The 144,179-nt window shown below is 42.3% G+C and overlaps 1 protein-coding gene across 5 annotated transcripts; it reads right to left on the bottom strand.

Moving 5' to 3' along the window:
• Positions 1-61,285: 61,285 nt before the first annotated feature.
• On the bottom strand, positions 61,286-131,938 carry lhx2b (LIM homeobox 2b). 5 transcript variants are annotated; one of them, XR_013577720.1, is made up of 6 exons: positions 115,960-116,614; positions 114,168-114,370; positions 111,176-111,534; positions 99,353-99,558; positions 89,858-89,980; positions 61,286-61,671 (listed from the first exon to the last, which is right to left on the bottom strand). XR_013577720.1 is itself a non-coding variant. In XM_078549851.1 (5 exons), the coding sequence occupies exons 1-5, from the start codon at positions 116,155-116,157 to the stop codon at positions 89,933-89,935; spliced, it is 1,014 nt and encodes a 337-aa protein (XP_078405977.1). In that variant the 5' UTR covers positions 116,158-116,614; the 3' UTR covers positions 81,790-89,932. The 5 variants fall into 5 exon arrangements, 4 of the variants coding, with proteins under 4 accessions (XP_078405977.1, XP_078405976.1, XP_078405974.1 ...); XM_078549851.1 differs by lacking the exon at positions 61,286-61,671 and having other exon boundaries at positions 81,790-89,980; XM_078549850.1 differs by lacking the exons at positions 61,286-61,671; positions 89,858-89,980; positions 115,960-116,614 and adding exons at positions 94,027-94,598; positions 131,615-131,938.
• Positions 131,939-144,179: the final 12,241 nt, after the last annotated feature.

Genomic DNA, 144,179 nt, shown 5'->3' with positions numbered 1-144,179 from the left:
TGCCGCCTGGCACTGACCTCCTTGACCAGCACTCCCAGGCACTCATTTGAGAAACGGGGGGAGCAGGGTGCCCACCCGACTTATCCTCCCGCCTTCCATGACCACCAGATGCTGGTGAGGCCATGTCTGCACACCATGTGGACATTTGTTGAACAGCTTCCAAACAGCTCCCTCAGCCTCCTCCACAACTCCTGGCAGCCTTCGGGGAGCTGCCTGCTCGGTTTTTGAACACCCCGCCGGGTCCTCATTGGACCCAGTGCCTGACGCAACCCCACCCCCGCACACGGAGAGACCAACCGGCAGTCGCGTTTCACGCTGGGCGGGTCTTAATTGGCCACACACGGCATAATATCACATTCACACCGCGACCTTGGCCAGGAGTGGGTTTTACACCCACTTCCGGCCACATCGACTTTGGGTGCACCCCGAGGGGAAAATTCGGGCCCTGGTGACTAAACTAAAATAGATATTGGAAATGCAGCAAAACATTTAACCACATCTAACCTATGGTTTTCATTTTTGGCATGTGAATAACAGTTGTCAGTGCCTGCAGATAGGATCCATGCTCAGCTTTGCCGAGAATGTCACTGTTGTGGATTTCACTGACATTCCTACTTATCATAATCATGCATTGACTTTATTCAGATTCCAATGTGATCCTCAAGGTCACCTGAAAGAGCTGTTAATCATCATACAAGCCCTCAAAAAATGTGGGAGGTATTCATTGTTTGAGGGCTGTAATCCCTTCCTTCCTGAATAAACAGGAACTTCCATACATTTGGTGGAACAAGTAAACATATTGCAAGTGTTCATATTCTGTATTGTAAACTTGTGTTTTCTTATTTAGAAAAGGAAGAAAAATTCTAGTTTTGCTAGTTTTTCCCCTCGCCCCCCTCCTCTCCGAGTCTCTGGTCTATGAGGCCCACCCTCCTACTCCTTCGATCCTATTCCCACTAAACTGCTGACCACCCAACTGCCCTTCTGGCTCCCATGTGAGCTGATATTTATTGTTAATGGTTCTCTCTCCTCAAGCACTGTCCCTCTCTCCTCAGAAAACGACCTTTGACCCCCTCCACCCTTACAGAATAAAGGTCCATCTGCAACCACCTCCCTTTCTTCTCCAATGTCCTTGAATGTGTTGTCACTCCACAAACCTGTGCCCTTCTTTTCTGGAACTCCATGTTTGAATCCTTTCAGTCAGGTACCTGCCACAGTACCAAATCAGTTCTTATCATAGTCTACATGTGACTGTGACAAGGGTAAACTATTTCTCTTCAGCTTTCTCAACCTGTCTGCAGTCCTTCTACAGGTCTGCAGACCATCCACCCCCAAAGCACCTCCACTGTTGTCCAACTCAGTGGGACAGCATTCACTCAGTTACATCTATCATTGATTACATCTTGATTACATCATTATCTATTCAGTCATAGTCAGAGAGCTACCTGCAATGGCTTCACTTCCCATCACACACTGTTATCTTTGATGTCTCCCAAGGATCTATCCATGGCTCCCTCCTATTTCTCATATATAGCGACCCTTAGTGGCACCATCTGAAAACATTGCATCAATTTCCACATTGATGGTGACAACACCCAGCTCTGTTTCACCACCACTGTCTCTAATTTGTCAGATATCCAGTACTGGAGGAGCAGAAATTTCCTCCAAATATTGTCTTTGGACCCGCTGCAACCTCCATCCCCTAGCCATCAACTCCATCCCTCTCCCTGACAACTGTCTGAGGCTGAGCCAAGTGGCTCACAGCTATGGCACCATACATGTCCCCGAGATGAGTCCTGACCACCTTCGCCAAGACCGCATGTGAGACTATGGCTGGGATTTTCCAGCCCTGCCCTAGCGGGTCCCACTGCGGGCAATGCGGCGGCCCAGCCGAAAGGCCATGCAGTGGGCGTGGCCAGGAAATCCCACCCAATAACGTTGTTGGACTCCAGCCCTGCCTCAACTCATCTGCTGCCGAAACGCTCATTCTTACCTTTTGTTATCTATAGATTTGACTATTCCATCACACTCCTGGTCGGTCTCCCATATTATACTCTCCATAAACTTCAGGCCAAAACTCCCCCTGCCTGTATCCTTACTCGCACTTAGTCCCATTCACCCATTGCTCCTATGCTCACTGATTTACACTGTCTCCCATTTAAGCAAAGCCTTGCGTTTATAATGTTATCCTCATTTTCAAATCTCTCCAAGGCCTCTCTCCTCCCTATCTCTGTAATCCCCACCAGCCCTACAACCCTCGAGCACCCTGCGCACTTCTAATTCTGCCCTTTGAGCCTCCCCAATCTTATTGGTTCACCATTGGCGGCTGTGCCTTCAGCTACCCAGGCTCTAATCTCTGGAATTCCCTCATTAAACTCTCCATCGTGCTTCCTCCCCTTTCTCCTTTAAGACACTCCTTTAGATTCAGCACATCTGCCCTAATGTCACCTCAAGAGGGTTCAGTGCCAATTTTATTTTGATAAGGGTCCTGTGAAGTGCTTGGGATTTTTTGCTATGTTAAAAGGGGCTGCATAAATGCAAATTGTTGCTGTAGTAAATCAAAAAGCAAACGCACGTGGATATTTGGGAATATGTGGTCAGCACATTGTTACTTTGCGAAATAACTGGAAATAAAAATGTGTGTCGTCCTCACGACAAAACTGTATAAAACTACAAAATGGATGCGTTCAATCCACTTGAAGTCACCCTTGCCGGCTCCCCGTAGAAAGGCCACTGGGTGAACAGCCCAGTTATAACCCAGTGCGGGCACTCATGCTTCTGAATGCACTATTAGCATTTACCACATTTGGACATTCTTCTTAATGTCTGCTTAAGCAGTGTTTCACATCAGTGTTAGCATGCCCTCTGCAGCTAGCCTACACAGGTTAGCAGCCTAAATACAATCTCCCCACACACACACACACACATATATATATATGCACTATATATATATATATATGTAAACTTATCTCTACAGCAGTAGTTGACAGCTATAAGAGAGAGGGCACATGAAGTTTTCACAGCTGGTAACAGATCCAGGAAATGTATTTATTCTTCTGTGTTCTACAGTGTAAGAATATTTCAGCCCATGTTAAAGAACAAACACCACATTGTAATTAAAGATACAGAGTGGCTGTTTCCTATTCAGCTGTTCACCTAAAATTATCAATTTAAAACGGTAATAAATTGTTCAGCTGCCATGCTGAATAAGCCAGCTTGCTTACTAGAATGACCTGATAAACTCATTGCATTTTATATGAAGGAAAAGGGGCAGGATGATCGAGTTAACCTTCCAGTTAATTCTAAACTTAACTTAAATTTAAATTAAAATCAAAATTAATTAAAGGCAGTGAAACAGCATTTCCCATCAGTGAATTGATGACCTCTCGGTCCTGAATATGTATTCCAACACCAACATTTCAAAAATATCCCGAGAACAAAGATTTTCACTTTATTTTAAGGAGATAACAAATATTCTGTGAATCTTTAAATGTTACCATCTAATTCTTAGTACCCTAACCCAATTTTCAACCCGAGCTTGTTATATTAGGAATGATGTGACTTTAAATAGGCCTAGAAAATCAATTTGGACAGAAAAAAGGTGAAAAAATTAAATATCGAGCACATTAATATTTTTATTCAAAAGGTATCACATGCTGTTTTTTTTGCCATCTGGAACAAAGCAGTAATCTGAAATGGAAAGCGTTATCTGTGAAGAGTATAGTGATGCACAAACAAACCTCCCACTCATTCTTGCTTCAGGAGTATTTGTTGTTTGCTACTATTTTTCCACACATGTTTGGAGTAGTTTGTTTTTAACACTCTGGGTATAGGAGTTCCCTGGTAACTTATCAAATGATAGGGATGGACTTTCCTGACCATTACACCAAACTCCTTCCACTAACTCCAGCTAGAGTCCAGTGCAACAGCTTAGAAACAAGTGGAGAATGAATGCATCAGGTCCTAAGTGTTAATGTCTTGACAATTACAATGTTGAGGTTAAGAGAAACAAGTGATGGATATTAATTGTCTTTGAGCACATATAATAAATAGGGGAGCCAAGGTGGCCATTAACAGGACCAGGCAGCAGGCCGTGGAGAGGGGGTGTTAGACCAAACTGTCTGCCCCATTCCCTGGCTACATTTGTGCCTGGGTGTTCATGGAGAGGGAGCACACGGAGCCCATTGGTACACTAGAGGCCCCCCATGATCGGTGGGCACCGTGGGGACTGGGGTGCCCCATCTTCCCTGGAAATGACATTTTGATTTAATTTTGTAAGTTTCCTTTCACGTTCTTGTTTTAGTTACAGTGCCCCACCCCGCATCTCCCCCCCACCCCCCTCCGAGTTATTGAATTTTTGTTTCATTTATTGATTTTTGTTCATCAAAAGAGTCTATAAATAGGGGAGCTAAGGTGGCCATTAACAGGACCAGGCAGCAGGCCATGGAGATGGGGTTGTTAGACCCAACTGTCTGGCCCTATTCCCTGGCTATGTTTGTGGCCAGGTATCCCTGGAGCAGGAGCATGAGGTGTCCACCAGTCACTTGAGGAATTCCACGATCGGTGGGCGCTGCAGGGACTGAAGTGCCTTATCAGCCCCGGTAACGCTATTTTAATTAAATAAGTTTCCTTTAAAGTTTTGTCTTTTTGCCACAGTGCCCATTTAAAGGGCTGTTAATTTGTTTATTAGTTAATTTGGTTATTTGATTGGTTTTAAAAGAGCATATAAATAGGGGATAGCTGGGACACTGGGTTGAGTGGGAGGAGATCTGTGAGACTGAACAAGTCAATAAACTCTCTCAATAAAGAAAAGCTCTGTGACTTGGTTTTGGCTTCAACAACTGACTTGGATCATATTAACAGCAAACACATACACAAAAGCAAAAATAATGCAGATGCTGGAAAACTTGAACCAAAAACAGAAAATGCTACACAGCAGCCAAGGAAGTATCTGTAGAGGGAGAAACAGAATTAACAGGTAGGCTATTTGCCCCGACATGGGGGTGAGAACAGAGGTGGAATGGAGGTGGATATGTGTTTAATTTCACACCGTCAGCAGGCATGTCGGTTTGATGGCATCTTCTTGCCCCCAAGCCACTTTCCCAGAGGGATCCAGGGTCAAAGCCATACCTGCTCACAAGTGCTAAGGAGTCAACTTAGGTGAGTTAAAGGCCAATTATTAGAGGCCAAATGGAATTTTCCCTGTCAATCTGGTGGCCCCCAGGGCATAGGGAACGGGTCAGCTGTCTGGAGGTGGTCCCTGGCCGACCAGGGGATCAGTGCTGCAGGCAGACCCCTGAGGCCCCTCTGCTCCACATATCTGGTTACAGCTGGAGTCACAGGCCACCCTGTGGTGGGATGTCCCTTCCGCAGTGGTGGCCTGGAAGCTGTGGCCATTTATTACTTTAAAGTTGCTGGGAGGTCACCTCAAGATGGAGGTACCCTCTCTCTCCCTGACCTGCAATGACAGACAACTGCTCCATCCTTGCCGGAGGGTCTCCTATTGGCCCTCCAGCTTTGGAGGCCTGCCTGATGTCCTTAATTGGATAGTGAGCACAGCCTCTGGCGACTAATTTGCCATTCAAGGGAAAATCACTGCAAGGTCACTGCTTCCGACACAGACTCAAATCTAAAATCCTGCCCAAAGATTCAGGTCGATGACCTTTCATCAGAACTGGAAAAAGGTAGAAATGGAACTGATTTTAAGCAAGTAGAGACAGCGAATGGAGGTCTTGTGGCACATTGAATAGCCTCCCCACCTCATGGTCAAAAAATGTGGGTTCATGTCCCACTTCAGGACCTGGTGGCCACAGACGCCGCGCTCATAACGTGGCCAAACAGGTTGATTATCAGCCTGTAAATCCTTCCAAGATGCCTGATGCCGGGTGGTAAGAGTGGGGGAGTTTCCTGGTCAGCCAGACTGCAGAAGGCAACGGCAAACCACTGCAGTATTCTGCCAAGCATAATCATAGGCATTCAAGGCAAAAGGGGTTGTTAATGGGGCCAGCAAAAAAAAATGGCTATAAAGTGTAAATGGCAACATCAGAACCATTACCAGCACCTACTTTCTGAAAAATTACCACTTCCTTTTTGACTTGCGCCATCTTCCCTTTCGTCATTTAATCACTCCTGCTTTCCTCCCTGTCACAGACATTCCCTTTTCTTCTTTCCTGACCTCTAGCCCCAATCCCTCCACAACTTTCCCTGTTTTTGTAAATGCTTCAATCCTGTTACATCTCTGACTTTTTCCAGTTCTGTTCCGGTTTGGATTTCCTGTTTAACTCTGTAAGGGGTAGAGTTTCTGCCCACCATTCCTTACAAAGGCAGTAATGTCAGAGGGCCGGGTGTCTCTATACTAGGACCCCCTAGTTCTCCAGCCCATATGCCAAGTCAACTGAGGAGTATTGGCCTCCAGAGGAGTGTGTGAGAAAATCACTGAGACTCCAGGTGAGGGATGTGGCTTGGACCTCTGGAGATGAACAAATAAAAACAATTCTAGAATTGGCCCCTGTCAAAAAGTCAAAGAGGGTCAGTGCACCAAAGGCCTTAGGCCTACTCCTACTCTATTTATAAACTTACACATTATCATGAGAGTATAATAGTTTTCATAATATTTTTTCTGGTTTATTGTAAAGTAGATTTATGGGGGTTGTGTTGTTTTGTCTGTGTGTGTGATTCAGTTACATTTTTTAGCCTGTTCTGTTGAAGGGTCATTCGGACTTGAAACGTTAACTGTGTCCCTCTCCGCAGATGCTACCAGACCTGCTGAGTTTTTCCAGGTATTTTTGTTTTTGTTTTGGATTTCCAGCATCTGCAGTTTTTTTGCTTTTACATTTTTTAGCCAAGCAGACTGCAAGTTGAAGTTATCAAAAGAAGTAAGGTGTAGAAGTGTCTTTAATATGCTAATGAGTAAACATGGTTGGGGTCTTAGCAGGTAAGGTGTAAGGTGTATTATGTATGCATTTTTAGATGGATGAAGGGGGATTTGAATTCAAAGAGGTTAATAATAATATTGGCCACATGAAAAGATTTTTATTATGAGAAAGGTAAAAGCTCCAAAGACATATGGAAACAATGGAATTTACATATTAAAAAGGGTGAAACATATGTAAAGGAGGATGAGGCTATGTGTCAGTAAAAGGCACTGTGAGACCTAACAGAAGAGTGTGAAGCCTCCAGCATTTGTGCATATGTCTGCTGTCTACAGAAACCGAGGCTGGAGAGAGCCATTTTGAATTCCACTGTCCAGGGTATTGTGTTAATTTGCTGGATCTGTTTAAAATCTAAAATCTATTTTTGGATTATTGCCTTAAAGGGGGTGTAACTGGGAGTCAGGTTAATTAGGGATTTAAGAGTTATAGTAGTAATTTGTAGATCTATGCATGTGCTTGAGATCTTTTCTTTTGTTAATAAATATTTTAATTCTGGTTTTTTTTAAAAATCCCAAAAATCTTGGTGGACTTATTACTTCTGCATTCAGGGCACACACCTCAAAATAAATACAAATTGTCAAACTGTTGTGATAATGGGATCAAATTTCCCTCGTGGATTTGGTCCACCTGGCACACATCATCTGCCGTGTCATTACACACATACATTATTGTACAACAACTGCATTTATATAGCAACTTTAACATATTAAAATACGCCAAGATAAAGTTTGAACTCTTACATATTTTCGAAAGTCAGCTGCTATGTTTGCAATGATTCTGCAATGCTCTGTTACAATTTAATCATTTACTTATTGAAATCTCTCAAAGCATGTGCATGGTTCTGACCTGGATAAAGATCAGTGTATCACTGGGCCAGAGGCAGCAGCAACAAAGAAATGGACTTTGGATTTTTTGGATATGAGGTCAGATCAGAGCCTCAGGTGGTTTAGGTGTTTCTTCAAGCGCAAGTTTTACCAGGTTCCAGCAATTCAAACTGGGTAGAGAGAAAATGGACCGGACCCAGACTTCCTCCCAGCTTAAGTGCACCCCCTGCAGTTGAGTGAAACAATGACATTGAGGCCCTCATGAAAATATTTTGGGGTAGAACAAATGCAGGGTTAATGAAAACAAAGCACTTCTTCAATGATTTCAGGCTCATTGTTTGCATTAAAAACAGAGCTGGAAATAGTTAAGTTTCTGACCTCATAGCCAGACTCTCATAACAGCACTGTGGGTGTACCTACACCACATGGACTGCAGTGGTTCAAGAAGGCATCTCACCACCACCTTCTCAAGGGCAACTAGGGATAGGCAATAAATGCTGGCCCAGCCAGCGAAGCCCACATCCCTTGAGTGAATAAAAAAAATAACCGTGAACAAATGAAAAATGACCTTAGTGAATGCTGTGTTCTAGTAAGAACATTTCACTACTGATAAATCATTGTAGGCAAGTCTTTCTCACCATCCCATAGTTACTTGACCCATTGTACAGACAGCAAAGAAAAATAAAGAGCTCTTCTTGAATATACACTTGAATCGGCTACTTGAATCGATGGGCTTCTTAATTTCAGCTCCCTAGAATGCATTTTTAACTGAAGTGCCTCTTCGTTGTAATGTGCTTCTTTATATTCATCAGTTACATCATACAATGGCTACAACTTTAAAACACTTTAGGTATTTTGTAAACCTTTTTTGATCTGTTTTTATATAACTTGAACTTAGATATATTCTGATCTTTTCTATAATATAACTTCCACGAATTATAATTTATGTATTATCACTAAATATTTTTGAATGTATTTGCCCAAATGGTAGCATTGGCTGTTTCGCTGTGGAATAAGACTGTTCTGATTTGTATCCATGATTGTTTTTGCACTGATCTCCCAACATTATTTGGGTTGTCAGAGGAGAAAGAGCACCACGTGATTGTCAGGATTGGAGGAAACACCAGATGCCAAGGCTGCTCTCCTAATGCCTTCTAGTGGACAGTTGGAAACCAACACAGAAGGTCTGGGAATGAATCACCTGCCTACCCTTACCGCTGTGTATTGGTGGAGTTCTACAAGGAAGGCAACCTGTAGCGTTTTTGAGGATGAGCAAGAAGTTAAAAGTGAATGTACAGAAATGTAACTAATCATAGAACATTCCTTGATTGAATTATGCTCTGACTAAAGTAAAAAAAATTGAAATGAGAGTGACTAACATTGACATCAAGCGTATGACAGAGTGTGACATCAAGGAACCCTCAAAACAAAATGTAAGTCAATGGGAATCAGGTGGACAACTCTCCATTGGTTGAAGTCATACCTAGCACAAAGGAAGATGGTTGTGGAGGCAAATCATCTCAGCCCAAGACAATGCTGCAGGAGTTCCTCAGGGTAGAGTTCTAGGCTCAACCATCTTCAATTGCTCCATCAATGACCTTCCCTCCATCATAAGGTCAGAAGTGGGGATGTTCACAAGTGATTGCAACATGTTCAGAACCATTTTCAGCCCCTCAGCCTGATTCTACATGCAGCAAGACCTGGACAACATTCAGGCCTGGGCTGAGAAGTGGCAAATAACATTCATGCCGCACAAGTACCAGGTAATGATTATTTCGAACAAGAAATAATCTAACCATTTCCCCTTGACATTCAATGGGATCCAGTACTGAATCCCACAGTATTAACAACTTGGGGTTACCATTGGCTGGAAGTTTAACTGGATCAGCCATATCAATACTTTGGCTACAACCGGAGGTCAAAGGCTGGGAATTCTGCAGTGAGTAATTCACCTCCTGAATCCCCAAATGTATCCACTATCTACAAGGTACAAGTCAGGAGTGTGATGGAATACTCTCCACTTGCCTGGTTGGTGGAGCAGGCTCAATGGGCTGAATGGCCTGCATCTGCTCCTATTTAATGTGATTCCGTAATCTTATGACAATCCAAACCATCGGCCAAAGTCCTGGAACTCCTTCCCTAACAGCACTGTGGGTGTGCCTACACTACATGGACTGCAGCAGTTCAAATAAGCGGCTCAGCACCACCTTCTCAAGGGATGGGCAATAAATACTGAGCTAGCCAGAGATGCTCACACCCCATGACAAATAAAAAAAATGATGCTACATCTCTTAAGTACAACAAAACTGATGAATGATGAATCTTATAAAGAAAAAATGTTCTGTTCTTGTGAGGCAGTACACAAGAAAGTTCAATATGTTAAGTCACGGGTCCAATCGCTGGTCTGTGCTGTGTAGTCGATCAAAATTAGATCAAAAGACATGGAGTGAGAGCCGCAATAAGTCTTAATGTCCCCAGGCTATGGAGGAGACAATTAGCCAGTGACTCTGCTCCCAGTTGCTCAGGTTAACCCTGTGAGGAGGCATGGCAAGGACAGGGGTCAGGCTTTGCCATAATGCACACCATCACAGAATCACAGAATCACACAGTGCAGAAGAGGCCCTTCGGCCCATTGAGTCTGCACCGATACGTGAGAAACACCTGACCTACCTACCTAATCCCATTTACCAGCACTTGGCCCATAGCCTTGAATGTTATGACATGCCAAGTGCTCATCCAGGTACTTTTTAAAGGATGTGAGGCAACCCGCCTCCACCACCCTCCCAGGCAGCGCATTCCAGACCCTCACCACCCTCTGGGTAAAACAGTTTTTCCTCACATCCCCCCTAAACCTCCTGCCCCTCACCTTGAACTTATGTCCCCTTGTGACTGACCCTTCAACTGAGGGGAACAGCTGCTCCCTATCCTCCCTGTCCATGTCCCTCATAATCTTGTACGCCTCGATCAGGTCGCCCCTCAGTCTTCTCTGCTCCAACGAAACCATAATCTGCCAATATTGACAAGTGGGGGATAGCTCTTTGGGCCATGGAATGACTGCTTTTCTTCAAATCTGGCTGCCCTAGTTCTCAGCTGAACTCCTGACTGGAGCGCTGTATCATTGTCGAGGGCTCCTTGCAGAAGGATTAAAAGTGATTAGAAGGGAAGCCGCGTGTCAGTTAACAATGCAACAGAAGTAGTTATTATGCTGTTGTCACCCTTTTCCACCCGACCGTCTAAAACATAAATGGTTATGTGAAATTGAGCTGCTATGTGAGAGAAGACAGTGGACAGTATGATTAAAAAATGCAGAAAACACCAAGATGTAACTTGCTGCATAACATGTACTAGATAAAAAATCCAAAATTATTATCTCTTATTGTTGACCACCTCCTGGCTTTTTAGTTTGTCCAAAATACATGGTATTATCCTTCACTTGTTTAACAAAGGCCAATCAGATTCCAGGGTCATAAGAAAGTAACCATAAATGTTTGTTCCTGGAACAGGCCTTCTTCCTGTGACTAGTCCGATCTGACTGGCCGCTTAAGTCGACAGCTATGCCTCACAATCTGCCACCAGACTCTCCATCACTCTATGAAATGGGGAAAAGGCAAGGGAATGGGACTGGCTGAATAGTTCTTGCAGAAATTCGGCACAGACACAACAGGCCAAATGGCCTCTTTCTGGTGCTATAACCATTCCCTGATTCTAACTGTAACCACTTGGGTTACCATTACATTCTCTCAGTTTGAATCAACATGGATCACCTGTAAGTGTTCTGGGCAGTCTGTTAGAATGTGGCTATTTTGCTTTCACTTGCTTCTACACAGTTTCTCTATGTCTGCAGAGTTGTTCTGTGAGAATAAGTATTCCAAATGTGCATTAGAAAATTGTATTGTGTTATTGTAGAAGAATAAATCCTGGAAATGTGAAAACAATAGATTGCTGCTTGAGACAATGGATGCTCAATGAACTAAAAACACAACCTCCTACATATGGTTCACTGAGACACACAGTGCCTCAACCAACGTGTATCTTGCCTATCTCATTGATACGCAGCATGTTGAAAGTGTTAAACAATCCATACAGGAACATAGCACTTGGGAGCATTAGTAGGCCAGTCCACTCTTTGAGCCTGTCCCACCATTTAATAAGATCTGATTGTGGTCGTATTATTATTATTTTGGCGAGCCTCACTGCTTTGAATCTAAATGCCCAAACATAATGTAGAGAGTTATTATCCTGGCAACTGATGAAGGTCAGAGACAGCAAACTGCACAAACATGTGGGCTGGCAATAACACTTTAACTCTGAACCCGACAGTGAGGGTGACTAAGGACAGTTCATCCATCTTGGGATTGCCCACTTACCCTGTCCTCAGCAAATAAATTCCTCCAACCTGCTCTCAGGTAAGCTTATCCAGCCTGTTCCAACAGCCTCAATGATCAAATGTAAAATGCCAATTTGCTTCAAGTCGATGCAAGCTGACCGTGTAATAAAATTCCAAAGATGTTTTTGGCCGGTTTACAGATCATTGCCCGGGGAAGAGGTTTGCACACCCAGAACAGCAGTGGAATATCGGGAGCGGAGATCCGCGTTCACTGCATAGCTCATCTGATTAATATGGTGGTGCAGTGGTAACGTTCACTGGATGAGCCATCTAGAAACCCAAGTTAATGGTTGAGGGGTATGGGTTCAAATCCCTCCAAGGCAGCTGGTGGAATTTAAATTGAATTAACAAATCTGGAATTGAAAGCTAGTCTCAATAATGGTGACCATGAAGCTATCATTGATTATTGTAAAAACCCACCTGGTTTACTAATGCCCTTTAGGGAAGGAAATCTGCCATCCTTACCTGGTCTGGCCTACATGTGACTCCAGACCCACAGCAATGTGGTTGAGTCTGAAAAGGCCTCGTAGGCCATTCAGTTCAGGGATGGGCAACAAATGCTGGCCTTGCCAGAGACCACCAAGTCCTGTGAAAGGATAAAATAAATAATAAGAATAGGAGCTAGGAGAATATAAAAACAGGAACCAAGCCTTATATCAAGGTCTCCGTTAATAAATATTTGCAGATGCCACTGAATGTCATCTGACAGAGAACTGGGCGTAAACAGCCCAGATCTGCCACTTCATTATTTAACACAAAAGCAAAACACTGCAGAAAATTTGAGCTAAAACCAGGTCTGACAGACCCCGTGGAGAAAGAGAGAGTCAGAGTTAATGTTTCAAATCTGTTTCCTTCCATCAGAACTGCTCTCTGTAGAGGCTGTCTAACCTGGTGAGTATTTCCAGCCTTATATATAAGCTTACACATTACTGTACACAATTACCTCTCTTTTCGTTCGGGCCTGGTGCGCTGTGCATATTAAATCAACTGAGCAAAGTCAACCAATATTTATTGTAATTGGGAGCTTTGGAAACGCGAATGATTAAGAAAAATAGATTCCTCTTCACGCATAGCCGCTTACAGGCGTCTAAAAGCCCAGGATACCACCGTGAAGACACGAATGAAGAATTATGATCGAACCTTGTTTCAAATTCAAAGCAGCACTTGTGTGAATTCCAATGTAGCAGTTAGCCGGAGCTTGTGAAGGTACATCCTGTTCTCACATAGGAGAGCGTAGTCAGCAAAGTGCATGACTAGCATCTCATGTTAACTAGCAGGCCACCCCTTCCTCCATCACGCTATCTCTTCCAAATCCATAGCAATGAACGGTAACTCACGAGCCAACCGGGCTATACATATTCCAGGTGCTTGAATGTAATAACCAATGCTGATTTTGAAGGCACCTCAGTGGCCGATGAGGTGCCATCTGTGTCAATGGCAGCTTTTTGGAGCAGTTCTTGACCCCAGTCACCACCCCCCTCCCCCACCACCAAAAAAAGAAAGATCTACAATGAAAAGGGCGAATAAACATTAGAACTGGGAGATCCAAACCCTCAGGTTCCCCCTCAATGGGAGGAGGAGGAGGGGCACGTGAATCAGACGGTCACATGTGTAAGGGCTTTCATGAATCTCTATGCAAGGGATTGAGGTCAGGAGGGTTCGAGGAGATGCCGTGTTTCCCGGCCACCCCTGGGAAAGCCAGTTTCCCTGTCTCTTGCCGCATTAGCTGAGGCAATGGTCGGTGAAGTGCTCTTCCTAAAGATCATGAGGAAAGTAGCAAACTGTTCAGTCATTCTCCTGGCTGTGTGACAGCCAAGACATCATAAAGGAGGACTAAATAAAAAGAGGCTAGAACAATGGTGGAAACAGCATTCAAAAGCAGCGTTTGACATGACTGTAACCATCACAGCAAACCACTGGAGGTTGCATTGTACAGTCGAGGCCAATTAGCATCAGTTCTGTTGTTACAAACCTTTTTTAGAACAAAACTTTTTTCCACTCTCCTGTTCCTACATGAAGTTCCACTAAAGCCTGTGGAGGTCACTGTCAGATAAGACAAATGCCTTCATAACATATTCCCCCCCACTTAAAACAAACAAGTTCACAGCTCCGTGGGAAAGCTGTTCCTCTGAAGACAAACTCTACAGCTGGAACGCATTCTGCACTCTTCCGAAGCACTCCATAATAGTTCAACCTTCTGAATGTGAATCTTGTAAATGAAGGAACAACTGGAGCACGGTGGGCAGGGATTTTCATTCCGGGGGCCTGTCGATGTACAGCCAGGAGAGGAGCTTGCAGTCCAATCACTTGCCCTCCCAATCACACAATTATTGTTATGATCCCCACATGTTTGTTCTGAGAAAGTTTGAATGTAGCCCTATTTTTAAAAACTTTTCCGAATGGTTTTAATGTGTATGTTAAGCGCTCTTTAAAACAGCGGGAATGTGTACAAACTGATATTTCCGTATGGTTGGAAATGGATTTGTCACCTGGCCAATTGTTATTGGGGTTGGAGAGGATGGGGGTCCCCGGTATTTATTCAGTTACGAAGATTGTTGACATTTTCAACCAGTTTTCAGCAGGTATTCGGAAATCAGTCCCAGAGCCTAACCTGCCCCACATCTACCCCCACCCCCATCCCTATCCCCACCCCACCCCTATACCCACCCCTACCCCTACGCCACCCCCACCCATATCCCCAACCCCACCCCCACTCCTATCCCCGCCCCCACCCCCATCCCTACCCCACCCCCAACCTCACCCCTACCCCCAGCCCTACCCCACCCCCACCCCCACCCCACCCCTACCCCACCCCACACCCACCACCCCTACCCCAGCCCACCCCCACTCCCACTCCTACCCCACCCCCACACCCACACCTACCCCATCCCCACCCCCACTCCAACCCCACCCGCACCCCCACCCCCACCCCCACCCTTATCCCCAACCACAACACAACCCCACCCCTTCCCCCACCCCACCCCTATCCCCACCACTATCCCCACCCCTATCCCCGCTCCACCCCTATCCCCGCCCCACCCTTATCCCCACCCCTATCCCCGCCCCACCCCTATCCCCACCCCACCCCTATCCCCACCCCAACCCTACCCCCACCCCTATCCCCACCCCAGCCCTACCCCCACCCCTATCCCCTCCCCATCCCTACCCCCACCCCTATCCCCGCCCCACCCCTACCCCCACCCCACCCCTATCCCCACCCCACCCCTACCCCCACCCCTATCCCCGCCCCACCCCTATCCCTACCCCTATCCCCACCCCACCCCTATCCCCGCCCCACCCCTATCCCTGCCCCACCCTTACCCCCACCCCTATCCCTGTCCCACCCCTATCCCTACCCCAGCCCTACCCCCACCCCTATCCCTGCCCCACCCCTATCCCCACCCCACCCCTATCCCTGTCCCACCCCTATCCCCACCCCTATCCCTGCCCCACCCCTATCCCCACCCCTATCCCCGCCCCTATCCCTGCCCCACCCCTATCCCTGTCCCACCCCTATCCCCACCCCTATCCCTGTCCCACCCCTATCCCCACCCCTATCCCTGTCCCTTATCCCCACCCCACCCCTATCCCCACCCCTATCCCTGCCCCACCCCTATCCCCACCCCTATCCCCACCCCACCCCTATCCCCACCCCCACCCTTATCCCCACCCCACCCCTATCCCCACCCCTATCCCTGCCCCACCCCTATCCCCACCCCCACCCCTATCCCCACCCCCACCCCTATCCCCTACCCCCACCCCTATCCCAGCCCCGCCCCTATCCAGTTTTTTACCCTGGCAGTATTAATTGGGATCTCTCCATGCTGCCTATGGCCTGGGTTTTCTTCCTGCCTGTCTGACAGGCCATGATTCCCCTCCTCCATTAAAATGGGGAGGGGGTGCGATTTCTGGCTGGTGACGCACTAGTGCTGAAAACTCCTGCCGACAGGTTTGGGGAATGTAACGCAAGGGGGCTGTGCTTATGAGAAGGAACCTTCTCCGTGCCAGGAAAAGACATAATGCAGCTTTTAAATTGATCAGTCCTTACGACCCCCATTTATGTTAGCTCTGTTTTCGCAGTCAAATGACTGTCTCCTCACTATCTACGGTTCAGCCTTTATCTCACTAATGAATCCTGGAGTCAAATGCCATGATAGCTTCTACAGGGACTCTGCAATTATTTTCTATTGGGTGCTTTACAAATGTTAAATAATGAGACATGCAGCAAAGTTTCCCTTCGTCTCAGTCAGATCAGAACGCTGCTCCCCATTGATGTGAGGCTCGGGCTGCTGTTCCTGAATAAACATGATGTCATTTTAATTTCGTTCACATTCTTGCCAGACAGCTGCTGTCAACATCACAGGGTAAAAATACCAACTTGCCTGTGACAGCTGCCATTTGAGGGACTTTGTTCCGTGGCTCCCAGAAATCTGCGCAGTCACTCACATGTTACACCCAGCATGCTCAGTCTTGGCAGGAAGGGTGCAATCTGGGGTGGGGGGGTGGTGGCGGGGGTGGGGGTGGGGGGTGGGGGGAGGTTGTATTGCGTCGTCTACCACAAGTTAGGATGTACACAGTGATTACCAGGGCGGCAACAGAGCTTCACATCAACTGCTTGGCATCCAATGCTCTTCTAAGTGAGGATAGCTCTTTACTGCAATTTCCCGTTCGGCAGCTGTGAATATTAAAGCCAGGAAGAAGAGGACAGAGGAGGCCAAAATCAGCTTTACTGTAAATCTGACTCCCAGTGTCGCTGTGCACATACTCACACACTTGGTCCTCCTGCACGCGTGAACACAGAAGCAAACACAATTATTTGTCACTAATCACACTAGCAGCTTCATCACAGGAGATGGTGGTGCAGCAGTAGTGTCACACTGGACCTAAACCAGAAGCCCCCTCTCCGGGGGGTATCAGCTCAAATCCTACCCCGATAGCTGGTTGTTTGAATTTGATTAATCAATCATAGTGGATTCTAAAGCTAGTCTCAGTCATAGTGACCATGAAACTATCATTAATAAAAACAAAAAGCTACTGCGGATGCTGGAAATCCAAAACAAAAACAGAATTACCTGGAAAAACTCAGCAGGTCTGGCAGCATCGGCGGAGAAGAGTTGACGTTTCGAGTCCAACATGACCCTTCAACAGAACTGTTCAGTTCTGTTGAAGGGTCATGTTGGACTCGAAACGTCAACTCTTTTCTTCTCCACCGATGCTGCCAGACCTGCTGAGTTTTTCCAGGTAATTATGAAACTATCATTGATGGTTATGGTTGAAACCCCAGCCGGTTCACTGATGCCCTTGGAGGAAATCTGCTGGCCTTACCTGGTCTGTCCACACCACAATGTGGTTGACTCTTAAGCGTTGCTTGAAAAGCAGCAAATGCTGGTTTTTCCCACATCCCATGAAAGGAAGGAAAAAGTGAGCTCTCCGGCTTCTTGGTGCTGCTGCCTTTGGCTTCCAACTGCCCTGGGAATCAGGAACACCTCCCAAATCCATACATCGCACACAAGTAAATGGAAGCGTAAAATCAGAAATGCTTGTTTTCATGCATTGGCAAAGCATTAGGAGTAACTGAAGCTTCCTTTAAGTCAGCTTTTCTTGGCTCAATTGCAACTCTTTTGAGTCAAACAATTATACTAAATTAACAAAATCAGGGACAAAGTAAAAAGCAGCCCCTTAAAGGGAAACTGCAAAAACAAAAACAACATTTAAAGGAAACTTACCAACATTAAATCAACATGTGATCAAAAGGGGTCTAGAAAGCACTCCAGTCCCTGTGGTGCTGCTGAGCATGGAAGGCCTCGATGGTGCCAGCAGACACTGCGTACTACTTCTCCAGGGACACCCAGCCACGAACATCACCGTGGAAGAGTGGCAGACAGTTGGGTCGCATGACCCCCTCAATTGCCCGCTGCCTGGACCTGTTAATGGTTGGTCAGGCCCCAGGGGCAGGTTCACAAGGAGGTCTTCCCCTCTCCCAGCACCCCCCTCTGCACCGGGTGCGGTAGATCAGGAGCGTGGGTCTGAAATGCAAACAAAACAACCATAAACTGGTTCGCTTGTAGATGTACCGGTCCTCCAAAATGGATAGGTAAACCATTCAACCCTTCGCATGACTCTATAGGATAATTTACTTCCTCTTGTGTATCAACACCACAGTGATGGATGCAGTTATCATTATCCTTGTTCTCTACACACTTTTAGTTTATTCCTTTGGTTGAAAAAGTAAGGCCTAGAGACTTTATTGCTCCAGTTTTGTTTTAAATGCTCATAGGATGCAGGTTTGCTCAGCTGACATTTATTGCCCACCCCTTACTCAGAGAGCACTTAAGAATCAACTACAGGCCAGGCAACGACCACAGATTTCTTTCTCTAAAGGACTTTAGTTTTTACAGCAATGGCTTCATGGTCACTATCAGGCTCACATTGAATTCAAATTTCACCATCTGCAATGTGTGGGATTTGAACCTGGAAATCCCCAGAGCATTAACCCTGGGTCTCTGGAATAACTAGCCCAGTGACAATACCACCTCTCCAATTGAACACCCACCATAACCATTCAGACTTTATAGTGTGAAAATTAACTCTACTGACCAAAATTTAGCTAAAATTTGTTGTTTTTTTTGCCCAGCAAAATTAAAATTAGGCAGTTGTGTTACACCCCTGTTGGAATTTGTGAGCTTATATTAATATTGTCCATGTACAATTTTATGCCTAGACTGCCATTTACTGCAGGGCAGTCAGTCAGCGTTAAAGAGCCACCGGGTGGGAAATCAGCCCCTTTGTTTATCAGTAGGAACTCCCCTGGTGGACTATTCTCATCCTCAAATGGCAGTGGCCCCAGCTTCACCAACATGCAGCTTGTCAACGTTTTCAATTTCTCACTAATTCAAATTTAGGTGTCTAGGAAGGTTGTTTGGGAAAATAAAGGTGAGGCAAAATAGCAAGTTTGTAAAACGTGGGATGAAACAGTCAATGACCGGGCCGTAGTCTCGAACCTGCCTTCAGTACGGCTACCAGGCCGTTCATCGCCCTCCAGACCTTCCGGCAATACGAGCAAGCCTACGAATGAATATCAAGGCAGACTTTGCCTGTGGCAATCTGCATTAGAAATTCACCCTCCATCTATCATAAGCTTTTACAAACTGGAGCACCTGTTTTCTAATTTGAGATGATCATTTTATGAGCAATCAATCTAAGAGAAAATGGGAGAAAGCATTTAACTGTGGCTGGCAGTCACCCAAACAGCAGCTTCTGTGAGATGTCAGGCACAACATCTGCACTCAAACCTATATACAGCAGCATCAATGAAAATGGCTGTGTGTCAAAATGGGCGGCTAAACCTGCCTTTTACAGGCACCTCTTCTCCTTCCCCTATTGCTGTTGCTGCTTGGCCGGTTAAAGTGCCAGGTCCAGAACTATTTACTTAGCTTGTTAAACAGTACATAGCGCACTAATTAAGCAGCGTGTTGGTTTAACCTAATGATATCCAATTTTATGCTAGTTAGATATAAAGCACGCATTTGGAACCAACACGGGGAGAATTTTCACCCCGTCAGGGGTGGGGGCTGAGCAGGAGCGGGCATGGGCGGACGCGCAGCCAATCGCCGCCCAGGATCAGCTGCGCACCGCCATTTTACGTGGGCGGGCCAATTAAGGCCTGCCTAGTGTGACACGCACGCTGTGCGCTCCCTGTGCAGGCCGGGGGAGTGGGATGAGTCAGGGCCTGCGCTCTTGCACAAACTTCACAAATTTTAATAAAGAAAAAAAAAAGTTTCTAAGGCACCTCCCCTCATGAGACAGTGTCACATGAGCTGGGACATGTCAATGAATAAAAAGTTTTATTCAATGTATAAACACTTTGTGAAACCACATCCCGCCCGTGGATGAGGCTTCATGAGAAATGCGAAGGCCGCCTGGGCTCTTCGCCTGCACCACCCCCCCGACAACCTCAAGATTGGACGGGCAGCTCCATTAAGTATTTTAATTAATTTTTAAATGGCCTTACTAGGCCTTTGACAGTTCGGCAGGCGCACAGCCAACTCCGGTGCACATCCGCCGAACTGAAAATCGGAAAGACGCGTGGTGATGTCGGGACACACGACCAATGTCACCGCGCGTCAGCGAGCGGGGCCCATCCACCCACACCGACCCAAATATTCTGCCCCATGTCTCTGTCACTGCCTCAAGCAGGGAGTGACATTAAATACTAATCTATTCCTACAACCGTTTTGTGTAAATGTTGATTCCAGCATTCTAAGCAATGCCAGTATTTCTAGTTTTCGTTTGCGAATGATGGAATCTCAACTGCAAATCAAATACCTGAATGTTCAATCATATGCAAAATCAGACCACTGGTTAAAGCAATTTAACCCCCTCGACTATTGTGCACAATGGTATTATACGAAATGAACTCCACTCAGATTAACAATTTTACCCAGTACAGCAACAGTCCATCAAATTAAATAATCAAATCGAGCCGCACATTGTTTAATGTAAGTCACATTTTGGTTATTTTTATGCATGTCCCTTTTGAACCCCACATTATTTACTGTCCAAGATGGTAGTCAGGTGCCCATCGACTGCTACACCTAAGACAATATTACCCCAAGAAAGACAGAAATAATCGCCATTTAACTAGCTCCTTATTACACTGGATTGCAATGGTTGTTGATAAATTGTTAAACCTGGCAGCTTTTTATTCATCTGCAATACTCCATGAGCAGTAATGAGATGAGTAATAGAATAATGGAGTCTTTAACATTTGTCAGAAGAAGAAAATGGGACTATGGTACTTGTGATGTGATGTTTTCCCTACACTAAAGACGCTTTGCAAAACCATATAGGCACTACAAAAAGACACTATATATAAAACAACTAATTGTTAATGCAACGTTTCACCCTTATTAAACAAGCTCATGTCTGCTCATAAAATTGAAGCCACTCGCTTAAGCACACATGGAGGGACCCGCCAGTTCAATAGGAAAATGCATCACATGATTAGTTAAGACATTGTCAGGTATGATCCCTGCTCTGGGCTGAATTAGATGATCTTGACAGATCCACGCAATGTAAAGTGACCTCAATGTTCCCAGGTTAGAAAGTGGGCAAAAAATATCTGCCACTGTCCCCATTTCTGGCTGGGGCATGGTGACATGCTGTTGGGGAGAATGCCTACATGTCAGAGAAGAAGAGGATCAGGCTTAGTTGTGATGCCTACGGCAGTCAAATAACCAGGCAACGCTCACCGATACGAACAATGGCTATTGGGCAAGGAATGAATGGTGGCCTGAAGCCATATCCAAACTCTGGACCCAACGTACAGAAAAAGATGGAGTTCAAAAAGAGAGAAAACTGGATGGGGGGGGAGGGGTGATGGATGAATGCAGAAACAATGTGCCTCTGTATACACACGTCCTACAACTGGGCTTCCAAGAGTTGTACCCCACGTTCTGAGCAGGAAGTGGATATTTGTCGGTATAAAAGTTCCAAATGAAGGCGATTGACAGAAGAACCAGAGACAGCAGAAGGTAAAACGTTTTAATGCAACGAGCGGTTAGGATCTGGAACGCACTGTCTGATAAGATGTTAAATACTGATTCAGTCGTGGCCCGCAAAATGATGAAATTGAAGAAACGGTGTAAGGAAGAGTAAATTGCAAGGTGTGAAAGAGCAGGGGGAGTGGAACCAATTGGATTGTTCTTCGAAAGAGCCGCTGTCGATGGGCTGAGTGGCCTTCTGTGCTGTACCCCGTACCCTTGATTTTATGCTCCTACTCGTGTTAAAACTTGCATTTTAAGATCTGTTCACATTCAGTGGAAATGGCGTCACTGGTTTAACCAAAGAATATTGGCAACATTTAAAGAAATAAAGTCAAAATGAGTTGACGGGGTGTCAGCATTGCACTATTATAGACCCGGCTGCATGCTGTTAATTAGCACGGCAACAAGACAATGGGCTAAGTAATTTCCTGTGGATTAAAGTGATTTTTTTTTTATTTTATATATTATATATGTATTCCATTAGCACCGTTATTTTGAACAGCGCTCATTTAGAAAATCTAAGCCCAGCATTCAAGCTGGGCTGGACTTGGCCAAACCAGCTAAAATGAGACCCTCTCTGCAGACAGGTCTTCAATAGACCATCTCGATGGCCCTCTGAGAAATGCTGTCAATGAAGATGAGGTGTCTAAGAGAATGCAAAGCAGTCGTGCTGACGGCAAGCAACCTGAGCTTCCTGGTAAGCAGAACAAAAGGTGTTAATCTTCTCACCTACGGTTTAGCTTTCCCAGTGGTTTATGTCTGTGATATTCACGACAATTTGACATGCCTGTTTGGTTATGGCAAATTAAACTATGACTAACATTTTACTTACAAACGTTGGCTTAAAGCCGGCTCACTGCACAATTAAAATTGAAAGTAAATGTACAACGCTGGGTGGCTACATGACACAATTCACTCATGTTCTAATAATTGGTCCCCTAAAGGATAAAAACTAATGAGTGCAGCTCTTTGGGGGAATCGAAATCCAATTGGTTCCCTTCCAAATCTTTTTTTATAACATGTGACATAATAAAAGTCAGGTTTTGCTAACACATGACAACTAATTGTTAGTAGCACAATTCATATTAATTATCGAAAAGCATTTCTGTTTGACTTTATTCATGATGCTACAAATATGTTTTATGGTGGACGTTTACATGTTAAAATTGCACAGCGAGCTCTTTTAAATGTGTCTATTCGGTCTGAAAATGTTTGATCTGGTTTTATCTTATGAAGAACTCCCTTTAAATGAAAGAAAATGAAGTGGAGTTGTCTGTTTATTTGCCTTCCTGTGACATGCCCCAACTCATTCGTTAGAGTAGTTGGCTTTGACTCCGCTGTTAACTGGAGAAGCTGTCCTTAGCCCCGGAGATGGGCTTTGTTCCAGCGTACAGTACTTCGTGACAATCCATCCATGAAAATAAAGGAAACCAATGACCTGATACATGATTTGTAGGCCACTTTTTCAGAGAGGCATTCATTCAGGAGAGCACGCCTCTCTGCGTTGGGAAAAGCCAGCCACTTGGTATGGGGCATAAAGTTAATGTGCAGTTTGTAAGTATACCCGTGAAACTACTTCCACTGCTCCTCTTATTTCGCACTCCTTTGAAGCTTGGCCCCGATTTTGATGGCACCGACTACAGATTGCACCAATTTGACCTTCCTTATCTTTTGCCAATAACGCCGCCCTTTTATTCCTTGCTGCTTCCGCCATCAGACCAGCTGATCCTCCCTGGGCTGAAGAAGACAAGTGTGCAGGCGACAGGATTTTTCAATGATTTCCAAATAAGAACAGCCCTGCTCCAGGTTTGTGGAATTTGCAAGTATTACAGTTTGGGTCAGCACTTGCCATCAGCCGCAAAACTGCAGGAGGAACCCAGAATATTCATCCACCACTGGGCATTCGTTTTACAATGTAAACAGCTGGAATGGTCTCGGGATTTCTTCCACACTTTCCCACATTCATAATCAATAGGAGTGGAATTCAAACTCTCCTTGTCTTTAACAAAAACAGAATTACCTGGAAAAACTCAGCAGGTCTGGCAGCATCGGCGGAGAAGAAAAGAGTCGACGTTTCGAGTCCTCCTGACCCTTCAGCAGAACTGAGTAAAGTTAGGAGAAGGGTGAAATATAAGCTGGTTTAAGGTGGGGAGGAGAGAATTTTCGTATCTCTCTTCTGCCTTGTTCACCTTCATTGCTTTCCATTTCTCTCCTGGTGTTTGCCCTACTACCACCCCCCACCGCCCCCCCCAACTTCTCCCCCCTCACCTTAAACCAGCTTATATTTCACCCCTCTCCTAACTTTACTCAGTTCTGCTGAAGGGTCATGAGGACTCGAAACGTCAACTCTTTTCTTCTCTGCCGATGCTGCCAGACCTGCTGAGTTTTTCCAGGTAATTCTGTTTTTGTTTTGGATTTCCAGCATCCGCAGTAGTTTTTTGTTTTTATCTCTCCTTGTCTTTAGTTGGTATTTTGATCTTGCAATGGGGAACTTGCCTTTACAAGTTCGAGATCTGGGTGTAACTAATGCAAACAAAACTCACTGCCTGGTCTGCCCATGACCCATGACAAGCACGACTTCTGTCAGACAACCCAGCTGAAGAGTGTTGCATGGAGACAGGACGCCCTGTACGGGGTGAGGGATTGCAAAAGGAATATCGGAAAAGAAACAACCAGAACTGCGGCAAGAAAGATACCATGTGTTTATTTTCTTTGGGTAGTTTAGTGTATTAAAAGAAATAGTGTATTAAAAGAAAAAAGTTTCCTTAACAACCTTAAGACATTGACTTTTACAACTTCATGTGGATGATCAGTCTGTAGACATGTAACCCTCTCTGGCTCCTTCTTTGACAGTAATTTCCTTGGAATTCGGCCTTGGGAGTCTTCAGTACTTGGCCAGCAAGGAAGACCTTCAGAACCCTGCTACCTTTATCTCCAAAGTGACCATTGCCTTGCGTCAGAGTTGGGGCCCGCTGTGGAAAGCCCCTCTCTCCCGTATTCGCCCGGCTCTGATCAGTGACACTGAAGTTTTGTTCAGGAATCCTCAATCAATCGGGCCCCACTCTCAGGTGAATTGATGATAAAATGCAAGAGGTTGGGAGCTGGCCAGTTGGCCATTAACTGGTGTGCAGGGCTGTGTAAGATCATGTCAGAGTGGGAAAAGAGCAGTAATTAATTATCGCTGTCTGCTTTGCCTTCTTCTGGGAAACTGATCGTCTAAACTGAAAGCCATGAGTCAAATGCAAAACCCTGGCATTTATTGGAGGCATTTTCTTTGAATTTCACAAGCTCAGACTGTTTTATTTCCCAGCACTTTTGTCAGTTTACTTCAATTCTGGGACAAGTTGGCTGGAGACTCATTCCCTCCTACCATGTGGGCCACTTCCTCTTAGGGAGACATTAAATGCAGCAGGTTTTATAGTGAGAGGATTACAGTAGCCTGTGAAAATTTAACAACAAGGCATAAGGGGAAACTTTAAACCTACTGAAATGGTTTTGAATGCCTCGTTTATGTTCACATGTGCAGACAAAACATTGTTCTAATCTTGGAAGCAGCACTTCTGATTGGTGGAAGCAACTTTTGGAGTTTGTGTGGGAGGGTGAAGGAAAATACTTCCAGTTACCTCAGCAGGATGTTTGACTACCACTAACCTGAATTCCCCTGAGGTTTTTATGGCCTCTGGAAGATGTGAAAATAAACCATTCTGCACCAGGATTGGGATGATTGTGGGAGGATTAAAAGCAGTGCTCCAGCGATGACTATATTTAGTGAATGCTTGTGACAACTTTGCAATTTTTGTATTCATTAGATGTGGGTGTTGCTGGCCAAGCCAGCATTTATTGCCCTTGTCAATCACATTACTCTGGGGCTGAAGTCACATGTAGGCCAGACCAAGGTAAGCACAGCAGATTTCCTTCCCTAAAGAACATTAGTGAACCAGATGAGTTTTTTACAGCAATCAGCAATGGCTTCATGGTCATCACTAGACTTTCAATTCCAGATTTTTATTGGGTTCCACCACCTGCCATGGCAGGATTCAAACCCAGGTCCCCAGAACGTTATGGTTGGTCTCTGGATTACTAGTCTAGTGACAATACCACTATGCTATCACCTCCCCTTAAATTTGACCTCAATTTGGTGAGCTAAACCTATCAAAGAGGAGTAAAAATTATAATGCTTGTAATTACAAGTTACAAAAGCCTTTCTTTGACAATTCAGCTTCAATTTTTGATCATAAAGAGGATCCCAGATGATGAGATTGGACACCTGGGTGGATGTAAGACTTCAGACTAGCTAGGAAGAAAACATTTCGGTTGTTTGAATCTCAGTAATTCGGTGATGGTAATTCTCCATTAACATGACTAGCAGTTGATGCTGATAGTTTAGAGTTGAATATATGATATACCTACCTGCAGCAATTAAGAAAATTCATAAGTTGTAGAATAAGGCACTTTCCAACACCAAACGTTTTCAGTGTTTTTACCACAGTAATTGAACAAGTTCCTCTGGTCTTGTATCTAACCTGCTATCTAATATTAAAGTGGTTTTCATATTTCTTTCCTTTCTCATGATAATTCCTCTGTATGGGAAAAAGAATATGCATTTATGTTTTTCATATCCCCGGGCCTTTTGAAAGTACTTCACAGCCAGTAAATTATATTGCAAGAGTAGTTACTTTTGTTATGTAGGCCAATTTTTTTTTATTCGCTCATGAGATGTGGGCATCACTGGCTCGGCCAGCATTTATTGCCCTTCCCTAATTACCCTTGTTCAGAGGGCATTTTTAAAAGTCAATCACATTGCGGTGGGTCTGGAGTCACATGTAGGCCAGAGCAGGTAAGGATGGCAGATTTCCTTCCCTAAAGGACATTAGTGAACCAGATGGGCTTTTATGACAATTGACAATGGTTTCACGGTCATCATTAGACTTTTAATTCCAGGTATTTGTTGAATTCAAACCTGGAGCATTACCCTGGCTCTCTGGGTTACCAGTCCAGTGACAATAACACTACACCACTGCCTCCTGAAATGTTTCAGCCATTTTTCATTTAGCACAGGCCTATTAACAGCAATGAAAAAAAGTGCCCAGTTAACCTGCTTTTTTGTAGCATTGGTTGCAAGATAGGTAGTCATTTCACATTAAAAACTGCCCAGCTCTTGCTCGAATATCACTCTCGGAGCTTTTATATCAATCTGAACAGGAGTCTCCTCCAAAACACAAAACTGGATTCCCTCGGAACTGCACCAAAGCATTAGCCTGGCATATGTGCTCAAATCCTGGAGTGAGGCTTCAGCCCATGACCTTCTTTGCCAGTGATGAGAAAGCTACTATTGAGCTATGTGGACAATGCCTATTGGTACCCTGTAGCTCCATACTTTATCAGTGGATATTCAGAACAACTAAGCAATTGGCTTAGTTATTTTTGGCTGACACTGTTATGTATTTTGTATGATATTCTGATCATTTCAGCCTGGTATTACGTACTTCTTGACATTGTTACAATATTCGTATTCCCATAATTATCAAAATCTTAAATAAAAAAGCGCAACAGAATATCCTGCTTTCCCAATGCCTCAATGAGTTTTTCTATTGAGTAGTTGAGGCATGAGTCACGGGAGAATCTTAAATGTTATCCTTGGTTTGTGCTGAGTTAGCACCCCTAACCAAGTTAACCAAGGGGAAATGGTGAGCATCTCTGCTCCTGATCACCATCTAATGCTACCCTCCCACCCACCCCCCCACCACCACCACCACCAAGAATGAGCACTTGTACATGTTAAGTGAGGATTGAATCTAACCTACTGCCTGGGCTCAAACACAAAGCATTCTCACTTGGGCAAGCTACCAAAAAGTGACCAGGAGAGAAGGGAGGGGGAGAAATATACCAATAAACTTTGGAAGAAAGAATAAAATAACGGCTGGTCCTAACTGAGGTGTCAGGAATTCCATGGAGATTGCAGAACGCTGAAGGAAAATCTGAAAGTCCACCCAATGGATAAGAGGCTATTGACTGTAAATAATGTTGAATATGAAAGGGATGCAGACTGTGTCTGACCAACGTGGCACATGGACAGGAGAAAACTTTCTTTTCAAAATGTCTACCACACTAGAACAGGCTGTGAATAAGTTTGCAGGGCACACGCCCAATGACCACTGTGTTTGCCCTTGCATTTTGCCTTTTATCTAAAGATTCCTTGAATCGAGGATAAAATGTGTCAAGGAATGGAATGATTTAAACCAGGGAATTAAATGGTAGGTTGACGCTGATAGTCAAACTGTTTATAGCGAAGGAGCTTGTGACAGGAAAGGTCAGGCAGCTGCCTGGTCCTAAATACAAGCTCGCACAGTATCTTTTGCATGATTTCTAAGAGGTTTGCAACATGAAGTAAGATACCCTCTAATGAAAATAAACACCATTCCCCTTTTTTCATTTGATTTTCAAAGCTTAATGGCTATCATTTCTAAAGCAGGAGTAATTTATTCTTTCAAAAGAAGTTTGATTTTATATCCCCAAAGTGGAAAAACAGACATTTGAAAGCCTGTTATATTTGTAGGTAGAAAATATTCTTGTTTCTTCCTTGTGCTACAGCCTTTCCTCCTTTTGGCTTGAATACATAATCCAGAGTGTCGCTTCAGTGAAATGCTGAGGGAACATTCCCAATCCAAGGTGCCATCCTTCAGATGAGAGGTTAAACGTTGGCCCTACCTGCTCTTTCAGGTGGACACACAAGATCTCTTGACGCTATTCAAAGAAGAGCAGAGGACTTCTCCCCCAGCGACCTAACCAAGAGTTAGCTCTCAATCAGCATCACCAAAACCACCAGATTGGGCGATTGCTGTTTGCAAACTGGTTGCCATGTTTTCCACATTTGAACAGTGATTATACTTCAGAAGTGCCTCGCTGGCTGAAAAATGCTTACTGAGTTCATGAAAAGTGCTATATAAACACAAATTATCTGAAGTACGCAGAGAATTATAAGTGTGTCGTGATTTTTCCAGGGAGACCTTCAAAAATCATCCTTGTAATTTGTACAAAATGATCCCGTAAAAGTGCATTTTTTTCCACATTATTTTCATCTCCACTATTTGAAACCATATTAGACTCACACACCGTGTTTATTCCTTTCGCTTATGGGATGCTGATTCATTTATAACACTTACAGTATCCCAACAATTTTCATTATCTTTTCCTGAATCAGTCTCCTCTCTTGCCTTGATAACATTCCAGCTAATATTTATTCCAGGTAACATTTATTCAAGGCAAAGGCATAGCCACAGCCAACTCCGCTCCTTAATGCATTGCCCATGTGGAAACACTCCAGTTTGATCAAGGTCTAGTAACCCACAAAGCATTGGAGAGGCAATTCCTCAGAAGACAGAGGAAATCACAATATGAATAGACAGCAGAGTACCACGTTGGAGATGAGACATCATTGACAGGTTCCAGGACATCCATGGATTTTGGAGCAAATAGACACAAAAAGCAGATGCCATGGACAGATCGCTTCCAAACAGCCACTAGCATTTAATACTTAGGCAACCTTCCAAATAGCTAGTCAAATCAAAGAGCCCACCTCAGCTTTCCATAGAAAGAGCAATCTGTTTTCTGTATCACTGACAGGTATCCCCAAACTGCCAGGAGAATAGTGCACCTGGGATCTACCAGCCTTCAGGCAAATCAAAAATTGGAGATAGATAAATCCCCTCCCACTCACAATACACCCCCCTTGCTTCACCCTCCACTTACCCCGCACCCCCATACACACAGACACGAAACACACACACACACGCACACATTGCTAGTGAAATCAGACACACGGGCCTGCCTAGCCTCCAGAATGATCTGTTACAGAAGGACAGATCCCTTGAATAACTGAAAATCAGCTGTCTTGGATGACTCATTACCTAAACCACCAGGGAAATCAGATGCCACACTCATGAAACTATTCGTCCATTGGACAGAATGAACAAACCAAATGAAATATTAAATAAGTCAATGGAAACACCTACCAAGAATTTTGGAACAGGAAGTCTACTGATCCTGTTGCTTCCAGCCAAATCACAGTGAGAGGGATGGTGTTGTGCAAATTCCTTTGCTGTAGCTATCCAAACAGTATTGCAAACTCACAGAATGGGCACAACCAGTCAAAATGTTCGACCTTATATCCGCAAGCAGATCTCCTCAACTTCCTCAAAATTGGATGCAAATTTTTTTTTAATCGTTTGTTCAAAATGCACCCCTTCACATTGTAGGTTGAATTGGATTTGATCCAAGTGACGTGTTCCCCTGTGCAGAGGGTCATATGTTGGGTTGTGTAAATTTTTTGAGTCATATTCCAAATTGCTTTTGAAACAAGAAGAAGGTTGAGTGTTTTCTTCTCTATTGATAGGCTGTGAACTGCAGAAATACCACTGACTCATACTTAGAGATACAATGTACTTGTGGGAAGAGATTACTCTCTGCAAAAAATATTGAGCAAATCTGTTTTCATTTGCTCTGCAGGGACATCCTGAATCTGTTTTGCAAGCTTTTCTGGTATTGCTCAACGTTATTTAAAAGAGTAGCTGATCATTTACCTACCCCTGCCCTGGTGAAGGCAGGTGCTACATGTTACGTTGGGGTCCAAGGACACCAGCAAGTTATTTGATCATGAGGCTAGGAAAATTCAGCCAATCCCAGTCTTTAGCCAATGTCCACATTCACGCCCTTCTAGTAGGGCACATGGTCATGGGGTGAAAGAACCCAGGCCAATCCAGGGCCTGATTCACCACCTCAGCTGATGTGAACTAACTCAGCGGTGAATTGAACTTGTGACCTTTCTTGACTGTATGTCTCAATCACTCACCTGATCATTTCAGTGAGAGCCAATGGAGCAACACATCCCAGTTATTAGAAAGCAACACATTTTTAAACATACCCAAGGTGAGAGGTTGTGTTTACTCATTGAGCTTCTCCCTGCAAGGAAACTAAAATTTTCTCCAGGAGTAAGCAAGCCTTACCAACATTCTAAACCTTCAGTTCCAGGTACTTATTGCATTTACCTTGTGCACTGATTTTATGTGTCCACTGTCTCGTTGTTAGATTATCTTCATTTTGTTCAGTATTATTTTCCCGTATACTTCCCCTGCCTCTGATCCATGTATCATCCACCACCCGACAGGCTTTACCTCCAGTTATCGGGCAGTAGGGGGAAAATGGCCTGAGGTGACTCCCCCCCTCCAGCTTATCCATTCTGTGTGCGTGTGTGCTAATGAATACTGGGGCAGGATTTTACATCCCCTGGGCGGGCGCGCGCCAGACCCGATCAGGTGTAAAATAGCGCGAGAGGCGGCAGCACGCCCGCCAACAATGAAGAGGCCCTATTAAGGCCCTTAATCAATACATTAAAACATATTTTTCACTGCCCGTCCAACCGCCAGGCAGCCTCTTGATCTTTTCACAAACCTCATCCACGGGCGGGATGAGGTTTCCACAATTAAATAAAGAATAAATATACATTTTTGGGCAGAATTTTTATTCCGTTCATGTTATTGTGAGTGAGTCCCGCATCGGGACATTTCTTTCCGATTTTGAAACTCTTTTGTTTTTGATCTTAAAATTGTTCAGCTCCCTGAGGCTGATCTCGGCCTTCAGGGAGTTTTTCGGCGCACGGGCAGAGTCCTGCGCTCCCCCTCCTCTCGCCCCCGCCCCCAGCAGCGCTGAGCTCCTCAGCGCCCCAGCCTTTCGCGCCGGATGCCCGTTAATTGGCCAGCCGGCGTGAAACCGCGGTCAGGGGGCCCAGCACAGGCGGCAGACCCGATCCTGGCTGCTCCCGGGCCTGAACAACCCAAAAATCCTGCCCCTGGTGTCCATTCAGTGCCTCTGCATGTTAGGGCAGCTGAGATTATCGTCCGCTGTTGGACACAGCTCCTGTTCGCCACAGTGCATTGTACCTCTACGTCAATGCTTCATCGTACCATCGTCATTATAATATCTTTTTGTGTTTACATGTAAGGCCTCACTTTCACTGCTCTTTTATCAGCATTTGGTTACCTTAATTCGGGATAGAAATAGGCATTCCACAAGTATTTAAACAATTTTGCTTGTCATCTTCTAAACATTAAAACTGCCAAATGTCTTAAAGATGTTCTCCCTGGCTTTGCCTCCAATGCCCACAAAGCAAAATCCCATTACTAGCACTAGCCAAGTTGCAAATCCTTTCAATGCTATAATCAGCTCCATTCCCCTCAGGTCTAACTCTCAACTCCTTCCCCTTTTTAGTCACCTTTGGTCATAAGCTCCCATACTCAATGTCCTGTGCATTCATACACATTGCCCTTAGTTACCATTCTGAAGGTTATCCTTTCTGGTTGCGTCGTCTTTAACTGTATTTTATACTGTTATTCTTCAGCTCTTTCGCTTTGCTTGGAGAAATGCAGGAACAGCAGCCAGTCTGGGTTTCTCTCTCTCTCTCTCTCTGGCAGTCTTGACTCTCCACTAAGAGAAATATGAGTTTGCCTCACAAGCTGCTGGCTCTCTCTTATGTTGGCCTATAACAACAGCTACTTCTGAAAGCCTTTAATTTTTCCCCTGTGGGATCTAACAGACGTGCTGGAATATAATTACACTCAGTAAATTATCCAGTCATTAACTTTGCCAAATGACGTACTTGCAGGACCAGCTCCTGGTTGTCTTTATTTGTGCTGGCCTGTCTGAAGGGCTACTTCCAATGTGGTTTAACCCGTCAGCATGGACTCCGTGGGCTGAATGGTCTTCTTCTGCGCTGTAACGACTCCATGATCCTATGACTTTATTCTGTGGAATCTACAGACACAGTTCAAGAGTCACCTGACCAACACACCATGGGTTTTCGCTAATTTTACAGGAAAGCTCTATCAGGTGGAAAATGAGAAGAAATAAAAGAAGGGATTTGCATCTATACAGCACTTTTCACAGCCCCAGGATGAACCAAAGAGCTTTAGAGCCGGTGGCGCACTTTTCAAGAATAGTCATCTCATAATGCAGGAGAAGGAGCAGCCAATTTGTGCACAGCAAACTTTGACAAACAGCACGGAGATAAATGATCAAATCGTCTGTTTTAGATGTTGAACAAAAGACAAATATTGACAAGGTCTCTGGGAGAACTCTGCACTTCTTCGAGTAGCAGCAGACGGGACGTTTAATGTCCACCCGAGCGGAAAAACCAGGCCTTGGCTCCATATCTCAACTGAAACTGCACCTCCACATTGCAATGAGTGGGGTTCAAACCCAAAACATTCTGGCTCAGGTACGTGAGAGAGCTGCACCTGAGCCAAGGCTGACACTCAAAGTAAACAGTGCGGCATACACAGGTTTTGTTGCCCTGGCTTTCTGCTTAATCCAAAAGGATTACAAATAGATGTTTGGTAGTACAGATCTTGAGTATTGTTGAAGAAAGAGGCATTTAGTGTCAAAGCTTTTTGTCATGCACTCATCAGGACAATTTGCAAGAAAATACCAATGTCAAGGGAAACAACATATTTATACTGTATTTAGCGGACAGTGCTGATTGGTTGGCAAGCAGGCTCTGATTGGTAGAGGTGTTGCCATTGAGAATGCGCCAGTTGATGGTGACTGACAGTTAACTGTCAAGCATTGTTTGAAATTTAAATCAGGCAGCCCTGGGGAATGTCTCGACCAATCAGAGTCAAGTTGCCTGGTTTACATCTCAAACAATGCTTGACAGTTAACTGTCAGCCACCATCAACTAATGCATTCTCCATGGCAAGGCCTCTATCAATCAGAGTCCACTTTCCAACCAATCAGCACTCTCTTCTCATTCAGTATAAATATGTTGATTCCCCTGACATTGGTATCTTCTTGTAAATTGTCCTGATGAGTTCAAGATGAAAAGCGTTGACACAAAATGTCTTTTTTTTCCAGCAATACCTAAAAGGATTACCTAAAAATTCCAGAATATAGAAGGGTACACTGATCTTCCATGCCCTTTGCAGCACATTGCAGTCTAACACCCTGAGAGTTGTACTCAGATGTTTACAAGATATTTAGTTCCTTTACTTTTTACAGTTAATGGATAATTGCAATGAGGACACATCGGGTTAACTTTCCCAGTAGGATCTGCCAGTCAGTAGTGCATTAAGTCTGTAGCTATTTTCTTGTAGACTTCAATTACTGAACAGAAATCAATTATCACTTGTTGTGCTTGTTGAAAAAAAACAAGACATGCAAAGAGCGAGATGTCTCCAGGCATTAACTAGATTTTTCTCCTATATTCAGACTATGCAGAAAAAATTTAGGATGGATTTATACCAATAGCACGTCAAGGTGAGGAGTTAAATGTGAGCAGACACCAGGTCAACCCACAAGGAGCTGTGACATTTTGTGTGAAGACCCACATACAGCTTTGTATAACTCCCAGTATAATTGCCTATGGAGTAGTGTTTAATGATAAGCAGAACTATGGTCATAGTCCGAGCACAACAGTGCTTCACCCTTCTCCCTTTTTCTTCCCTCAACCCCCTCCCCTTGAATTTTTCAGGTCTTGCCTGATATATATCCAACTTCATCTACCCACTGCCCATCCCCTCAGGATCACTACATGCAGGGCACACAACATATGGCAAAGAATTGGCATACCTGCTGTGAATTGCGTGTAACATCTGTTCTCTACGGATCCAGGTTCTATGCATTTCAGCCTTGCAAGCTGCATGTACTGAAGCGTCTAATTTAACATTTCTGCAGGTACGCTGATGCTTAGCAGGAACAGCAACCAGGGTTCAGTGTTCCACTGGCCAATCGTTTCAAGGGTCTGTTATCCCAAATAGCTGAGGAAGGACTAACTGAGGCAGAATTTCGCCATCACGGCTGGATACAGGATAGCTGGCAAACATAGAGCAGCTCCACACTAGCTCAATTCATAAAGCACTCACAGTTTGATGTTGTTTCTGTACCTGTATCTACCTTATTGTACTTCTGTATCGTGCTGCCCTCTTTGGTGCCAAAATGAAACCTGAAGGCTTAAATTTGACTGGACTTATGCCAGGTTCCAAAAATCACAATACTCTCCATTAGTTAATGTCTTGTTATTGCTTTGAACAGGCATAAACATTGGGTTAAACGGGGCTGCTTGCTCATTTTTAGAATGATGAGAACATTGCACTATGCTGTTGCTTGTGTACAATTACTTGTGAGATCACAGTTAAATAATCAGGACAAGAGGGCACACTGAATGAAAAGTGACTGCTTTGTCAGGGAATATCAAATGACGCAAGGCTACTGACCAGCAGCATAAAACTATCAGTTATAGAGAAGATTTGAAGATTCCTGTTTGTGTGTTGCATAGAACCCTTTGCTGAGTCCATCAGGAAGAATCTGGGCATGAGGAGTGACGATCCCAGGCAGTGGAGGCACTCAGATCAAAGCCTCCCTGTACATGGACGATGTCGCCGTCTTCTGCTCGGATCCGCTGTCGGTGCGCAGACTGATCAACATCTGTGACCAGTTCGAACTGGCCTCAGGACCCAAGATCAATTGTGGCAAGAGCGAGGCCATGTTCTTTGGGAACTGGGCTGACCAATCCTTTGTCCCCTTCGCCATCAGGTCAGACTGCTGAAGGTGTTGGGGATATGGTTCAGAGGAACCAGGGCATACTTTAGAAACTGGAAGGAGCGAGTGGCTATGGTGAAAAGAAAACTGGGCACATGGGAGTGATGTTCCCTCTCCAATGTGGGTAAGAACCTGGTCATCAGGTGTGAGACACTCTCGCTGTTGCTGTACGTGGCGCAGGTCTGGCCCATTCCACACTCCTACATGGTGGCGATCTCCCGAGCCATCTTTCACTTTATCTGGAGGTCAAAAATGGATCGTGTCCACAGGGACACGATGTACAAGCCTCTAGATAAAGGGGGAAAAAACGTGCCCAACATCGCCCTCATCCTGATGGCCACCTTTGTGTGCGGCTGCATCAAGCTGTGCGTAGACCCTCGGTACACAAACACCAAGTGTCACTACGTGCTGAGGTTCTACCTGTCCCCGGTGTTGCGAAGGATGGGTCTGGCCACGCTGCCGCGGAACGCTCCAAGTAGTTGGACTGTGCCGTACCACCTGTCCCTCGTGGAAAAAGTTACGCAGAGAAACACCTTTGACCACAAGTTCATCAGGCAGTGGTCGGCACATATCATCCTAGGAGCCCTGCAAGAAAAGGAGATGGTGAATCCTATCAGATGGTTCCCTGAGCAGACTGGCAAAGTCATTTGGCAGAATACCTCATCACCAGAACTTTCCAATAAGCACCAAGACATAGCTTGGCTGGTGGTGAGAAAGGCCCTCCCTGTCAGATCCTTCCTACACGCCAGGAGTTTCACCCTCTCCGCACCTTGTCCTCGAGGTGGCTGTGGTGGAGAAGAGACCGTTGTTCACCTCCTTGTGGATTGTGCCTTTGCAAAGAAGGTCTGGCGAGAGATGCAGTGGTTTTTGTCGAGGTTCATCCCGAGCAGTTCTGTGACACAGGACTCTGTGCTCCACGGGCTGTTCCCAGGGACACACACCGAGACAAACGTCAACTGCAGCTGGAGGATCATCAATTCGGTGAAAGATGCTCTTTGGTCTGCCTGAAACTTAGTAGTCTTCCTGTGCAAAGCTTTGTCCCCAACCGAGTGTTGCAGACTGACACATTCCAAGGTCTAGGACTACCTGCTGGACTGAAGCTTGGGGCAGCTGCTGCAAAGGCGCAATGGGGAAAGGTCACTGCCTAAGACCTTTCAGCCAGAGTGCACCGAGGGGCTGGGAATTGTATAGATCCCTCGGGCTGTATGACTCACACTGAATGTATGTAGTGAACACTACATGTATCACAATTGTATTGAAGCACCTCAGAGTGCAATATGATCTATGCAGATAACGTAAATACCATTGCCACTGTCTGTAAAGACCATGTTGAAATGTCTGTAATGTTCATTGATTGTATTGAAGCACTTCATGATCTATGTGGGAAACTTGAATATGATTGCGCTTATTGTGATGGCCATTTTGAAATGTTTTGTAATGCTCTTTCAGATATTTTATGAATAAAGTATATTTTTCCAACAAAAAAGGAGGGCATAGAACAGGTCTATCCCCTTTTCCTCATGCTGTCAGACAGCTGAAATAAGGGGCAAATAACTGAACAGTGGCAAAAATGTTTAAGAGGGGGAAATTTATTGCACAGTACCTACGGTAAGATAATGCCTTTAAATACAATACCTTTTGTGCAGTCTGTCATTTCACCATGGTTACCACCAGCGAATCCTTGTATTGCTCTGCTATTCTTCATGGCTCAAACAATGGTCCCCAGTGGCACCACAGTGTTTGTTCTTCATGACGAGAACAATTCCCTATGCAAAAACAAAAAGGGAACATTGAAAAAGATTAGGATTAGGAGCGACGTCTTGTGAAGAAGCAGACAGTTTTCAGTCCATGGGTTTGAGCACGAGTTCTGTTGTCGAACCTAATGGTACTGCTGAATAGTTGGTCTGACATCCAAACCTATTCATTGAGAACCGGGTTGTTCTTCATAAGGTTTTGATCCAACCACTGTTCAATAAGACTGTGGGTGAGATTATTCCGATTAAAATGGAAAATAAGTGCCTATTTAAATGACATGCAACGAACAATTCAATAACCTTCTCTCAAACATTTATCTTTTTCAGCATGCACAGTTCCAAGCAAAACTGAATAATCTTTGATCCTGCAGGATTTAAGAAAGCTGGTGCCTGAAATAGTGTTATCAGCTCTAGTTAGATATAAAACCAAAATATGTAGAAATGGACTGGTGAATGTGCTGTGATGTTACTCAGGGGTACTTTGGGATGTAGAATGTGAGGTCCCGTTAGTCATAACCTCAGCTCAGCTGCTTTGCCTTGTTGTTTCTCGCAAGTCTTGCGTTTTGTCTCTTGGAAACCTCGCTAAATGCATCAGATCAAGTGTGGGGATTGAGGCAGTTAGGGTGGGGTCTGGGGTCTGTCAATCTGAGATGGCAGTGGTCCCACTGCAGAACACTTTGAGCCAGATTGTGCGATAATAACAACGATGACGCTATCAACGCTCACTGTTGTCATGGGGCAAATCAGACAGCAGCTTCTGGCGCCCACATGTGCAGTTAAACGTGGAAATCAGCAAGTTGCTGTCCAAGCGGTCCTGTTCCTCCACAAGCCGTGCTACACCAACACCTCGCCAGACTCAGATTGACTCAGCATTAAAATGCATGTAAGGGTGTAAAGTTGAATGCTAACTCAGTAAAAATCCACTGAACATGCCAGAAAAAGTTAGATTTTGATCACACAAGTGTAAGTGAATTTTAACTGTGTAGTAAGCCTCAATTACAGGCAGTCCTCAGACTGACGACACGTTTGGTTCCTGAAAACCGCGTCTTAAGTCAAAACGTCACAACTCGGAACTGATTTTCCCATAAGGACAATGTTATAAATGGGGGATTGCTTCCTGAACCAATCCTATTTTCACCAAAATAACCCAGAGTTTTGTACTCAATCAATTATAGACGAGTAATATAGCAACATTAATGTATTTATGCTGCAAATAGCAATCATATTGACATTTAAAAAATCACGCAATAAGCAAAAAATACATATTGAAACATACGTACTGTACTAATGGCATTGGAACAGCAACTGAGTGCCTTGTGTCAATGAGCTGAGCAGCGCAGAACGTCAATGTGCACGTGTGAACATTTGAACTTGTTCACTGGCATTGGCGTCGTAAAGTTGAAACCGACGTGAGAAAGTCAAAACAGGGTGTCAACCTATAAACGTCATGAGTGCCATTATTCATAACTTGAGCGTCGTAAAGTTGAGGATTACCTGTACTGCCAATAAGCCTCTCTGGCACTGAAAATGAACTTTTACAAGAATGGAGTTTGATCCCTTCAGATTTTAATTCTTCTCGGAAGTCTTTTTGTAAATAATTGTTTTGTTTTATCTTTTCTTTCTGCCTCTTTTGTCTCTCCCTCTCTTACTGCCATCTTTTGCTTCCTTGCACTTTGCTTTCTCTGCATGGTTTTACAATGAATTAAATGTTCTAACTAACTTCCTGGTTGAGATTCTAAATGACTCAGTAAGGGTTCGTTAATATGATTGGTTGAGGAGACGAACTGACGCACTGCTTGCCCTGGTCATACAGGTCCCAGATCCCCTATAAGGAGCACCATGGTATTTCAGATGCCCAATGGCAGTAGACTGCTGCTCAAAAGCCCATGTAAAGTCTGTGGGCAGTGGTGAGCACAATGAGCAGTGAATATCCATCATCCGCGCCTGACTGCAAAACTGTGTTTCCTCGATGTTGAAAATTTGGTGGTCGGGGAGACCTCACTGCTGTAACTTGTGTGTTCATCTTGAAGGTAGCCACACTGCACCTTCACATTAAGGGAGCAGAGATCAGAGTGATTGGAAGATGGGAAGGGGTAGGCTTGTGTTTTTTTTTAAATGGTTAATTATGTGATAATGTTCAATTCAGGCATATAGTGGGTTGAGTGAGCAACTGCAACTGAACCCCAGTACTGTTTCTTTTGTTGCAGTTTGATTGGGTGTTAATGTTGGGAGAGGGGGGAGGGGAGGCGAATGGGCAAGGTTTGGCCCAATCTTATTGGTCAATGACTAAAGTTGAAAATAGCCAAGAAAAAAAAGACTGACAAATGTTCACAACAAATACTTCGGTTCCTAAAATTTTTGTTACATAAAGAGGCATGTGCACGAGTGTGAAACATTATTATTTCAAAATATATAAAACTATGCTCTTGTTGAGTTTTTGTCTTTAAAACAAGATGACTGAATTCAATTTTCACATATTTAAATGTTGAAATGTATATCCTACACAGAAGATGTATTTTCTCTCCTCACGCTGCACCATATATCTGCCATCTCTGTATGTCCATGCAGCACTGTACTCAACAGATGGGGGAGGCAGGCAGGTAATCTACTCACATACCTCTGGAATCTTTCTCCTGAAGCTGCAGTTAAAAGGGGTAGAAGAATTGCTTTGTAATTTCCCCTCCCTCTAGAGGAATACCTCACCCTCCCACTCTTATTACTCTGTGGGAAATCACTAAATGGGTGAAACCCTATATTATCATGTGGATGTGCATCAGTGCACTAATGCACAGTGTCATAAGGACACCTGTTAGGCTATTTTAAAATATTCCTGTTCAATTGTCTCATTGCCCAACTGGAAATGTAATTACTTGCCACATTTAATAGGCATAGATGTAAAGCCCAACATTTAAAAAATGGTATGGAATGTCACCACGATACCACCAAAATTAAATCTCCCTGTAGTTCTGTCTGCCGGGACTCTTAGGTGAAGAGTGATCAGGTAGGTGACTGGTAAACGTGGAATTGTACTGTAGCAGGAATCAATGCTTCAAGGGAGGAGAATTGTCGAGGACATTTATTTTTTAAAACCACAAATGTAAAACAAAATTGATAAGTGCAATTAAATTGCTGTGAATATTAGTTCCTGATGAGTACAATCCTGCAGCCAATCCCGTGCAACATGGTGATTTAAACCTTTCTAAGGTGTGAGACTGCAGCACTCTGAATTGCAGTTACCAATAGGACTTTAATTCCATTTCTAGGGACTCCTGCTGGTGTATTATGAAACTACCACAACTGGGAGCTACACCCTGCCATAAGTGAAGAATTTTAAAGGAACGATAGTGTTCCAAAAGTCAGAAAAGTGGTGCAGTTAAGTTGAGGCTGAGTCTCCGTGTCTCACAAAATGCCATCAGCGAAATGCACTCATAATTATCTGCACAACGTGAAACTTTTATTAAACTTATTATTGTTTATAAAGTTATCATTAATCGGGGTTTTTATGGATAAGCACCATGATTTGTCACTGGCCCTTTGTTGTTACTTTCAAGCAATATTTACAAGTGCCCCGGATGTTTTAATTCAGTTTCTTAAGTCGATCTGTAGCTGAGTTATGATCTCTGGTTACTGACGTTACTGCTCATTGGCCTCACAATGTGATGGGAGACACACATCATTACATCATGGCCAGCCAATCAGGCACTCTGTTTTATATACAGGCACCTGTACCCTCCACTCAAAACATGGCACATTCAAAACAAAAATATGATTCCATGATCTGCTGGAACAATCAACTTACTGTTAATTTGTAAGAATTGAAGTTCCGTGAATTGTATGTTAAAATTTGATCTAAATAGCTGTTTACAAAAATTTCTTACATCTATCTGCTTTTTTTTAATCCATCAAATAATAATTTTCCATTCAAATTTCTCCTTCCTTTCTCGCCTAAAAGGAGTGGCACGTCCTTGGGTTCCATGAGTGTTGGTGGGTTCCCAGTGCTTCGCATTAAACCTGCATGTGAGCCATTTAAACCAATGCCCATCCTACAGATACAACCAGGGTTCAGGTCCATGTTTTTCTATCTGGTGTGGTCTCATGTATAGGAAAGAAGAATCTAAATCAAGATGGCGAGAGTGCCATTGGGAACCTTGTCTAATTAAGAAAGTTCACTTTTTCCACCGAGCACCAAGGGCTTTGGGACCCCGACGTCAGGACCCAAATGGGGTCCCAAGTCGGCACTTGCCAGGAGCCACGCCAGGGAAGGTATTTTCACTAATTGGTTGGCTCTGAGCTTGTCGTTCAATTGAAGAGGGCGGGAGGACTCCTGATCACAGGGCTGCCAGCTCTCGAGCTGCTGAGGCAGGTAGGTAAAAACGAGGGTACCTCCAAATGGAGGTATCTTCAGAGGGTTGAAATAACATCTTTCAGCAGGACTAAGCAGGCAGGCCCTTCTAATCAGAGGGGAAACCCTTCCAGCAGCATCTACAAGTGCAGCCTTTGCTGCCGGCAGCTCCTCCTTTGTACAAATAGAGCCTCCGGCTCGATGGCCCTCTGGGACTGCTGCAGGGAGGCTGCTTCCATTAAGTTAGTGGCCTCTGCACATGTCGGTGGATCAGTCTGCACCAACGAGCTCTGTAAATGGCTCCTAATTGGAGCCTTCAATATACGCATTGGGTTGCCTGCCATCTCGCAGCAAACAGCCAATGTGCATTGCTACCCGCACAGCCTCCCTCCCCAAGGGTAACCTTCCCCGGTAGCAGAAATGCATTAGGGAGCTGTCATGACGCAGCTCCATGCGATTTTTCCCAATCCCGCCACCTCCACTGTTTAAAAATAAGGGGCCGTTCATTTGAGACAGGGAGTACCGAGCCTTTGGAACCCCCTTCCTCAAAAGGCGGTGGAAGCAGTTTGAATATTTTTAAGGCAGAGCGAGATAGATTCTTGACTAACCAGGGGGTGAAAGGTTATCGGGGGTAGGCAGGGATGTAGGGTCGAGGTTACATTCAGATCAGCCATGATCTTGTTGAATGGCAGAGCAGGCTCGAGGGGCCAAGTGTCTACTCCTGCTCCTGATTCGTACGTTTGTGTGTCCATCCACTCCCTCCATCTCAGGGCCGGGAAAATTCTGCCCCATGTGTCATCAATTTAATTTTCAGGCACCCTCTCATTAAGACTGAGCTTTCTTTCTTCATTTTTCAAGTGATGTTTTGTGCACATAGAAGTTGGTTTTGCTATTACCCAGAGTCTCCATTATCTCTCCTGGTCATGGCGATTCCTGCCTGTTCCTTCTTCCTACCTGTGAGCCAGCTACAATGCAGCAAACGCGTGACTTCTGGAAAACTCAGTCATCCCTCAAATAAAGCCACGCTTGCAGCTGCAGTAAGTCAACCATCTGCAAAACACATCAAATTTCTTACTGGATAACAGAGCTGTGAATATCTTTTTTCTTATCACATTGCAATAAACATGCTAATTCTTGTCAATTGTTAAAAGTTCTGGGCAGCACATAATAGTTCAATTAAGAAATAATCATACGGGATTGCAGAGTGTTTGAGGGAATTTGCAACATCAACACGTGGGCTCCTGGCCTGGACTATGCTCAAAGATTGGGAATTTCAGTATAAGGTCGGAAGATCATGAGTTGCAGTTCAAGCATTAATGAACTCCAAGCTGTGTATGTGTCTCAAGAGGGCTCATCACATGAGGGATTGTTGTGTTGTGAGGCACAGTGAAGTACTGAAACAATCACTGCCATGATACAAAGCCCAATGCTGTATCCACACGCCTTGGAGACTGTTAACATCATTAAATCAAACTTACATGTTTGACAGTTTACAAGTGGAATTATTTTACTGCATGCTGTTATATTACAAAAATCCACAAAAAAAGTACGAACAGCTGCAACAGAAGGTGTACAGGGCAAACAATTTGAATTCGAATTAAATGTTGAAAACAAGCAATTTGAGGATTTTGTCCTCCTATGATCCATAAAATGATAAGGGAAGGGGAGGAAAATGGAATTAGAGTAGACAGCTCCAAATGAGGACCATTATTAGCGTAGGCGCATGGGCTGAATGTCCACATTATATGTTGTAATTTCCGTTGGGTTAACTGCAGCCATGCCCCCATGCAGAGAGGTACATGGCTGACTGCACTGCTTTAATGGCATAATGCAAGGAGCACACCTAGGTAAGAGCTGGATACTGTTTGACATAGTGTGGAAGTTTCCTGGCAGGCCATCCAATACAAAAAGCAGCTGTCCTTCTATAAACAGGACCCTGGAAGTCTTAGCCTTTGTCCTCCATGCAAGCTGGCCGTCCATAGACTTCCTTCCAGGGCTGCCCTTGATCCTACTCACATGTTCAGTGGTTCACCCAGCAGAGATCCACTAACTCTACAGCGCGCAGAGTCCTGATTTCTGAGCTAGTCCATCAGGGTGAGAGTGAGTGTCAGTTCATCATCCAAAAGACTGTCCTCCTCGTCTTCTGCTATGGCTGGCCTGTGGATCTAAAAAGAGGCAAAAAAGGACAAGAGTCAGCAATTAATGGCAAGAGTAACCAGTAGCAGATGAGTGACACTCTGAGTAGCACCAGGTGTGTGAGGGAGCGAGTTCTGTGAAAGAGAAAACAAGGGTAAAATGACCAAACACCCGGTGGAATATTTTCCTCTGACTTCACACCCCCACAGTTCATTACTGGCAGCCTCTTCCCCTGTTGTGAACACTTGGGTTGATGGTGGTCCACGTCCTGTGGGCGTCTGCTCCCTGTCTACCAGCTCGTCCCACAGGGTGAAAAGAAGCTGGTCAGTGTGTGGCCTGTCGAGGGGTTGTGCGTGTGTGTGTCAGGATGGCGTAGCTTGGATCGTGAGAGGAGGTAGCAGCAGGTGTGGGGAAGTGAGGCTAGAGAGCAGGAGCAGGTACAGAATGTGAAAATGGCAGCAGGAGTTGCAATGAAGTGTTATGTGATTGGAAAAGAGGGATAGGAAGTGGGGAAGAGAAGGCTCATGAGTGCTGATTGTGCAGGGCTGAGCAGGAAAATGTGAGTAGGGGTCTTACCTTGATGGATATGTTTAAATCACTGAACTTCTTTTCTGTGCTGTCGCCAGGTTCTGAGTGAAACGCTGCATGAATTTACCTGCTTAGAAGCCTCTGTCCAGTTGTTGGGCTTTGTCCTGTGGTATCCTACTTCCAACAAGGAGGAAGAGGACATTCTTCTCCCTGCTGACCATCTCCATAAGGACCTACATGACATTGCCAGAACATTTTGGGATCTTGCAGTATTCATTTTCAATTGACTGCCATTCACAGTGCAGAATCATGAAGCATAGACAAAGTATACCTTCCCTTCAAAAGGTGCTGGCTGCCTCTAGATTGCATCACTTCTTCCCAAATCCCTCTTCCCCAATGGATAAGTTGCAAATAACCAGCCTGATAGCACCAACAACTCACCTACCATATTGAAGTGAGGCACGGATCTAATAATAGTTTATACCTCTCACCCATGTCACTCGGTAACGAGGAAAACCATATCCATTTGTAGAATACTTGATATTTTACAACTAGTAAAGCAGATGAAATAAACTCTTGATGTTTCTAATGCTGTTTGTAAAGTCATATATATTCCTTCTATGTCGCCTCCCTGTCATCATATGGTTCATTAGCTGAGAGAATGAGTTATTCTAAGTCACCTCATTGTCAATTAAGTTCAGGATGGCCCACAACCACAGGGTAGGATAGGATCCCTCCCAATCTTTCCATCCCTCTGTATCCATGGGCACTTGGGTACTTAACCTTTGGAATGTGAATTGAGGTGAATATTCAAACTTATATGCTTAAATAGTAAACCTCTGCCAGTAAAATTAGTAATCACCATGTGTATAAGTACAAACATTTTAATGATCTTCTAGTGCAATATCCACTAAAAACAGATCTTCCTGTTACTCATCACAAACAATGATAGTCACCAAACTTGCTTGCCTGGGCAATCACATGCTATGGAGAGCAGTTCTTGAATTCTTATAACTTTGGCAGGGAAGTACACAGAGTCTACAGCCAGTTATGCAGTCACTATATCTGATCCATCCACTTGCCAAACACATCATATTATCTGCTGTGATATGATGTGCATATACCTTTAAGGGTGTATTTCTTAAACCGCTGTCAATCATTATTCGGCAGGCTGTGATGTATTAATCCCATGATTTATAGTCAATCTGTAAACAGCCATGGTCAAGGTCAGGCATGTGCCTCACAGTTTCCCAGTTAACTTTGTGTGTTATATAGTCTTATCTTCAAATAAAGAACCCACATTATTGTTTCACCAATCCTATTGTATGATTGATATATTTACGTTGATGAAAAGAAGAACATAACATTGTTCACCAATGCCAACTACGATTCTTCCCTATGATCTGCAGAAATCTGTTGCAGCTTCTTCCCCAGTTACCTGGTGGTATTTTGCAAAGCCTCAGCTTTGCCTTTAGAATACTTCTGTGGTGGTAACATTGGCCACTATTATTTTGCACATTGTCACAGGGCTCACTTTAAAAAGCACGTTTTGACAATTTGTGTTATCTGTTATGATGCCGTGTGCTGACTAACAAGGTTATTCCCTTTTCCTCACTGACTTCCAATAGTGTGAAACCAGATGGACCACCCAGCATCGACCTAGGCACCGGAAACAACAACGGCAAACTCAGCCCTGTCAACCCTGCAAAGTCCTCCCTACGAACATCTGGGGGCGAGTGCCAAATTTGGGGGAGCTGTCTCACAGACTAGTCAAGCAACAGCCTGACATAGTCATCCTCACAGAATCATATCTTGCAGATAATGTCCCAGACACCACCATCACCATCCCTGGGTATGTCCTGTCCCACCGGCAGGCCAGACTCAGCAGGGGTGACGACACAGTGGTATGCAGTCAGGATGGAGTTGTCCTGGGAGTCCTCAACATTGACTCCAGACCCCATGAAGTCTCATGGCGTCAGGTCAAACATGGACAAGAAAACCTCCTGCTGATTACCACATACCGCTCTCCCTCAGCTGATGAATCAGTGCTCCTCCATGTTGAACATCACTTGGAGGAAGCACTGAGGGTGGCAAAAGCACAGAATGTACTCTGGCTGGGGAACTTCAATGTCCATCACCAAGAGCGGCTCGGTAGCACCACAACTGACCGAGCTGGCCTGAGTCCTAAACTGACATAGCTGCTAGACTGGGGCTGCAGCAGGTAGTGAGGGAACCAACAAGAGGGAAAATGTACTTGACCTCATCCTCACCAACCTCCCGCCTAAGATGCATCGTCCATGACAGTATCAGTAGGAATGACCACCGCACAGTCATTGTGGGGGCAAAGTCCCACCTTCACATTGAGGATACCCTCCATCATGTTGTGTGGCACTACCACCATGCCAAATGGGATAGATTTTGAACAGATCTAGCAACTCAAGGCTGGGCATCTATGAGGCATTGTGGGCCATCAGCAGCAGCAGAATTGTACTCAAACACAATCTGTAACCTCATGGCCCAGCACATCCCCCACTCTACCATTTCCATCAAGCCAGGGGATCAACCCTGGTTCAATGAAAAGTGTAGGAAGGCATGCCAGGAGCAGCACCAGGCAAACCTAAAAATGAGGTGTCAACCTGGTGAAGCTACAGCACAGGACTACTTGCATGCCAAACAGCAAGTGATAGGCAGAGCTAACCGATCCCACAACCAACGGATCAGATCTAAGCTCTGCACTCCTTCCACATGGTGGTGGACAATTAAGCAACTCAGTGGAGGAGGAGACTCAACAAATATCCCCATCCTCAATGATGGGGGAGCCCAGCACATCAATGAAGCATTTGCTACCATCTTCAGCCAGAAGTACCCAGTGGATGATCCATCTCGGCCTCCTCCGGAGGTCCCAGCATCACAGGTGCCAGTCTTCAGCCAATTCGATTCACTCCATGTGATGTCAAGAAACGGCTGAAGGCACTGGGTACTACAAAGGCTATGGCCCTGACAATATTCCAGCAATAGTACTGAAGACTTGTGTTCCAGAACCTGCCGTGCCCCTAGCCAAGCTGTTCCAGTACAGCTACAACACTGGCACCTACCCGGTTATGTGGAAAATTGTCCAGGTATGTCCTGCACACAAAAAACAGGACAAATCCAACCCAGCCAATTACCGTCCCATCAGTCTACTCTCAATCATCAGTAAAGTAATGGAAGGGGTCATCAACAGTGCTATCAAGCGACACTTGCTTAGCAATAACCTGCTCACTGACACCCAGTTTGGCTTCCGCCAGAGCCACTCAGCTCCTGACCTCATTACAGCCTTAGTTCAAACATGGACAAAAGGGCTGAACTCCCGAGGTGAGGCAAGAGTTACTGCCCTTGACATCAAGGCCTCATTTGACCGAATGTGGCATCCAGGAGCCCTAGCAAAACTGGAGTCAATGTGAATCGGAGAAAACTCTCCGCTGGTTGAAGTCATACCCAGCACAAAGGAAGATGGTTGTGGTTGTTGGAGATCAATCATCTCGATTCCAGGACATCACTGCAGGAGTTCCTCAGGATAGTGTCCTAAGCCCAACCATCTTTAGCTGCTTCATCAATGACCTTCCTTCTATCATAAGGTCAGAAGTGGGGATGTTCGCTGATGATTGCACAATGTTCAGTACCATTCACAACTCCTTACATACTGAAGCAGTCCATGTCCAAATGCAGCAAGATCAGGACAATAACCAGGCTTGGGTTGACAAGTGGCAAGTAACATTCACACCCACAAGTGCCAGGCAATGACCAGTTCCAACAAGAGGGAATCTAACCATCACCCCCTGACATTTTATGGCATTACCATCACTGAATCCCCTACTATCAACATCCTGGGGGTTACCATTGACCAGAAACTGAACTGGACTAGCCATATAAATACTGTGGCTACAAGAGCAGGTCAGAGGCTAGGGGCAGAATATTGTCGTCGGCGTGCGTCCCGATGTCATCACACAGCATTTTGATATTTCGTTCGCTGGATGCGCACTAGAGGCAACTGCGCATCCATCGAATTGTCAACGGCCTATTAAGGTCATTAAAAAAGTTATTTGCCTTATTAACAACGCTGCCGGTCCAACCTTAAGCTTGGGGGGCAGGTGAAGAGCCCAGGCAGCCTTCACATTTTTCATGAAACCTCATCCACGGGTGGGATGAGGTTTCCTGAAGGTTTTATAAAATAATTAAATTAAATTTTGTAAACTTCACAAACATGTCCCAGCTCATGTGACATGAGGGGACATGTTTGAATAATTTTTTACTGTATTTTGTAAAAAGTTTTATTATCTACTTAATCTCCCTGAGCTCTGTGCCTCAGGGAGGTTTCTGTGCTCTTTCGTGTGCATGCGCAAAAGAGCGCAGGCCCTGACTCTCCCTCCTCCCGCCGCCTGCACAGGCAGCACTGAGCTTAATTGGCCCATCTGCATAAAATGGCGGCGCACAGCCAATCGCAGGCGACAATCGGCTCTGCGCCTGCTCCCGAAGAGCCTGCCCACTATAGGAAAAATTCACCCCAGGAATCCTGCCACGAGTAACTCACCTCCTGACTCCCCAAAGCCTGTCCACAGTCTACAAGGCACAAGTCAGGAGTGTGATGGAATATTCCCCACTTGCCAAGAAGCTTGACACTATCCAGGACAAAACAGTTCGCTTGATTGGCACCACATCCACAAACATTCACTCCCTCCACCATCAATGCACAGTAGCAGCAGTGTGTACCATCTACAGGATGCACTGCAGGAATATACCAAGTTCCTTAGACACCAGCTTCCAAACCCATGACCACTACCATCTAAAAGGACATGGAGAAGGAGATAGATGGGAACACCACCATCTGTAAGTTCCCCTCCAAGTCACTCACCATCCTGACTTGGAAATATATCACTGTTCCTTCACTGTTGCTGGGTCAAAATCCTGGAACTCCCTCCCTAACAGCACGGTAGGTGTACCTACACCACATGGACTGCAGCGGTTTAAGAAGGCAGCTCACCACCACCTTCTCAAGGGCAACTAGGGATGGGCAATAAATGCTGGCCCAGTTGAGATTTGTATCAATACAGGTTTGCTTATTTTTACTTTGGTGTTGTAATTTGAGTTCCACAAAATGACATAGGAGCTCAGGCATGTTAAGTAAAAGGTTCCTAACAGCAGCACCATCTTTTTAACAGTTCTCCATCTAACTGATCCCGCCTTGGTAGATTTATTTGATGATAAATGGCTCTTTTGTTGACAGAAATGAAAATCCAGGTGTTATTAATACTGACATTAATATTTGTTCATCTGTTATGTAGTTATTTATCCTCATTATTTATTTGAAAATGTCTTGACTAGGACTGAAATGTAACAATTATACATGGACTAAAAATTCCTGAGCTACCTCATATTGTTGATCATCTTTCTAATGCATCAAATTATCATTACAATGTGATTGCTTATTTCATAAGCCATGATGGGTCCTTGTGATGATTTATATCTGTTTGGCTATTTTGCTGGGAAGTGTGTAAACCCCCAGGGCAAAGCAGATAAAATTGTAGGTCTAAAGTCTGACACTTCATCTATGGATATAAATCACCTTGGAGGCCTGTTAATAAATAGTAGCGTAACCCAGGTTTTTCACAGCGAGTAAACACGAAGAGGTGTAAAAATCAATTGCATGTATGTAGTAATTCAGGGCACAGGTTTTCGTTGGGTCGGAATATTTTGGCTTCATACTTCCTTGTTTCATGGAGCACTGGAATAGTCAATAGGAGCTGCTGATTGGATACTAGTTCCAACTTGAGACATCGAACATATGGATTGTGCTCACATTGTACACTGGCAGAAATAGGCACTTGCTGCTTAAGAAAGGAAAGTTGCTACCCATTATACATTTCAGTATTTTTTGTTTTCTCTTTAAAATGAAAAAAAATCACTCAATTATTGTACTAGTTCTGCAAACATGTAATGTACTTTAAAGGGAAACGTCACATTGAAGCATAAACGGTTTTCAGTACCTTGATGTACATCATTTTCTAAGCAGTTTCCAAATGCTGCTTAAGACAGTGACCATCTCCACAAAAGAGAATCTAATCATCGCCCCTTGACGTTTAATAGCATTACTATTGTTGAATTTCCCCCACCATCAACATCCTGGGGGTTACCAAACACCAGAATTTAATTGGACCAGCCATATAAATACTGTGGCTACAAGAGGAGGTCAGGGGCTGGGAATTCTGCAGCAAGTAACTCACCTCGTGACTCCCCAAAGCCTGTCCACCATCGACAAGGCGTGAATACGAAGTGTGCTGGAACTCCCCACTTGCCTGGATGAGTACAGCTCCAACAACACTCAAGAAGCTCGGTACCAGCCAAGACAAAGCAGCCTGCTTGAATGGCACCACTTAAACATTCACTCCCTCCACTGCTGGCACACAGTGTGTATCATCTACAAGGTGAACAGCAGCGACTCACCAAGGCTCCTTCGACAGCACGTTCCAAACCCACAGCCTCTACCACTCAAAAGAACAAGGGTGGCTGACACATGGAAACACCACCCATTCCCTTGCAGTTTCCCGTCCAAGTCACTCAACATCTTGACTTGGAACTATATCGCTGTTCCTTCACAATCCTGGAACTCCCTCCCTAATAGCACTGTGGGTGTACTTACACCAAGTGGACTGCAGCGTTTCAAGAAGGTGGCTCACCTTCACCTTCTCAAGGGCAATTACAGTTGGGCAACAAATGCTGGCCTAGTCAGCAACACCCACATCCCAAAAATGAATAAAAAATGACTGCTTGAAGAATTCCTCACTTTCAGTCCACCTTCAGAGAAATTGGAGTTGTGCTTTGATTCCATCTTCTTTTCCTTGAGCCCAATTAGCAGCTCTTCAGTCCTGGAAACACAGATCAGCTTCTCGCTCAGCTCAGGGTTAAATGCAAACATGGCCTGGTTGGGCTAAATGCCCTGTTTCTATGTTGTAACTTCCATGTTATTTTTATGTAAGTATCTTAAATTAGCAGTGGGAGGTTACACATTCCTTCTAAATCATGGTCTACATCAATCTAAATCACCTTCAAGAATTTCAGCATAAAATTTTGTACAGGATACAGAATATCTCAAAGTTTTTTTAAAAGCCCAACAGTTTCCAGATGTGTCATTTTCTGGACCTGCTTACATGTCTCCTACAATTGGTCCTTGAAAATTCAAATTCATAATGGAATCTTGATCTTCTCTTGCTATGAGATCCAAACTGATCTTAGTGTGGCATGCTGACTAATAGCAATACCAATTAATACCAATAGTATCCCAGTCATATCACACCAAATAGAGTGGCCATTATCTACCTACCTGGAGAATGGTCCAGTCAGAAAAATATCCTGTCACCTCTGCTGTCCTGATTTGAGCACATAATCAATGATTATATATGAGCAATGGGGGCCAGTTTCGGAGACTGGAGACCATTGCCCAAGTGTCTTGTGCAAGATTTAGGTTAAAATGGAGAATGTGCTCCCTGTTCATCACTCCATGGAGCTCTTGAGGTTGGTTCTAGTTTGTACTTTTGGATTTAATGTTCTGACCCTTGAGAGGCTAGATACATTCTGGCTCGCCTGAATCTGTTTGGATATTCCTTTCTTCATTTACTTTCAGTACAGATGGAACTGTTGACTTTGGTTTAAAGAGGACTAAAAGTTACTGTACTTATTTCTGTCTGGGTTGTCATTTGGGGATTCTTTTTAATGTATCTGTTTTTTTCTGGTTTGCGTGTTTCGAATTATAAGAGTAATTTTATGAGTCCGTGACAGTGGGGAACCTTCCCAGCCAGCAGAGGCCTATCAGAAAATCAGACTCGGGTGAGCTCGGAAACCTTTGACAATGCATCGGAATTGTCAATATTCATAAAATGACCCCTATTTATATGTACATCTTAATTATTTTGGAAACGTTTCATTAAATGTGCTTAAAAAATGAGAATCTCTCTGATGATGAGCCTGCTGCTTTCGTGAGGGATAAAAGCAGATGTCTGCTCATTTTGTATAGCTGTTTCAAAGTTCCAATTGTTGAATATAGGTGTGACCAGAGTACAGTGGTTCATGTTTACATGCACGTTGATCATGAGACTTATAAGAAAATAAAAAGAATGAAGCACCATCTGTCCAGCTATTGTAAGTCAGACTATTTTCTCCATAAACCTAAGCCCTTCATGCCTGTGCTTAAAGGTGGTTGGGTAAGTCAATGTGCCCCCTCTGAAAGATTTTACTTTCCTACATTGACAGGTAAGTGGGGAAAGGGCCAGAACTTTGATGTAATTGATGTATGCACAAGCTGAGATTCAGCACATTGCTGCAGCTTCTCATTAAGTAAATTCTGTAACCCTGCTAGGTCTTTCTTAAATGAAAGTATTCACTAGTCAAATTCTATCCTAAAACCTTTATGACTTTATACAAATTGTGAAATGGACATATTAAAATGAATTAAGTCTGCTTTACACTGCGAGAAATAGATAGCTATTGTTGTCCGAACACAAAAACTTTGAAAAGACACCATATACTGTGCAAATGCCTAATGCAATGGTATGCAATTCCTTTTGTGTTATTTTAACAGAGGTGCTAATGTACTCAGAATAAACAGGTTAATGCTCCATTAAAATAGTAGACAAAACAATTTATAGGAAAGCATCAAACATTCAATTTAAATTCACATCAGTCAACCCGAGGCAGCTTTGAACTGCACTTTGCGACAAACTAATTTTACATTAAATATTTTACTTTCTCAGTCAACATTAGCCGAATCCTGACATTTAATGGGGTTCTAAAAGAGGATCCCACCCAAAACATGAACTACTGTTCCTCCTTCAATAGCTGACTGACCTGATGTGCATGTCCAGCATTTCTCATTTTAATTTCAAATGAACAGTAATCACAGTTTTTCTTTTTATCCTGATATTAAACGATGCCAGTCAAATCTATTACAGGTTGCCTGAGGTGTGAAGGGGGAAGGCATTGCAAAATAAAAGCTGCAAATCCCCAGTCAGTTTACGGGATGGCAGACTGCTGTTTGTCCTGCTACACAAAGTTAGGATTTTGAAATCTTTAGAGGTCATTCTAAACATGGACTTGGCACTAAGGTTTAGAGAGCCTTAGGCGCAGGCTCCATTTTTAGATCAATGATGTGTAGATTCTATGACGGAGTCTGCCATATTGTCATAGTGAGACACTGGGGATCAATGAATGTTTTTTTTCTGGATGAACAAGATGTAGCTAGTCCAAAAGCAAAATGCTGCAAAAGCTGGAAATCTGAAATAAAAACAGAAACATCTGGAAATACTCAGCAGTTCTAGCAGCATCCATAGGGAGAAAAACAGAGTTAACATTTCAGGTCGTGGCCTTTCACCAGAACCAGGAAAAGTTAGAAATGTGAAACTGGGGTGAGCGGAAGTAAAACCAAAGGAAATGTCCCTGATAGGGCGGAAGTTGGGAGACATTAAATGGCAAAAGAGTTGGCGGTTCAAGGCTAAAGCAAGTGGTCATGGGACAAGTAAAGAAACAAAATATGTGTCTAGAGGAGGTGCGAATGGCAGGATGATGAACAACTGCTGTTCGAAAGCAAAAAAAAGAAAAATAAAAGGACTAAGACTGACACAGGCAAAGGGTGGGGGGTGGGGGTGGTGGAGAAGGGGAGAGGAAGGGGTAGAGATTATAGTCCGAAATTGCTGAACTCAATGTTGAGACCAGGGGCTGTAAAGTTGTAAAATGTCTCATCAAACGATGAGGTGCTGTTCCTCAAGCTTGCATTGAGCTTCACTAGTACACTACAATAGGCCAATGTCAGAGATGTCAGCATGATGGTGAATTTGTGCAGGACACCTTGCAGATGCCCCATTGTAAAAATATTTATGGCCCACCATTTGCTGGAGTGGGACATCTCACAATGTGAGGTTTTCTCCTCACCCTTCAGCTTGAAAAACATTTATGCCACAGTTGACTGAAAGTGTAAGTTGGGCAATGGGTATCTGAGACATTGATGATTGACACAACCAACAGTTTACTTCCTAAACCAATGAGATTTGAGGATTGAGACAGAAACAGGAATGAAGGAGAAAAAGGTAATTCAAGTTAAGTTAGACACAGAAAGAGAGGAAAAGGAACATTGGATTAATAAAGAGAAAAATAGCAAGGAAATTGGGGAAGAAAAATTAAGATGTAACATTTTACTATCTGTAAGACTGAGGCTGCACAGTCTAATTGTCCCCTTTTTGGACCAGAAAGGTTGACGAGCATCGCAGGAATATAAATCTTGTAATTAGTAAGATCTTTACATCCTTAAGTCCCAGTCCTAACTTTCTGCAGTAAGTTTAATTCCTTTCTGCAGTGAAAATGGAGCAATTTATTGAAAGTCACAGGGAGGCCCTTTTCGCAAGGCTGCAGTGCACTTCAGAGCCATACATACCATTCAGCAATTTGTGGTTTTTCTCAACTCACAGTGTATCTTACTCACTGCAACTTACTGGGTTGTTTACCTAGTAGTAATATTTAATAATATTAGCAATAATATAAACAGTTAAATTCCCATTGTTCACCCAGCAAGTTCTGGTCTAATTCGGAGCCATGAAACATGAGCAATTTTCAAAATGTATTCCTGGGATGAGGACATCATTGGCAAGGCCAGTGTTTATTGCCCATCCTTTGTTGCTGTTCTTGAACTGCTGAGTGACTCGTTTGGTCACTTCAGAGGGCAATTAAGAGTTAATCACGTTGGTGTGGGACTAGAGTCACATATGTGCTAGATCAGATAAGAACAGCAGTTTTGCTTCCCTAAAGCATATTAGTGAAGGTTAGGGTTTTACATCAATCAGACAGATTCATGGTCCTTTTCCCAACTTAGCCCTTGGCCAAACAATGGGGCCAGTAAGCAAGTCAGGAACCCAAATGGTGAAGGGGCGGGTTTTGCTGAGGCTCTTAACTGAGTCACATCACGAGCATCCCACCTCCAAGTTCCTCAACCATTCAGGGACAGTGGGGGAGATAACCCATCCATTCTATCAAAGGAAGAGTTTCCAATTAAAGTGTCTAGAATAGCTTGTTAGCACTTGGATTTTCAGCCTTCTGCAGCCACAGGAACAGAGAGGGGACATAGCAAGGCTCCTCTCCAAGTCTCTCATTCTTACCTGGAAGTCTGGCCACAGGATCTGATGGGCTGCAGTGAGGTGAGGTCTTCCAAGGATGGGAGGAAGAGGACAACCACTCCAGCCAAGCAGGCGTGGATGAAAGTGACCGAGGAACTCAGCGTCAGAGGTGTGGTCCCTCCAATCTGGACCTAGAACCTCAGGAGAGCATGACAAGTGAGTGACATAACACATCCTGGTGCCAAGTCCCACACTCTAACTTACCCAGCATCCTCCTGCACAGCACTCCTCAGGTCAACACATCTTGCCGCTCTTCTCATTCCTCTTTCTGTAAACACCTTGAAACCCCAACTGAAGTGCCAACACTCACACCGCCCCCCCCACCCACCCCCTCAGCCTTGTGCCCTCTCACACCTGTGCCTCACAGTCACCATTCACAAATGTTGCTCTTGCCTGCTACCCCATTATTAACACTCATAACTCTCTGCTTTCTTAGGGGAGAAGCAAAGGGCCAGTGGGGTGGGATGGGACAAGGGGTGGCCCTCCACTAAAAGGCACCTTGACAGCCACTAGCAAAACATGGCTACCTGGTCCACTGGGAAGGAGATCTCGTTCCAGTCAGCAACAACCTGCCTTGAAAACATGAGCCCCTTGAGGCACTGGGTGCTCAGATAGGTCGAGAGAGCGGATCCCCTGCCTGAGAATCTCTGTTGGGATGGATCTTTGTGGCCCTCCCCTCTGCCCTGGGGTGGGGTGGGTGGTGGAGGGGAAGGCACTGATACTGCTGCTGATGTAGCCCCTGCTGTTGTTGGAGTTGTTGTTGTTGGTGGAACTGTTTTCCTTCATCCTCATCAGAGGTGGAATGTGGAGCTTCATAAGCTGTTCATGTCCCAGGAAGAGAGTTGGCAGCTGTAGGTGAGTGATGTGTAAAGTGGGTAAAGCGTCTCCCAAGAAGTTGTCAAGCAGTCGTAGCACATTCTTACAGAAGAAATGTTTTGAACCACAGCCCCTTAATTGACCAGGACTAGAGCTCTTCAGTTTCACTGAAGAAACCCACCCTTTCGCTCACTTGCCATGGTTGCTGACAGGTGGGGAAACAGGTGTTCTGGCTGTTAAAGCCAGCTTGATAGGTTAAAGCAGCAGTCAGGTACCTATTGTAATATTATTCTTTCACAGGATGTGGGCCTGGTTGGCTAGGCCAGCATCTATTGCCCATCCCTAATTGCCCTGGAGAAGGTGGTAGAATATTTAAATTCCTTACCTGAGAGCCACGCGGGGGGGTCCCTGCTCACTTTCAATCCCATTCCGGTGAAACCCAGAAGCGGGTGGGGTCCCCACCCAACGTGACTTTTTAGGGGATTTAACTCTCTGAATGCACCCAAATCCACCTCCCTTTTCCTGTAGAAACACCCTCCCACCACCCCACCCCCCACCCCCCCCCCCCCCCCCCGCCCCCGCCCCCGCCTTAACCAGCACCACCCCAGATCTTTTAAATTGAATTCAAATTCTCAATTTGACCTCATGTTCGCTGGATTATTAGTCCAGGCCTCAAAATTAGTGGTCTAATAACATAACCAGTATACCAGCAGAGGTAACAAGGTATAGTTATAATGAGAGACAAAAAAAGATGAGGCTGTATTCACCGGAGTAGAAAAGATTAAAGGGGATCTAATGTAAGTACTTAAAATTTTGAAAGGGTCAGAGAAGTTAAATAGTGGACAATTATTTCTGTTGGGTCAGTGGATTGGTGAAAGGAGACATTCAATTAAGACTGGCATTAAAAATATATTGGGGAGATCAGAAAAAATGTTTTCATGTAAAAGATCACTGAGATGGAATGCATTGACATCAATGACTGTTCAAGTCAAGCCAACCACAGCATTTAGGAGTGAATCAAACACTTGAATATGAAAAATATGAGAGGAACAGAGCAGGGAAATGGGATTAGAGACAAGGAGCAACCACAGATGTAATATGTCAAATGGACTTCTCCTGTGCTGAACTGTCTGATTCCATAGATCCATAAATCTACCACATATCAAATCTAACATAAAATCTAAGGAGAAAAGAAACATTTGCTGATTAGTACAACTCCCAAGACAATCTGCCAACCAGTGAGGCATCTCATTAAAGAGTAAGAATGGCCAGTATAGCACGGAGCATGTATCTATATTAGTTTTCACCCTCATGCCATTACATTTTTTTCACTCATCCATTTCTTTTGGCTAAAATTAGCGTCGACAGGAATTTCACTTCCAGTGCGCTGTACACTTAGACTGAAATGAAACTCGAGGCAGCTGGCTAAAGAACTCACACTTATCATCATAAATTACTGATCACAAACACAGCCCTCGCAGCAGCCTGGAGCATACTGAGAGACTCGGCAGAACCAGTCATTAGGGCAACAGCAGGAACCGAGGAACCGTCATCGAGGAATTGAGCATTCTGCAACAACTCCAGAGATATTAATAGCTCCTTTGGGCCCCTCAATCCCAGACCTAGGTACATTTCAGTTCCTGCACTTCCTCACTTCCAAGCCCAAATGATGAACAGAGTCGGCAGTGCCTGAATTAGAGGTATAATCTGCAGTCGGCGGTATTAAGGGGATGAAAGAAGCCAGCTATCACCTACACTTTAATTGCCCAGCTGTTCCCGTTTCAGGGTCACATATTATGTTGTGATAGAATCGCCGCACACAGCGACTGAAATAGTTACTGGCAGGTAACAGGACAGAAACTGGAACGAGCACTTCCTCACTTTGACTTCATAATGCCCATATTCACCGAAAAAATTTTGATAAGCTATTTTATTAAAGTGACACTATTTTCACGGGGAAAAAAGTGCTTGGATAAAGAGCCAGAAAAACAGGGTGATACTTCCACTACAAAATCAACAGAGGCAAGTGAGGTGATGGAGTGTTTCAACGAGGCAAGGAATTACTCGCATTGTGTGCTTGAAAACAAAGGAGGTGAACTCTCTTCCACAAATACTGTGGCAAAAATGCTGTCCAATATATATTCCAATGCATCACTACTGAATACGACAGGGACTGCCATTAAGATTTTGCCAGCAGATCCTTTAACTGGCTTGCTTTCTATTTTATCTTTTTTTAATGTGGTACAGACGACCATTATGAAAGTAGCAGAATGTGTAGCAGTAAAACATAAATGCATAAAGCTACCAGTCTGGCATTAAGCTCTGGCTGCGAGGAAAGGATTGAATCATATGTTAGCCAACTAACAGCTTATATAATAAAGGAAACTGCTTTTTACAAGTGACTCATAAAAGCTGTGAAAAATGGTGCTCTTTTGTTAGGAGGGGTGAGTGGGGAAGTAATTTTGAATTCCACTTATTTTGTCAAAGCAAGAAAACACATTACAAAATGTGCTGAGTATGAAAATAGAATGAAAGTCATGGGATTTTGTGTTTTGCTAACAACATTTTTAAAATTATTTCATTAGGTGCATGTCTAGTAAAGAGCACAGCCATGTGTTTTTTATCCAGCCTCACATTCAATCTGAACCAACTATCCTCTGAAACTGAAATGTTTTACACTTTGTATTTTTTTAAAATTAAAATCAAGGTAGCTCTTTTTTTTTACAGTTCCTTTACTCTCGTTTCTTCCTTAGCATCAACTTAAACAAATCTGTATTGGTTGCAGCTTTTAAATATTTATCAAGCTGAAGTCCTTACTGAACATTTTAACTTGCAGAAGAGACATTGGAGCCATGGTGTTGGACAATGAGGAGCTTCATCCACCTCCTGCCTCAGAACAGACAGCACTGCCATTTTACCCACCAACTCCTATTTCCACTATGTTCTTGCCCAAGGTGAGGTCCTCGTTCACAGGCTTTAATGCAAAAGGTTCTGAGTATTATTTCTATTGTGAGGAAATCCTCCTTACAGTAACGTGCAGCAATAACATTATAAAATGCTTTTCAATAGCATGTTTATTATGAGAACTGTTCTGTTGAAGAGTCATATGGACTCGAAACGTTAACTGTGTTCCTCTCCGCAGATGCTGCCAGACCTGCTGAGTTTTTCCAGGTATTTTTGCTTTGGATTTACAGCATCCGCAGTTTTTTGCTTTTAGTGATAATGTGAACTCTGTAGCCGAAGGGGGTTTGATGGGTATTTTCTGAGCCAGTTTCAGCTTCTCTTTTTAGAGTGAGCTGTTAAGTATTATTGGCTATTTCTCTCCGGTTACTCCAACAATACTATTGTAAAAGTACTAATATTTCTAATTAAATAGTAATAAGTCACAATCAAATATTATTTATATGACAGAACAAGATTATTTCTTGTGCTGCGTTACTGTGAATTATAGAAATAAAACTCTTGCTCCTAGAGTATAAAGTACAATGACGGAATTTCTAACCTTTCCAAACAGGAATCCTTAAGGCTCAGTATTGTGGCATTAGTTTGTAAGCGTTCTACATTTTACTGTCTTCTTTATTATAAAACATCACTTCATAAGATTCTGTGCTTGATGATCCCATACAGTCCATCCCACTCAAAGCATTACAAGCGATACGTCTGACAAGGTATGCCACAACCACTGATTCAAGGCACAGGTTGTGACAGCAAAACCCCAAGGACTTGACTTTCAATCGCTCGTCAGGATTGGTGGGAGCGCGCTTTGAAAATAGCAAACCTGAGTCAGTGTTCCAACGCCTCCAGGAAATTGGTAATTTTCAAAGCAAGGTTTGGGGGGATGCCGGTGACCTGCTCACCTTCAATGAACTGTCCATTAAGCTCCTTGAGAAGTTTGTTAGTGGGTTGGGAAGGGCCAGAAGCCACTTTTCAAATCACAGATCAGTGGTGCATGTTAGTGCACAGCTCTTACGTGCAACACAAGGAGCCATTAAGTCATGTTTCTGCTGAGCAAAAGCCTTTGGAAAAATGAGTCATTCTCTCTGTCGTAATTGTAGTTTTGGGAAATGTAGGGCTGCAGCTTTAAGAATAATCCTGTGTTGTAAGATCGCATGATCTGTGTAAACCAATGTGTTAGGAGCACGTGGAACCTCTACAAGGGAGTTCTTCTTTAGTTATGGAGTTTGATAAACATGTGTAGTTGCTGCTGCTGTCCTGTAAGTTAAGTTAAATGTTTCCACTAAGAAAAGTTGTCTGAAGATCAACTCTATAACAAACTGGCGATGATGATAAATCAGATTCAGTGCTGTACCTCGCCCAGCAATTGTGAGTATCTAAGTTCACTAAAAATAAAAGATATATTCATCTGAAGTGCCACAGTTTGGCAGAACAGATCCTTTTGAGCCAGCCACAGACAATTGGTCTCAATATATAGAATGCCTTACGTTCTTCTTTCAAGCAAACAAAATCATGGGGGAGGAAAAGAGGAGAACGATTTTCTTGATTATTTGTGGGAGCAAGACCTACAGTTTAATTAAAAGCTTGATGGCCCCTAGTGCCCCAGATTTGAAGACTTTTAGTCAATTAGTAGACCTCATTAAAGGACATTTTCAACCGAAGCCCTCAGTCACAATGCAGAGGTTCAGGTTCAATTCATGGAATAGAGCCGCGGGGAGACAATCGCTACCTACGTGGCGAAATTAAAACAACGAATGGAATATTGTGATTTTGGTGAAACCATGAATGACATGCTCAGAGATCGTTTAGTCTGTGGCGTGCAGGAAGACACTATTCAGTGAAGATTGCTGGCTAAAGTGAATCTTGATTTTAAGAAAACATTAGAGGTAGCACTGGCAATGGAAAGTGCTGTAAGGGATTCACAAGCAATTCAAGGGGCACAAAATGGCGCTGTTCTCCTAGTCAGGTGGGAAAAGTCAGCAGAAAGTGACACAAAAAGCTGGGACTCCGCCGCGAAGTGGGAAAACTGAGAGGAAACAGCTTAGCAACTAAATCAAAAAATAACTCTCATTGAGGTGGAAACAATCAGTCTTCTAGCGTTTGGCAACTTTAAAAGTAGAATGTTATAGTTGTCACAGAAGTGGACACATTAATGAGACTGTGCAAAGCGAGATTTAAACAGGCCTTCAAACAACAAACCAAGTCCAATGAAGTCGAGAGTGTAGAAGAGCCAGAAACAAACAATTCTGACATTTATTCATTGTTTAACATGAAAGTTGGGAAGACAGAGTCAATATTCGTTACAGTGCAAGTGAATGGTAAACCATTAAAAATGGAAGTAGACATGGGTGCTTCTACCACTGTAGTAGGAGAACACACTTTCAGATATTTAAATAAAAGTGATCAACAATTAAATTTGGAACAAACATTTGCCAGGTTGAAAACGTATACATTACCGAACCAAAGGCTCCTGCTGAAGTTGCTCAACCAAGGACAGACATGCCTGATATCTCTGTCGGAGTGGAAGACATTGAACTGCGAGTGCCTAATGAGATACCTGATGTTAATGTGGTTCCACAGAATATGTTTCCTACAAAAGAATCTGAAGCCGTGGAGGTGCGACATTCCACACGGATCAGGAAACCACCAGAAAGACTGAACTTGTAATTTCATGACCTGTGTAAATATTGTAACGTCATGAGATAAATATCCTCGTAAATACAAAATGTACAGAAAAGTTAAAGGGGGAGGAATGTAGTAATTGTAGTTTTGGGAAACGTAGGACTGTAGCTTTAAGAATAATCCTGTGCTGTAAGATCACATGATCCATGTTAGCAGTCAACACTCTACAAGAGAGTTCTTTTTCAGTTTGATGCACAGGTGTAGTTGCTGTTGCTGTCTTGTAAACAAAGTTAACATGTTTCCGCTAAGTTTGAAGGATCAGCTCTATGACGCTCTCAGAGCAGATCTGCTGCCTCTTTGTTGGTTATTTAGCTACTTCTTTTGCACCATGAGGTTGCTGGTTCTCTGATCTCTGATCTCTGTGATCTATTCTATTCTTCGCTTTGGTTTAAGCTTCTATTCTGGTTAATAACAGACAAACTCTGTCCTTTCCCCTGATCTGATTAGAGGCCTCTCCCGCCTCCTCTATCCTGCAAGACAGCAGCAAGCCCGGTCATGGCTGCCATCTGCCTTTGAGGATTGTACCTTGGACTTAGTCCCTGCCTCCTAGCAGCACTTAGCGCCACTCATTGGGCGCCGAGCCAGTTAGGGGGGCCTGCATTTAAAAATAGCGTCGGGTCACCGAAGCAGATGTCATGCGGTGTTGGGATCCGATAATGATCCAGGCTTCGGTTTCCCGAACCCAGATTGAAAATCAAGCCCGGGGTCAACATTTTATATTGATTTTGATCGTGACGTGTCGGTCCAAGATTTGGCTAAATGGTGGCGTCAACAGACACGGCCAACCCATGGCGCATTTACAAAGCCCTGGATCTTACGGCCTCTCCCGCCCGGCAGGATATTACAGACCCGGCGAACTGAATGGAAATTTAAATGGCTCACTGCATCCACCAGGGGAAGACACACTGCGGCGGGGCCAAAAGATCCTGGCCAAAGTTATCTTTTAGTAACAGATATACCTATCAGACATAAATATCCCTAATACATGTTAACATCGGCAGTATTTTTTTCCTTTTGAAGTTGCAGATGTGTCCCGGAGACAGAAGGCTATGGAGGTCACTGTGCGCTTAAGTGGGGATTTTGATTGTGAGGTGCCTTCAAATTAACCTACGAGCTTGTTGAGTTTAAAGAATCGATGGGATGAAATGAACTCTGGCCCAGGTACAGACATTCTACCTTTAATGCACCGCACAGCACTTTGCTTTTAAACATGGGTTAGTGACTAAAAGTCTAAAAAAAAAAGACAGTTGGCAGGAACCAAAACAAAAGCTGCACACTAGTATTGTACCACAGTGTGTGCACTGAACCAGGAAATGTTTTTAATCAAAACTTCTAATGCTGAATTTTGCCCCTTGGGGCAACCACATCAGAAAGTTTAATGGTTGGAACAGAAATGCAATTTTATTTGGTTTCTGGAGGAGGAACATTTGACACACGCACTGCCACATCAACCCCCACTCCCCAACCCCATCCCATCCCACCATCACCACCACACTAAAAGGTCATTTAACCTATTAAATGCTACTTGCTAAGGATAAATTCACTGTTCACATGGCTTGACTGATAATAGTAACTGCATCAGGACAGATTCCAGAAGCAGAGTATTAATAGCAGCAAAAACCAGCCCTGTGGTGTTACTATAATTGTTTTAACTGACCAAGCTCCAAATCAATATGGGACTTATAAAGTTCAAGAGTAACCTGTAGTCTCTCTACATGGGCAAAGAAAGTTTCCAGACCAAAAGCAATACCTGTTGAGGATAATCCTTAATAAAACTGTCAATTTTTAATTTCAATCAACGCTACTTTTTAAGACATTGTCGTCACAAATAATGGCTCAGATTTACAGTAATTCTAAAAGAGTTTTCTATTCGGTAATGAGTGCCAGGATATCTCCTACGGCACTGTTGATGTATTGTCTGGGACGCAGGCCAGGGAATGGAACAGTTGGATGGGAAAACAGAAAAAAGTACTGAATATTCAAGAGGGGTATGCGGAATGAAGCAATTGGATGAAGTAGAAGCTGGCGCACAGTTGGCTTTCCTTTAAAATCCAGATGGGTTGTACCTGAAGAGGGCTGGGACTAATGTCCTTACTGGAAGGTTAACTAGTGCTGTGCAGGAGGCTTTGAACCAACATGGTAGGCAGAAGGGCACCAGGACACAGCTGCAGAGAGGAGAGAAAAGGTGCATAGAAAACTAAGAGCCACAAAGAGCAGCAGAACAAAGAACAGTGTAGATGGAGATGGAGCAGGAATTATATGGAGGAAAAAAGGAAAGATGTCTAGCATGGTGTTGGAATAATGCCTGTTTATGTCAGGAGTGTTACAAATAAGGTTGGTGAGCTACAGGCACAAGTTGCCACATGGAGTTATGATATAGTGGCTGGAATGGAAACTGGCTTAAACATAGACAGGAATGATAACTAAACATTCATCGCTACAATATAGTTAGGAGGGATAAGGAAGGAAAAAAGACAGGAAGGGAAAAGGTAATATTGATCACGGATGACATAGTTCTATGGAGGGACATATTACAAGAGGATCCAAGGATTGAATCCATTTGGCTAGTGTGAAATAGTAGAAAATGGACTGCTATATTGCTGGGTGTTTATTTAATCCCCCCCTCCTACCCCCCCGCCTACCAACCCACCCTCATTAGTGAGAAGAAGATAGAGGAGCAACTCGGTTGGCAAATTTCAGAGGTATGTAAAAATAATAGAGCTGTAATAGTAGGAGGCTTCAATTATCCTACTAAGTGTTGAGCAGAGGCACTGGGCGAGCAGAGTATAGGGCAAGAAGGTGAAGAATTCCTCAACAGCGTATAGGAGAACTTCCTTAATTAGTATGTTTCTAGCCCAGTGAGGGAGGAAGCTGTGCACAATCAATCTAGATTTGAAAAACATCTGGGTAATAGTGATCATAATATAATTAGGCTTAAAGCAGTTATGGAAAGGAACAAAGAAAAATCAAAGGTGAAAATACCGAAGTGGAAGACAGCCAATTTCAGATTTGAGAATGGATCCAGCACAGTGTGAACCAGAAACAAAGATTGGCCAGAAAAACAGTAAATGAGCAATGGCAGATTTCAAAGGCGAAGATACCTGTGGTACAAATCAAGCATGTTCCAAAAGGAAGAACAATGGGACATCCAAAGCTCGAATTCCCAAAGTGACAAAGAAATTATAGGTTAAAATAAAAGAAAAAGTAGATTTATGACAGACATCAGGTGCAGAATATGTAGAGAAGCAGGCAGAATACAACAGAATGAGAAAAGGCTAATAGGTAACATAAAGGGGAAACCAAAAATCTTATATCAACATATAAAAATTAAAAGGATAATTAAAGGAATGGTAGGGCCAATTAGGGTCAAAAAGGAAATCTTCTTGAGGAGGCAGAGGGCATGACTGAGGTATTGCAGAGTTAATTTGCATCTCTCTTCAGATAAGAAGTTAATGTTCCAATAGAGATGTGGGGAACAGGTGTATTGAGTAGGATAACAATCGATAGAAAGGAAGTCCTAAATAGGCTGGCATCACTCAAAGTTAACAAGTCACCCAGGCCAGATGGGATTCATCCTATGTTGCTCAGTAATCTATGATGCAGATAACTGAAGCTCCGACCACAATCTTTCAATCCTCCTTGGATATGGGAATGGTGCCAGAGGACTGGAGATTTGTACATGTCACAGCACTATTCAAAAGAGGGAGAGGGGTAAATATGGTGTCTACAGGCTAAAAGGTCTAAGATCAATGGTGGGAAAACAACTGGAGGCCATTGTCAAGGATAAAATTAACTCTGACTTGGAGAAGTGTGGATTAGTAAGGAACAGCCAGCACAGATATGTTAAAGACTAACCTGACTGAGTCCTTTGATGAAGTAATATATGGGCGGGACTTTCAGCACCCGCCCACAGCCTGGATCTTCCAGTCCCACCACAAGTCAATGGGCTCCTGGCTGGGGGCGGGGGGCCACCTCACCCACGGTGGGTCCCACCCACAACGGGGCCGGAAAACCCCGGCCATAGAGGATTGATGGCAGCAGCATAGCAGATGTTGTATACGTTGATTTTTAAAATGCATTAGATAAAGTATGATATAACAGACATATTTGAAAAATAGGCACACATGATTTTAAAGGGACATTGATGATTTGGGGACATAACTGCCCATATCCCTTGATTCCTTGGGAGACCAAAAATCTGTCTATCCCAGCCTTAAATGTATTCAACAATGGAGCATCCACAACCCTCTGGGGTGGAGAATTCCAAAGACTCACAACCCTCTGACTGGAGAAATGTTTCCTCATCTCAGTCCTAAATGATCAACCCCCTATCTTGAAACTGTGCCCCTTGGTCTAGATTCCCTAGCCAGGGGAAACAAGCTCTCAATACCTATCCATTCACGCCCCTGCATAACCTTGAATGTTGCAATGAGATCACCTCTCATTCTTCTAATGTCCAGAGAATATAGACCCAATTTACTCAGCCGCTCATCATAGAACAACCCCCTCATCCCAGGGACCAATCTAGTGAAGCTTCACTTTACTGCCTCCAATGCATTTATATCTTTCCTTAAATATGAAGACCAAAACTGCACACAGTATTCTAGGTGTGCAGATACAATTGTAGCAAGACTTCTTTATTCTTGTACTCCAATCCCCTTGCAATAAAAGGCAACTTGCCATTTGCTTTCCGAATTGCTTGCTGTACCTGCATGCTAACCTTTTGTGTTCTATGTACACCCAAGTCTCTCTAAGCATCAACATTCACAAGTTTCACACTTTTTAAAAAGCATTCTGCTTATCTATCCTTACAACCAAAGTGAGTAACCTTACACATATACACATTATAATCCATCTGCCATCTTGTTGCCCAATCATTTAACTTGTCTGTATCTCTATGCAGCCTCTTTACCTCCTTCTCAGACCTTGCATTCCCACCTAGCTTTGTACCATCAACAAACACATAGTACTCTCTGTCTCTTCGTCTAAATAAGACCATAAGACCATAAGACATAGGAGCAGAAATTAGGACATTCGGCCCATCGAGTCTGCTCCGCCATTCAATCATGGCTGATAAGTTTCTCAACCCCATTCTCTCGCCTTCTCCCCGTAACCTTTGATCCCCTTACCAATCAAGAACCTATCTACCTCGGTCTTAAATACACTCAATGACCTGGCCTCCACAGCCTTCTGTGGCAATGAATTCCATAGATTCACCACTCTCTGGCTAAAGAAGTTTCTCCTCATCTCTGTTCTAAAAGGTCTTCCCTTTACTCTGAGACTGTGCCCTCAGGTCCTAGTCTCTCCTACTAATGGAAACATCTTCCCCACGTCCACTCTATCCAGGCCTTTCAGTATTCTGTAAGTTTCAATCAGATCCCCCCTCATCCTTCTAAACTCCATCGAGTATAGACCCAGAGTCCTCAAACCTTCCTCATATGTTAAGCCTTTCATTCCTGGGATTGTTCTCGTGAACCTCCTCTTGACCCACTCCAGGGCCAGAACATCCTTCCTGAGATACGGGGCCCAAAATTGCTCACAATATTCTAAATGTGGTCTGACCAGAGCCTTAATATAGAATGTAAGTAGCTGAGGCCTCAACACTGATCCTTGCGATACTCCACTAATCACAGCCTGCCAACTTGAAGATGCCTTATTTATCCCTACTCTCATCTTCCTGTCCATTTGCCAATCCATGCTAATATATTACCCCCAACTCAATGAGCTCTTATCTTTTGTACTGACTTTTTGTGTGGCACCTTATTGAATGCTGTTTGGAAATCCAAGTATACTACATTTACTGGTCTCCCTTTATCTACCCTACTAGTTACATCCTCAAAAAAACTACAATTTCCTTTTCATAAAACCATGTTAACTATATCTGATCATACAATGTTTTTCTAAGTGCATTGTTAAGACTTCCTTAATAATAGATTTGAGCACTTTCCCAATGACTGATGTGAGGATAATTGGCCAGTATTTCCCTGTTTTTCACTCCCTCCTTTCTTGAAAAGCAATGTCACGTTTGTTAACTTCCAATTTGCTGGGACCATTCCAGAATCCAGGGAATTTTGGAAAATCATAACCAACACATCCACTATCTCTGCAGCTATTTCTTTTATAATCCTAGGATGTAGGCCATCAGATCCTGGATTTGTTGGATTGTAGTCTCATGAGTTTCTCTGGGATTTTTTTGCTGCTGACAATAATTACCTTAATTTCCTCACTCTATTTAGTCCCTAGGTTACCGTCTATTTCTGGTATGTAACTTGCATCGTCTACTGTGAAGACAGACACAAAAATATTTGTTCAGTGTCTCTGCCATTTCCTCATTCCCATGATAATTTCTCATGTTTCTGCTTCTGAGGGACCAATGTTTACTTTAGCTACTCTCTTCCTTTTTATATACTTCGAAAAATGCTAACAATCTGTTTTTATATTCCAGGCTAGTTTACTCCCAAATTCCATTTTTCCCTTTTTATCAACTTTTTGATGGTTCTTTGTTGGTTTCTAAAACATTCCCAATCCTTAGACTTAGAATTATTTTTTCCAACATTATAATGTTTAATTTTAATACTATCCTTAACCTCCTTAGCAATTCATGGATGGTTCTTTCTTACTGAGTTTTTGTTTTTCAATGGGATGTATTTTTGTTGAACATTTTGAATTGTTTCTTTAAATACTTCCCACGGTTTATTTACCATCTATTTTCCCAATCAACCATAGCCAGCTCTCCCCTCATACCTGTGTTATTGGCTTTGCTTAAGCATAAGATCCTTGCTGGTGATTGGAGTAGGCCATTTTCAAACTTAATGTGCAATTCAATTATATTATGATCACTATTTCACAGTGGATCTTTTACTATGACATTACTACCCTGCCTCATTGCACAACACTATATCTAATATAATTCTATCCCTAGTTGGTTCCACAACATATTGCTCCAGAAAATTGTCACAAAAGCATTCTACAAATTCATCTTCCAGACCACCTTTGCCAATTTGATTGGTCCGTCTATATGAAGATGAAAGTCCTCCACAACTGTTACATTGCCTTTGTTACAAGCGCCAATAATTTTTTTGTTGAATGTTCTGTCGAATGGTTTAAGTACTATTATGGAGGCTATAAACAACTCCAACCAGTATTTTCAGACCCCTTACCTATTTTCTAGTTTCCACCCATGCTGATTCCTGATTTTCTGAGCCAAGATCCTTTCTCACTGGGATTGCTCTCCTTAGAGCAGGGAAGGTTAAGGAGAGATCTGATAGAGGTATTCAAAATTATAAGGAGTTTTGATAGAGGAAGTATGGAGAAACTATTTCCTCTGGTAAGTGGGTTAGTTACCAGAGGTCAAAAGATCATAAGGTCATAAGAAATAGATACAGGAGTAGGCCATTCAACCCACTGAACCTGCTCCACAATTCAATGCAATTATCGATGATCTAATTGCAGCCTTAACTCCCCTTTGCTGCCTTCCCTCATAACTCTTGACAGCTTGTAGATCAAAAATCTGTCTAGCTGAGCCTTGAATACATTCAAGGAGCCTCCGTTGCTCTCTGGGGAAGAGAATTCCAAAGACTAACAATCCTCTGAGAGAAGAAATTCCTCCTCATCTCCATCTTAAATGGGAGGCCCCTTATTTCTTAAACAATGCTCCCAGTTCTAGATTCCCCCCACGAGGAGAAACATCCTCTCAGCATCTAACCTGTCAAGCCTGCTCAGAATCTTATATGTTTCAATAAGATCACCTCTCATTCTTCTAAACTCCAATGAGTATAGGCCCAACATGCTCATAGGATAATCCCTTCATCCCCTGAATCAGCCCAAAGAACTTTCTCTGAACTTCTTCCAATGCAAGTATATTCCTTCTCAAGCAAGGAAACCAAAACTGTACATAGTATGCCAGGTGCCATCTTGCCAGTGCACTATATAGTCATAGCAAGACTTCCCTAATTTTAGGCTCTCCATCCCCCTTGCAATAAAGGCCAACATTCCATTTGCCTTTCTAATTACTTGCTGTACCCGCGTGCTGCCTTTTGATGTTTCATGTACAAGGACACCCAGATCCCTCTGTACCGCAGCATTATGCAGTCTCTCTCCTTTTAAATAATATTCTGCTTTTATATTCTTTCTGCCAGAGTGGACAATCTCAGATTTTTCCACATTACACTCCATCTGCCAGGTTTAAAATAATTGGCAAAAGGAATAGAGTGCAAAGGAAGCAACATTTCTTCACACAGTGAATTGTTAAGATCTGGAATATATGACCTGAGAGGATGGCAAAATCAAATTCCAAAGAAACTTTAAAAAGGCACTTAGACATATACTGAAGAATTCAAACTTTCAGGGTGAGGGGGGAAAAAGCAGGGGTGTGGGAATAATTTGGACAACTCTTTTAAAGATCAGACACAGGCCCGATGCGCCAAGTGCCCCCCTTCTGTGCTGTAAGAGTCTATGGGAGGAGTTTTCCCAGAGGCTTGGAAATGGTCCCAATGACAGAAAACATGTTATGTTGGGAAAATTCAGTCCTGTGATTTCATGATATCTGGTCTAAAAGTCTAATAAATCCTGCATATTTAAATTGTAATTTTGAGGGTATTATTTTAATGCTTAAAATGGAGACTTATTATGAAAACAGAAGGCAGTAAAATATATTTGTTTAGAACACTGCATATTTAAATAGAGGGCAGAATTGTCCCAGATTGGCACTAAGTGCGGTAGTGGGCGGGTTTTCACGCAGTATTGTCCCAAACCTGCCCCATTAATTATGCATTCCCGGGAAACACGCCATTTCCTGGTTCCCATTCACCCGCCACGCCATCACCTCGCTGCTTCATCACACCCCGGGTGCCACATTTAAAGTCCAGACGTGCGCACACATCTCAGTGCTACCAGCCCAGGACTACTGCAGGGAAGATGTCCACGAAAGGCAACAAGACTGCAGCCCCCGGGTTTAGTGACACATTACTGGAACGCCTTTTGGATGCCGTGGAGGCTGACTGTGATGTCCTCTAACCTCGTTCTGGCCATAGGATGGGCAGCGACATGACCAACCAGGCTTGGGAGGCGGTGGCAGTGGTGATCAGTGCCAATGCTGCACAGAAGAGGTTGGCCATCCAATGCAGGTAGTGGATGAATGATCTCATCCATGCCGCCAGTGTATGGCAACCATCTTATCATTCTAAACCCACACACTCAAGCCCATCACACATTCACTGGCATCTCGCTCACTGCCAGCTCAAGGGATATCACCACTCACTCTCTCACACACACCCTCACATCTCCATCTGGCCTCACCTCCTCTGGAGACTGCCTCCTCAGGGCATTACCATCTTGAGGCCACTTGCACAGATCAATATGTGCCCCCCACACACACGCCCTGGGATACCCCCCTTCCCCAGTACAGCCCTCACCCTGCAGCCTCTTCCCTTACCTGAGGCCACTTCTCCCCCTTCGCCAAGCAAGCCCTGACCCTGCAGCCGTTGCAAAGCCACCCACCTATGGCTGATCTGGTAGGTAGAGACCTGCCCGTGAGCCCCCCGCTAAAAGTGATGTGGTGCTACCTGGGAAGCCTGGCGCTGATGACTGCGAGATAGACAAACAAACCTTGAAGTCCCGAGCAAAGTGCAGTCCACCAGGTGAACGTCGCTTATGGGCTGCGATGAAACACGTCGGCGTGTTTTCCCACCGACGTGGGCAGACGATCCAGCGGGAGAGGATGATTCCAGCGGGCAGGCCTAATAAAGCCATGGAGATGTGCTGCAATGAGGTTCCCGATGTACGATGGCGGGAAACACGGCCCACCATCAGCGGGCTGAGCGGACGATCGCAAACTGGTTTCACGCCGTCGTGAAACTGATGGCGCCATATTGCCCGCTCACACCACCGAACACGCCTGACACCAGCAGGCACAGAAAATCCCGGCCAGAGGTTTTAAACTGTTAATAAAAGTCAAAGGTCCGGGCCAGGCTGCAATGTTAGTGGGGTAAGCAGGGAATGGAAATGGTTGTGGGGTCAAGATGAAGACTGATCAAAGCAGGTTGTTCAGTCTGCCTAACAAAAATGTGCAATTATTATATTTTATACTATAAGTAAGGTGATTAGGGCTGGGCAATAACTACCGTTTATACCAGTGACACCCACATCCCAAGAATGAAAAATGTCCTTCTGTATGTTGCATTCTTATTCCTGTCAAATTTACTTCAGATATAGTTCAAAATTTTGTACTTTATCCCATTTATTTTAATTAACAGCTGCCCTCAATGTAGTTGTCCAATGGAATAATGTCATCACTGGGTTTTGGTTCTGTCAGGCCTCTTCCAATCGTTATCCAGCATTAAAAAAATTCTTGGTGTTTTATTCTCTCCATTATTCCAGAATGCGTTTTAAAACTTTGAGTCATTTCCGGAACCAGTGAGTTTAAGGTGGGCATCGAAAAGAGCAATTTCCCAAGCGCGCCATGATTTCAGAGGGCAGGAGGTTTAAGCTTCAATCTGCAGCAGTGGTTAACAGAGAGGCCGGAGCGTATTGTAGTCCGCTTCCTGGTTAAACCTTTTCAGGCAGGGATGTGCCCCTGATGCACAATGATAGCTGAAATGGAAAAGGCGGGGAAAGATTTTTTCACAGCACAGACTACTGACCGGGTAGATTGAATGATTTTGTTATGAAAGCTTTTTTATTTTATTATTCATTTAAAATAAAATGTAATTTTCAGTGTATAGATTAGCCTCAATAAGAAACCATGAATCGTTTTGAAAAAGAACCTGAGCCATTTTATTGGTTGGTTGGGTGATATGGTTGCTCATGGAGAATTTTGCTACCTGTGCAGACATATTGTTAAAAAAGTACTGTTAAAAAAGATTTGCTGTGTTGTTTATTCAGTCCCACAAACAGTTTGCACGTGTGATATGCACAACCTAGAGACAAGACTATCGATTGTACAGATATTTGGTATTCTCAGAAGAATGGGCCCTACGCCCTGTGAGGGATGTGGTGCAATAAATGTTCTGGATAGAAGCTGCAACAACACCAATATTAAATGCCAGGATAATCATTAATCATGCAACTGAGATCAGAAGCCACATACAATGGTTAAGGTAAACAGCACAATCAAGAAAACAAGAGTAAGCTGACTGCTTTAATAAATTTCAAGTCAAATGTTACATAGAATTTTTTTGCTCTTTCTTATTGTCAGTAGTAGATGGTGTCATGTTAATTTCTTTCTGAGAAATATCCTGGCAAAGTAGGAAAATCCACTGGTCCAGACTGTTATGTCCTCTTCCATCTCCAGGGATGGCTCATTCATATCATTGAAATGCTGGGAAAAAATCTTCACTATAAATAAATCCAATATTATCTTCAGCAGGGATATCATTAACTTTTTGCACTCACGCAAACATAATAACTAGATCACTTTACACAGCAAAAATAATTGGAAAACCTGTGATAAGGTACATATTCCAACACAGCAGTATTTATGGGATCTAGGAATACAAATATTTACTTTATTTACAGAAAAGAGTTAATGAACATGTTTGTGGGTATTAATGGTCACTAATTAAAATGGTTGAGCACATTTTTTTCTGAGTGAGTTTGTAATACAAGAATTTGGTTAGAAAAATGACAGTAAATGAGCCAATCCTAAAATTATGGTCCTTTCATACTTCTCTGGCATTTAAATTGACATTTACCAGCACTGCTGATGAAATGATGGTAATTATTGGAACGAGCAATATACAAAATGTTTTGATGAAAGTGAGGAAACCCCTAATTTAACTACATGGTAGATTGGAGAAGTTAGGACTGTTTTCCTTAGAGAAAAGGAGGTTGAGAGGAGCCAAAATCAAAACTGCTGGAAAAACTCAGCAGGTCTGACAGCGTCTGTGGAGAGAAAGACAGAATTAACGTTTCGAGTCCATATGGCTTCTTCAGTTCAGTTCTGAAGAAGAGTCATATGGACTCGAAACATTAACTCTGTCTTTCTCTCCACGGATGCTGTCAGACCTGCTGAGTTTTTCCAGCAATTTTTGTTTTTATTTCAGATTTCCAGCATCTGCAGTATTTTGCTTTTATCATAAGGTTGAGAGGAAGTGTTCAAAATCATCAGGGGTTGGGGGCACAGTAGATAGGGAGAAACTGTTCCCACTCACGTAAGGATCAAGAATGAGAGGACACAGATTAAAATAATTAGTAAAAGAAGCAAAAGAGATATGAGGAGAAACTTTTTCACGCAGCGAGTGGTTAGGGTTTGGAATGCACTGCCTAAGGGTGTAGTGGAGGCCGGTTCAATTGAAGCACTCATAAGGGAATCAGACTGTTATCTGAAAAGGAAGCACATGCAGGGTTACAGGAGAGAAGGGGGTGGGTGGTGAATGGTACTAGGTGAGTTGCTCATTCAGACAGCTGGTGCAGACACAATGGGCCAAATGGCCTCCATCTGCGCTGTAACAATTCTATGATTCTGGGTTCCTGAGAAGTCTTTTGGAAAAGTGTATGGATGCAAAATTGGACTCACTAACACCCATTGTTTGGGCACTGCAGGTGTCATTCGAGGACCAAATTGGCACCTGATGCACCAGTGCACATTTCTGCTGTGATGTCAGTCTGGACGCCATCCTGATGAAGGCATTAGCAAACACGCAGCTAACGCCACCTGAAGTGTGCAGGGCAGGCAGATCAGGAAGATGTACTCGCAGGGGGTGGGAAGATGAATACTGTCACGGTCCATGGAGACACTGTCACTCACCCCGAGGGGCAATGACTCAGCAATCCAAGTAATCTGCCAAAGCACGGGATTGCTGGGCTGCTGTGAGGACCTGCAATGGAAGACGTGACATCGGCCATCAGACGCTGCATCATGGTTGGGTCTGTGTGTATGTAAATGGAGTTGGCTACTTTCATGCTGGACAGGTTGGGCCTGCAAGTTCTGTGTCCAGCTCTGTGCCGATTTCATGCTGGTTCTTCCATGCTCCTGGACATGGAAAACAGGTTTTCTGGCAGGTTTTCTAATGCACCGGGCATTTGGTTGTACATATCCTTCAGCCTTCCTCTTTAGACTGCTCCTACCTTTGTTGAACCCCTAAGTCAAGTATATTCTTCCTTAAATGCAGAGACCAAAACTGTAAACAGTGGTGTCGTCTGTATAATTTTAGCAAGGCTTCCTTACTCTGCTATTCCAATCCCCTTGGAATGAAGGCCAATGTTCCATTTACCTTCCTAATTGCTCTCTGTACCTGAATGCTAACTTTCTCTGTCTCTTGTACAAGAACATCACATCCCTTTGAACACCAAAATTTAACAGTTTCTCACCATCTGAAAATATTCGGTTTTTCTATTCTTCCTACCAAAGTGAGTAACCCCATGTTACACTCCATCTGCCACCTTTTTTGCCCACTCAATTAATCTATTTATGGCCTAAATTTTCACTCTCAGGCTGGGAGCACAAGATCAGGACAATTCCCAGCTCTGCACATCCGACTCGGGAGAGAGTGCCTCGCAAGTTGGGATTTTCGTTCCGGGGTGACTGGGTTCCCTGGGAGTCCGGCCGGGCACCCCCAGGACAAGTGTGGAGGCTGCCGGATGTGGAGATGGGCTAGGCAGAGAGCCTGCATCAGTGACCCAGCACTCTGATAGAGTTATTAAAGAAATGAATAAAACAAAAAACAGCCCCCCAGCCCTCACCCCTCACAACACCTCACCACTCCCCCCGACATACTCTCCATGCCCCATCGATGCCCACCTATGCCAGCCCATGCCCTCCACTCATCCCCATAACCCCTCAGACTCCCTTGCCAGGCTATGCCCCTCTACCCACCACCCATGGCCCTTTATAGCCCCTATGCTAACTAAGTGCTAACTCAAGACAACCCATGCCCCCAACACACCACCCTTTGCCCTTACTCCCTCCATGACAACTCCCCTAGTATCCAACATGGGCAAACCTCAGGAGCTACACCGACATAAAGTTATGTGTCTATTAATTATGTCATTATTTTTTTAAAATACCCTCATTGATTTAAAATAAACATTGAAATTCCTTCCCTTATGAAAACAAACAATTTCACTTATGTGTTTAATCCCTTCCCTAATGAAAACAACAATTCTATTCTATAACCACTTGGAGCTGGCAATCAAACTGTTCACTTAACAGTTGTAAGTGTGATGATGTTAGGTTTTAAAATCTGTCATGCAGCACAAATCCTATAATGATACCCTTCAGGCTTATGTCAATAGAGTGGAATAGCAAGCAATGATTTTTTTTAAATCCACGCATTTTATTTAAATTTGAATCCCAGCAGAGTTAAATCCTTTGACAGCTTTGACAGTTCTTTGGTACCTTGACAGTTGTTTGACAGCTTTGACAGTTCTTTGGTATCTTGACTGTTGTTTGACAGTTTGACAGTTGCAAGGAGTTTATGGAATTTTTGTGCACATTCATGTCTACTTTTAACAATCCCAAAGGGCACCAGACCTCTCCCAAAGGATACTTTCCCTCTCACAAAGGGGACCTTACCTCTCCTACAGCTGTCCTGGGACCATATCTAAAGGGGTACCTTACCTCTCCAAAAGGGTGCCCTAGCTATCCAAATGAATCCACAAGATTCAGACCTGCTCCTAATATGTCTAATTTGCACACTTTGAGTTTCAAACACCTACCTCAGCAAAATCACAAATGATTGGAGACAGCTGCTGGTTTATATGGGCAGCTCCCTCTATGAACCATGGATGTGCAATTTAGAATCACCAACATTCTCCCCCCTGCAAAACTGGTAGAAGCTGTGTTTGGGCAGGACTTCCAGATTCAAGCCTCTGCCTCCAATGCTCAACCAAATGTTTTCTGTGAGAGTGTAGTTTGGCAATAGCTTTGTCTGCTCAACTGTAGCAGCTGGAATATCTGAGTACAGGTGTGAGTCCTATTGAAGAGCAACTTCAATAAATAGGATTTGGCAGAGATCCAATGTGGACTCCGGTCTGGTGTAACCTATGTTCCATTTACTGAAGAGTCTCTCAGTCTGTGCAAAAATTCAGATCTATATCTCTTTTCAAACTCCTTGTTTAGAGTGGCCTCCTTGCAAAATAAACAAAGGTGTGCATTTATATAGCATCCTTCATGGCCCAGGGACATTCCAAAGCAGTTCACAACCAATGAAATACTTTTGAAGTGTAACATAGAAATTGCAGCAGCCAATTTGTGCGTAGCAAGGTTGCACAAACAGCAATGTGCTGATCACCAGATAACCTGTTTTTTAAAAATGCTTGTTGAGGGATAAATATTGGTCAGGATCAACACTCACAAGATGGAGAGATGATGGTGTAGTCTAGTAATCTAGGGACCTGGGCTAATTCTCTGAGGACATGGGTTCAAATCTCACTGGTTGAATTTAAATTTTATTAATACAATCTGGAGACAGTGTATCCATTGTCCATAGTGCTGTTTGGGTAAACAGGATGGTAGGTCCCCCCCTCACCTTTCCATTTTGCAGTAAGGGGAGGTCTTTGGGGTTTTTATATTTAATAAAGTCCAGTTCCAATCCTACAGAAGCCATTCTACCGTTGCACTGGGTATCTGCCTTCCTCTTGCTACAGGTTGGCCGTTGCCACTTTAACTGTGGTCATCCGACCAGCCAGGGGTGTGAAGAAGCCGCTTCTGCCCAAGCCTCCACTGCCCACTTTAGCCAGCTATTTTCGGAGCTCCTATTAAACCTGTTCACCTTGTGTAAAACCCTAAGTGTTACTTCAGTCAAGACTTTCACTATTGATAGCATAGCCTCAACAGGCAATCCCCTACTTCTAGTTGTTCACCTCTTCACCACGTTGAGGTGCAGGTCAGATTTTGAAGTGTCATGGACAGACAAGGGAACAAACAAGTGGGCGCTCGAGAAAGCTGGTATTAGGAGGAGCTTGTCTGAGGCGGTGATATCAAGGAAGCTCACACATTTTGGACCTGTGATGTGAATAGGAGGGAGTGTTTGGGAAAAGAAGTCATGCAAGTCAAAACACCTGGAAAATGTGCCCAAGGAAGGCCCAAAATGGTATGGATGGATAATATCAGAATGTGGACTGGCCTTTCTATGGGACAGTCAGGTTTGAGGCTTTGATCTCCACAGAGCTGATTACTAGCAGCTAAGGTTCACTCAGAATTCACTATACCGTGGTCTAATCTGGGGGCTCCAGGAATCATCTTACTGAGATTTTCCACAACACTGATGACACCTCCAAAGCGCGACCAAATTATTTCCGTAAGGTTGTAGGTTGTCATCAACGTCCTCTGCTCAATTGTAGCAGGGAATAGAAATCAGTGGATTGTCCGTAGCATGGGCACCCTTAGAACGAGGACAAATCGGTAAAATCTGGAACTGAAAACTAGTCTCAATAATGATGACCATGAAACTATTGTCTATTGTCATAAAAACCCCATCTGGTTCACTAATGCCCTTTAAGGTGGGGGGGGTGAAATCTGCCATCCTTACCTGGTCTGGCCTACATGTGACTCCGGATACACAGTAACGTGGTTGGCGCTTAACTGCTCCCTGAAAAGGCCTAGCAAGCTACTCAGTCCAAGGAAAAATAGGGATGGGCAACAAATGCTGGCCTTGCCAGCGATGCCCACTTCCCATGAAAATTAAAAGAGCAGGGTTTCACAAACTATGTTTCCTGCTTTGGAACCTTGCTCCTTTATGTGTGAGGCACTGTTCCTGTTACAGTTGACAGCACCTATCAGTTGTGTAATTTATAAGTTTGAAACTGTCATCTGAGAAAAACACTCACTCCCAGTCCTCTCACCAGGGTGTCTGTCTCTAGTGACTGCTTATATTGCATCATTGCATTGATTGAGTGGCTGCAACTCTGTATTGCACCGCTGGAGACTGGGGAATGGGTCCCTGATGTCGTCTTATAAACTCTGCTGAGAATGAGGGTGTTCTCCATGAAATAGATGTTTCCCTGGAGCCTAGAAACTCTAGCCCTGTCAGAGGAACAGATTTCTGTGACTTGCCTTAAGTAGCACTATAGGAATTTCTGTCATGGCTTTATTTATCTTTCACGAGTACATTTTCCCTGAACCCTTCCCAAAAAAATTGATTTGTAGCCTGACAAGCAAGCTGGTGATATTATTTATATGCAATGTCTGATCATTTTACCAGGCATGTGCCAAGGAGCTAATAGTTAGTGTGAGGCAAAAATGACCAGGTTGCATCATCACCAAATTGTTGTATCTGGAAGTAAAGCAGTCTGCCATATAAAATCAATAAAGGTCACAGCAGGTTTTTGCCAGGGTGGAGGTTCCAAATAATATTATTTGTATACGATACTGTTTGTTGCTGCATGATGTTTTTCTAAAGCACAGTGTATGTGGCAATGTGCTGTCGTATGGAGGAGCGAATTCCACCTTTCCACTTACATTCCACCTTTCACAGGAATGGAGAATTTGTACCTGTAGGGAAATCCTTATTTATATTTGCCTTTGGTTTGAGGCTTCGATCTCCACAGAGCTGGTTGCTAGCAGCTAAGGTTCACTCAGCATTCACCTGGTCTAATCTGGGCGGTGCAGGAATCATTTTATTGAGATTTTCCACAACATTGATGATACCTCCAATGCGCGACCTCAAAATTTTTTCCGTAAGGTTGTAGGTTGTCATCAACTTCCTCTGCTCAATTGTAGCAGCTGGGGTTTTGAGGACAGATGTGAGGCCTATTTAAGAGCAAGTTCACCAAATAAGATTTATCAGAGATCCAAGAGGTCTCCTATCTGGTGTAATCTATGTTCCATTTACCTGCTGAGTTTTTCCAGGTATTTTTGTTTTTGTTCTATCTCCACCTTTTAGCCCATTTCGATCCCTTCCCCCCCACCCCATCCGCACTAGGGCCACCTGCCACTAGCTTGCTTCTCTTAATGCCCCCATTAGCACATCCTTTCGATAATATCACCACCGTCAACACCCCTTTGTCCTTCTGTCTATGACATCTTTGGCAGACTCTTCTTGGCCTCCACCTATCACTGGCCCCCTATCGAGCTCTACCTGTCCCACCCGCTTCTACCAGCTTATATTTCACCCCATTTCTCTATTTCCTTAGTTCTGATGAAGGGTCATTCGGACTCGAAACGTTAACTGTATTCCTCTCCGCAGATGCTGCCAGACCTGCTGAGTTTTTCCAGGTATTATTGTTTTTGTTCTAAATTTCCAGCATCCGCAGTTTTTTACTTTTATTCCATTTACCTTCATTCACCCTTGAATCTGTTACCTTCACCATCATCAGGGTGGAGATCCAGAATATCCTGCGCTGATGCCTAAGGCAAAGCAATCTGTATTAGGAGGCCACAAAACACTGGGGGAAAAAAGAGTTATGAACATACATGCTCATTTTTAAATAAGGTCTTCTAAAAAACAAATATTACCTTCCTCCTACCAGGTCATAACGTGACTAATACTAATAATTGAACAAGGAGCACTTAGAACGTCACAGCTGGAAAGAGTCGCATTCATATGGTAGGACATCCCAAAATGCTTGACAGCCAGTTACATACTTTTGCAGTGTAGTCACTGTTGCATTGTGGGAAATGCAACTGCCAATTTGCACGCAGCAAGCTCCCACAAACAGCAACGTGGTAACAGTCAGATAAATTGTTTTTGTGATGTTTACGAACATTGGCCCAGACAACAGGGATAACTCCCCTGCTCTTCTCCTAAGTAGTGCCACGTCCACCTGAGAGAACAGACAGGGCCTCGGTTTATGTCTCATTCGGAAGACAATACCTCTGACAGTGCAGCACACCCTTTGCACTGCACTGGTTTGTCAGTTTTGATTTGTGCATTTGAGCCCTGCAGCAGAATCTTGTGCCCTCCCCCCCCGTGACATGTGTGTTGGTGATTGGAGCATATAATCATGGTGGGTGGGGACCTGACTGCCTTCCCATCTCCATCCCAATTAAGTCTGTGGAGGGAAAGTCCATGGACCACCTTCCTGCCCTGCCACCAATTGAGGCACTTAATTGGGCAATTAATGTCCACTTCAGGGACTCATCCCACCACCGGTGGTATTAACCGAGTAGTGGGTGGGAGCTCGCCATACAGGGAGCATGACAAACATGTTTGCTTGAGGGCTCTTTGGGGGGATCCCATGTTCAAAAGCACTCAGAGCGTGATCAAGGGGCCTGGCATCTGGAAGGGTGAGCCCACTGTAAGTCACGCCCCTCCCCTTGCTGCCTCCCCCAGCCCCTGTTCCACCACCCCCCCCACCCCACGACTCCCTCACCCCTGGCCTGGGATCCAGCGATGACCCTCGACCTTGGGTGGGTGTCATACTGGCAGCAGCCACCACCTCCCCAAGTGGCGCTGCTGTTCAATAGGGCTACCAGACTCTCATTACTGACAGTCCCGTGCCCAGGGTCCTGGATACCAGGGAAGGCCTGTTGCGTGCTTGACTGACACATGGTGCAGCGTGCCTTCCCGAAAAGAGGCGACACAGGTCTCTCGCTGGCTGTCCAGCCAGCAGCTGGGACCACAGTCAGCTCCACAAGATTGCGCTCCTGGAGTGGGCTCACAACCACCTGACTCAGAGGCAAGAGTGCTACTAACTAAGCCACGACTGACACTACAGCTAGACCTCTCTAAAAGACAGTAAGGCCAGTTCCTCTGCTTCCTGGCCGGAAAATTCCTGACAAGGATGCATCTGACTGATTTTTCCATGTTGAACCATTTATCTTCTCATTGACTTGGGGAAATATGGCTGGAATAAAATCTTATAGCTGCCCTCCGTGTTTTACACATTCACTACTACATTCACCTGTCATTTCCATAGCTATGCAGCCAGGTCTTTAACAATCCCACTACAGGACCTTTCTTCTCAAAGGAACCAAATCCCTAAATCCAAAATGTTTTGTGGAAAATGGAAAAAATTGTAAATTGTTAAGAGGTGAAATATAATCTTTTTCATCTTCAACGTAAAGTGCTGATATAATACATTGTTTGGTTTAAAAAGCAGTGCTGAAACACAATGACTCCATTATATAACACATTGAAGGAGATCAATGTTTAGATTAATAAATAAAATTGTCCCTTCCTTCATTACACAACACCACACATATACAAAATGGAGGGCACTGTGCATAATATGAAAAATGTCTTTTATTTGTGAAGATCGTTTCTTCATAGCATAAAGATACAGCAACTTGTTCCCACGTCCAATGTAAATAATCTTTAGCTTCTTCACATCTGCATGGCAGGAAAACCACACACGCACACACACACACACACATGCACGCACACACAAAACCAACAAATGGCGAAATTGAGATATCATCTTCCATATAATTCACTGTAATATCAGTCGGGACTTACAGTGTGTTGATAATCACAAACAATACCCAATGTACGACAAGCAAGGAAAATTCATCAACTGCATAATGGCGATGGAGCAAAAAGTGCTGTTTAAGTTGTGACTGTGATTGAACAACTTTCCCATTTCTTGTATTAAGCTAGTAAATAAAAAGAATGACATCTGACTGATCTATTTAATTTTTCAAACAAAACAGAGATAAATACGATTTCGCAAATCATTGTGCTGCAATCAAATTCATTTTGAAAGATGCTGGGTATAGGTATTTTCACTGACTGCATGTACCTGACAAGAGTCTATAATTGTATTTTTCACCTTGCACAGTCTCAGATCAAAAAATTAAGTCAAAATAAATTTAATGTAAATTTAATTGTCTTTGCCATTGTGTTGAGTTTCATTTTTTTTCTATTTTGAGTTCTTATAATAAGTCCTCTGAACATTGATATATTGACATCTTCTTCAAATATTGGAGTGGTAGAAATAAATTGGAGTAATCGCGTAACTATGCTTCAGTGTTGGAATGTCAGGAGAACAATAATGAAAATAACCAAAATATCCCAAGATGAAAAAAATCTAAATGTGAAAACAGTGTTCTCTAAAATGTCTTTCGCATTCTGTTCTGCTTGTCACCGTCCTGAAGCATTTCTTACACATCCTCTCGCTAATTATTGCACCGTAGCTTTTTCACAATCTGCTTTGTAGCTTAAACTAGTAGAAAACTAGACATTCTGTCAGACACATGCACTGGTCACATTTTAATGGCTTTGACAGTCTATAGTAGTACTACAGTACCATGATATTGGGGTAAAAACACCAACTGGTGCAATGAATATCATTCACAATTTCATTGCTTTCAGATTCCATCAGTCAAACCAGTGCAAAATACTAGAAGTGATAAAATATCATGTAATCTTGTTTAGATTTTATGGTCATTGACACTCCTGATCTTTTCATTATTGTCCTTCGATTCACTTGCTTCTAATTAAGCTTGTTAAACTCACTATTGGACCAACGTGCTGTTAATAGCGTGCCTGGTTATGAGGTGGTGGTAGGACCCTCAGGGCTGGTAATGGCCACAATGTCTGAACAAAATGACATAATCACCATAATTATCAACCTGCGAGGCCAACTTCAAGATCGACACTTTTTGCTTTGAATTCATGGTTTTCTCGCTCATCCATCATCCCTCAATCACCCCATAATCTGGCTGCAGCTCTAGGATTCGTCCTTGCTATCTTGCCATTTTTTATTTTAACCGCAACTCAGTGTCTTTCTCTTTATCCGTAAGTTTCTAGTAGTTTAGTAGGTCAGACTGAGATCGGGTACAATATTATCACAGTGTGTAAAACTCATTGTACAGTCACTATTCTCTCACTGTAGTATAAATGTACCCCTGCGGACAGGCCTTACAGCTTTATTAACATTAATGATTACACCAGGTAACAAAAAATGAAATCTAATGGTAATAATAAACAAGAAAGTTCTCATATAGCAGGGTTTGTTGCCACAATAGTAATAATTTTAATCCTCAGCTTCATGTCTTAACAATATAATGCATGCTACAGTAAACACCCTGCTTTCTTCTTTAAGAAATGGATTTGTAAAGTTCTCACAATACAGCTCATCGACAGGCTCATTCACTCTGTGTAACTAAACCTGGCCTTCAAAAAAAAATATGAATTTCCCTAAGAAGTTGTCTCAGAAAGCAGAATTTTTTTTAAAAACAGAAATGTTTTACCTATCCAAAGAAAGGCAGAATGTAAAAGGCTGCGAGTGCAATCTCAACACCAACTGACAACAGAATAAAAACAAAGCCTTTCCATGAAATAAATGAAAACATAGCTCCTTTTGAACCAAGTTCTGATGATTTAAGTCAAAAATCAGGCAAATTCTGTGCTGGCTCAAGGGCCAGGGCTCAGCACGAGTCATTCCTATCCTAGTACAGAATCCATTGAGCTATTCACTGCATTGTCAAAATGCATAGTTCAGATTATCATTTAGCCTCACTCATGAATTGATGAAAGCACCAACCTATTTCAGGGAATTACCCCTTGATGTCAACTTCACCCACCACATTCCAGACCGACCATAAGAACTGATCGACCGTCTCTTAGAAGCAACTTATTCCAGCCCCTTCACTCTCAGGACAAATTTCACAGTTCAGGTTGTAAGAAGATACTGCATCATTAGCATATTCTCCAAACTAATTTGGAAATTAGTGGAAGGAATGATCCATAGGATATTGTATCATTGAATGTCTGTTATGGAAGTTCTTGTATGAGAACGAAAGGTCTATAAGTTGTACGCTCCCTAGGTGTGATGTAAGTTGAAAAACTGTCACCAATCCACTAATAATGATGCAATAGTGAATTTAATCAGTGGGTTCATTTTTTTCACGTTCAAATGATTTCTGAATACGTCACTTCTGCTAAAATGAATTATAATGTTCATGGTTAATTAAATTAACAGCACCCATGAATAAAACTGCAAGGTCCATGACAAAGCAGAAAAAAATTGGTTAACCAACCCAGGCATACCAGTTTACCAAAATAGAATCAGCGATGGTGATTATATATCAAAACATCTACTGCAACCTCCTAGGCAAGAAATCCAACAGAAAGAAGCAATATGTTTTTGCTGTACTATCTTGCATTGATCGTTCAGCATTGTTGAAATTAATATTTTCACATGTTAGAAGGTATTCTATTTTCAAAAGTGATTAGAACGTGGAGCTCACTACCACACCAAGTAGTTGAGGCTACAGCGTAGATGCATTCAAGGGATTCTAGATAAGCACATGAGGGAGAAGTAAAATAGAATTTGTTGACGGGGTTAAATAATGTAACGTAGGGAAGAAACTCGTGTGGAGCATAAATAATGGCATTGGTCCTGTTGGGCCAAAGTAAATATTTGTAATTTTTTTGGAATCTCTGTTACCAAATTGTCCAACCAGCCAATGGAATTTTAACAAACAAGACTTAGAAATGAGCCATTGGAGGTAGATTTCATCTTCACTCCTATTGAAACCAATGGGATGAAAATGGAATAGAATTTGTCATAAGTGGGCAACCTGCTTACTACCCAAGATGTGAAGGAAGAGGTTACTTCCAATAACTCATTACAGCATTGGCAAAAACAAATCTATCTATCTTATATAAATCAAACTCAGCCCAAGAATGATTACATCCAATTTATGTTATTAACTGTATAATTGGCTTCATTCTACATTTAAGCTACTGTACGTTCAAAATGTCAAACTGTTAATTATCCAACAACTTTCATTCTGCACTGGGGACTGATGGTGTTCTGTCTAATATGACAAATAATGTGGGTTTCAGATATACCTGGATCTCAGTGCAAGTAAAGTACAAAATAACAATTCAAGTTTCAGCCTCCTTTTAAGATTTATCTTAAACCAGATGTCTGTGTTGGTGATTTTTAAACTTTTTTTAGAACTCAAGTTTATCTTCTCTTTTGATTGCTCTCTTATTCCATGGTGCACCATTTCTACACCCCATGTCTACATTTCCCATGTCTTACGCCATTCCCTGATTGAGAGAGTAAACTGGTTTACTCCCTGACCTCTATCAACACCACACAGTAGCCGGGCAAAGGAATTGCCGATTGAGTCATTTTATTCCCTCCCTTTGGGCAGTATCTTATCTCTGCTGAGGTGTACCTGTGGATTTAGCAAAAAAAAAAGAGGAAAGTAAAAAGGACTTGTATTTACAAAGCGCCTTTCATGACTGCAGAATGTCGCAATGTGCTATATAGCCAATGTGGTACTTTTTTGAAATGTATTCACTATTATAACGTAGGAAACAGCAATTTATACACAGCAAGATCCCACAAACAGTGATATAATAATGGCCAGATAAAATGCTGGTTAGTGATTGTGGTTGAGGAAACATTGGCCAGAGAGAACTCCCCCTGCCCTGCTTTGAAATAGTGCCATGGGATCCTTTATGTCCGCCTGAGAGAGCAGAGCAAATGGACCCCAGTTTAATGCCTCATCTGAAAGGTGATCCCTCCCTCAGTGCTGCACTAAAGTATCAGCATGGATTATATGTGGGGACTCTGGACTGAGACTCACAACTCCACTGACACAGAGGCAAGACGCTACCACTGAGCAACAGACAACACCTAACCACATGAAAAGTCTTGGATTAAATAAAGATTCTGAAGGCACAAAGAAGAGCCTGCATTCCTAAAGTTCAGGGAATGTCATGGAGGAGGGTGAATTTTAACATCCCACGATGACAGGAGATGGTTGGGGGGAAAAGGGTGTTAAAATTTCGAAAATCTGAAACCCATTAACACCTAATCCGAACAGCCCTGCTTCTAGTTTTAACAGGGATGTGCGGGGGGTGGCGGGAGAGTAGCTAACCTGCATTCGAGAAGCTAAATATGCTAATGAAGCTACTGCTTCAATTTTTAACAGTTGTTTAATAGCTGCAGCCTCAGTTTGCCAGGAATCAGGGAACCCAGCACCTGAAGGAAGGTGAGAATAACCAGATCCAACACCCCTTTGACCTTTTGTTTATGACATCATTCACAATCTCTCCTTTGCCTCCACCTATCACTGGCCTTCTATCCAGCTTCACCTGTCCCACCCCCTCCTTAAACAGTATATATTTCACCACATTTTTACTTCTCCTTAGTTCTGAAGAAGAGTCCTACGGACTCGAAACGTTAACTCTGTCTTTCTCTCCACAGATGCTGTCAGGCCTGCTGAGTTTTTCCAGTAATTTTTGTTTTTGTTTCAGATTTCCAGCATCTGCAGTATTTTGCTTTTATCTAACAGGTAAGTGCCCTTTCAGCACTGCCTGTAGACCAAGAGGAGCAGGTGCCCCTCCCGGACCCACAAGCAAGCCTGCTTCCTCCCCCCACAATCCAAAGCTCCCCCCTAACAATCTTCCCCAGCCCAGCCTGCAATCTGTTCCAACTCCCCTCATGATCTCACCACCACCAGCCCCCCAACCCACAGACAAACTTTACCCCATCCAGAACTTCCAGAACGCTCCACTCCATTACAAGCCATTACACTCCATTACATCGGACAGTCAGCCAGCCTCTCAGTCTGGTTGCTGGCCACGAAACAAAGAATTTTTACAAAATCAGATTGGTCGGGCCTCCATATTACCTGCATTTGCAGGTAGCTACGAACCCCCACTGCCCTCCCCAAGTCTAGGTTTTTAAAAATAAATCAATACAAACATTTTCGATCAATTTCTTTAAAAATGGACATGTCAGTGTTCTCTCCAAGTTACATGAATGCATGGCAACCTGGAAGTTACCATACAGGCTGTACACAAGCCAACCTTTTAAGATACTGCGCATGCACTTAAATGTATAGGCTCTGCACAACAAAATAAAATTAGAGGAAATGTTGGACGTAAGTATAAAACACTTAATTCTTGATAATTTTTCAATGTGTTGTTAAATTCCAATCTTGCTATATTGTGGATTCTCTGCGAAATCATTACAGTCCAAAGTCCTCGAAGAGCACTCTGCCTCTATTTGTGCTAAGGGTTTACCAGACTGAAAGTTACTGATCTCAGTTGTGTCACTGTACTTAATAAAAGGGAAATATCAGCAAGTTCCAGTTCAGCTTGGAATGCAGCGATTACCCTCTGCCATCACCACCACCCTACCTATCCCACCCATCCTCCCCACCACCCGACTTCCAACTGAGCAAAAAAAAATCTACAAAGGCTGTGAAGATCATTACAGTCAATCTGCCCCGCACAATCCCATCCTCAACTGTTTTATTCAGAGTACAGGTATATGATGTTGAAGGCTATTCAAGGGGGAAAGTACACAGCAAACAACAACCAAAATACAACTGTTCAAAAAATGCATCTCTGTAATTTATATGTTCTTCGTTTATAAAAACAGCTTAAATAGATTAAATCAGTTCATTGATGTTGTACTAGCGTCTTTGCTAGATGGTATAATTGAGCCTCCTTCCATTAGGTGTGCACGAGTAAAGTATACACTTCTGATAACAGAAATACACTGGAATATTATGCAGAATACATCTAAAAGATGTGTATCGGTCTACAAGAGTCTCATACTGTAGGCAAGTGAGAGAATTTAAGTATAGCAAACAGTGCCAGTCTTTATACCTTTCTTGCAAATTTAAGTTTCTCTAAAGAAGTTCAATTATTTTGTTCAAATTATCTAAGCTCAAAAAGTTTAAATATCACAAAAATGTAATCCTGTGAAAACTAGCTAATTTTCAAAAGTTTTAAATAAATGTCTTTGATATTGTTATGTAATCTCTACAAAAAATGTCTCTGATTTCCAGTGCAAAATAAATGGAATTATAGAAACATACAAATGCTTGAACGATTGCCTGGTGATTTTTTTCTTCCTGTCCTATTTCAGCAACCTCACCAACATCCCTCTTATTCTTCTAAATGTGTATTCTCTTGGTTTCTGATTCCGCTGTTTACTTCATGTCACGCAGTTATTCCAACTCAGCAGCTGGGCAGGTAAACTGCTCCCAATGTGCAACCAGCTGACAGGAGACACAGATGAGCAGCCTGGTTGACTTGCCTTAAGATTATCACTACCTATGGGGAAGCACCTTTCCATGATACCAGTCAGATGCAGAGCTCTCTTGTTAGGGGATTGCCAAAGGGGGCCCCACGCCCAATTGCTTCACAGCTCTGGACTCTAGCACGCTAAGAGCCTACACTACTGGCCCAGCATTATCGTCTCTTATTGGAATTTTGGTTCAGATAGGCCATTTCTGCTCTTGAGCAATTAACCAGCTGGCTACAATGGGTTCAATTCCTATCCTGCTGGGCTCTTTAGGCCACTTTAGTTTTGAGTGATAGATAGAGCACCTTATAATAATAAATCATTACAACACACAAGAGAAAGGACGCAGCATCATATGTCATTTATAAATGTGCTTCCTGTTGGCTAAATGCAGAATGCCATTAGCAGCAGTCATGGAGTGCCATTGGTTAAGGCCATGGAGAGAAACCTATAGCGTGGAGCACACTGCTCTACTGGATGGAAAGCATATGAAGGCAAGGGTGAAGAGACAGACATTGAGGAAATGTTGCTTTGCAAAATGCACCGTACCTGCAAAGATTAATTATTCCTTTATCCAATATTTACCAAAACACAGACAAAGAAGCATTTATCTAACAGCACTGTTTCCAGCCAAACTAAGCAAAGCTTTTGTGAACCAAAGTCAGATCAAAACCTATGCTTCTGTTGTTCTGTAGTACCAAGAGACCAATTTGTATGTCTTAGTGGAGCTTTCTCAAAACAGTATAATAAATAACGTGATTTCCACAAGTGCAAAATTCTAGTCAGTTCTTCAATGCAGCTAGAAATCTAAAGATACTAAGCCAACTGAATTCAGGCAATAGGAACTTTTTTCATCATAAGCATGTACAAAGATTTTGATTTACTAATCAAATAGCTGCCTTAGTCTATTTACCTCACCCACTGAAGACCAGACCTGTTTTAATGAGGACAAATTGAAAATCCAGTATCTTTCTGAAGCAGTGAGAAAAGCATATCCCAATATTTTTGATAAAGAGCAATAGCTGAGCTGTGTCATAGGTAGCTTATTGTATTATGCCATTGGTTGGATCTAACCGCAGAAGACTGCGAAAGAGCCTATTGTATTATTTTTCTTGAATTCATTGTTGTTATTATTTGATAGCACATTTCCCATTTGGGAGCATTGTTTACCTTCTATTTTGCAGCAAGAGCAAGTATTGTATCTTTGTAGCAGTCATTTTTCTTTTTTGAAAAAATGCCCAACAAGCATTTTACATCTTTTCAACATCAATATAGTAAACTAATATAAGCAGCTCACTTTTCAAATGACCTCTGTCTTGAAGTCACCTAGTTTCCAGTCTTAAAATTTTCATTCTTTTAACGATAGGACATGTCATACTTCGGGAATGGCAGTCTCAATTGGCCCAAATACTTGCTCTACCTGCAAAAAATCATATTTACAAATTGGTTAACCCCTAAATAATGTCTAATCTTTTGCTTTAACCTAAGAGCTCTCATAACTCAAGAAAGAAAGAATGCATTGACTCTAATTGAATGGGACTTATTTTTTTTTGTTTGTTTGTTCGGTAATTATCTCACGTACACCGTGTTGGATTTAAAGCTTTAATCTTTTAGACAGGTGGCCAAGGCATACCTTTCTGCAGTAGGAAACATGCCCATCACTTTCTTTTTGTATAACTTACATGGATTTGTAGATTAAATTCAGTGCCAAGAAAACACCTTAAAAATTAGAACTACTTAATGCTAATTTATACGTGTCAACAAAAATGGAGACTGTTTAATACATCACATTCAACTGTACAAGAATGCGTACAGGACAGTACAATTGGTATAATAGAAAATGTACAGCATTCAAAGCCAGCGTGCTTCTCACAATCAGACAAAACCAAGCATCAGAACAATAAAAAGGGTCAGCAAAGTTCATTAAAGTGTATGTATGAAATTCCATAGTCTCTTTATAAACCTCTGATCACGCTTCTGGTGTAACTTGCTGCTATAGTTATATCTCCACATCCCTCAAGATGAAAGTCAAACGTCTTTTCATTCTTTACCTTATCCGAATTTACTTCCTTTTTTTTTAAAGAGTGTTAAAAAATGTCGATATGTGATCCCATCCGTAGTTGATGCATGTTAAACCAATCCATAATTTCCTTTTTAATCATGAGATACTGCTACCCAGTGAACTTCCAACTGTTAGCAAATTAACGTGAGTTTACCATGAATTCCTAGTGTACACTTTACATGCTGCACCATGGTGGATTCTGACAGCTGGTTCACCCGTGTGAAAGACCCAGCGCTTATGAGTGCTGCTGATGCTATTGACTCCTGACAGCCTTTAAAACAAGTGAGTGAACCGCTGCCACTCATGTCACTGGGGAAGTAGCTCTTCACTCTACAGTCAATGTTTGTGGTTAAAAAGGTAAATGGGACTTCAAATGAACGTTCTGCTTCCGTCGGTTATCTCTCACATCGGAAATGGCGCATTGAATTTTTTTGGGCAGTGAAATTACCAATCACACTCCTAGGATAAAAATATATAATTCCACAATGTAGTGTCTCGTAAGCCCACACTTTTCAGTAGAACTTTCTTTATAAACTATTGTTTACCGCCGTATATTCTGTCATAACTCTGGTACTTTTCGTTTTAACAAATATTATTTTTAATTATTTAAAACTGATGCAGTCTTGTGCCCCCAAGTTTGCCAGAGCCATATGATTTGTTGCATCTATATTGCAACAGTTATCAGACTTCCCTGGTCTGTGATATGATCTGTACCTCTATTTTAAAACGAAAAGCTAAACTTGTCCATTTATTTATCTGTTGGCAGTAAGTCTTTTCTTGACATGCATTTAAGATACTCCAAAAGGAATTATTGTATGGCTTCGTTGTATTTATTGATAATTTTGTTCAAACTAAATCCTTGTTTCAGTTTAGAGCTATTCCTACATGGTGTTAAGGGGGCCTCTGATGTTTTTGATATCCAATACAAACCTGGCATCTTTTGTGTAACTATTTCCTTGTTAACTGAAAACTGTTAAAACATCTGTACACACCAGCAAAAGGATCACTGAGAAATGAATACCATTCCAATAAACACTAGCACAGCATTTTTTAGAGCCCTGGTGTACTGACATCAAACTGTGATTTTTTTGCCTTTTAATCAATGCCAATTAATATATTTGGAATCTGTTGAGCTTCCTACTGTACCAGTGGCTTAGAACTCAGCTTTAGCCTCTCCAAAATAGTAACTAGTTTGGCAGATGCCTTCAACCTAAGCAGCCCTTCTTACTCATTATCATCCTGCCCAATACATAAACTAAAATAATACTGTACGCTACTCATGTAACAACTTTGCAAAACAAGTAACTACTTTCACCACCTGATTTTTCGCCTAATCTCACCAAGAACTTCTTGTTCTAAAATTGTTGAGGACATGGAAATTCAAAAAGCTGAGCACTAGATTCTCAAGCAGGCAACAAGGAGTTCAGGCCTGTCACTCAAACTCGCCTGGAGTGAGGGGAGCTGTCAACAGGAAGGCACAGAGAAATAGTGAGGTCTTTTATCTCAGGGTTTGGGGGGCAAACTGACAGCTCTCTCCCATCAAAACCTGCCTCCTGCTGGCTGACCATGGAGCAGCAGCTTTAACACAAGATGGTACCTTCTTTCCCAACTGAAGGAATTTGCAGTGGTCAGTAAAAGCATTACAAAACTGAAACAAAAGAAAATGTAATATTGGTCTTCTGTGATCCTTAGACGTTAAAAAAAAATCTTTTTGACAGAATCTTTTTGGCAAAATGGATGAAGAGTGAAGAGTTAATCAGTAGAGTTTGGTAGTAAGAATTTTGAACAGAAACAAAACTTTACACAATTAGAATACCTTCTGCCATTGGCAAAAGCTAGTACATTTACTATCCAAGATGTTAAATTTTCACCTCTCCTTTTAGGTGTTGGCAACATAAAGTTATCACATCCTATGATGTTATTTTGAAACTGTAAACATAAAATTATCACATTGTGGTCCTTATTCTCTAAACCAAGCAATGTTTTTCTCATAAAGAGCATGTTGGTTTGTGAAGACTCCCAATTCACTGAGGCTAATGCAGTAAGTTTCACTAGGTCCCCTCTGTTGCATAAACCAATTACAAGATCGTTTTCAACTGTTTCATCTGATTAATGCTAAACGGAATCACCCATCTGAAATTGGATAAACCATCTAATAACTGTACAGTAACGCCACTGAAAGATTAAATCCAGCAAATTTGTTTTTGGTGAGAACCAAAGAACCAAATATATTATAGTCTTCCTATTGTTTGGCATGAATATGGAGTTGTACATAAAGTCTCATCACTGTCTAATGTGAGTCTGAATGATAATTTCATTGCCCAACATTGAGATAATTCACTGTCGCAAATCATTGGTTAATAGTCCAATTGTAAAAACTGTGAAAAGTTAAAATAGAGTAAACACCACTGCCCCCTAGCCCACCCACCCACCACCACCACCCCCCCAAATGAAACAGTGTTGTATCACAGATGATGCAATACTAACATTCTGAATCAGTTGTGACAAAAGGCAGGCAGAGTGAAACTGGTCTATCTCAGCAGCAAAAAACACAGGCTGACTGTGAATCTGCAGCCCGTTTACACACTGTGTCACTTTTCATTTTCTATTGACTTGGAAAATATTTCCAAAATTTTTAATTTTAAAACAAGTAAAAGTAACAGTAAGAATCAGAAATGACTGCAAATAGAGTTTGAATTTTTGTTCTATGAGTTTCAATAGAAGGAAGTTGGGCACATTGAAAAATCAGCAGCTGATTCACTTTGAGTCCACTTTGCACTGTTGGCATTGACCAATTTCACCCCCAGACAGTTTTGGGCCCATTAAAGAGCCTTCGTAATATGCTGTCATTGAAAACATTGTGATCTGCTATGTTCGCTAAACTGGGCACCTTGTAGCATTTTAAAGTTAGTTATTTAACAATCCCCAGACATGAACGTATTAAATAATGCAAAACAAATGTATGTGGGACAGAAGCTCAACATCAAAAGGAAATGACTGGAGGTTTGATTTTGAAAGAGCTCCCCCATAAAATCAAATGCTACCTTTCCAAGTAACAGTTAAGGACCCGTGAACTCTCAGTGGTCACTGAGGTATAACAGTTACCCCAATTGGATTCAAGGGTGATATGACACACTGAGACTCCTCCTAACCTTCAGTTTCAAACTGCAATCCTTCAATGTCCAGAATATTCTTTTCTTTACTTCTTTCCTTTCACTTTAGCACAGAGTTATTGAAGCTGACCTTTTACTTTGACATTCTAAAAAGGTTTCTGAACCTTCAATGTAGCAGAAAGACAACTGGTAAGAATCAACCCTATAAATCTGAATTGAATGCAGATGCAGTCCGTTGTGTGTTTATAAGACAGTGTATAAGGCACATGACAGTCTTTGAAAACTTAGAAGTACACATAATTCCTAGCCAACTTTATTAAATGGTTCAGATTTTGATTTCATTCCCTTGTTCAGTCCACAAAACTGTACAGTTACACAAAAGGGCATCGAAGTTAACTCTGCAAAGGTTCTCCGCAGCTTGTAAACTTTTTTTTTCCAGAACATTGACTTGTCTCAATTTTCAGTACAGATCCATAGTGCTGTTAGTCAGTTGTACAAAGCATCTAATAAAAATACAGTTATAATTAAACTAAGAATTTCCTCTTCTCCATAGGAATCATGTAAAAGAGTTCTCAGAAAAGGTTTGTGAGAGTAGTTTGTGTAGGGCTTCGGGATTCGTGGGCCTCGAGGCTACCAGGCACAGACGTCAGAACTGACGTCACGGTTGGCATAGAAGGGTTAGTCAAGTCAGTTAAAGTAGTAGAAGTGCTTGAAGGACTAAGAGAGGCGTTGGAAATTTCTGATGCTGGGCCAGACGGTGTTGCAGCTTGAAGTACTGTGCCATCAGATGCTTTATCAACCCCTGCATTTTCCTGCCGTAAAAGATTCCTTCTGAATTTTGCTCTTGCATTTTGGAACCAAACCTGCAAACCAATTTGATGTAATATTGTACCAGTTTTGAACCCATAGAGAGTTTAAAGTACGTAAAACGATCGCAACAGAAAATATATTGTACCTGTCACATATCATATAGATACTTTCCTTCTGAAGATTCTAATCGGCTATATTCAACTTTGAAATTCTATCACCTTTTTTAATTATGCTTCTGATTGGTTTCTTGTAATTTTTTTGCAAGGAGAGCAAATTAAAGGGATATCCTCAAAATGCATTCATTCAACTTTGTAATGGAGAACAGCAAAATGTTAGATTCTACGAGGAAGGAGTCTTTTTCTACAAAAAAAACTGTTTAAAGGAATTGAACAATTACAGGGGTCACTCAGTGATTACAAAGTGTGCCAAGAAAATTAAAGCTTTTTTTTAAGGTAAACATAAGCAATACTAGATATTACTGTATCACGTTTACTTCAAGAATGCATATCTTTTAAGATCATTACCTTTGTTATAAATCAAAGTGGCATGTACTCCCTCGGCCGTCTCTACAATTTCAGACTCACGGCTATGGGGATCAACTTTCTACAAACCTATAGTATCTAGCTCTTCAGTATTATTGCTGGCCCCACTTAAGCCTTAGGTTCTACGGCAGTGATAAGTAAACACCAAAAATTCCATCTCCAGGTTTTAATTTAATATTTGTACAGGTCCAATGGTTAATTTCTGTTTAAACATTGTTATTTAGATAAAAGCTGAAGGAAAGGATATAAAATAAATCCAGAATGACAGTCTGTACAGTTAAATCCTTCCATTCCTATTGAAACTGCCCTTCACAAAAAGCTATTTTTCAGTCCTCACCATAATGCCTAAATTATAAATTTTACTTACTATCCTAGATGATATTTAAAAAGTTATATGTTTGCCACGGATGTTGTTTGTTGCAATTCGGTGACAAACAATAACAGTGACCTCACAATTCTCTGCCATAAGTGAAATGTGTAACCTCTTGTGCTTTCCAAATAATAAATACCGTGGCCACAGCACTTCAGTCACCAGAAGCCTGACTCTAAAATATGACTTGATTCTAAGTGTGGAAAGCACATGCGAATTGTATATTTGTGCCAAATTAATTTGGTGTAGGACACGCTGCCTAATAAATTGATATTAAATATTGAAGAGTTGGGCCCCGGAGCATTGTTTGAAGAATACGTTTCAAGGTAAAAAAAAAAAGACTGTTAAATCTACATCTTATAGCATCTCCTAACATTTGTGAATTGGAGGCATTTTGGAAATAGATGTCCAACAGTTCCGTCTACAGTGCACTTTGCAAACAGGGATACAATAAATTCTGCCACATTGACACAGAAACCACTGAACAACCCCTTTAACAGGCAACTCCCTAAATAACCATTTTACTTTCATTGCAATTGATCACTGCTCTGTGTAATTATAATGACATGGATCTATTTCAACTTCACAGTACACACACTAAACAGATACATAAGCATGCAAGTAACACAAAGGATGTTAAATTCTGTGATTTTCAGGCAACCCATTTCAAATCAAGAAAATAAGTGTGTAGGTGTATATCAGGCTTCACATTTTAAAACAATCCTTGAATATGTGCTTGGTTATTGAAATAGTACTCCAGTGTTTGATGGTAGCAAATTTCTAATGAGTTTAAAGATCGCTGACATTATTGTACAGTTGTGTCAGCTGCATATCAGGTACCAGTGAAGTGCTATAAATAAGACTTCCTCATGGTTAACTGCAGTGTTCTACCCACCTGAAATGGTTGTTTCATCTAAAACTGCGTAAACTTTTGTTCACAGTGACAATTATCTTCTATTTTGGGGAAAACAGATCACCAAACAACCACATCCATCTCACTGAGCTAGAAAAAGATCAGATATCCCAAGCTGCAGGATCCCATTGTGTTAGCTCATTAAATGTGTTTTATTTTAGAATGTAAATGCAAAGGTGCATTATTTTGGTATTGATCAAGAATGTCGAATAGTGTTTCTTTCAGACCTCCTTTTCTGATCTTTTACTGAGTGACTAAATGAAGAGAGATAAAGAAAGAGAACTTGTCTTATTACAGACGCTGGGTTTGGCTTCTATTCAGAAAGAAGGTATTCCTCAGAGATTGTCTTTTTAGCACAGCTCCTTCTTTCCAAGGGTGGTTAAAACTGCAGCCATTTAAAACTGGCTGCTAGAAAGAGACAGCTGATAACCAAAACTAGCTTATAGTGATGAAACAGACAGACACAGATTAGGAAAGAACAATTAGGTGAACAGCAGTCTGTAAGCAGGTCAGTGTAATAATAGAAGTGATTGCAAAAACAGAGGAAGAAACAAAACTTGCCTTACACAGTGTTAAATACAGACAGCCATCTCTGTCGTTTATCACACCAGCACATCCATACATTGAACGAGGGTTTCAATATATTGGGCCAGGACTTGGGCACATTTCATTGATTCATACTTTGAATTACTCCCTTCCCAAAATCCAACCACCGCACCCCCCACCCCCTTCTGCCCCGCCTCCCCACAAAATCCAACCACATTTATTTAAAGGAATTATCCATACGAAACTTGGGGGTATTTTAAGCTTTAATTGTAAATTTAGGATCCTAATGTTATCTCCTAAGTTTCTATTCCATGTATTTTCCAATTATAACAGAATTTTTAATATTTCACAGTTAAAAGAAATTAATTTATTATTTCCTATAGTGTAACATATTATGATGTTTCACCAGTCTCCCTGTCAAGTGCAAGTGGCACCAGCCGCCTGCACACTCCTCGGACTTCTCTTTCCTGTATGATTGATTGTCCAGGACTTAACCAGGGGTTGAAATGTTCCAAGATAAGACTGGCAGCAGGCTGAGTGTTTCACGGGGTCAACAGCAAAAAGAGTTTACAGACAATAGAGAAGGTCCATATGCATGTTTTCCAAAAGAAAGACCATAAGGCGTAGGAGCAGAAGTAGGCCATTCGGCCAATCGAGTCTGCTCCGCCATTCAATAAGATCATGGCTGATCTGATAATCCTCAACTCCACTTTCCTGCCTTTTCCTCATAACCCTTGATTCCCTTACTGATTAAAAACCTGTCTATCTCAGCCATGAATATGCTTAGCGACCCAGCCACTACAGCCCTCTGCGGTAAAGAATTCCACAGATTCACTTCCCTCTGAGAGAAGAAATTCCTCCTCATCTCTGTTTTAAATGGGCGCCCCCTTACCCTGAGATTATGCCCTCTGGTCCTAGACTCTCCCACAAGGGGAAACAACCTCTCAGTATCTACCCTGTCAAGCCCTCTAAGAATCTTATATGTTTCACTAAGGTCGCCTCTCATTCTTCTAAACTCCAATGGGTTTTACTTAGCATAGTTACCAGGAGTTGGAACACTGGATGGAAATTCCAATCCTTAATCCAGGAATCCTAAAGTTAGAGTGACTCCTGGGTAAGCAGCAAAGACAGTGCTAAGCAAGGACTGAATCTGGGATCTGATTGATCTGGGATCTGACTCTTGCTGTCTGATTTTTTTGCCATGGAAGACTAACAGACTAAACACACGGTTTGACCACATCACTGGCCACAATCCTTTCACCTCCTCCCTTTCCGGCTTACAGACCAGCAGTTTAATGGTGTATTTCACATCAAGCCCCAGCGATGTGCTCTTACATGTATTTTATGCAGCACAGAGGGAGCTGCAGGCCAGAGGCCAGGGTGTCTTACAAGGAACTTGGCCAAAGTAATTACAGTACCAAACGAGCTGCCCCACTCTGTAGCGCAAAAAAAACCACCCCAATCTCACCTCCTCACTGAAATCATGAAGTCATCACAGCTCCCAAAATTGCATCAAATTACAATGCATATTAGGCAAGTAAGAAACTTAAGGGAAGATTATTAAATAGGGTCGTTCTTTTAATATGTTATAGTTTTTATATTAGTTGAAATGTTTTTCTTCTCCAATTTTAACTCTTGTCCCTGATCTACCAAGGGCAGCACACCTTGTTGAGGTACAACGCCACAGGGACCAATTGCCATTCATAATGGATGAGCCCAAACTGTGAATCTCAGCAGACTTTTTGACCAAAGGAGACATCACAGCTGCAATCCACCTATTCCTTATTCAACATACACTCCAGCGGCAGTTGCTGCGTAGTAATCAGGAGTCGGAAGTCAGGTCGATTTCCCCATTCTCTTGTGGCACATCTACTGCCCTCCCTGCTAAAGACCACACAGACTGAATCAAATCTGAGACTTTCCCAATCCGAATGGCTGTTTCCCACACCCATGCAATACATTTATTTGCAGAGAATTAGAAGGCAGGGGGAACCAAATTAATTGTTATAGAATATTCTCAGGGAGTTTGAGATTTCCTAAGTGCAAATGTAACAATTGCTCCCTCTAGTAAAAGATTTGAATGCCAGAGAAAACAAATTAAGTTAGGAGTAAGAAGTTAAGTCGGATGGAACTTTTTCACTGAAAGAGGAATAGATTGTGAAATAGGTTACATGGGATGGACACTGAAGTGGGCAGTAAAGATGGATCTAAAGGACAATTTAATGTACCTCACATAGAGATGTGTTTGAGAGATAAACTGAGGGGTTGGACCAAATAACCATTTACCTTTGAAGAAACTGCTATGCGTGTGAGGGCATACTAGATTGAAATATATGAGTAACTATTATTCTAAAAACCAGTGAGATTGGGAGAATAGAAATAGACAGATTGCCTGAGAAACAGAATTTGAACAATAACTCAACAGATGTCTCTTACCTGCAGAACTCGCTTTGTAAGCCCTGTCTTCTGTGCTAGCTGTTTCAGGTCCTTGGCATCAGGATTGTGGTTAATGGCAAAATAAGATTTCATGGTCCTCAGCTGGTGGTGTTTGAAGGAGGTGCGCATGCGCTTTGTCTTCTGAGTGGGAGGATACTGCTGCTCTCTGTCCATGTGATCGCCGTCATTTTCATTACAACTTAACGCTACAAAATATTATGAAGATATACTGTAAATTTAAGAAGAAATTTTGAATAAATGTGATTACTGTTTAAACATCTATTCCATTGCTATTTTAAGAAAAACTTTGATCTTTGCATTATTGACTTGTTTACAGTCCCACGATTTGCTTAAGAATTCATTCGGTTTGTGATTACTTTAGGCTTTGGATATTTGTGTGACTGATTAAGCATTACACAGAATGAAATTCAATGAACATGTTTCCGAAATGAAAAGAATGGGCTGGTTTAGAGTTTGTAGCACGATAAATATTTAGTAATTGCATTAAATTAAAACCAAATGATTATAAAAAAGGGTATCACAATGATTTTGTCTGTCAGGTTTTCCTTCCCTTCTCTCATGCCTGGGCACATTACCAAAAGCATTAGCCATTGACGGTGCACCAGCTACCCAGCAACACCTCACCCAGGCGCTCCATGCCTGACCCTAGACACTGAGGGCGAGACGTTGGCCTTAGATCCAAACCAGCCAGAAAGTTGGTGAAGCAATTGCATCGTCGGTCAGTCTGGGCTGGCCTGAGGCATTGACCAAATTCCTCATTAGGCCTCATTTAAATAAAACTGGCGAGCTACCAGCGCCAATTGTTCATCTCTCCATGCAGCTTGTTGACTGAAGTCTGGCAAACCCCGACTGACTCCGATGTTGGGTCAGCTGCAGGTGAGTTGGGGGGTTGCAGGGGAGCAAAGTGGAAGGCGGTGGAGAGCTCATACTGGCCCAGGGGTGGGGAGAAGCGCAAAGCAGAGTTGTAGAGAGGGTGAATCTGGCCCAGCAGCATCTGGGGAAGTCCTCCAAATCCCTCTGGCTCCGCAAATGTTTTGAGGCCATTTCAGGCATGATCATCAGCAGTCCCTTTCAGGATAGCTTGTTAGGCCACTTATGACCTGGTGCAGTGAACCAGAGCTTGCACAGCACAAGCTCTGCCCATTTTTAAGCAGAGGTTTGCGTTGGGAACCTGTAACTGGTGTTAGGATCCTAACGTACAAATGCAAGGTGTCTAATGCCTGGCACAGGCGAGTGCTCTACACCCCTGAAAGGGAGGCCATCACCCAAATGTTGTGTGCCTGGCCACCATCTTAGGCCTGAGAAATGAGTGACAGTAACTTGAATTTCTCCCTGGGTGTTAGGAGGAAATTCAACCTCAAGGAATGTAACTAGCCTTACCCATCATGCTGATATGTTAACACCATGCTTGCACAGTAAAGTTACAATATATCACACAGGTTGGTCTTATCACTTAAAACGTATTTTCTAATTATTACACATATTTTGTTTCAATCTGCTGGATTTTGTATTTTTAGCAAGTTAGAGCTTGGTTCAAATATTGTCCCATCAAACTACAGAAAAGAAGCTTTATTGCCTTTTTGGTAGTCGTAGCATTACAATAACTATTTTTAATCTCCTCCGAAGATATAATAACAATTTGCCTCTTCATATTAGAATAAAGTAGAAGTATCATTTATAAAATATTAAAAGAGCAAGAGCAGTGATTTTGATCTCTACATTTATCTTAAACCTACTTCTGTGGAATCACTAAATCCATGTTGCCATAAATAAAAGATATCCCAACCTGCACCCACCCCCCCATCCCCACCAAAAAAACCCAGGGCCTTCTTAAGCACATCTTATTGCAACAAGTTGCTTACGAAAGCTCATGTGTCCATGAACACATTACTAGAATTTTGTACCTACAGGAGCTCCACAATTGCATTTCTGTTGAATCAAATTCAAAAATATTAAAGAATGAAAGTATTTTATTTCATTTGGGTGATGCGGTGGGATGATTCACATTGTGTAATTAGCATTACCGTCTAAAGAATGACTGCAATGAATGAAGGGAATACAGAGAGCAGATCCATCTTATGCATATGATTGAATTTAGCTGAACTGTAGCCCTGACAATGGAAGCATCATATAAATACGTAACAGTATTTAAGATTGCTAATAAATTGTAATAACATCAGGAACTCTTTTTAAACACAGAAGTCAACAATATTTTGCTGTAACTTGTTCTTCAGACACATAAACTGGACAAAGAGGTAACAGTGACACCTGAGTGCGAATGAAAAACATTTTTTTAAGATTCCCAACACCTTTGCTCATTGCTCCCCCGCTAAGAGAGAAGACAGAACAATACTTCCAAGATTTTGTCAATGTCACTCTGGTACAAGGAAGCGCCCAACTATGGCTTGCAGTTCCGTTTTTCCTACTGTTCCTCGCTTCTGGTATTAGTGTTTCAGTTCAATATCTCCTCCCAATATTCATCAGGGATTACAATGTGATGGAATAGTCTCTCATTCAGCTCCACTGTTTTATTGCAACATCCAATCTGATAGCCTCAATTAAAGGAGTACTGTATTCATCAACATATCATTGGACAAGCCTTTAGAGGGAGAGATAGGACCATCACCATCATCATAACTAGATGAGGTGTTTAAAGATTTTGCATCATGGAACTATGCAATTGTTTATAAACCAGAAAAAATGCTGCTAAACATTTTTCGTGGAATGGCTTTCCCTTTAATATCATCTCAGATTTTTGTGAAGATACAGAGATAATTTCAAAATGCAACAGGAACTATTATATTTCATTTCAACTTATTACAAACGCCATTGGTTCAGTGGTAGTATTTTTGCCTCTGATTTAGAAGGTGCTGAGTTCAAGCCCCATTCTAGGCACTTCTGATGAGTGGAGGCCAGAGCTCAGGCTCTGAATCCAGTGGGAAACAGATTTGGTTGTGGTTCCCCCCTCCTCATTGTATGGATTGCGAGAACCCATAGAACTCTCCTTCTCACACAGGACTAACCACACTACTAATTGATATGTGATTACAGGCAGGATAGAAGCATTTCTATCATGACCTGTCAGGCTGTTTAACAGCCTGCAAGTCTTTCCACTATTTCATACACTTCTGTAAAGAAGGAGTGTGAAGATATGAAAACAATAAAGCTTCCATTATTTGATAATATTTCCATCAATTTTGATTATTTCATGTTAAAGTGCTAACACTTTATGCAGATTCCTTTTTTTTTAAAACAGTGGTTGATATTTTCACTTTGGAAACTTTCACCAATCTACAACCCAGGCGTAAAGACTTTATTGAGTGTACAAGAAGTCAAAACAATTGAGGAGTTCATTCACTTCATTCTGCTGCAAATGGTGCAAATGTAAACAAATGGAATTACATAAATAAAAATTCAGAAGCTATAAGTACAAATTTTCCTTTCAACTATAATACTGCAAAGACCACTTGTTACTGTTTCCAGATATCAAAACTTAATCAGATAACAATGTTAATATTACTTTCTAAGGGATGATTGCAATGAATTAAGGAAACACAAGAGAGAAAATCTATCTGATATCTGTAATTGAATTTAGCTGAAATGTAGACTCGCCAACTGAAGCATCAGAGAAAGACATTAGGTTGTTAACAAATTGGAATAAAATAAGGAACATTTTTTAAACAGAGAAGTCAACAATATTTTCCTGTAACCAGTTCTTCAGGAAAATAAACTGGACATAAACGTCACAATGACATAATAGATATCAAAGTGGTAATAAAAAGAACTAACCATAAATTAGTCTTTTTTTTTTAAGATTGCCAATACCATTGCCCATTCCTCCCCAGCCAGCAGAGAAGGCAAACCATCTATTTCCAAGATTTTGCCAACATCACTGTGGTACCAGGGAGCGCCCGATAATGACTTGCCGTTCCATTTTCCCTGCTCATCTACACTCCAAACAGTTCAATATCTCCTCCGGATGTCGTGCCTGAGAGTAGAAAGGTGGCACTTTGCATCACGACCATACAGCAGCAAGAAGCAGCAAAGCACTGTGCCACCTCAGATTTGTATCTTTAGTTATCGAGCACATTTTGATAAAACATGCTTGTTTTATATTTTAATATCACCAAGTGTTAAAGGAAATTCCATGCCTTTTATGGCTTTTTCCTGTGTTAACAAAAAAAGCTCTAAAATGAATAAAAGATATTTGCCTCACGTGTATTTTGCCACATTAAATACCTGCATATTTGTGTTAAAAGAAAGTACTTTTCAATACTTAAAATAACCAGAGTAATCTATCACCCTTATTGGGTTTCAGCTTTCGTACCACTTGTCTTTTAGCCTATAATGTCCAGAAAAGGCTCCAGTCTATAATCCATCAGCTCTCAGAAACACATAACTTTGAAGCCTTTGACCTAAAACTGAAGCCTCCATGGAGCCTTCCTTTCCAGCACAATTTGAATGCCTTCAAATCCTGTGCAGACAACGATATACTTTAGACAACTTGGTTCTGTTTTAACCATTCCACAATTTTCCAAATTCAAGCTCACTACACAACATCCACTGTCTCAAAATCATCTTCCAATTCCCATGCAAAATAGTATTTATGAAGAGTCTCACTTCCAAAAGTGTGGGGGTAGTATATTATAACATTATAAAGATGAATATAGAGTTTGGAGTTAATTGTTCAAGAGGTCAAATACTTGTCCAATATTGCAAAATGTGGTTAGAAAGAGGAGATTAATGAATAATTTGATAGAAATGCTTAAAATTTGGCTCAGCATAGATAGAAACTAATGGCTTTTGGTGATTGAGGGTCCAGCACAGGGAAACATACTTAAGAAGAGATTTAGGACAATGAACAGGAGAACTTGTCTACACAAAGTTGTGAGGCTATGGAAGGCACTACTACAATTAGTGACTGAATCAGAGGTCAAGTCAACATTTAAGAATAGGTTAAGAGTCATTGAAGGAAAGGGTGATAAAGGGATATGGAAACAAACTGGGCACATAGGATTAGGGCTACTGCTTGTGTGGAGTATAGACACCAACATGGACTAGTTGACTGAACAGCCTAATGCCCAGTTGTAATTTTTATGTAAATTTGTGTTTCAGTACAGATTGCTACTAAATTTTCAGTCATTTATTGCTTAAACTGAATAGAACACAACAACAAAAGTATATCAGATGCCACTGAGTTACGTGATTGCGTCCCATTTTGCAAGTTTAGGATTACTCTGAAATCAGTGCAAATGTTCTGACTCTTAACTACTTTTGAAGTGAAGGGGGAACATTTCTTGCAGTTGCATCATCATCATACATTCCCACAGTGTATGGTTAGGAACTAATGAAAGCAATCTATTAAAAATATCATTCCTATTATGTTTTCTCTGGGCCTTTAGTTTCAGCACATCCTGGTTTGCATAGTCATAACACAGGTCTTCACTCCTCACCCCTGTGTTCCTTCTAATCAAAACCAGAACCCAGAGGCTTAGAAACTAACGTCAATGAATCAAATTTGTAGGCCAAACCTTTCTGAAAGTGACCTTTATCACAATATTGTGAATTTCTTTATGGCAAAAAGCACTCTTCACAACATTCTTGATTGGTCAAATTCCTCATTCCGAGGTATGGCATGATTTTAAAAAGTGTTGTAATTGCTGAGCTGTTTCTGGGTTCACCCTCTGGTGAATATCTTTTTATCCATGTTCTCTGGCAAGTTCACCTCCCAGGGCAATGCACCTCTGCAGCAATGCTGCATTGGCTTGCAGCCTCTCCAACAGTCGTGGTAACCATTCAAATTATTGCCCTCATGAGGTACCGCTGAGATCAGGAACTTGGGTGAGTGAGAGCTCAAACCTGCACCTTTCCACTCTGTGGGAATGCTCACTAATGCTTCAGTGTCCAGTGATATTTTGTCAATCTGCAGCTTTAAGAGAGTAACCATGACTCATCAAAAGCGGTGTACATGTTATGTCATTCACAATCGCCGGCATTCATTCCTGAGTAACCTGCATTGGCAAGCAATGACATTGTTCAAAAACATCATGTCTTTAGACAAAGCATTGAGCCTCAAATATGCCCCAAGCATGACCTTCATCGTGCTTGAGAAGACATAAAATGGCACAGTTCTGAAGAACGCTCCTAAGGCCAAACGGTTCAGAAAGAGAAGTGTAGCACTTATATTTGCTATTCACAGTACAATTACCCTATTTATAATTAACCAATAAAATCTAATATCATCTCTGTTTCGGATATAAAAAGATAAATGTAATCAATCATTTTCACACTTCTCACAATGTTCACCAGCATTAACTTTTTTTCCCTTAAATTAAATCTTTAGATTAGCTAATGTAAGAGGGACCCTGTGTTCTGAACAAATGCCAAGATGGTCAAAGGTTTACAGTGTTCTACCATCTGATATTGCTGTTTGCAGCTACTCACAAAGCCACAACATGTGGTGTTCCCTTGTATCTGTTTCCCGGTATTCAAAAAGTGCCAAATCTTCTAAGAAAGAAATTGTGTCATTATACACTGAGAAGTTTTCAGGCAAGCCTAGTCGCAAAGAGCTGTTTTGATAGAAACTATCCTTGCTGTTTTATTGTTGTGTCGTGATTCCTGATTACAATATTCACCTCATAAACTGATCAAATCATTAAACAAACCCCTTGTTTAGAAACTTGTGAGAATTCATCAAAACCGCATCCAGAGTCAATTGTTTCAATCTAGGGCAGCAAACGTTAGCTTTGTTATGATTTGTCCAGTCTTTCATTTTTAAGGCTGAAACGCACCAGAGGTTTATATTGTTGGAATCAAATTTTGCAAATGGTATTTTGTTACTGAATTGTTGTTGTTTGAGCAACTCCCCTGACTGTAATACGAGGCTGGCAACAGTAGAACTAGAAAAACCTCTAGGGGGAGACAGTGTTCCAGAGCCAGTGGCTTCAACTAACTTTTCAATAGGATCAGCAATCAAGAAAAAAATAAAGACTCCATTGCAATTGTGGGGATGGCGGCAAAAATAGAAAAAAAAAAGACGTTAATATTAAATTCTCTTTGTACAGTTAATAAACGCTCCATATCAGATTCTCACGACCCCACTTGGGGTAATTGCTCTGCATTCGATGGTGTGTCTCGGTATAAAACTATTTGCTGTTCAATTATCGATCGAGCATTTAAAAATTAACCACGGTTCACCACATAATGATCCTGCAATTTACAGCCTGCTGTTAAAAAGCAAGTGGAGGTGTTTGGACCGCTGTGATGAGGGAGTTCCCTTTCAATTAGAAAAGTTCAAAGGGTTAAGAGCTCCCGTACTCAGCTAACAATGCTGAATTATGGGAATCTGGTTACACTAATCCACGATTTTACTTTTGCATTATTGTCCACAACATACCAACAGCTAATATTCCAAGATTACAGAAGGAACAGCTGGATATTTATCAGTTTTAATCGCTTTTATTGCAACTGCATTTCCTGTCAAACAACTGGCAACAATACTGTTACTTCAAACTGCTAAACTTTGCAATCCCCTCTGCAACTCGCACTGTTACAAAAATATCAGTTTGCATCAACGCCGATATGGTTTACGTTTTTCGAAATTCGGGGCTGCGTTCCAAACTCGGTTTGCATTGATCTGGCGCCGCAGTGTTACAGCAATTAAAGATCAATGGCTCGGTCACATGACGAGGACTTTGGACATTGCGAATCCGACGTGATCGAATATTGGAGAGCAGGCAAAGAAGTTCAATCCTGCATTGTGGGGATAAAACCCGTCTAATATTAACAGCTCGTCAAGGCAATGTCTTCGGAATTGTAAATCCAGCGAATGAAAAAACCGGGGATAAGTTAACGAGTTTTTTTTTTAAAAAAACACAGGATTGTGATGGAACCAAATTCCAGAAACTTATTGTTGTGGGCCAAGTATTTACAGCAAAGGTGAATTTGATGTGGATAAATATTTAACAGGCTTGGGGTGGGGAGGGGAGTCAAGGAGCAGAGCACTTCTGCCTTTACCTCAAATCTGCTCCTCCACTTCCGATCAGTTTCCTTCAATTAAAATCAACTAACCGGCGTTAGCTCTGTACTGGGGCTTTGGGGAATAGAGGTAAATAAATCACCACCATAAAGTAACGAGAGAAATGCGCAGAGCCTTAAACGTCTGTGGAAAGTAACACTAATGTCATCAACCACTAGTGCAATTTAAACTTTCCTGTCCATTTCAATGCAATTACCAACATTTAATGTTGTCTGCCAAGCCAGGGGGGGGAAAAAAGTCCATCTATTTGGCAAATATTAAACGCAATCAAGGTAGGCCTACAAGGAAATTAGCCTAATCGGACTGGTTTATCTTTTATTTGAAATCTTTGCTGATATTGTTTCTTTCCTTGGGTTAAATCGAACAACTGGTGGGTTTTTCTCTCTCTCTCTCTCTCTTGCAGAATTGTAATAGCCCGTTTCATGTGTGTGCCAACAAGATGTTTAGTGATGGAAATATGTAATTATTAGGCAATAGGCTCTAATTAGCATAATTGAAGCCTGTTACTGGGAAGAAGTGAATTAGGTAATGAGTTAAGCATGAATATATTGACAGTTTACAGAAATGCGCTGCTTTCCGCCTGACTGTCAAGGAAAGGCATTTAGAACAACAAAATAAAGCGGTTTGAAAATATGGAAGGATAATTGCGCATTACGCAAAAATCGCATTCCGTGGAAGATTATCCAGAACCGAGGAGCTAATTTTAAATGACATATTTACAAACCAATACACAGAATTTCTGCATGGAATGTGTGTATCAGGCACATGCGCCTTTTTCAACTGGGGGGAAGCGGGGGTGGATTTAGGGAGCTAAGTGCAGTAATTTGGGGAGGTAGTGAACACATACAGTGACTCCCAAAATTTGCGACATACCTTAGGATCATTCACCGCAAATTAAGTTGTGCCTGAGTGTCCAATGCGGGGGGGAAGTGAATGTATGTAACATGTATATTATTTTATGCAAATGTCTTAATGTTTTTTTTTCAACGTACAGACTGCTAAAAAATATTATTAACTAAGATTGCGGATTTTTAATAGTGCATGAAAATTATACATTTGCGTTCTCAATAGTACTAATCTTTCCCCAATGGTTAATGTTGAAAGTGATTATAAGCGCAGTAATCGTGTTTGCTTTTAGTGTGTTTTACTCGACACAAAATAAGCACTTGATAATTAATTGATTATGGAATTTTGAATAAATGAATTATAATTCCGTAAAATCGTAAGCAGTTTGACTCCAGACTTGGTGGAAGATGACATCCTGGCGACGATATCTTATAATAAAGATAAAAGGGATCTCAGTAGACCCGATCTTTAAAACGTTGCGACGGAGGCACTTTAAGAAATTTGCCTTTTTTTTTTCATTTGCTGGGAATCAGCTCAGGGGTTTGCAGTTTTGTACAGGTGTTCAGTTCTGAACTAAACACTCGTTCCACAAGGTTTCACCCATTGATTTACTGACCCACAAACACTGTAGGCCTCCCGGATCGTTGGCAGAAAAAGTAACCCTCACCCCCCCAACCCCCTCTGATGGGCCAAAAAAAAAATGGAAGTATAAAAGAAGGACCTTGGCAAAGGAGGCGTTTGAAGTTCCGGCATCCATCTGAGCTGTTTTCCACTTGTCAGCCTCCATCTTCGTCTAAAAACTGCCAAGTGCTGCCAGACTCCACCCCACACCCACCCCCCTTAAATCCCAACCCTCTAAAGATTAAAGCTTAACGTGGTCAAAGTCTCAAGTAAGCTCCCAGACTCTTTGAAGGGGAATTCGCGGCGTTTTTAGAACAACGATAAGTTCTGGCGTAATCCTTGCATTAAATAGGGGCGCATTCTGTACACCTCAAAATGAGGATGCACTTGGAGTTACCATGTCTAAGCAGAAACTACTGCACATGTTATTTTCCATTCCCATTCACTACAAAGTGTGCATTTAAGAGATTTACCAAATATAATTTACCTGTAAACTTCAGAAAGATATAAGATGCCTATCAAATGATACAGTCATAACGCCACTAAAAAAGTTGAACTAGAAATGTCCCATTGGGACCAGTTTTGGAACCTAGTACAAACTAGGAATAAAATACCTGAGGGTTCACTGGCAGCCACGCCATTTTTTTCGAAGTTTCTAAGCAGCCCTGTGTGTTGCTGGAACATTTAATTATTGGGGCAGAGAATAAGGTGGAGAGAGTAGGAAGTGTTCCCATTGTAAGGCTCCAAAAAGGAGTCAAATCAAAAGGTCAAGCCTTTTCTGTTCGCCTGTCCTGTTCGCCACTGGTTCCCAGGATTTCAGACGTACATGCAAAACTAAAGACACACCAGCGCCGCCTACAACTCTGCATTCCTTACCTAGGGGGGGAAAAACAACTGCCTCAGATGTACTTTATTCCTGTTAAAGGTGTCACTTAATGCAAACACATCAACTATTCCGGTTGGATCCGAATTTTGGAGATACATTTTGTGTGTGTGTGGCCATGACTTGTAATATCTTCAACTCTGTACCTTCAAAGATGCTCTTTCTGAGACAATTGAGGATCCGAGAATTAAAATTTACATGGTTCTCGGGGGAGAGAGAGTGGGAGAGAGATGTCGAGGGATTTTGTACACGCAATATTTTCACAAGTTCCTGCCCTCAGTCAGTGACGGGAGGGAAGGGAAGAGGGGGGTTAAGAGGAGACCATGTCTACATTCCACACCTCCACAGAAATGTTTCTCAAACATCCCTTCTTGCCCTAAAACTTTCCGCACAGACGGAATTAGGTCGCTTTTGCCTATTCGGAATATTTTTTAAAAATAACCCCACAAAGAAACCACTTCGCCTATTATTAAAATCGTGCGCGGAGCCCAATTATTAAAATCAACTGATTCTCATCCACCTTTTCTTTCTCCCCCCACCCCCGCTCCCCACCCCCAGCAGTTGCTGCTCAGACTGAGAGAGGCTGAAGGGGTTAGTAATTGGGGGAGGAGGGGAGGTATTTTAATCGCTTCACCATCATTCTTGCACAGCAATGCCTCCAAGTCAACCGGCTCCTTTTTTTTTGGTAACAAATAGGTTCGCCTGGTTTTTGTTTTGAAGCTGAGGCACTTGGGCTCACACAAACAACCTGCATCTCCCAAAGCTCTGCCTCCAAGCAAGGTCTCTGCAGGCACAACATTAGCATGTTTGGTTTAATGCAGAGTTCCCGCCCAAACTGGGAGCGCGTATCTTTAGAGAATAATAACGCGCGTATAAATGTCTCAGTGAAACAAGACATGAAAAGATGCTGTTGGAAGTCGGAGGTTGGAAAGCCCTAACAGTGAGTGGAGAAAACCCCAGAAGTGGGAGCTCTCTGTTCCAAAGCTCCATTGGGACCATTGCCAGCGGGTTCCACATGACAAAGAGACACAGGGTGACCCTGTTGTTGGGAGTAGGAACACTGGATGCTATAACGGCCAAAGACACCATTCCCTGCTTACATATGTCATTAGTTCTAAGCCACGAACCGTAGGTTCAAACACAGGAGTTAGTGACCGCCAAATGTTAGTGGAGACAGGACAATTACAACAGCGTTGTTAGCGAATCAGAGCAACATTGTGTCCCAGCGAAAGTTGATGCTGCTGCTGTATGTCCAGGGTGTCCTGCTTCGCGGCTGTGACACTGAATGGCTTTGGCCAAAACTTGAGACACTGCATCACTACCAACAGCGACCAGTTCCGCCATCCGGATCCACCATAACCAACCCATCCTTCACTGTGTGAATTGTGTTTGTGGGAAGTTTAGCAAGTCCTACCTGCGTTGTAAGCTGTTAGGTCAGCCGCGGGTCCTGGACTCTTTCTCTTGCGAGGCCGGCCTTTCTGCACAGTGCCCATCCCGTTGTAGAAGGGCAGCCCCAGGGCAGCCCCACTCTTGGAGCCCACGTCCGTGTGGTTGAAGTGAGCCTGGAATTCTCCCTGAATCAGAGTCTCGAAGTGAATCCTGCAATACACCAGGCTGTCCTTCATGCCGAAGTGATCCCCGGTTGCCAGCATTTTGTTGCAGGTTGTGCATGTGAAGCAGTTCAAGTGATAGACCAAGTCTCTTGCTCTCATCACCATTTCTGATGCTGAGATCCCGAGATGACATCTGGCGCATCTTTGCACGGAGAATCTCCTGTGGGGGTGGGGAGTGGAGGGGTGTGTGGGGGGGGGGGGGGGGAAGGATAAATATTAAAACATTTTGGTACCTTTTGTCAAATCGACTAACGCCTTGCATCTTTTTTTTAGGGTGGCTACGTATAGTTCTGTCGCCGCCTGTAACTGTGTTATAAACAGGTTCTTTTTTGAATATATCGTGTACACAACAACCAAATCCGACCCTCCAGCACCCTCCCCCACCGCCTTCACCCCAGCTTTCTCCCACCTTGCAAAACCCAACCACTTTACAGTCGCTAAAGACGTTGACTATCCGCTGTGGAGTTTGCCAGTCCTTATTTACCCTTTGTGATAGTAAATTAACAGAATTAACTGTGGTCCTTCAGCTGCAGAACACATCCAGAATGTGTTTGCCTTTAATTGTCCATCTGAAAAGTAATTTTAAGAATCATCCACAGTCGTGGTCGGGGTGTGTAATTTCATCCTGATCTGATGAAGTCCTGACCACCCCCTTAACCAGTCCAGTCACTGTCGGTGCTAAACCAGTTCCACTGTGGCGCCCCGAATTATAGGCATTTGTTATTTTTAAAAATCGTTATTATTGTAACGCAATTCCACGCAGAAAAGGCATTTAGTTCATTTTACAATCAGTCGTTATTTCGAATACGAGTTGCCCCTGTTTTAAGAGTTCAAAGTTGAAGCAGTTGGTTGGGCCCATTGGGAAAATATTGTTTAGTATAAAATCCGGATTATACCGCCTGAACCTTTTTAAGGTCCCACTTTCGTTAACTATTCCAAATACTAACGAAGCAAATTATTTCGGGTTTTTTTTTTCCCCATCAAGACAATTAGAAATTTAAACTATAAAAATGTACCTATGGAAAACTCCGAGCTCTTCATAATCTCTCTCAAACTTTAACTTCTGCCGCTAAAGGTTGTGATAATTTAATGGCATCGCTGTTATTAACTTTCATTTTTAGCTTGAGCATAAACATATCTACGTGACTCCTTCCCATCTTCCACAAACGCTGCGCATTTATTCTGTTTCGTGTAACATGTCAGATATACTTGGCTAATTCGGTGCCTGCTGTAAAAGGACATGCTTGCTCAAATAAACACCAGGGCTGAATTTGGCGAGTTGCTTTAAATTGCGTGGCGCGGTCCTCTCATTAGAAGATCATGCATAAAACATTACGCTCGGTGCAAAACCGCATCATTTAAAAATTAACTATTTAAATGAACTATGTAAATAAAAAGAGTGTACTGCGGAATTGTCTGACGGTTACGTGTGAAAACTCCGAGTAAACAGTCCTGATTTTTAGATATGTTTATTACCAGCAGCATTTTACTTTAAGGGTTCACTTAATTGGCGCTGAATGTGGATTTTGTCAATTAGATGATCATTTCCCCACCTCCCCCCCCCCAATATTCTCATCCACAGACTCACGTGTGCCCCAACTTTCGAAAGGTTCTGGTTTTCCAGTATTCGCATATTAATGCGGGGGCATGTAGTATTTCATTGCGTTACAATAAAAAGGCGGAAACATGTTCTTTAGTGCAGTAATGGACAACAGAAAACTCGTGCCTGGTCTGCCACCAGTTCTGGAGGGTTTATTTTCTGTCTCCGTCCCTACCCAATATCGAGAGCTGGGAAAAAAACTACAGGGTGAACCTGTTCGGTCGAAACAAAACAGCGCGCACCGCTCTGCATTTCGCCACAGGTTAAATTCAGACAATCGTTAACTAATATCTCATAGTCCATTTAATGTCACAAACAGCCCCAGCACAATTAAACCAGATAACCGCAGGTTGGTGCCTGCTTCTCAGTTGCTAAAATAGCTGCCCGATGAATTGGGAATGTTTTGTGTTCTGTCGGTTTATTCTAACAGACTTTTGTCGCTGGATGATGTTCATTCGCTCATATTTAACTGCACGATTCATAGTCGCTGCCATTAAATTTTATCTAACGCAATTAGAACACAATTAAGCATAATTAGAATACTTAACAGAAGCCACATTTCGCTGTTTTTATTGTACTCTATTTTTGACGTGTTTAGTGCCAATATCTTGCTTTTTTTTTAAAAATAAATAAATGTGTATTAAGTGCCTCCAGTAGCTGCTACAAGCGACTTCGGCCTTGCATAAATTTAATTGGGTGCTTGTATTAAGTATCCGGAGTCATCTCTATCGGAGATGGATAATCCTCTGGCTTTGCTGTATTCCTCAGCATTGTAAACAGGACTCTGCAGTAAATACACCTTAAACCTTGGTATCTCATTGCCTAAAACAATTAAAGACAAGGCCCTGCATAAATTATTCCGGCCCAGTTCGTCACTTGAAAGAAAAGCTCCCACTTTGCCTCGGCTTCAGTAGGTAACAAATACGCTATTTGTTCTGAACTACTTATTATTTTTAAAAAAAAGTCTTTAGTTTACGCACATGGGTTCAGATAAGGATGGCAGTAATGTTTAAGGTTACCTAGGGAGGAGGAGGAGGAGGAGGAGGGGGGGAGGTATCAGTCCAAGTCCAACTATTCCACCTAATTCTTGTAAAATTGTAATATTCTGCATGCAAAATATTGGGCCTCTGATTCGCTCCAGGTTATAGCTGACATTTTGACTGTGTTTTTTTTTAAAAAACATGTCTAGGTACCTGTAGTAATCCTCTTTGCAATAGATGCTGCCATCCTTAGCGAAGCAGGTCAGTTCGGATTCCAGGGCCAGTTTACATTCACAGCACTTGAGGCAGCGCATGTGCCACTGTTTGTCCACAGCCAGCAGATAATAACGGTCTGAGATCTTCCCCCCACAGCCTGCACACACAGCCGGTCTCTCGCTACTAATGGACGGCATAGTCTGCAAAAACACCAGCGGGATATACCCCATCAGCACCCACTTGGCAACGCACCAGAGACAGGGTTACATCTTACCATCTGGGAAAAGAGCTAAGACCATCCATTAAATCAACCGTGTATCAGATCATTTTTTTCAAGTGTGGTGGACTGAGTTCCACTGCAACGTTTTATTTTATTTATTTTTTTATTTAAGTTGCAAATGATATAATGGACACAAGTCTAAAAAAAAAAGTTTCAGGATTTGTTCTAACCGAAGCTGTGCTGTTTAGTAACAAGTTACTGATTATAACCGAATGACGAATATATATGCAATTCATCAAAATTGCAAATACGCGTTTCATTCTCTCAATTCGCCGCGTGGTAAATATCGCACATTTATTACTTGTGCCGGCCCTTGAGATACCAATACGTTCAAATTCTCACAGACATTCAAAGGAACAACTACATAAGTAACCCTGGTCTACCTGCTCCGCTATACACAAAGACCCTAGTTTACATCCATCCCTACAACTGCAGTTTAAGACATCTCACCAGTGCTGAAGTGCAGAATATGCCCGCCACCAATTCCACTTTATCGAATGTATTTTGCATATTATGGATCCCTATTTCCTTCCCCAAACTATTAATCACATTCTCTTGTAATAACTGTCACATTTGAAGTCGCGGTTTTATGACATGTGTTATTATTTATGATACAGGCCTTTCCTGAGCTGGGCTCATCCTGAAGACTGAGTGACCCTAGTGAAACAACCCATTACGGACAATTCTTTGCAAGCGGTGGTGTAAAATAGACGTGTCCGAATGAACTCAAAGCGAGCATGTGTGTTCCAAACAAATCCCGGGAACCGTTTTGAAGAGCATTCGATGGGAGCTAGTTGCCAAATGCGTTAGGTTATGTCCTTAGATTCAATTGATAGATTTTACGAAGTTAACCCACATTTTGTTTCATCTTTTAACTCAAAAGCTTAATATTAAGCGATATACATTCCGACAAAATATCTTCAGCCACCGTGTTTTGATTTTTTCAGTAATTCCGCCCACCCACCCCCCTCCCCATCGTCCTTGGTCTGAACTAGCTTTAATCAGCGTTTCAATGTGAAAAGAAAACTTCATCGAATTCAAGGCAAACCTTCGAATTTCTATTACTTTTTTTTTAAAAGTTGGATTACAATCCAAACTGGTCGGATCTGCTCGTAGGTAGAGTTTTTAAAGACTGGTTTGAATTCTCTAAAAGTTGCTGGGTCTCCCCCACCTCCCCAAGTACATCTTCATTTAAATTGATTAATTTTAATGCCTAATGAAATCGTACAAATCGGACAGATACCCCAGATGATGTCGGTAAGACTCCAAACTGACTCCTGATGATTTAGCTTTAACATTAGACATTTTGGTATCTTTGCAGTTAATATGCGCTCGATTATACGGATACTGCACACAAAATGAATTTTTAAAAAAATATACAGAACTTCGTGAAGCGTAGGTGCATAACATGATTTTTAAAATAACAATTGCCCAATCCCAGGGCAGTCCTCGATAGGATTTTTATTATTATTATTATTATTATTATTGTATTAAGCTCTTGTTGCCTACCGTTTCTCTCTCCCCCATGTCTACCCCCGAGCTGATGGCTGGCTCGTTCTTGGATCGTCTTTCCATCTGCTCCATAACTCCCTGCATTTCACCCCCCGAAATTCCGTGGAAAAGCATCGCTGATTGACGGAAATTACACGTGTCTTGTTCAGGTTTCGAGCCCAGGACTTCCATAAGTCGCAGACCTAGCCCATGCATTTAGGCACCGGTTCTCTAAATCTCACCCTCAATTTTTTGGGTTTTTTTTTTGGGGGGGGGGTGGGGGAAGAAGAAAAAAAAAATAAAAACGAGGTCAAGCCACAGGTCCGGTCTTAAAAAGGGAGTAAAAGAAGAAGAAGGAAAGAAAAGACAAATAATCACGTCACTTGGAACGGTTTTTTTTTTAAAAGGGGGGAAAGAGAAGCCCGCTCTCTTTAAACAGCTCCCATCAGGATGTGTTGTCGATAGTTGATCACATGGAAAAAAAAAACCAGGGGTTTTGCAATGTCTGATCTCGATGCAAAAAAAAAAGCTGCAGACTTGAAGGCTTGTTGTTTTTAGTAAGTTACTCTTCTGCAAAGCAAAGCCTTGTGTGAGTAATTAGGGAGGAGGAGTCCGTTCTGCATTTAGTGTAATCCTTTAACGCCACTGACTTGCAAAGCTTTTTTTTCCCTTTCTCTCTTTGATTGACAGCTCCGACCAGCGCCGGCTCCGCGCCTTTTCTACCGGGACACGTCGGTCGCCGCCCCCCTCGGGTGCCCATTGGCTGTCTGGACGTCACCTCCTTCCTATTATAGCAACGCGTGCTGAGGGCTTTTTACTTTTAAAGGGAAACTGCTGAGGTGCCATAGAGGAGGAGGAGGAGGGGAGAGAAACATTGGGAGAGTTCAACATTTTGTTTTTTACAGACTTAAAGGCGCAGGGTCGTAATTAGTCCGTCTCATCGTTACCCTTTAAATCAATCTCGAGCATACCACACGCGTTCGGGTCATTGCAGTAATGACCCTGGGTAACTCGACTTCGCTAGATAGCTACTTTCCAAAAGCTACCATAAAACTTCAGGCAGTCACGTATAATAAACAGAAAGTGCAGACTCCAGGAGCACACACACACACACCCTCTCCTGCGTGTTTACAACAGTTAAATCGATTGCACAGCACAGGACATCCACTGACAAAGATGCGGGACAAAACTGGGATTCCAAGCAATTTCCAGTGATCGATTATCACTTGCTTTAAATTGGATTAGAATGACACAATATGTGGACTCAACTGCATGGGGCAGGTGTATTCGTTACTCGTCGTCTGTTCGCAAGAGCCAATCCAACTCTTTAAGCGCATTTTCAATCTTCCCCTTTAAAAAATATAGTGCATTATAAGTGGGGCGGGAGGGGGGGTAGGAGATCCATATTATCACTGCAGTTTTATTCCGTTGATTGAATCCGCATGCATACCCTATAGCCCTTGCAAGTGATATCCATCACCGGAACAGGCCATGCATCTTGTATCATCTGGAACCGACTTACATCACAGCTGTCTGTCAACTGTTCTTGGGCCGCAGTGACCAATGTAAAAAAAATTAGATAAAAGTTTCACCCAAACCTGGAGGTGTTGAGAAGTGTGGAAAGGATAGTGATAGACTGCAAGGGGACAGAGGCGGGCTGGTGGAATGGGCGGACACGTGGCAGATGACATGTAATGCAGAGAAGTGAGGAGCGATTCACGTTGGCCGGAAAAACGAAGGGGGAGTGGGGGTGCAGAAACAGAGAGACCTGGGGGCATTTGTCCACGCTGAAGGTGTCCGGCCAGGTTGAGAAAGTGGTTTGGGATCCAAGGCGTTTGGGATCGTGGTCTTTACACAGTAGATAGAGGCATAGAGCAGAAAAGCACAGACGTTGTGATGAACCCTTTATAAAACATGGGTTCGGATTCGGTTTTGTGTCCAATTCTGGGCACCGCACTTTGGGGAAGGACACGAAGGGGTGCAGGAACGAGTGCGGTTCCAAGGATCGGAGGCTAGTCTGGTGAAGCTGGGGTTCTTCTGCTTACAGAAGGGAACATTGAAATTTGATCATGTTTAACATCATGAGGGGTCTAGAGTTGGTAGGGAGACACTCTGCCTGTTGGCGGAAGGGTCGAGAACCAGAGGACACTGATTTAAGATATTTGCAACAGAAGCAATGATGGCGTAAGGAAATATCCCTCCTGGAGCAGCCAGGGGTTCGGGTTTGGGACGTCCTGTTAGAGGCTGGGGGAAGCAGATTTAGCTGGGATTTCAAAAGCAAATTGGTTGAACACCTGAGGAAGAATAAGAGAAGTTGGACTGTGGGGAAAGGGGCGGGGCAGTGAGAGGCAGGCTTGCTCCTTCAGAGAGCTAGCACGGACAGGACTGGCCCAATGGCCTCCTCCTGTGCTGTAACCATTCCGTGATCCCATGCTTCTATGAAACATGGTCGGTGGTCATTTGCTATTTGTTGAGGGCAGCATTTCAGATTGCCAGTGTCCAAATATAAAACAAAGGGCAGAGCACCGTTTTAAAACCAACGAGGAGATTTCATACCACAGCGGCCACAGCATACAACGCAGTTTCACTTAACCAGGCGTATAAGGGGCATAGATAGGGTAGATAGGAAGAAACGTTTCCCCTTATTGGAGGGGGTCAATAACCAGGGAGCATAGATTTAATGTAAGGGGCAGGAGGATAAGAGAGGATTTGAGGGGGGAAAAAAATCACCCAGAGGGTGGGCGGGGGTTATCTGGAACTCTCTGCCTGAAAGGTTAGTAGAGGCGGGAACCGTCACAACATTTAAGAAGTATTTAGATGAACACGTGAAACGCCATAGCATACTAGGCTACGGGCAAGGGCTGGGAAATAGGGTTCAAGTAGATCGGGGCTTGATGGCCGGGATGGACATGATGGGCCGAAGAGCCTCTTTCCGTGCTGTAAACTCTATAACTCTACTTGATGGGCTCGTGTAGACACATTAAACTCTGTAGATAGCAGCAATTTAAGTACCAAACTGCTTGTTTTTTTATCCAGATTTATCTTTACAAAGGTCTTCTTGACGACTCTAGCCCATATTAGTACAAGTTAAATGGCCAGAAATGTGACTTACTCTACAGAAACTATATAATCAGACGACCAATCAATGGCATGCCCCACTGTGCCATGTATCAAGTTAACATTGTAACTAATTGGTTGGCTATATACATGCAAGATACTTTATGACAAATCCAGTGGGTGCGGTGTAATTATTTTTCCAAAGGGCAACGAAATTCAGACTCAGTTGTGAGGCTCCATGACTAGGTGGGGGTTAAGTCTGTAACTATTGGAATACTGCACAAAACATGGCCGAAGATATGTTTTACCCCATTGGGTGTCAGTGTCCACAGGACCGCTTGCAGCTCTGAGCCGTGCCAGACACACGGAGAGGGATGGTCGCCTTTGGGCGGCGGCCTGCCTTGCAAACGAGACTTCATGATTGGGAGAAATGTTTGAATGACCCGAAAACATGTTGGCGTTTGCTTGCCATGTGTCAGCCAACTCAGTCACTTGGGTTCATAGAAGGAAAAAAAAACAAATTCGACTAACTGCGGAATATATAATTAGACTAACGTGGAATATATATATATATATATACGTATACACATATATAAAATTAGGTATTAGAGAAAGAGAACGAGGTAACGGGAATGGCAAGAGGATTTTTTGAACGCAGGGGGTATTATTGTCCAAGTCGGAACCTCCTGGGGATTGTGATGTAGCTGCAGTTGGGACCATAGAGAAGTTTGTAGTAACGAGAGACCTGTGACCAATAGCAGCATTCATACAAATACTCCACCCATTGTAAACATTAGATATATATTATGTGTGTGTGTGTGAGAGAGAGAGAGAGAGAGAGAAAGACAGGGAGAAAATGTGTTTGTGTGATCGAGTTGTTTTAATATTGACCAACGTATAAAATCACGGTGCATGGGACAGCACACAATTGAATAAAGTACACGGGCATGGTCTGTTTAGAGAACACCGTGCAATGATTATTCCAAACTGTCCTATGATTTTTGCTTCATTGCAGAGGGAGTTAATGCTGCAGTACTTGAATAGTCGTTTAATAAAACCATTAAAACAAACCCTTTGCCCGTTTACAAGCGGGTCTCTTTCTAATTACAATACCTTGCTGACAGCATCTGAATTGGTAAGTGTTTCCTTTCCTGAGTACAAAACCAGGGGACAATTTGTAGATATTGATAATTCTGTAGGTAATGATTCCCAATGCAATTGAAAAGCAGTTTGTAAATTAACAAATTGAAGTGTTGCATCTATAATTTAACTCTAGAAATCCTGTGTGTACGTATTACTGGTGGGACCCACACGTTGTAAACTTAAAATGCAAATACATGTAGTGCATAGCAGTTATAGTCAATGGGCGTTATGTAAATGCACAGACCTTTCGTCAATAAACAAATAATTGATCAAAGTTGTTACATGTTTGAATAATCCGGAGATAAACGATTTGGTGCATTATTTTTCTACTTACTCGTGCTTCCGTTGTAAATCTCCATTTCTAACAGATGAAAGTTTATTCCCTTTTTGTGACAAAGGGAACTCGTGTGCGCCTATGGGGAAGCTTTGAATACGTCGCAGGGGTAATCTGAGGCAAATGAATGTTCTGCACTTCTGAGAGTCCTTTCTGCAGCTTCATCTCCCTTCTGCCTAGTGGGTTTGCAGTACATCCTAAACTAGATGTCATTTTTAGCACTTTCAGTTTAAATCATTTCTTTGAAGTATAATTACAATTTAAAGCGCCAAATGGAATATAAACATATACGTTCAGACGGTGTTTTCCCACAACAGTCAGGATTTTGGATCCTACGGTAACTGAAAAATGAGCCAAGCGTTAGCCCGATACCATGTTATCGTTAAATCCCCAATTCGTGGATCCCAGGCGTAACGTCTGAACTTTCTTTTCTGCATTGCAATTAAAATAATTCCTATCGGAATATTCACACGACATGTATTGCAAATATAGCTGATTGCGCCAACCATTAAACATAACGCACGGTGGGTGTTGGGAACCTTGTTTGACACAGACTACAACCAGATCGCCTTAGAAAACAGAAATAATCATGTTAGCCCAGGGAGCCGAGCGTGCCCAATCAGAACAAGATTAAACTTGGAAATCAAGGCTTTCTGTGGTGATTACAGAGAAGCCGGGGGCCATACTGGATACAGCTGTAATTCAAACAAAAGCTAAAGTGAAACCAGCGCCAGATCTAATCCATAGGGTCGAACATGTATATACTGTATGTGTTTATTTATCTCGCAAATTGTATTTGTCCACGGTCCTGCCTCTGTCAATTTGCAAGGTCATGGTTACATGGAATCCACGTGTATAGACAGATAGACAGGTCCTGGCAGAGTTTCAGTTGTCATTTAATCCATAGCGCTAACTATAGGTGGGGATTCTCTCTGCATACCAAATGAGGGGAATTATAGTTTAATTTTTTTTTTTAATTTTGTGCCAATAAAGTACGGTCTGCATTCGCTTCTGCTGAACATGTTCACGGGAAGATTTAAATTAGCTTATGGGCCAGTAGGTTAAAAAAAAAAATAACGGTTGAAATGTAATCATTACATTGATTGTCTAGGGCTGTTCTGGAAGTAAAACAGGAGCGTGTGCTCGCTGGAGATGTTGATAGTGTAGATTGTGTCTGCAAGTTGGATTTCCTGCGCCGGGTAAAAGGTGACAGGTGAACAAATCGTAGGCCTGGAGCTGCAAGAAACAGCCTCTCCGTGTAAACGTCACCATCTCCTGTACCATCTGCTGTCAGCCAGGCTACCACACTAACACACAAAGGTACCAGCTTTCAGCCAGCAACCGTGACTAACTCCTAACAATAGAATTCAAATCGCAGACTGCTTAATCCACGGGATCGAGGTTTGCACAGATAACTGACAGGTTGTAGATTAGTTACAATTATCTAGCAAATCTCTTGATATTAATAGGTGACATTAACGATCACTATATTCCTCCCTACTTAAATGATTTTATCAGAATAGAAAATGGAAGTACTTCATTTGATATAAATTAAACCGTGAATTAAAACCTGTAATTGCTCTTGGCGCCTAATATATTGCTTGATTTTGGTTTTGTATCTTCATGTACTGTGATTGACACGCTGTAATTAATCATCGTTATTGCTCTTGTAACTCTGCCTTTATTTTGAAACGCTCATCAGTAATTTTTTCGACTACAATAATCAGGCGTTTTATTTTCGTGCGCTTTTTTTTTCTAAATGAAATGATTGGATAATAGATTAAATTGCAAATAATATGCTTACACAAGCAATTTAATGGTGCATTGATGGCACATTTTGATTGTGGATCATGTTTAGGTTTGCTGCTCTGTCTGAGTCTCTCTTCCTGCTAAGGTTTTAGTTAAGTTCAGTTGCATTTCATTTGCTAAACAGTTGCTGTTTTTTTTCTTCCCGTGGAAAAGGCTGTTCGTAATTATCAGTGATGGGAAGTTGAAGTGAATATGTATGTTCGAATTTAAATACACGGGGGTGAGTGGGAGAGAGGGAGGGATTGTTAACACTGATAGGCAGAAGGAGTACAAGATTTCACTCCAGTGTGTCATCACAATGCATGTTTATCGACTAAACGGCCTAAAAACTTTTAACAATGTGATAACGTTCATGAAACAACCTAAAAAAAAAACACTTCGGCAGCGTTGCATTCACAGTTTTAATTTCTCACAGTCACCGGGGCCGGTGGGAGGTTGGGGGACGTCGACGCCTCAAAGTGATTTTCTAATGTACAGTCCTGAATGTCTGAGGCCCTTCACCCACACGCCGTCTCTGCTCTCCAATGCATACATCACCTCCCACGTCTGATAGAAGGGGAGCGTTCAAGTTAGTCAGCAGGAGGCGCTCACAAACTTGCCGGGAACAACAAAAGATGCAGCACGCGAGCAGGACCGGAGCGTTTCAGCCTCGGCCATTAGGAACTGTTACCATTCTCACACTAATGGCTCGAGTTGAAATTTGACTTACGTAAGCATTTGACCTCGTGATCCCAGAGAAATGTGAGAGAAGTTTTCTTTTTCATTAAACCGAACAACCGTAAAGCAAACACCTGGACTTATAGGCTCCTGGTAAACTTCAGCAACATCATTTAAATGAGTCAACGTGTGGATGTCGGGCTATGTATGGGAGGGACGTAAAACCTACCTGCTTTAATTGAACAGAAGTTACTGCCTACTGACAACTTCATTTGTCATGGTCTCAGCGCCTATATTTCATTTCAGAAGCTGGATCCCAAGACGTGAAGAGTGGGTGTTATGGGAACTCCACATCACAATGTACCACACTCCACCAGCTCAACACCACACGTAAATACAAAATGAAATATTCATATAAATCATTAAAACACTCTCCTTTTAACACTAACGTGTAATTCGGTATAAATGGAAATACCTATTACTAAAGAGGATTGTATGTGTCATGACTGGAAGGTTCCAGTTTAGTTATGTCCCACTTGTCCATGCTCTGTACTTAACTGAAGTCTGGGATACAACTCAATGAGTTTGCAATAGTGATCGGGTGTCTCCCTCGCTGTTCTGAACGTAGTGTCCATTCAGCATGAACGACAGGTCAACCTTTACCAATGAGTTTAATAATGAGTAATTAATGTCATTTTAGAAAGAGGATATTAACAGGCTCAGATTTAACTAGGGCTTGGTTTTTTAAAAAAAAACTTCTCATCATTCCCCAACTCCGATTTTAGCGTTCAATCAACTCATTATCTCAATGTGGTGATGAAATTAATTCATGGGTGTTGATTTTCGGCCTGTGCCAAACCAGCCTGTGCTCCCCCCGCTCCAGCTATACTATAAACGACATCATTCAGACAGAACCGAATCCTCCACAGAACATTTCACTGGGATTTTTTAAAAAAAACTTTCCAGTCGACAATAAAAGATTTATTTCAAGCATAGCATTCACTAATAAAGCTGCTTAATTATGATTATATGCCCTATGTATTCTACCTCTAACGTTTCCTGTCTCGATGTACATGTTTAAAAAGTACAGCTGTTTAACTGATTGTCAGCGCTATCGCATTACTCGAATGTGTGTCGGTGCATCCTTCTTTCTGATTGTTTACAACTTCGTGAGTGTCCGAATACGATATAACCCTGTGTGTGTGTGTGTGTGTGTGTATTCATTGGGGACGGTGTCTCACTGGATTGAAATATCCTGTTACCCCTCCCCCCTCCCCCCTGGTCTTTAACAGTCTGCCTTCAAAATTATCCTACGCCAGGATAATAAAAAAAAACGTCCCAGTCTGATTTAATTAGATGCGAATATTATGATCTGGACAGCAACGATTTGTCCGAACTAGGTAATTTGGTTAATCAGGGAGCCCGTGTGAACAAGTGGAAATATTCTCAGCGTCGCATTTACAAGTAAAAACGCGATTTTAACGCTAAAGCAAAAAAAAAACCCGTCGAACTCATTTGAGAAATGCGGAGATTTGCAACTCCTGATATGTTTGTAGCAAAGGCCAATTATTCACATAACCAGCATCCGAACTGGACCCAGTTCTGCGACCATCCCATTCTTCCCACCTAATCTTTGCTAATATTCTCAGCCGGGATTGACTACATTTTTTTTTACAATCAACAGACGTATTTCCCACCCCCCCTCCAAAAAAAAACTTTAAATCGAGTTTACAGTAGGCTGCAAGAAGCTGCTAATAAGATGTGGACTATTTCATAATTTCCTTTGCACATCAAAAGGATTCAAGATGCTTAATGTATCCTCTCAAGGAAATATTATGTCGCTCTTTAAGTAAAGAGCCCCTTTTATTTGATGTGTTTCTGCACGTTTTCTTTTTTTTTATGAGCGGAGTTATGAGGTTAGCTGCAGGGGGTATTTGTCTGCGGGAAATCTGTCTACAAATGAAATTTTTGGACGCAGAAGTGTTACTGGAATGTTCGATGTATTTGCTTTCTTAGTTAAAACAGGACACAACAGTATCTGGTTACTCTGCGGGCTCGGCTTCCAGCTCAGGAGACCAGCATTATTATTATTTTTTTAAAAATAACAACAAAACAGCAAAATATGTTACTTCCCTTCCAAATATCGCTTTTGTGCATGTTCACACCGCGCAATGGTGCCAGTTAATGAAGATGGGAGGGTCACGATACCCCGACCCTATTGTTTGGCCTGAAACATATTAAAATGTTTTAAAATGAAACGACTGGGGATTTAACCTGATCCGAATCTACCCATCCCTGAAAAAAAAAATTAGATTATTGGAACTGTGTGAATACACAGAGATTTATTTTTTTAACCGAGATTTAGTTTTGCTTTTTGCACTATCACAAATGGATATCCACGCATTTATATACAAAGCAGGCTGTAAGGAACTTGTTTCCGAACGAAGCAACTACATGTGGAAAAGCATTTCACTATAAATCGTTTCCCGGGTTTAAACTTCATTTTAACGTTAAGTGCATACTTTATTTTCAGGATATGCGTTTACATATAAAATGTTTTTTTAATAAAGTGTTTGGAACTTTGTGTTCAGATCATGAAAATAAACAGATACAATGAATTTGACACGTACATTGCTACATGTGTGAACTTGTGTGTTCATGTGTGTCTGAACCGGTTAACCATTGAATGATGAAATCAAGATTTAATATCGGGAAGGAACAAGCAGGCATTCATTACAAGGCCAAGATGTGTACGGTTAAGTCTGTAACACAATGAGAAGTTAACCGAAGTCAGAGAATAGCCTGTGAAGGTGTTCATTTAACACTCAGCGTTGTTTACTGCAATTGATTTCGACCCAAGTAAGGCAGCAGAGTTGGATAAACTTCTAAAATGCTTTTATTCGTGTCAATGTATTGGTGCTTACGTCATATACCCATGTTAATGTGTATCCTTTTCATTACTGGTAATAATTGTAGATTCCCATTTTGAATTTATTTGTTTATATATATATATATCACACTGTGGTTCAACTCTCCCACTTCTCATTAAATGTAGCCACCTGCAGAATATATTAGGCGCATCAGCCCTGCGACCAAAGGCTCGAGAACCACATTGTGCCATTCATTAAAACTCAATTGAACACTTAAATGTCGCGCTTGCCTCATGATCTAGAGAAACCAGCCAAAATGTCCAAGGGTCCACACACAGAAACGCTTTTAAACAAAATTAGAAAGTACACTTCACACATTGAACCGACCTTATTCCAACCGCACTTTAACATCTTTACGCATCAACTCAAGTAGCAATTAGCTGGTCCTTTCATTAATTAACTATTCCTGGTAGATTTTACTGGAGGACAGGTTATTACACCCCATTTCAGAAAGATGTGAAAGGAATATAGGCATTTTTAATAATTCTCACAACGAGAAAGGGACTATAGCGAATTACTAATCCTGCTTTTTAAAAAAATCTATATTGTTGCTTTGATGACACGTCAACATATTTCTCGGGCAAGTAGATTAATTAAGTGCCAAGTCAAACACAAAAAGGTGAAAGGTCAGTTATACGAGTTGAGTGCGATTATGACCATTTTAGTACTGCCCATCTTCGGCACATCTTCCACCACCATTTAAATGTTTATTACAGGGCCAGGGAGTGTTCGCCTCGAAGTATTTTGAGAGTTTCACAAATTCAGCCTGAAGACAACCAGAGCCGCACTTAATTTGTGGTTAATTTTTTGAGCCAAACCATCAATGAACCAGTTTTACATTTCGTGAAATTGACAAGAGCTGTTGGGACAGGAATCCTGTTGCTCTAAGAAGGAGCTGAGCCAATTTAGAGCCGAGCTGGAAAGTGTTTCAACAGGAACAGGGCAAAGTGTAACACCATTTACTTACCTCAGCGAAAAACGGTTAAACTTAAAAGGCTTAAAACCAAAGAGGGTTTAACCTAAAACGGTCACACTTTTATGAGACCTGGTAAATATACACGTCCCGAAAGAACTAAACCCAAGATTCCTTAAGTGTGCAGTTATTTTCAATCGTGCAAATCACTTTTACCCGAATACAAGATGGCAGAATGTTTCGAAAGGTATTTGTTCGCTACTCGTAGTTTAGTTTAGTGAAATGCTATGTTTATTCGAATGAAATGAATATAATTATAGTGAATTATTGTTATAAACCAGGGTGGGCGATGTATTTAATCCCACAAGTCACACACCGGGTATCACTAATCTCGAGAAAATGTACCAAGCCCCAAAGTTTTATTCTTATTCTTTATCTTAAACTTTCATTAAAAAAATATTCAGTAAACTGTGTAATTTGCTTCATTTTTGTATCGTTAAACTAAGAATCGGTTTAGGTGTTTCTAGATGACATCACTTCAGTTTAAAGTATGACACAGATCTCTCTGGAATCTGACATATTTGTGGATTTTTTTTTGTATCTCAGAAAGGTTAAACTTAATTAGAATTTTAGGTTCTCGGTAAGTTTAAGTGCACTGCTTTCGTTTCACAGATATTTAACAAACTCTAGTGCAGGAAGACCGCGGGCAGCTCAAATTATTTCTTTTAATTAGAAAATCATCCGAAATGAATAGGAACTCCCGTTGTTTGTACAAGAAATTACTGACTCGTGTTTATTCGTTTTGCTTAATAAGGAGCCGAAACTCACATACCCACCACAGGAATCAATCTGTTAAATTGATTTGTTCACACCTCTGACCACGTGTACTGTGAAATCTGCTCTGTGACTTTTACTGCAAGCCGCTGTTTGGAAAGCAATTCTTTTTTTGGTCGAAACATCAACCCAAATAGTTCACTCAGACCCCTCAAATATCAGTTTAAGGTATAAATAGATGTTACAGGGAACACCGACAGACCCTGTTGTCAGCTGCATTCTGTGTTGGGAGATGTCTGGTCAGCTGACGACGTCTGATCCTGGATGTGAACACAGTCTGTTGTAGTAACTGGTCCCTGTTGTACAACAGATTAATCATTAATTCAGCCTGACTGACATCTGTTGACCAGTTGTTACCTCCCTACCCTAACAAGGCGACTGGACTGATAAAACAGTTCAAGCATATTGGACTTTACAATCATTAGTTACTTTAGTTAATCAATTGAGAAGACCTGACCGGTCAAGCCATTAATACCCAGTAAACCAGAATAATTAATACTGTCTGTTAACATTGCGAGGCTGCTTTGGGGTCAACTGTACGGAACACAACTGTGCCAATGATAGATTTAAGTTTGGATGCTGGCCAATGGGGAACTATAGGTGGACCATGGAATTAGACACGAGGGATTTGTTCAAAACGCAATATATTCTTGGCATCGGAAAGAATATAATTGCAATATAAAGTACCTATTGATTGTTTACTTTTTTAGCAAGATCCAAATTTCGATATAATTTTCTAGAAAACATTGAGGGGAAAGGAACAAACAGTTAGCAGTTAACTCTTTAGCTGCAGATTGAGGGAGGTAAAACCTTCATCAAATACTAAAAGGTAGCGGACAATGTGAGTTCTAAAAGTACTCAGTGATGGGAGGCATTTTGTAAGCAGTTGTGTTCCATAATTTGCATTAAGAAACCTGGTTTAACTAGTGCTCCGCACGTGCTGCCACTTGTTCTAGTCAAACGTGTCATTTATTACGTTTCGAGACTTTTCTTTCCTCTTGTAAGTAAGCTCAATACGAATTGAAATTCAAAGTTACTTTCTCAGTATCTTAGACCTATTAGTTAGTACCTATGCCAATCAATGGAGCCTGCATAATTCATTAGCCTGCTTGGTGATGCTCATAATCTACTACTGTAAAACGTTAGAGTAAGTGTGATTTTATTGTGTGATGGTGTGGGGAGGCATGTTATGTTACAATTAAGACTTTCTGGAACATAGCTAAAGTCAACAGCGATTCACTGACCATGGTTTTATATTAAAACACAATTAAACCATTACTTGGCGGAGAGGCGTGCAATGCGAAGGCCAACTTTCAGGCTGATAATCAGCTTTGCAATCATATTTGGTAATTCATGACGTTGAATAGGTGTCTTCCCAATCCATCAAAACGCAAGTGCAAGCTGTCAGCAATTGATGAGTTTTATACTGTCGTTTAATATGATCTATGCTGTACACTTTAGTTGTGACATCAATTTATTCCACACTTGATTCATTAATGTAGTCTATAGATCAATCAGCAGTTTGGGTTAGCTAGCCTTCTTGGGTGCAATATATTTCAAACCTCTTGTTCTAATCGTTTACAAGAACTATAGTCCCCCGCTCCATTACATGTATGTGATGCTTTTGTCCATTTCCTTCAACAAACTGAAGACTGCAATCTACCCACATCCCAAAAGTCTATCAACTTTCTAGTGAAGGTGCCAGAGATATTAAGTACGCCCCCCGGGTCCAGTTACTTTGTAAATAATATGGCGAACACATACCATATCACGGCATTTTAACCTACAAAAAGTTTGGAATGATCATTGAGAACACACAGGAAGGGCACATCCTTAGCGTAATTTTAAATGACAACTTATATACGGTGAAAACCCGACAAACACAATTCCAACTTGCCAATTTGACACTTGATCCCAAACTTGAATGGTGGATTTGCATTTGCAGAAATTGGGCATGACGGGGAAAGTTAGTTCTACAGTGAATATAAACGCTATTCCCTGATCCTATACTCAGCGTGTATCGCAAAAATAAGGCTGCCTTAGTCTGTAACACATTGTGAGATGCCACTGGACACAAACTGCCCTGGATCCGAACTGTAATGTTATCCAATAATCCGTGATTTTAATATAGTTCACAACCTATAAGCAATTGTATCGTTATATTGACGTACAACCTACAAGCAGACAGAGGTTTACTTCCTATTTTACTTTATATCCTGTAGGATGTCACAAAGTTAAAACCGAATAGTTTGCATTGTTTTGTTTTGTTGTTTCTAACTAGCTTGACCAACACTACTGAGTGTGATTGTGTGAAACTGAATATCCCACTGGCCAGAGTGAAAAGTCCTCACTGTACTCAGGCTAGTTTAGAATTTCTTAACGATAGGAAACAGAGACGTATAGTTTCGGTTTAGTAACACAATGACGTGGAGTTAGAAAAAAGCTGTTACAAAAGCAGGGTGTAAAATCGAAGGAGCTTACAGAAAAGATTATGGCCTCTTTGAAGAACCTTTTACAAACTTAACAACAAAATCAATTGTCCACAATCTAATCTCATATTGTTTAGCTGCTATTTAAGTTTTAGCTTGTTTTACATCCAAACAATATTGGACATCAGAACGGCAAATTTCTTAACATCTCACATTGTTATAAAACAGACAACAGACAATTACGTTTACTGAAACTAAGTCTTATAATTAGTGTTAAACAGTGGAAGACAAACTCTTTCAATAGTTTTTTATTGACAGATTATTTCAAGATTCCTGGTGGTTAAACTTAAAACTTCACCCAAAGCCAGGATGAAATAAGCACAGCAGATCACAGTGTACATAATGTTCTTTTATTTTTCACATGGATTTCTCTTGTTCTGGCCGAGATATATAAAGCAGCGCCCCATTCTATGAAACAGTTCGATTTCCTGTTTTTATTAACATTCTGACAACACACGTTGTTGAATCAAAGATAACTACCGTAACGTAAATATATCACAGGACGTGGACAGTGAAGCGATCGAGAGATGGATACAGCGTTTCTGGTGAGCAGAAAGCACATGAAGGCGGCATGCAACCTGATATGTTCTGACAGTGTATATGGCACTGATAATACGGGAGAGCGCTATAGGAGTAAGTCAAACTATCTGGAAGCGACATTTGGATAATTAGCCACCATTGAACGGTCAATCAAGCGAGCAGAAAAACAGGACAAAAACCCACAGTGGAGTTGCAAAACAAAAGAAACCTCGCCATGCACAGGATTAACCGTTCTAAAGCGATCTAAGTGCTGTTGTATTTGAAAGGACCGGTCCCCACTGTACCGCCGGTATGCTAATTGTTAGATTAGTACGGTTTAAACTACCTTTTTCGTATTTTTAAAAAAAAATCACGCCAAACGGATCTATCACAATTCGCGCAATACATCGAATCCTTTTCACTCTTAAGTATTTTCCAACACCCAGTTTCTGTCCTGACAGAAAAATGTACATAATACATTTAAGTCAAATATTGACAATAGAACGGTCTGTTTTACCCTTCAGTGTCCCAGGCCTACGTTTTTTTTCTGCAATTACAATCAGTATTTATAATTTCCTGTCTATCTGTCTCTTTAAGCCTACTTCATGATGATAAGGATTAAAATCCATAACCTTAAAGCGTCGCGAATCTACATAATAACATTGCAACTGCTTAAAGATCGGCCCTCGTCCTACACGGACCCCATGTAAATTAAAACATGCAGAATGCTTAATTGAATAAATACATATTTAATACATGCACATTCGATCAGGGCATCATAACGTCTAGATGTTGGTTTATACATTATACATCATTCTTATACACAGGATGTCTGCAGGCGTGTATGAAATATGATATTGCAACATTCACAAACGATTAATGCATCAGCCAAGCATAAATTAATCACTGGTGCTAAATCTTCACACTCTAATAAATTTGCAGTTGACTCGAATAACATCACGCCACCATTGGATAAATGATGCCTTACCGCCAACCAGTCTCGTCCTCTGCAGAGCGATTTCCAGACTCGTCTCCTTACAGGACTGTAACCTGGATGTTTATGAGCACTTGGACTATCTGCTGTTCGATCTTCGCTAACTCAGGCGAAACACCACATACAGTTGTGATCCAGAGCCTCACTCCCTTTATAATCATTGTGTATAACTGACCTCTGACCCATCCGCATCGTCAAACTCCTTGGTTGCATCAATTCTTCATCCATTTTTGAACTTTATAAAGTAGGATCGGGTGACTTTTCCTGTTAAAATTGTGTGTGACGGACAAGTCATCCACGTTTGATCATGATCTAGCTAACGCCAATGACAACACACCTCACATTCGTCAGGTTTTTTTTTAGATCATAGCATGCACAGCAAACGTGGCCTGTCTAATGCTGCCGATTTATTTGACAACAGTGGGATAAACGTGCTATAAACAATTGTAATTAATCCCAAAAGCTGGCACCAGCTTTGCGTAGTTTAGAAGAAATATCCCAATAATAATGGTAACGGGGACAGGGTGTTTAAAACCGGTAATGGTTTTGAAATAACACGTTCCTCTTTTGGAATAATTGTTGCATAGCCAGACTGTCTCGGGATAGCAAAGGACCCCATACACCGCCCGTTTAATAAGTTCAAGACATGCCCTTTACCTTTATTTCCCTTCGTCTCACTCAGTGGAAATCAAATCCTTCCGATGAAGTGCTACACCGGAAAGGAATAACTACTTCCACGTCGGTTGCGTCTATTAACAGGAAAAATCATGTTCGCCCCATTATAACAAATGGTTTTTATTACCATTTTATAGTCAGCCACCTCATCTAGCAAGGCCTATTGAAAACCAAGCACATGTCCTTTCTAACGGCATTAACCTGAGGACAAACATGGAGTCGTCAGCGGAAAAAAAAAACCCCGTGTTTGCTTTAAAAAGGGATTTACAAACTTGGCAGTTGTGAGTTGAACTGGTGGAACTAGGTGAAGGAGGGCAGCTTTGCAATGTATTTAAAAAATGCATGGAGGGGGCGAAGACAGAAAGAGGGAATAACTGTTGTTATAAAAGAAAGGGCTGATTGTTGCTATAAATGCGCACGACTTGATGGACAAACGGCTGCTCCTTTGGGGTTTTGTAATTGCTATTGATTCTTAATCTTGTAACAGCTCTTATTTTATTTACGCCATTGAGTTAAGAGTTTATTTTCTGCCACGCGCAGCGTCTTTAATGCAACCCTGTCACAATCCGCATTTCCAGCACCTCCGTGTGTCCCGTTATCCCACCTCGTCTTCCGCAAAGTTGTGTGAAGTGCCATTATTTTGAAAACAGTCTGTTTGGAGGTGACAAAAATGGTAAGCACGTACTTTATTTACATCATTCATATTACATGAACCCACTTAAAGTCCCAACGCATGACAGCGCTCTTTCGCTGTAACAGTAATGTAAGAGAAGCTCAGTGCTCAGGCTGTTTTACCTGCACGCATCCCAGGTTGGCATATATGATGTAGACGAGCTAGCCGGTTTAAATTACCACTGGTCCTCCTGTGCAGGAGCTGATGACCCTGAATCTTTCACATGATATATTAGAAATGACACTATGATGATTGACACTTTCAGGGACACTCACTCTAAATTCACATGCTGTAAAACCGTACATCATTTGGCACCTTGGTACATCTGGCTTAAAATATACTTCAGTATTAACATAAATAAATGACTATACATGCAGCTTTAAGAGACTTAAAACAGGAACACTAACAATGTATCGGTGCAATTGGAAACAAGTCATACATTTGAGCGGCATTTTAAATCTGAACATATTCCCACATAATATAACATTAACTTGCATAAGGAGGACTATCTTGTTTTCTGGGGTTGTTTTCCTTTGTTGCAACATTCCATTAAACGCTTCTCGTAGTAAAGATGTGAAATTACATACAGAATTATACTCATAAAACGTAACATTTGGCGTGTGTTGGATTTTTAATTTATACAACACATAATCGCTGTTGTCCTGCATTTAATTGGACTTACAATTGCCAATAGCGAGATGTTAATCAAAATAAATTGGTGTTAAACAGTAAATCATTAAATCTGTATTGCAATGTAAGTGTAACTAATGTGTTTTGACTTAAAGCAACTGAATGCAAATAATGAATCTGTCACTGAAGATGTGCTCATTAAATAAAGCTCGGTGCACCAGGGTCCGTCAGATAGAAATTACATCGTCACGTGTGATGGGGGGTGGGTGGGTGGTGGGGGGTTGTACTTAACATAATGGTATGTGAAAAGGAAAAAGTCAAGGAAGATGGGAAGGGAAGAAAACAGCAGAGCACAGGATGAAACATTTCTTCAAGAAATTTGGAGGATCAGCTAATATAAACTAGAGAGAGCTTCTGAATATTAACACCTGCAATTACAATAAACTAAATAGCCGATGCCAAAATAGAAGCTGTCGACCCGTGTCTTGAATTGCGTTTGCTTATTGTAATTCCTTGGAAAGTAAAAATCTGAATACATTATCAGCTGTTGTTATAGGCCGGGTCAGTGAGCCACTCAGTGACATCCAGTCCTAAAAACATTGCACAATGCCATTAAGAGGCGATGGTATCTAGCCTAAACCTATGTAATACTTCGACAAATGTATGACGACGAAAAGTCCCCCCCATTAAATCTCATGGCCTAAGAGTCATGATGATTGAAATTACTGCCGTTTCCAGATGTTTCCCTTTTCATAGTTACGTTACCAGTAGACCCGGGATTCTGATTAGAATTTCAAACCAAGTCTGCACAGAACTGAGTGGAATTGCAGCGATTTCTTTCGCCAGTAGATCCTAGAGGATTTTATTCCCGTATTCTCGGATCCCGAGTTTGTACAATAATGTCGATCTTGAACAATTAAATGTGCCAAAAGGTAATAGCTGCACAATTCAACCGTCCTCGTTTAACAATCGATCCCAAAAAAATCTGTAATTCTGTTTGTCAATGTCTTTCTCTGCTCTTTACTACCTATCTCCATTCATCAATCTTTATCTGTCAGTTTTTCAATAGCCGGTCAATCTGTATCCATGTGCTACTAAGTGCCACACGTACCATGATCTTATCCCAGACTAATGAATCATTTGAAACTGCTTCTAAATATAAGTTTACAACTGATGATTCGTGAGGATAGCGTATTATTTTGCACAAACACAACTTTAGTGTTTTCATCGTAAATTTCTGACGGCAGATAGCCTGCTCGGTTTTGAGAGCAAGTCTGCTGGATAATTTGCTTGAAACTTATTGGCAATTCAACTGGAAAGGATACTCTTGATAACTAGTGTTCCTCCATATGAGGATTACTGCACTGAGACAGCAAATAGAATTAATTCTTACTAATGTAGGTGTCCTTAGCCGTGGTCAAAGTCAACTTTATGGGGTCTCCCAACTGAAGCTGGACTTTGCCTCTTACATGATAAAGTTAAGTTTAACGTGCAATCTTGCACATTTTGATTTGATATGTTCCATTCTACCCTTTGTGTATTATTACTACAGGTGGGAACGAGCCTGTGAATAGTTCTGAATGCCGACCCCACTGTAAGGACAAAACACTTACATTTCTAACATGCATGTATATTTCCCTTTCGCTCCCTTCAGTTTCTATCGTCATATCTGTGTAATCCATTATATTCTCTTTATTTCTGAATACTTTTATGTTTTATAGCTCGCTATTTTATTTCTATCCATGAATCCCCTCTCTCTGTTCCTCTCGTTTTTTTTTAGTATTTACTACAGATCTAGAATGTAATTGTCCCTTTCCTTATTTCTTCATCGTCTTTCTCACCTGCATTAAAAATACCTTTTCCCCTTCTGTTTCCTGGGCCACTGGCTCTTCCCCATTGAAGAGGTTAGTGTTTGATTGTTCCCAACCGCTATCAAACATGACCCTTAATATATACGGGTTATGCCTGTATGGCGCACTGAGCGACACCCAGAATGACCCAAGTCCAGGCCATGTGCAGGAATAACACAGTGACGTATGTTACATGCTCTATTGTATCAGCAGGTTGTTAACCATAGTACCATTGGCAAAATTAATGCTTCCAAAACTGGGCTCAATTCACTTCATAAATTCCACTGGTATCCGTCAAAACACGGAGGCTGGATTCCAACCCCCACCCCCAACCCAACCCCGCCAAACTGTACACACTGGGCATTAGTGCACCCACTCTGGCCATGTCACGGTGTCAGGAGGATGTATTACTGCTTCTCTGTAACTGATCTTATCTTGCTTCCAGCTAATGCAAGAAATCAAGTTGATTTCAACATATTTTTTATAATTTTGCAATAGCCTCAACTTTAACCAGCAGCCAGTCGGTCAGAGGAATAACCTGGTCAGCACCACTACTTGGAGGATTGTGGGTGCCAGCCAGTGTTCTGCAACACTGTTTTTCTCGACGCCACATTTTCTGTTAGACGGTTTTAATTCTTACAGTCCCTATAACATCCAACATCTGTACATCTCTTACAGCATGTCACTCTATTTCCCAATCCTCTTCTTCAACTCCTGACTTTATCCCAAAGTGTTCCCACAGTTCATGCCGTGTCTACAATATCTCATTTTGGGTCTTTTTTGGGGGGAAGTGGTTCCCTAAGGTGGTGACTTGTACTGAAATATGGTTCCCACATACATTTCACCAAATGGTTAATCATAATAAACCCCTGTATTGGTCTGGGAGGTCGGTAGGCCATTTGGTTGGACGTTGGAGGTGGCATCAGAGTCGAGCCCCGTCTGTACTTTCAATACCAAAAGCAGGAACCCTGATTGATCTTCCCCCTTCGCTTGCCAAGGAATGCAGAGCTTAGATGTTGTAACTGAGAACAGGAATCATATCCGAACCTTTTTGGCTCCATGTCGCACAGCACTGTACAGAGCTAGCCTCCACTGTACAGAGCTAGCTTTCCACTGTACAGAGCTAACCTTCCACTGTACAGAGCTAACCTTCCACTATACAGAGCTAGCCTTCCACTGTACAGAGCTAGCTTTCCACTGTACAGAGCTAACCTTCCACTGTACAGAGCTAACCTTCCACTGCACAGAGCTAGCTTTCCACTGTACAGAGCTAACCTTCCACTGTACAGAGCTAACCTTCCACTGTACAGAGCTAGCCTTCCACTGTACAGAGCTAGCCTTCCACTGTACAGAGCTAGCCTTCCACTGTACAGAGCTAACCTTCCACTGTACAGAGCTAGCTTTCCACTGTACAGAGCTAACCTTCCACTGTACAGAGCTAGCCTTCCACTGTACAGGGCTAACCTTCCACTGTACAGGGCTAACCTTCCACTGTACAGAGCTAGCCTTCCACTGTACAGAGCTAGCCTTCCACTGTACAGAGCTAGCCTTCCACTGTACAGAGCTAACCCTCCACTGTACAGAGCTAACCCTCCACTGTACAGAGCTAACCTTCCACTGTACAGAGCTAACCTTCCACTGTACAGAGCTAGCCTTCCACTGTACAGAGCTAACCTTCCACTGTACAGAGCTAACCTTCCACTGTACAGAGCTAGCTTTCTACTGTACAGAGCTAACCTTCCACTGTACAGAGCTAGCCTTCCACTGTACAGAGCTAACCTTCCACTGTACAGAGCTAACCTTCCACTGTACAGGGCTAACCTTCCACTGTACAGAGCTAACCTTCCACTGTACAGGGCTAACCTTCCACTGTACAGGGCTAACCTTCCACTGTACAGAGCTAGCCTTCCACTGTACAGAGCTAACCCTCCACTGTACAGAGCTAGCTTTCCACTGTACAGAGCTAGCTTTCCACTGTACAGAGCTAGCCTTCCACTGTACAGAACTAGCTTTCCACTGTACAGAGCTAGCCTTCCACTGTACAGAGCTAGCCTTCCACTGTACAGAGCTAACCCTCCACTGTACAGAGCTAACCCTCCACTGTACAGAGCTAACCTTCCACTGTACAGAGCTAACCTTCCATTTCTATGCCCTTCCTTTGGATTGTTGCCCCTGGGCTAGCCCCATTTTCCCTTTATCTCTAAACTCACAGAATGTGAACATAGACCCGTGTAGATAGGTTTGAGAGTACAGAGGAAAGGCGGACACCAGACATAATGGCAATATCAAGAAATGAACAACCAGACTCCACAATCAGCCGGTTTGTATCAACGTGCCCTGTTCCTACAAGCTATTATGTCACCTTCTCCGCGATTATTTCTCCCGAGAAACTGACTAACAGGAAGCCAAACACACATCACTGTTGTGTTGCAGAACAGCTGGAGTTCCCTCCGTTTTTCCTTCGTAGGTTTAAACATCATTGGTTTTTAGCTGGGTGGGGTTTGCTGAAAAAAGACCGGATTTTTTTTAAAAAGACATTTGTTGCAGTTAAAATCAGATACGCTGCGAAGTCACCCCTTCTATACAGGTCCAGCCACACAGACAGAAAGGCAAAAAAGTTAGTCACGAATTGTTTGGAGGATTCTTCGTGTGTGAATGGAGAATGACGCAGTGACTCCCGCTTCAGGTCACACGCTTGGAGGGTAAAGTTTATCCTTCGGCGTTACATGGGGCTGAATGGGGACAGAATGAGGCTCTGAGGCCAGTCACCGACCCGGCTCGTGGCCTGGCCGGACTGTCCCTTTCGCCCCGGGCTCTGGCTGGGTCCTTCACTGGGCGTGTTTCAGCTCATTGCCGCGGGACCTCGGTCAGACAGAGCGGCTCAAGGCATTACCCCAGCCGACCCCCACCCACACCCATTTCAGGTTGGCTGTAGACTGGAGGAACCGTCCAGCGCCTACACAGTTCAATGGATAATACACTGTGCACATTGAAGAATAAAGCGAAATGTAAAACTAAGGAACTTTCACCGCACCTGACAACTCCTGTTAACAGTTGGAGAAGTTTTAGTCCCATTTCTTCATATTGTCAATTGTTTTACAGGATTGTTGGAATATGCATTTTGATTACTTTCCCCATCAGTTACACGGTATTGGAGTGGGTGGGGAGGGGGGGGGGGGGAGACTTTCACGTGATAAGTTCTGGAAAGAAGTTAGAAGGGGAGCCGGGTTTGAATGTGGCCACCTCGATGTGACAGGGGGGTTGCCTCTTTACTCTGGAGTTAGCTGTACCCCGGAAGCTAGGGTGGGGTGGGGGGGTCGCTGCTTGGGTACTGAGGAGAAGATTCCTCTGTGTAAAACAGCCCGAGGGACAACATGTCGTTAAGGGGTCCGTGCGGTTTGGGAAGCGCTCGCAAAGAAACTCTTTCGAGTTATCAACAGTCACAGATTGTAACTCTTTCGAGTACAATCACAGTTCTTGGTTTCCGGGAGTGGGACATGAACCCACAACCCTCTGATTCAAAGGCGAGGGTGCTATGAACTGAGCCACAGCTGACACCTCCAAGCGCTCGCAAAGAAGGTGGACAAAGATTCAAAATAGCCCGCTACCTTCCTTCATACAAACTACAGGGAAGTTATTACAATGCGGACCAGGAAGTTTCATGTACAAATAGATGTTGTTAACAATTAAAATTCGAGGGGAGATATCACAATGCGTGTGTGCGCGCTGACTACAGTTATGTCGCTTTAAACTGACCTCTTGGAAATGAATGGTAATTGGGGTATGTTTGTGCTCATTGTGGATGTCCCTGCAGTTTTGTGCGGGGTGGGGGGGATTCGTAGTCCCGGGGAACACTGGCCTCAGGAGGCTCGGGCTCATCTTACAAGGGGAGGTAATCCCCGGAGAATTGACGGATAGACAATGCAACAGCAGCAAAACCGGTGACTAACAGAACGCAGTGAGTCAGAAGTTCCTGTTCTTTGCTCCAGTTAGAATTCCGAAGGGGGCAGAAATCAGAAAACACTTCGGAAGTCTTGTCCATCGCGACCCAATCGCTGTTTGTAGCTGGTGCAAACCAAAAGGAATGAAAACACTTTGGAGCCTGCGGTGTAATGATGTACGCTCCCGAATAACATTGACAACTATTTCTGTCATCTGGCTTCCTGACAGTGAGTTGGACGGTGTGATATTGCTCAGGTACACAAAAGGAAAAAAAAAAATGTTTGGTCGAGTTGATAAGCTTGCAAGACCCGTCATGTTATGTGTCCAGTGAAATCTCAGCAGCCTAACCTTAACACACAAGTGATAAGCCCGGCTCCTGACCGGCCACTCCATCACTTTCACTGCAGCGTTTGATTGAGGAAGATGAACCAGCCAATCCGGCTCAAAAAGTAACTTCCAGCAGTTTTTTTTTGTTAGTTTTTGTTTCAGATTTCCAGCATCCGCAGTATTTTGCCTTTATCAAAAAAAGTAATTCATTGTGTGAAGTAGTTTGAGGCATTTAAGGCGCCATATAAATGCAGATAGTTTTTTTTTAAAAACTTCACCTGTTGAGAAACAGAAGCCGCCATACAAAGACATTCTTTTTAAAAAAATTCTTCAACCAAAGCCGTAACCGAAAGGGTGAATTGTGGAAGATGGTAAACACCAACCCGAATTGCACAGACCAGCCAACAGATTGAGAGATTCGGAATGAAGTCGTTTGAATATAGTTTGAAAATGCATAGCGAATCGGACAGAATAATTTTTAAAAATGTTTTCTAGCTAACGTGACTACTTTTTAACGTGTTAATCCTATGTTTGATAAAAGGAAATTCTATTTGTAACTTTTCGCGGTTTTGGAGCCAGTAGTATGGCGAGAAACAAATCTGGTATTTGTAACATCTGAAAACCACTCAATCCAGACTCACCTCTTTTAACACTTCATATTGCTCTAACTTTTCAGTTCATCGCTGGCTGTTTTCTTCAGCAACTATATGGTGGGATGGATTTATTTGTGTTATTTACTTGTGCTGCAGGTTAGTCTCTGCTTCATATCTGGGTAACTCGTCTCCGACCAGCTGAGTATGGTTGTAAACATCACCAATCTGTAGGCGAATAAGTTTCAGGACCCGCAGAAAAAAAAATAAAGTTGCAATGTCACTATAAAAAACAGGTGTATCGGCATGGTCCTTTCATGTGGATGTAAACGGTCTAGTTTTCTTGATTATAAAGTATGAAAAAGTAAAACTGCCGCACGATGCAGCCTGAAATGGACATGACTCGCAAAAAGATGCACGGGATTGATTATCTTGCATCAATTCAGAAATATGAGTGAATTTAAAGTTGTTAATTCACCCCGCCTTAACTCTTACCCTTTTTAATGAAATACAGGCGAGCAAAATAGCAGGGATCACAGGAGAAAGCTTTAACTCGACCCGAGACCAGGTCTCCAGTTGTAATTATGAAGAAAGGTATTAAAGTGTGTAGGGATTGATGAAGTGGGAGAGACATATATACCAATGTATTTATTATTATTCTTTACTGTCCCCTCATATCAATATATCCATACAGGCCAGTTGTGCACAAGTGCTTAATAGTTCATGTAATGATAATATAACATCACTGCAGTGTTCTGCAGTGTCCAGCAGCCCTCTGCATTTACAATAGCACCAGCTCGGATGCCAGCATCTTTTAACACTCTGAAACAACATGACACAAATTATGAAGGGGCAAAAGATAAGATGTGAGCAGGCTGCCTGACTCTTCTGTTGTCTCTGAATTTAGACGCTCTTGTCTCTACATTTGAAGATTGCAAGTCATAACACATACATTGCTGAGCAACCCCTCTTGCCCCTTCTGTACTGTAATGGTAGTGCAGTGTGGTACTGATAGTTTGCACCAAACAATCTTGTACACCTTCAGTATGGGGTGTAATGAGGACATTCACTTTGACAAAGGCTTTATGCAGAAGTGGTATGTGGCTCCTCATGCCAGCAGTAATGCAGTGCATTGCAGGTGAAATATCCAAAAATACTAAACACAATGAGTCCAGCAAGGCCCTTCCCATCAGTAATGCAGGTACATCAGAAGACTCTCTAGTCTGTGACTTGGGATCACTGTTCACATGAGCTGACACTGACAATTTTTACTTCCTTAGCCATTGAAGCACAGAATTGAGCCACATTGAGATAAACAAGGAGCAGCATAGAGGCGGGAATGTCATGAAGCCAAAGCAGGAAAACTCCAGCATCACATGCACACCAGGCAAATGGCATCTGGTTGTTGTGAATCTATTTTGCAGTCCTTCATTCTTTTACGATGATGACTGCGAGAGTAACATGAACTTTACATCTTTTCGTTATTCAGTGGGGAAGGAGGAAACATAAAGACAACTCAACATTGAAAATCTGTCCATGAGAAAGTGATTAAATCTATTTGTAGAGCTCACTAGGTCTCAGACAACAACCAGATTTGCCCTCCTGTTGTTGGGGCTCAGTCTGCTGCTGGCACTTGAAGTGTATGTAGCTGGGGATGTGGTGAAAGAAAGCTTCAGTTACTTGTTAATGCAACAGTGTGTGGCACAGTATCTGTCTCTTGCATCTGTGGGTGTCTGAAAAACAATATGTGGCATAAATATTGAAGAAAATGGCACCTTTCACTGCTGCAATATGGATAGCCATTTGTGTCTTCAAGAACTAGGTAGCACATCTCAGTTATAGGCACAACAAATATGCTAAGTACACAGTGCTTCTCTGCTGGCCCAAGTAACTGACAGCAATATGATACAACAGCTTCCCAGGGTTGTCTGGCAATCATCTACCTCATAGTTAACCTGTGATTCTGCAGCAGCTCTTGCAGTTGTACATGGTATAAATTTGGCTATAATGGCCATTGCATGCATTTTCTGGGGATTAAAAAAATCCAGTGCACAACGCTATGTTGATGTGTGACACTCTTATGCCTTTTTTTCACAACATTTACTCATCTTCTGAATGGCCATCACGTTCTGTAATATCCCCAGAGCTGCAGGTCTTAAATACGTCTTTAATAAGCTCTCCATAGTCATAAAAGTGAGCGCTTTCCTCTCCCACTCATTACACCAATTTCAGGCTGTGAAAGAAAAACAAACCAGTGACAATAATTCCAGAAAATTAGGTAATTGCCTTTCCTTCCGCAATTTAGTTAGGAAAATACACTCCTAATTAACTATCTTCCAATTAAAGATTGGAAGACTGAAGCCATTGTAGCCCTGCTACAAACTCTGTTCCCTAGCCACTAACTCTACTCTTCTCCCAGGCAGCAGCCTGGGGCTGAACCAGATTGTTTACAATATTGGTCTCATATTTGACCCTGAGAGGAGACTCCGACCATATATCCGTGCCTTCACTAAGACCACCTACCTCTACCTCCATAGCATCACCCAACTCAGCCAAGGCCTCAGTTCATCTGCTGCTGAAACCCTCATTCATGCCTTCTTTACATATAGGTGGGACTATTCCAGTGCACTCCTGACTGGTCTCTCACGTTCTGACCTCCATAAACCTAGGGTCATCCAAATCTCTGTTGCCCAAGTCCTAACTCACATCAAATCCCGTTCACTCATTACCCCCATGCTTGCTGATCTACCTCGGCTCTTGGTCAAGCAATGCCTCAATTTAAACATTTTCATTCTTGTTTTCAAATTGCTCTATGGCCTCCCCCCTCCCTACTTTTGTAAATTCCTCCAGCCATACAAGCCTCCCAGATATCTGTGCTCCTCTAAATCTGGCCTCTTTAGCAACCCTGATTTTAATTGTTCTACCATTGGTGGCCATCCCTTCAGCTGTCAAGGCCCTAAGCTCTAGAATTCCCTCCTTAAAACCCTCTACCTCTCTATCTTTCTTTCCTCCCTTGAGACACTCCTTAAAACCTCTCTCTTTGACCGAGCTGTCGGTCATCTACCCTAATATTTCCTTATCTGGCTTCATGTCAAATTTTGCTTTCTAATGCTCCTTTGAAGCACCTTGAGACATTTCATTATGTTAAAGGTGCTGTATAGAAATGAGTTGTTGTGATAATTCACTAGAGAATATAAACAAGGTAGGAGTACTTAATTCCAATTGCTTAGATCTACTTCAGGCTTCCCAACATTTCAAATCCACATGGAAACCCACGTTTCAGGTTTTTCTTGTTACCTGTTTGCTATGTTATGTAGTTATGTCCCTGTGGACTTGCTAATCCTGGGCAAGATTATGATATCTCCTGTGAATCAATCCTTCCCATATGATCTCTTTAAAAAAAATTCTGGATTTTTTGGTAAAATTTCATTCTAAAACTAGAACACATCTTCCAATCTGGCAACATTAAAATCAATCTAATTTTATAACAACGTCAAGTCTTAACTGAATGTCAAAGAACAGAAAGTTCTATTAAAAGCCTGCTGAATATGCCCAGATAAATACTCCTTGTAAATATTCACAAAAATTGGTAGACGTACATCACAGTTGAGTGTGATAATACCACGGAATCTGAATGTATGCATATGGAATCTTAAAAACCCCTTGCACTCTTTTACACACCACTTTAAATCAGTTCTGGCAATTTGCAATATTAAAAAATTTTCCCATGATCTAAAAGGTAAAGAAAGTTTAAACACACATTGTGAGCAAAATTACACCAAGCTGCCAATATATTGTTGGAAGGCAGATGTAAATTTATTTTCTTTTCGATTTTCCCAGGAGAGGTTTGTTCAAGATAGAAATAGTTATCA

Source organism: Cetorhinus maximus, chromosome 10 (genome assembly GCF_964194155.1).
Source record: "Cetorhinus maximus chromosome 10, sCetMax3.hap1.1, whole genome shotgun sequence".
In the NCBI taxonomy this organism is placed as follows: Eukaryota; Metazoa; Chordata; class Chondrichthyes; order Lamniformes; family Cetorhinidae; genus Cetorhinus; species Cetorhinus maximus.
Note: the sequence above shows the minus strand (reverse complement) of the source record. Positions and strands in the feature narration are given on the sequence as shown.

Excerpts from the sequence above, each read along its gene's own strand:
- lhx2b (XM_078549848.1), bottom strand. The coding sequence starts at position 116,157 with ATGCATGGGCTAGGTCTGCGACTTATGGAAGTCCTGGGCTCGAAACCT. Across the intron at positions 111,535-114,167 it reads TGCAAAGAGGATTACTACAG|GAGATTCTCCGTGCAAAGAT; the intron begins GTACCTAGACAT and ends CCACCCCCACAG. Across the intron at positions 94,599-99,352 it reads TTACAAAGCGAGTTCTGCAG|GTTTGGTTCCAAAATGCAAG; the intron begins GTAAGAGACATC and ends ATTGGTTTGCAG.